Source organism: Anguilla anguilla, chromosome 8, assembly GCF_013347855.1.
Source record: "Anguilla anguilla isolate fAngAng1 chromosome 8, fAngAng1.pri, whole genome shotgun sequence".
Classification (NCBI taxonomy): domain Eukaryota; kingdom Metazoa; phylum Chordata; class Actinopteri; order Anguilliformes; family Anguillidae; genus Anguilla; species Anguilla anguilla.
The window spans coordinates 10,680,390-10,824,568 of record NC_049208.1 but is presented as its reverse complement, the minus strand read 5'-3'; the positions used below and the strand labels follow the sequence as shown (position 1 = coordinate 10,824,568).

General features: G+C 43.7%; 5 protein-coding genes and 1 long non-coding RNA gene across 8 annotated transcripts; 5 read left to right on the top strand and 1 right to left on the bottom strand.

The window, feature by feature from the left end:
* Positions 1-46,818: 46,818 nt before the first annotated feature.
* On the bottom strand, positions 46,819-49,888 carry LOC118234346. 2 transcript variants are annotated; one of them, XR_004766654.1, is made up of 4 exons: positions 49,794-49,888; positions 48,295-48,390; positions 47,856-47,963; positions 46,819-47,273 (listed from the first exon to the last, which is right to left on the bottom strand). It is a non-coding gene; the product is annotated as an uncharacterized LOC118234346 (long non-coding RNA). The 2 variants fall into 2 exon arrangements; XR_004766653.1 differs by lacking the exon at positions 47,856-47,963 and having other exon boundaries at positions 46,821-47,273.
* Positions 49,848-62,278, top strand: LOC118234345 (sorting nexin-16-like). Of its 2 annotated transcripts, none has more exons than XM_035430818.1 (8): positions 49,848-50,003; positions 53,212-53,653; positions 55,286-55,372; positions 56,516-56,664; positions 57,175-57,244; positions 57,701-57,837; positions 58,688-58,825; positions 59,111-62,278. In XM_035430818.1, exons 2-8 carry the CDS (start codon positions 53,303-53,305, stop codon positions 59,238-59,240), a joined length of 1,062 nt encoding a protein of 353 aa, XP_035286709.1. In that variant the 5' UTR covers positions 49,848-50,003; positions 53,212-53,302; the 3' UTR covers positions 59,241-62,278. The 2 variants fall into 2 exon arrangements, with proteins under 2 accessions (XP_035286709.1, XP_035286710.1); XM_035430819.1 differs by lacking the exon at positions 49,848-50,003 and adding an exon at positions 50,108-50,220.
* Positions 62,279-70,468: 8,190 nt separating this feature from the next.
* LOC118234394 (agouti-related protein-like) lies at positions 70,469-74,299 on the top strand. Its single transcript, XM_035430891.1, has 3 exons — positions 70,469-70,781; positions 73,471-73,559; positions 74,096-74,299. The coding sequence occupies exons 1-3, from the start codon at positions 70,652-70,654 to the stop codon at positions 74,282-74,284; spliced, it is 408 nt and encodes a 135-aa protein (XP_035286782.1). The 5' UTR covers positions 70,469-70,651; the 3' UTR covers positions 74,285-74,299.
* A 3,702-nt stretch (positions 74,300-78,001) lies between these two features.
* Positions 78,002-84,551, top strand: LOC118234170 (V-type proton ATPase subunit d 2-like). Its single transcript, XM_035430562.1, has 8 exons — positions 78,002-78,182; positions 79,372-79,543; positions 80,212-80,390; positions 81,563-81,642; positions 82,545-82,622; positions 82,911-83,087; positions 83,490-83,567; positions 84,390-84,551. Exons 1-8 carry the CDS (start codon positions 78,053-78,055, stop codon positions 84,549-84,551), a joined length of 1,056 nt encoding a protein of 351 aa, XP_035286453.1. The 5' UTR covers positions 78,002-78,052.
* Positions 84,552-85,662: 1,111 nt separating this feature from the next.
* LOC118234169 (NEDD4-like E3 ubiquitin-protein ligase WWP1) lies at positions 85,663-107,511 on the top strand. Its single transcript, XM_035430560.1, has 25 exons — positions 85,663-85,946; positions 90,140-90,197; positions 91,236-91,326; positions 91,771-91,909; positions 92,444-92,568; positions 93,117-93,275; positions 94,260-94,326; positions 95,055-95,227; positions 95,387-95,747; positions 96,046-96,141; positions 96,292-96,466; positions 97,242-97,296; positions 97,980-98,064; positions 99,039-99,167; positions 99,752-99,824; positions 99,907-99,978; positions 100,122-100,210; positions 100,675-100,834; positions 101,214-101,347; positions 101,932-102,072; positions 104,450-104,570; positions 105,006-105,110; positions 105,425-105,521; positions 105,953-106,025; positions 106,228-107,511. The coding sequence occupies exons 3-25, from the start codon at positions 91,257-91,259 to the stop codon at positions 106,325-106,327; spliced, it is 2,799 nt and encodes a 932-aa protein (XP_035286451.1). The 5' UTR covers positions 85,663-85,946; positions 90,140-90,197; positions 91,236-91,256; the 3' UTR covers positions 106,328-107,511.
* A 2,925-nt stretch (positions 107,512-110,436) lies between these two features.
* On the top strand, positions 110,437-120,965 carry LOC118233572 (copine-3-like). The gene is made up of 15 exons (XM_035429331.1): positions 110,437-110,568; positions 111,334-111,513; positions 112,328-112,402; positions 112,782-112,853; positions 113,624-113,704; positions 114,292-114,381; positions 115,193-115,291; positions 115,586-115,672; positions 116,744-116,803; positions 117,325-117,458; positions 118,227-118,281; positions 118,408-118,459; positions 119,215-119,348; positions 120,294-120,530; positions 120,828-120,965. Exons 1-15 carry the CDS (start codon positions 110,437-110,439, stop codon positions 120,963-120,965), a joined length of 1,626 nt encoding a protein of 541 aa, XP_035285222.1.
* The last annotated feature ends 23,214 nt before the right edge of the window (positions 120,966-144,179 follow it).

Sequence of the window (144,179 nt, the reverse complement as noted above, 5' to 3'; positions counted from 1 at the left end):
GCAAAGAAATCATAGAAAAATTGTCTTGGCATTGGAGAAATCAGGGACACTCAGAAAGGAGGGGAAAAAAAAGATGCTTCACTTCATCAGCACAGAGAAGGGAAAATGGAATTGATAAATTTGGCACACACCGATGCACCACATCGCAGATCTCTGCCATCTGCTCGTAAAAACACACACTTTACAGCCGTTTCAATGATTTAATGGCTCCCCCTAAATTTCCTCTAACAGGTAATTTATTTAGCAGTTTTTATTTGCACACAACTGTGTGATTACTGCACTCGCCTGAGCATTAATTGCCAGTGGCTTTTAAGAATCGCTCGCAAATAGGCCTAAGCATTAAACGGGGATCTGAAATTGAATGGTTTCTGATCAACTGTGCAATTTAAAACATCGAGGTGATCCAATCACTGTGTTTATATGGGGAAATGCATCACATTTTATTTTCATATATACTACGTAATTAAATTCATGTCATTTTGTCGTAAAAACAACACGATTCAGCCCATTTAGATCCTTAAAAACAAACAGACTGTAATAAAAACTAAGAATGACATTTTTAGATCATAATGCTTCTTTTTTTCTGAGGTCAGCATTTGTAGGATTTTGTCAGAGAGCATAAAAACATGCAAAAGGACAGACTTGTGGAAGCAGATTGACATTACTTTCCCTACCGTTTCATCAAAGCGCGTTAAGCAGCAGCAAACAGAAAGGAGACCGGGAGTCTTGTGGTTCAGAGTGGCTGACTCGCAGGCCAAATCCAAATCACCCCCTGCGACAGGTGCTTCAGGCTCCTGCCATAGCATGCTCTATGCCAGAGGTGTCCAACTCCAGCCACATTGCCTGCTGGTTTTTGGCGCATTTCAGCACAAACGGTTAAGTGGTCACTGATTGGCTAAAGAGTCCACACGCCTTGTTCACAAGGCCTTAATTGGCTGCTGATTGAAAGGAACCCGCAAGTACCTCCACGACTGGAGTTTGACACCCCAGCTCTATTCAGTAGAGCCCTCCTCTATCTGTAGACTGTCTGCTTTCCCAACTATCTGAAAAAAGCACCAAAAAATATGAAAAGAGTGTTGATTTTCTGCTCTCCTTCGAAAAATAATCAGAAAAAAATTACAAAGGAGATGCATGAGCGTGTTGGCACTGCTGTTCTTTATTAGTGCACGCTTCCCCAACAGGCTCGCCTGCTTTCCTCCCACGGCCCAGCACCGGTGCCCGGAAAGCTGCTGGAAGCCCTGGCGGATGGAAAGGGGGTGACGGCTTCCCTGTTTGGGCAACAGCTTGCGCAATATGCGCTCTCTGTGGTATCGCCCACCCCAGGGTGTTTCCTCACAACCTCCAGCAGGGTCCAGGGCATGGCAGGAAAAGACTGGCTTCTCAATGGGGGGGGGGGGGGGGGGGGGGGTGGGCGATAGCTGCTACTGTTCTTCAGCTCACTGCACAGTAAATCAAGCCAGATTAATCTGCCACAAATCAAGACTGCTCAAGAAGGCCAGCAAGAGGTTTGGTGAGTGGGTATGCAAGAGGGGGAGGGGCCTTTAGCACTTGGCAACTGCGCACTGATTGGTTCACCCTGCATGGGTAGGCGGGGTTTCTCATTCCCACACTATGCCCTCAGGAACACGCAGGCATTTAATTGGAGGCATAGCATTGACGGCCAGATGGCTTGCGCTTCCTGGGCCAGGAGCCGGCACCCATATTTTTAAAAAAAAATTTAAAAATCTCTTCAGAATTATATTTATCTTTGAGCCACTGTGCTTTCTCAAAAGGAACCCAGACAGAGAATTACTGTGCTGTTGCTTAAATTGCAATTTTGTAGGCTCGCATTTTGCAGAAAGAAATTAACCCACACTTAAAATGCAGACAAAATGTTTCCATTGTTTTTTATGTCCTGAAGTCCACCTATGACACTTTCCCCATGCTGCATTAATATAGCCATGTAACTAAATTCTTTTGGTTTTTCCAAGCAACTCCCTAATCCTACTCCAGCAAATAAAGTTATTAACACAACCTCCCCTCAGACTACATGGTAGTGAGACTGACAGAAGTGTAAGCATGCATGAATCAATAAGTGACAGTAGACCAGCAGCGGTCCTGTACATGTAGCCTGGACTTTTTCTAATATTGTGCACTACAGTCTCTTCACCTCATAAATGTCCACTCTCCCATTGGTCCATGGGTCTGCCTGTAATTAAAAATGTAGCCTCCTTTAGTGAGTGGGGGAATCATCTTGATTATTTATTAAGCATCAGGAGTTACAGTAATGAAGTGGTGCATGCTGAACAGCACATACTTGCATGAGGGGAAAAAAAACAGATTGTATTGAGCAAAATTTAAATCTTTCTTCTAATCATTTTAATTACCCCCCCCCCCCCCCCCCGCCCTCCAGCGCTGTATCATCCCCAGTCAATTCTGAATGCATCCTCTAAATCACAGCAGTTTGGCTATGCTGCGTGAATGAATGAATACGATGCAAATACAGTTCAGCTAAATTGACCTTTTATGCAGCATGAAATGGTCGTCCAGAGGCAACTTTGAAAACCTCCATTCCTTCTGCGACTCTGTGAGTACCCCGCCTTCAAGTGAACCTCGGTTTGCGCTCCCTGGACTTCATCTACTTAAAATATGGTGTGGCAGCGCTCTACATTTCCTCCTATTGAACCTCAATTGTCTGTTGAAAGATGTGCCCATATGCGTGAAAATCTGAGAAGACAATTGCAGGTAATTCAGATAGCTCAGGGGTCAAGTGGGTGTCACTGCTTGATTTCAAAAACAATTGAGCATGATGTGAAAATCAAGAGAAATGATATTATAAGACAGGGAGATCCATGTCACTTCCTGGCTTGGAGGCACTTGACCGTAGGTCCACAGAACAGCGGCTGGAGCAGTCGTTAGTAGTCTCCAGTTCTAGATTTACTCTTTGCTCTTGCCTGCAGCAGGCTGTAATGTAACCACACTATACTGTAAGGTAACGTAAGAATCCACGGTGAAGACTTTATCATTGTGCTGCTACATATATGCCGCCTACGTACCACTGCTAAGGATGCAGCATGTGCCTGAATGTCACTGCGTTTCAGTGCTGTCAGTTTGCTTTTTGGCTTGTTAAATGGGTGATAAAGAAAAACAGGGAAACCTTTCAGTTTCGAGTTTTGGTGGGCAGCGACTCGCAGGTTTGCAGATAAACCGTGTCCCTACATCAAACACAGAGACTCAGTGGGAATACATCTCAGCTAGGTTATTTCTGAGCTCAGGATAAGGCCGAAACATATTGCAGATCAGTAACTTTGATGTACACAGGCATTTGTCCCCTCCATTTGGGCATTAATGCTAGTCGACCAAAAAAGATTGCCTGAGGTCCAAACACAAGGCTCAAATGGAAAGATGCCCGGATCTTTGGAATTCAGGTTCATTTGAACAGATCGAAATTGTTATTATTATTATTATTATTATTATTATTTCCAGAGGCAAAACATCTCAAAAGCGCATGCTCTCGGAATCTTACAGCAGACTGCAGTCAGCAGTGAGGAGAAACGTTTTGTCCAGAACCCTGTTCAGACTTGTAGATTAGTTTGTAGCTTAATCAGGCTAAAGGAGGAAAAAGAGGAAGTCTCCTTCATCAGTTCCTGCTTTCTTACACTTAACACTTCTCTTGCTCTGATTGACCCTTGTTTCGTGATTATTGTGGGAAAAATCTATCATCATATTTATTTAAATCAGTAATGGACATTCAAAAGTGACTGCCTCGATCAAAGAAAATCTATTCTAATCATGCAATAAGAGAAGGAGGGTGAGAAGGATAGTTTGTGCTTGTGGAACTTTGTCTGTTGATTAGATGAACTTGTGCTGTTTGACATTGAATTTCATTGTAAAAATTTAAATGGGAACTGCACCCAAAAATGTTCTCATTATTCTATAAGCCCATCATAAGTTCCGTGGGGCGGGGTGGCGTGGGCGTACATATTCAAATAATTTTAGCCGTATCGAGAGCACTGTTTATGAAGTCTAGAACTATTCAGCAGGACGACTGTAATAAAACAATAGGGGTTTTGTGCAATTAAGAAGTACAGAAAGAAAGATGTGGTGCGCTGTGCCAGGTTGCGGAGTGAAGAAAGCAGAGGAAGACGTTGAATATCACCGTTTGCCCTCAGAGAAGACTGACAAATGTAAGGAATTAAGATTCTTTTAACTAATGTTATTATGATAGGCGCTTTTAACTAACGTTAACATAGCTACTTTTCACTAAACTGCTTAAATTATCTAACGTAATTATGATAGCATAATAACGGTAGTTAAAAGGAGCTAAGTTATCATAACGTTATTTGGCTAGCTAACGTTGTTGTCACATCACATCCCGAAGAAACAAACAATTTACCATTTCCGACACAGTCTGCTTCTGCTAATGAAAGTTATAATTAGCTTACTTACCGGTGACAAAATGGCTAATTCACGACAAATATAGATGTGGCTTGATCCTGGATCAGAGTTTCCCAGCTTTTCCCTCACTTTAATGGCCTGAATCCACTTTTTTATCGTCATTGGCTCGGTCTTTTCACACGTGAGGACATAAAACTTAATCGGGGTTATTGGTTTTGTTTATTTATACAACCCAACACACAACAATGTTTTTTTAAATATAATCTTGGTAATCCACTGATTGCTAACACTAACTAACCCCTATGGAGCGAAACGTATTGTTTTCCTCCATCGTGGGGGCGTGGCCTACTATTGCCCTGTCTATCTGGTGGCGTGAGCAGAGGCAGGAACTGTAGCAGACAGTATTTAAATTTCCCACCCTTCTTTATCAAAAAGGCACAGGGGAAGGAATTGCAAGAACCGCGGTGACTCTTGGGTATCCCAGCCTTGACTCACCTCACGCTCAAAATATGCGGAAGTGCTGGTCTTGTTCTGTAGGATGGACTTCGAAGTTCGCAACCAGATTTTTTTTTTGTATATTATGGCCAAATAATAATGGAAAATATATAAAACTTTTTTTTTGGTTCAGTTCCCCTTTAAAGATAATCATGTGATTACTCCACCCCCCCCCCCCCCCCCCCCCCCCAAGCCCCAGCTCCAGTTTAATCAACCCAATCCCCAATGGTTCTTGGTTGAAATGAAGACAGAATGAGCTATGGGATGAATCCTGGACTTGCGATGGATGCCCTGTTGATCCAACATTGTGAATCATATTTGCTTAACAGATGCGTGGAATGTTTTCTAACAAACTTTCATGGACACATTCCTGCCCATGACAACAGTGCCATGACCTTAAAACCAGCATTGTGAACTGAAGTGAATCACACCCACACACACAGGCGCACCACACACACGCACACACACACACACACATACAAAACCACTGTCTGACCCCAACGGACCAGTCAATAGTTGAAAAATAAAATAAATAAACAAGGAACGGAAAATAAAGGCATTTGCAAGAGCTTTCGCTCCCTGCGGTAATTTAAAAAAAAAAAGGCCTTGCTTATTTTTCCTCGCATGGCGTTGGAGGAAGCCTGCGAGTGTCACATGTTCCATCTCCGCTGTATTGGCTGGATTGTATTCCGGGCACACGGCGGCTTAACTGACACGGAGACACCTTAGAAGAGTGATAGTGTCATTACAGGAATCTGGGAAGCTGTCAGGCAGCCGTGAGAAGTCACAGCTACGGCCTCGCCGCGCGGGCCGGGTGCGTCTGGGACCGCCACGCCGCTGTCACATCCTCGAAAGTGATGCTCTACATGGAAATTTCCTGTGCGAAAATGCAGCTTCTATCGCTGCGTTGCGGGCTAGGCGGGAGGCTGCGCTCCAAGCACTACTGCCCCAGATAACAGGGTTGCCAGATTTTAATTTTGATTTGAATGTTTATTTAGGGCTAGCCCGGGAGCCGGACTGCATGCGAAATTGGCCGAGCCAAGCGGTTACTAGATTTGGCGCCATTTTTTTATTTTTTTTATTTTTTTGTCAGTGAACGCCATTAGAAATTAAATTGATCAGTTGAGCTGGTTACAAAGAAAAAGAGATTTCTGACTTGTTCAACAAGAAAACTGACAATCCAGTCAGCATAAAGCCAAAACCCTTCGTTTACTGACACAATTAACTGACAAGTTCAAAAGGCCATTTACAGACTCTTTAGCCGATGGTGCAAGCAGGGCTGGGCTTCAGGCTAATGTTGGGAGACATTGTGGACAATTGATAAAAGCCTGGGGCTTTGCCCCCAAAAAAGCAACGGGTAAGGTGTTAAACTGAAAGTAGAAGGTAGGGTGGATGGGTTGTTAGCAGAGAAAGGCTTCTCTTCCCCATGTGTGTTGTGACAGAAACAGGAAGTTCTAGCCTCAGCACATTTTTACAGTTGTCTTCTCAGGGCATGAAGGGCTCTCTCTCTCTCTTATTGTACATGACAAATAATGAAGTTCACGTTTTTTTCGTTTTGGCATTTGGCACCGGGCCCCTCCAGGACAGGGTGCTGTTCAGGAGCCAGTTGCACTTTTGGCAGTTTCGCCCTTCTTCTCACATACGTTTTGCTCTTCTTGTCTCTACTCAGGCTGTGCTTAAAACAATTTTCTGTCTCCAAAAATGAGGGGAGCAGTCAGGATTTCAATGGAGCACAATGATTAAATTTTTTAAGTTTTAAGTTTTAAGTTTTTCAAAATTTTTTAATTTTTTTTCTTTTTTAAACCTTGAATTCACTTTAGTCGATGTTTTCAACTTGCTAAAGGTGAAATTAACACAATTTACCTTTAGCGTACCTGCACTGAGTGATCAACAAGTGTAGATAGTACTGTATTCCGATTGTACTGGCATGCTAATTGACTCTTTGTAGACACCTGACTAACATTAGTTAGCAAAATTAACATTCTTTCAATGTTCCTAAACCGTTTCCGGACTCTACAAATGCTATCATCTTGATATAATGATGTAATGCCATAGCAATCATGAAAATGTTATAGCGTGCTCATTCATGTTTTCTCTTTCATGAAAGTCCATATACCCTCATTACTTCTTGCTGGAATGTCTCCGGTTGTTATTTTTTCCTTCCCTTTTTAATAATTTAGTTTTTTTTCTTCCTTTTAAATCAGTTCCGTTTCCAATTTCCCTGGCTGGATTTGCAGTATGGGTTTTATTCGCTTGAAAATAAGAGAGGTGCAAGCTCATTAAACAAAGTCTTCAAAAAGGAAGTCACATTCCAATAAACAAAGTAATTGGTTGTGAAAGTAGAGGTAAATAATAATAATAAAAAACACATTAACGGTGAAGACATCATGCCCATGTTAACAATGTAGAAAATGCAAATACAAAAAAAAGCTCTTTAAAGCACAAACAGGCTTATGAAGAAAGCATCTTTCTGTTTATGTATTATGTGTGTATTGTGTGATATACAACACACAAATGTGTAGTTATGTGTGTGTGGTGTTTCCTTTTTTTTATTGCTCACCACTTGTATGTCTGATTGTAGCAGGTACGATGATAATCTGGTTTATATTTTTGAGATTTGTTTCTCTCAGACACTGCACACATACTGAGAACATATAATGCTCCATAATTATGAATATTATATAAATAATATTTCCAACATATTTTGTCAGGATTGTGTGAGCCATTGTAAGACCATGTGAGAAATGGGAGTCACTGAATGTTAGTGAAACAGTATAATCTCTATAATCTCTCTATTTAACATGTTTAACTTCAGCGTCAGAACAGATTTGTATAAGAGCACTAGGGCCTAATATCCTTCTAAACAAATATCTAATATCATATCTTAAAAATAATGATGGTGTTTTTTTGTGCAGTACTCATTTACAATAGGTTATATGCCACTGGAGATTGAAATGAATTTGATGTCATTATATTCTTCACTTTGTGTCACAGGCTGAGTAAAACAGATTGATGTCCCATGGGTGCTAGCTATATCAGTGCTCGCTGCGGCCAACCAAACACATTTCCTAGGTTTTATTTTCCAATGTTTGCATCCTTGCGGACTCACCATCCATACAGCCTGACTTGTCAGGCTCATAAATGTTGTGTCCAACCAGATCGAAATTTAATCTAGTAAACTAGCCGAACCAAACTCTTTTTCAGGGATAGTTTTTCTCATGTTTGCACCCTTGCCTGACTCACCATCCATAGAACTTAATTTGTCAGGCACATAAACTTTGCGTTCTACCCAGATGGATATTTAATCTAGTAAACTAACACCTTCATGCTCATAATTTTAAGGTACTCACAATTTTAGCCTGACTGAGTTTGAAATGTGAGGTATGTTTGCCAGACTTATGTGAATTTGTTTTGCTAATGAACTAATTGTCAGTAACTTCTTATGAACAGAGACTCCAGTTGGTGGTGGCAATTCAATCCAAGTTAACCACTGACCAATAACGTAACAGTGGAATCCATAAATTAGGACTTAACAGATGAGGAAATAAATGCAGTCCATGGTACAGGTGACAGTCTATTAATGTGGTAGACCAGAAGGAAGATTATTTTTTGTTTTGTTTTTTTTTTGTTTTTTTTTTTCTGGGCGACTAGCTTTTGTATGCACCAGTGTATATTGCTTCCCTGTCTGAATTAACATTTCATTCTTTTATTTTTGGACAGCTACGAACTGTAGAATAATGTTTCCAGTATTTCTGAAGATGAATTCGTTTTATGCGTACTTATGTATGATCCAGGCAGCACACCAAATTACGTGCTCGGAGACATATTGTATTGCATTGCACTGTACTGTAATGTAATACACTGCATCTATTGTTGCTACTTAGCAACATGTTATGACAAATACTGTGGCAGCAAAGAAAATGGAAAAAATATGAGAAAGGAAGAATCAGCATGAATGTAAGCATGGTTCAGTCAGGAGTCAGTGGCAAAAGGGAAGCTTTCCTGCTGTACATCCTAGATGCAATTCCTTATTCATTTGTAGCTGTAACGATCACAATAGAAACTCAACATATTCAAAACTTGCAAGTGTGTCTTTCTCACTACTGTATGGTCAGAGAAAAAATATCAGTGTTAAATAAACTGAGATAGAGTTCATATGAGTCCAATAGGGACCACATTTACTCTTGTTAGAGATGAGAGAAATGAAAGTTTGGTGGCTGTTGAGTGGCTGCTGGACGGCTATTTCTGGCAATGCATTTGTTCTAGTGCCCCACGGTTCTGGATTGAATTCTGACTGGGCCGGAGACGACTAGCCTACATTCAGTAGCCCCGCAGTCTTTGGCGGTAATGTCGTCCTGGTTGGGGAGGGTTCAGTTAGTGGGGATCCAATTCTCATTGCTCACTAGCGACCTCCACTGATCAATCGGGATTCACTGGTCTGCCTGCTAAAGCGGCAGATGAACTGTCTTCCTCTTACCGATGTCTGTGCAAGCTTGGCTGGTGGACTAGAGTGTGAAAAGAAATGGTTGTTAAAATCACATGATCTGGAAGAGAAAGAATTTTCATCCACAGTCTCGCATTGACTGTACATTTTGAAAAATAGTCCCTAAAAATTATCTTAAAAAAAAAAAAAAAAACATACTGTGATAGGACTGGGCCAAATGAGCTCAGATAAAGACTAGGTGGATCTATATGAAATTTCACTTAGGGTTGGAGTGACCCAGTAATGGTGTGTAAGAGATTGGTTGCCAGTTTGAATGGAGAAAATGCTGTACAAATTTCGGGCAATTCTGATGAATCTCAATCTGAGATTCAGCCCCATGCACCATGGTGACGTCAAACATGTCCTGTGAAAAATCCAAAGTCTCTCTCTCTCTCACTCTCTTTCTCCCTCCCTCTCTCTCTCCCTCTCTCTCTCTCTCTCTCTCTCTCTCTCTACCCTTATTAGCTCCCTGTGTCAGTTCCTATGGCAACCACTCCTAGGAGGCAGAGAGGAAAATTAAATGATCTGATTTCTAAGAGATTCATAGAAATGTAATTTGCGTAAATTATAAGAAATTAGCCCCCTGGAAAAAGGCAGTTTGGATTTGGTATGAGCTAGAAGCAGAAGGAAAAATGACCTTTAATTTCCACATGTTTGCTTTATTTCCCAGGCATGTGAACATTACGTTAGCTCAAGGAACTAGAGCCTATTTTAGGACTGTCACGTGTACGGTTCATCAGGGATTTAAACAATAAAATGTTTTGACATATTAATTTATATAGTGTGCTCCAACACATTTGGGTCTCACCATGTAGGAATGACAGCACTTTTATATGTAGCCATCTCACCCTTTTAGGGAACCATGATGATTTGGATAAAAGTTTGAATGAAAAGATTGTTCAACGTGCGCTTGTTGTCATTCTTCTGATTACAGACAGATGTAAGAGAATTAATGACCACAATTCAGCATAAAAACAGCTATAAACATTTAAAAATATAAAGTAAATACAGGAATTAAACTAATAAAAAAAAGAAAAAAGACAATGAGCAATAAATGCATTTTTCATACTTTATATCAAAGTCAAGTTAGGCAGCGTATGATCCAGGAAAACCATTGATTACCTTTTGAATAGGCTGTGAAACACGCAGGCGTCGCATGGTAAAAGCTCCAAAATGACCAATCAGCCGGATGATGGCCGGTGCCACACACCATAGACAGGGGCGTCGTAGTTGGGGGGGGAAAGTGGGACTGACTACCCAGGGCCCGAATGGGGGGACGGCCCTCGAAAAAACCTGGAATGATGCGTGAGAGACATGGATCAAGAGAGGAAGGGGGCCCACAGAGACTGCTTTTGTATAGGGCCCAGAATTTTGTGCCACACCCCTGACCATAGACGTGGTCTGGGTAGGGGGTGTGCCAACGGTGCAAATGAGTGGACTGACCCAAAAATTCCAAGGAGCTGCCAAAATTTCACGGCGCCATGCGATATTGACCGCAGCGGCTCACCTCTCACTTCAAAAAAATGATCAAACTGCTCAGGCTCGCAAAATGGAGCCCATGGTCTTGGGTTGCTGCATATCAATGTCAGAAGTACTGCTCGTAAAACTGACTTAGTCCACACACGGGTTTATGATTGACGTCTTGGTGCTCTGGTTTTGTTCGAAATACAGTTGAAAAAATCAATACCAGATCATTTTATAAGCATAGATAGTTATGATTTGTTCTGTGCAGATCGACCAAGTAAAGGAAGCGGTGTTGCTATCTATGTGAAGCCCAGATTCAGTAATAATTTGATGAAATCTTTTTCTAAACCGGCGTTTTTTAAATTCATAGCAGTAAGACCTGTACTGTCCGATTACAATCATTGGTTCTTACAAAGCTCCTTCTGCTTCAAAAGAATCCATATATTTTCTATGTACGGTATTGGCTGAGTTTAATCATTCTGAATTTGTGCTCTTGGGAGACTTGCATTGGGACTGGCTCATCAGTGACTCTGACAGTTTGAAAGGTGAATGTGGTAAATTGAATATTTCCGAGCTTGTTCATTCTCCCACTCACCTTAACTTAAAATGTCAAAATAAATCTACACTCTTGGACTTGATCCTTACAAACGCTCCTCTTCAATGCTTGTTGTTTGGCGTGTTGTTGAATTATCTTAGTGACCAATGCACTATTGCATGTGTCGGGGATACCAGGCTCCCAAAAACTATGCCTAGCTTTATTATAACAAGACTTTTAAAAAAATTTGTAGAAAAGGTGTTTCTGTACAATCTAAGATGGGGTGATTTGGGCCGAATTTGTCTGATCCCAGATGTGGAGGTTGCCTTGGAATTACTTTTACTCCATCTTCCTATCTACAACAAACAACAAACAGGCACATCTTAGAAAGTACAGAAATAAAGGGAGAGACAGCCCTTGGTTTTCCTCTGAGCCTTCAGAGCTAATTCATGCATGTAATGTTACCTGAGCTAAAGCCAGAGAATCTCATTCCCCTTCTCTCTGGGATGGGTTTCAGCATCTCTGCAATAAATCAACCATATGGTTTCATAAGGAAGTGGAAATCAGAATTTTATCAGAACTCTTTCTCTATTAACTTGAACAACCACTAAATCTCTTGACCCTCTCATTTCTGTGACACTCCTGTATCAAGTCATTCATAATTCCCAGGTGATAACAGATAAACAATGCATTGTTGATCTGTTCAACAAAAACTTTGCTTCTACTGGGTGTTCATTTTACCTACGTACGCTATATTCTAGTTCTAGCTCGAGTGATGCTACAAATATCTGGGAATCTGGCTGGATGAAAAGCTCAGTTTTAAAATGGACATCTTGTTAAATCTTGTTAAAAAGCTTAAGCGTAAGTTGGGGTATTTATTTTAGAAATGGGCAATGCGTCAATTTTGCAGGTAGAAAGAAATTGGTCCCAGCCACCTTTATCCCAATGACTGATTACGGTGATGTTCTTTACGGGCATGCACCTGCCTCTGCCCTCCAGGCTGTTGGCACAGTGTATTCATGCTGCCTTACGTTGCATTACAAAACCTGTCTTTCGGATGAGACGCTAAACCGAGGTCCTGACTCACTGTGGTCATTAAAGACCCCGTGACACTTGTCGCAAAGAGTAGGGGGTTCCCCGGTGTCCTGGCTAAATTCCCAACCTGGCTCTCTCAAAAAACCTGCCACCTAGTCATCCCCTGATTCAGCTGGCGAAAAGAAATGTTCTCTGCCTCTCCACCTTAGCTAATGTGTGGTGAGCGCTCTGGCGCAAAATGGCTGCCGTGCATCACCCAAGGTGGGTGCTACACATTGGTAGTGTGTGAGGTGAGTACCCACTCATCACTGTAAAGCACTTTGAGCGTTCGTAAAAGTGCTTTATAAATGCAATGATTCATTGATTCAAACGGCAAATCTCTTACTCATCCTTGTCTTTTGCATGAAAGGGCTGGCCTGCCATGGTTAGTTTACCATAGATGGCTCCCCTGGTACACTCTTATTTACAAGACCATGATAGGGCAACTCCCTAATTATTTAACTTGTCTTTTTGACTGGAACCCAAATTCATATAACCTGTGTTCCCAAAACTTGGCTTTTAAAAAAAATTTTTTTACTGTACCTCGCCCTTCCACAGAACTTGGAAAGGCTTTTTAGTTATTATGCCTCATGGTCCTGGAACGAGCCCCAGAAGGACATTAAACTGGACGGCTTTATGCCTCTGGATGATTTTAAGAGGTTATTGCAGACCTTTAAAACTGATGTTTGTAATTGTTTTTCTTGATTTGTATAATGTATAATCTGTGGTTTTATTGATGTTTGCTCATGATGTTTTATGCGTATCTCTTGGCCGAATCTCCCTTGAAAAAGAGATGGAAAAAATTCTCTTATTGGTTTTTAAATCACTTAATGGTATTGCACCTCCCTATTTAGCAGATGTGCTTTTAAGGTATGTGCCCAGCAGATCCCTGAGGTCCTCTGATACTGTCCTTCTGACTGTTCCAAGGGTTGGGGCCAAGAGAAGTGAGGGGGCATTCAGTTTCTGTGGCCCTAGCCTTTGGAACAGATTGCCGGAGGGACTGCAGGGTTCTGCATCTGTGGACACTTTCAAAAAGAATCTCAAGACTTACCTTTTTAGCATTGCTTTTAGTGAGGGCATCCATATTCTTTAGTAATCATTTTAATCTTCTCAAATAATTTTATTAATTTATTTACTTTTTATTTTATTTATTTTTTATCTTATATTTTATGAACTTTTATTTATCACCTGATTTTTAAGTTTTCATTTTTGTGTTCAGCGCATTGTTTTGCAAATTTGTATGAAATGTGCTCTATAAATAAAGGCTGATTGATTTTTTTTGGTATATTTACAGAAGATGCTCTTGCTCTCATTCAATCGAAGAGTCAATCACAGGTGCATCAAGGCATGATATATAAAATGCAAATGAAATCACAAGAACTGTGACAACACAGCTGTGATTGTAGAAATTTCAAAAACGGGTGCATCTCGATGGCTCTGCGCCACAATATTGACGTAGACGCACGGAAGTGTTTTCTCCATCCAAAGGGCAAATATTTAATTAAGACCCAAGTTAGTAGCACACGTGCACGTCCACCTATTTCATTTCACTTTAGGCTTTCCTCAGGCGACACACTGCTCACATCCCCATACACGCTCACCGCTTGTGCTGTCGCGGATAAAAAATGGCTTTGTCAGTCTCCATTGGGCTGTTTTTTTCCCACTTGCAAGGAAGTTCCATACATCAGTTCACTGCTCCGCTAATTAGATGGTTTGTAGATTAATTCCTCATAACATTAGTCATTGTCACGCAAGGCAGTTAAGAGAGAGAGAGAGAGAGAGAGAGAGAGAGAGAAAGAGACAAACAAATGTTTTTTTCCCCAATAGCAAAGAATAAAAGGTGACTGAGAATAAATCTGAAAATGCGAGTTTTACACAAACCTTTATTTTTTCACCTTAATACAGACTCCCGCCTTTTGCGTTCAATGCTTGAAATGGCTTCGCTATTTAATTGAAATCCACGGCACCGTCGACGTATTCCAGACATATTGACGGAGGCATGAAAATCAACAGGCGCTTAAAAACTGGAATTGGCTCCCTACTGTGGGAAGAGCAAAAATGCAACGTGTATGTATTGTGAGTATGAATCCGGAGGCTGAGTTAGGCCTCCCTCGCTGTTAAGCGAGCTCCTCGTAGTGCGAGGGTACTGCTGAGAGGCGTACGCCTCCGCCCAGCCGGCCCGGGCAGGAGCATCGATCCGCCGATCGACCGCTTTCCCTCCGCCGGCAGTTCTCGGGAACAGAGAACCGGTGGAAGGGAACACGGGTCTCTCTCCGTCCGCTTAAATAATTAATAGAGCCACTAGATTACATTTCTGCCATCGTGCAGCCCTAATTGGGATATTGATTGAAGACATCCGTGAGAACAAATAAGTTCAACGTTTAAAAAAAAAAAAGAAAAAAAAAACGCTGTGGAAAGAGTGTGTGTGCAACGCCAAACACTGCGTTGGTGCTTTTGGTTTTGCTCCACGGTGTAGGCCCGAGGCAAGATGTTGGAGAGCCTGGAGGATTATGAGGAGAATAGACTGCTACAGAAACTAGTGATGAACACAGGATTGGTACACTTATGATCTCAGAGAGCGTACGGCGCATGAGAGAGACCAATCGATGTTGAAATGAGCTGAGAATGGCTTGCATATCTACGAGCACTCAAAGCAATTCTGACCTAGGGCCTTCTTCAAGCACTCAAGCTGGTTTCACGCAGTAGTAGGAATACCTTTTTGGAGAAAATTTTAATCTGGCAGCTTCTTTCCAAATGCCACATTTACTGATATTTATTAATGTTGGACTCACTCAACAATGGGTTTTGAAGAATCAGAAAGCAGCTAATACAGCCACATAAGCAAAAGTGTCACCGACGAAATTACTTAAACCATAATGCAGTAAATATGAATGAATAACGAGAAATTGCAGTTCCATTACACCTTTCATCCCTGTAGGAAGTCTACAAGTGAGCGAGCGTGATTTACGTCAGACACCTCCAAATCTATAGCGCTCTCTCGGGAAATAATCTTTGTTATTAAAATTGTCAAATGCTCGCAACCTTCTGTTTTTTAAGCTGTGACTTTGACTGAGGAAAACACAACATTCAGCAGTCGTGGTATGCCACTCATTTTTTTTATTCCCAGCTTCCAAACTGAAGGGATTGCATAGACCAATGAGTCATTTAATGCTTTTATTTAACAGCCACAGGAAATCTGCCAGTAACCAAGGCATATTATGCTAATTGCTCTTATGAATGATGCTGGCTCTGTGCACTGTATCAGAGCTGAATCTCCAAGGGAATCGGTGTCACTCAGAATCAGATTTTTATTTTTAAATCTTTCATAAAGTTAAACGTTTATGTGTTTCGGCTTACACTGCAGGAAGGAATCATGCAGTGGGCCAACAAGCTGCATCACACATTGAAAAGTAAAATAGACAGCGAATGATAAAGGAGACTGTTCCAGTTGTGTGTGCTAATTGGTCAATAATTTTTTCCAGTCACAATGCAAATTGCCATAACAGCATAGCAACATGAAAACAATTAGCATTCTCTGCTTGGTCGTTTTTATGCAGTGGAAACTATCATTTCCATCCTTTTGATTTAGCCATAATCCATTTGAGGACTGGCTATGCAAGGCATCCCACAAAATAAGGAATCACAAGTCAAAATATTTTTATGCCAAAATATCTTCAGCTGATCTACATGGTTACCTGAACATTAGTCGTCTCTTCAAAACTATTACTCTGGCATTAATGAAAAAGTGCTTGATCCTCACATACTGACAAACGCAGAGGGATACAGCATTTGTATACAGAAAAAGACATGGGATTTTTCAGCTTGCATATATACTCGAAAAATAATTTGAAAGAGCAACATTGTGCTGTGTAAGTGCTGCAATTATCAAATGATGTGCTGTGAAAATGTGCAGTTTCCCGACCATTCATTTCCCCGCTCAGGTACTGTGCGTGGAGCTGGTGGAACCCGAACGGGCCAGTGACCCGGAGAGCGGGGGGCGCAGGGAGCGCGGGCGGAACTGAAATCCTTCAGTGCCTTCTATTTTCAGCCCTCCGTATGGTCCCTTAGTCTCAGACAAAAAAAAAAAAAGCATTAATTAAACCCACACGATGTGTAAGAAAGAAAAAAATGAAAGACAAACACGCTAGCCGCCGTTGCTCTGTGCGCGTCGCCTCTTACCTGCTTTCCTGCAGATCTGTGGTTTCGCTTCTGCTGGCCATCTGTTACCTTTACCTTAAAGCGGAGCGACATACGTACTCTACATGGCCAAAGGTATGTGGACACCTGAGAAGTGCACACATTAATGTTCCAGGCAACGAACTGACGGTCTCAACTTCTGGAAGTAGTAAAAAGTGTTAGCGATAGTAATACATAAACCTACAACATGAAGTTATGCACCACAGTAGGTGTATGAGGAAGAGGTGTAGTTATGTGATACTTAAGGCACTATGGAGATACGGTGCCTCACTGTAGGTACCAAATGGGTTTGAGCGTATAGCGCTGGATGTAGCCTAGCAGGGATAGCAAGCCCATGAGAAACGCTCATGGGTTCAGCGTTCGGTGAGCCAGGATGCGATGCAGACGGGTGCGTTTTCAGTCTGGGGCAGGAACACACCTTTTTCGGCTTTTCTCTGTCACCTCCCCTTTTTCTTATTGGTTAAAATCTTTTTTAACGGCACGGTGGAAGGGCCAAGCTGTTCCGTGCAGGAAAAAAATCTTCACAGGTCAGAGTCCATCCAGAACGGGCACTGTATTAATGTTCATATTCCAGGAACACTGCAGACCTGGGTCAAATACGTATTTGTTTTGGATTCAATGCTTTTCTATGCTTTACTGATTTTGGCTGCTGCATTGGAACCAATGAAATACTCTCAAAAAGTGCAAACCCTGCCTTCTGGTCATATTGGAAGTCTCAATTACACCAGGCAAGATCAATAGAGCACGGAAAAGTACTTGAATCCAAAACAAATACGTATTTGACCCTGGCCTGGAACACAGCATCGGAGGGTCCCGCCCGTCTCTGCACCCGGGTGTACGCTTTGGCGAGTTCCAGACGCTGTCGCGATCGCGCGTCCTCTGATCCCTGCTTCTGGTGTTCATCTGCCATTCTGACCTTTCCTACCTGTCTGAGAAATATTAATATTCTCACACCTCTGCCAAGGCACAGACTGTACGTGTGAGTTTGAAATTTCTGCCGTGTCACATGTTGTTACCGTACCTCATTTTGTGTCTTAGGAACACTCCAGACTCTGGTGTTAGCCACCTAAATGACATGGGAGTATCAAGTATTTTTAAATAAATGTAACCTTACAGAACCTGGCATAGACTCATTTTCAACAAGAATGAATCTCTTTCACAAACTAATTTAAAACTAAACTTTTTTTATTGTGTGGAGGTCTGTGGATTCATTAGTTCACAACATGTCACAACAGATTGATTCTTCTCATTTCATAAAAATAACTGCGAAGTCTTGACATCAAAAAAAAAGAAAGAATCTTTGTATGTATTATTGTTTTTTAACTTCTATCTCTAGGCAGGTTTCACACAGTGTCAGTCAAACGCTGAATTCAAAAGACCGACCTTCCTTCTTTGCATGACTCATTTTAAACTCCATGGATAGTCAAACAGAATTGATAAGGCAAATCTTTTTTTTTTTTTTTTCTTTTTTTTTCTTTTTTTTTTTACAAGCTGTCAAAACCAACCAACCCACTTCCCTGCTCTGCTTCCTCACCCATATTGCTGTGTCAGTGTCACATCATGCACTGTAGCTGTTAGGTGAAGTGAAAAACTGAACAGCATCCATTTCAGGTGTGGCTGAATGGATGGGACAGATTTCCTGTCAAATGTAAAGAATAAGGTTACATTTTATACAACACACCATCCTAATAACACGCATTGTAATACCAATCAGTTCATGGGACACTTCTAATTACCTACGTGCAGATACAAAAAAATAAGTTTTCTGTCAATGCGATTTCGTAGAATGCCTGTATATCACTTGCCTAGTTAAGTATGGCCATGATTGTGGTTGCATACTACAGCCAAGTATCCTGTTCTTTTAGGCCATGATAAGAATAATTTTCAATTATAATAACATACTTAATTGCGGTTGAAAATTTTTATGCGGAGTACTTCATAGCAGACAGCGGCCATTCAGGAGCTCATTAGGTGCACGTTTTTTTTATCGAACGGAAAAGAAATGGCGGATGTTGAGGAAGTCGGGGCGTTCAGATCGAACGACAGCGCGGTTTATTCGCCCGAGCGGAAAATCGCGGCCTAATGAAGCACGTTCGCGAAAGGAGCGCTCGTTCCAACGTTTTAATTACTGTGCAAAGCTCTATCTTGTTTCCATCTGTTACTCAGTTTGTGTTAAATACGTGGCTTTGTTCTCAGCCAAATTCAATTAATGGCGCATTGCGGCTGACAACTGTTTCCCGTGCGTTACCAGGGAGATAATCTGATTGCGGACGCTGGTACAGTTGTGGCTCGAAACGACCTTTTCTTTAAAATCTTTGATGGAAGGGTTATTCTGCACAATGTATGTGTCTGTGTGTGCATGTGCATGTGCATGTGTATGCGTGCGTGTGGGTGTGTGCGTGTATTTCTGAGGGTGTGTGTGTGTGTGTGTGTGTGTGTGTTTTTGTATGTATAACATACAGGGTTTGTTTTTCTTTGGGGATGGTGAAGCAGTCACAGGGGACGTTATTAGCTCACACAGAGGTCTATGCAGTATTGAGGAAATCCTCATTTACATTTTACATTATTCTTGGTTTTAAACTGGTCCCCTGTTACAAGCCATTGGAATTAAAGAGACAAACATACATACATACACACACACACATACACATACATGTATGCACGCATGCATGCACACACACACGCAAACCTTACGCTAACAAGTGAAGCCTTTCCACAGTTTCATCTCGCAAAATTAACCAGGCAGCATTTTCTCTTTTTCCTCTATTTACCGAAATGGAATTCAACGCCGCACCTGTCCCTGGGCATAGTGAGTCAGAGGAAGAGGCTGGAGGGACCGCAGCCTCTGCTGAAGAGGCAGGCGTTGGACTGAAATTCTACCTCTTGGATAAAACATGAAGTCCGTGTCAGATCGAGGACGCCGAGCCTTTTGAAGGCCGCTCTCTGACTGCTGACCCGTCACGGAAACGTGCGGTGTGATGTCATCCAAACTTCAAGCTGTGTGCTTCTGTGAAACATCAAAAACATCCCTTCATACAGCTGGATATGTAGATATCAGGTTATTGTATTTGCGTATATTAGTCAATAGCACGCACATGCATTGTGTGACGTATACATGCATGCCTACTCTATGTGGACACATTGCGTTTAAAACTCTGGGACGCAAGCTTCTTTTTCTCCGCAAACAGTTAATCAATCGCCCTGATCAAAGAATATAAAAAGGCGCTTGCCTTGGGGGGGAAGAAAGTAACTCTTACATTTATTTGTAAGTCAAGTTAAGGTCGCACGCTGGCTGAATTCAGAGCCGAAAATGCTGGTAGACAGGTCTTGTTGTCCCGGACCCTGGCATTGGAAGGAAAATTGATGATTCGATGCTGATGAGCAGCTTGAGAAATAGCGGGCCAGGCTTCGCTGTGCTGAGAAAAAGACTCATGACTCAGCAGGGCCAATCGGATTTCAATCAGTCCGGTCCTAATAAGGGGATAATGGGCAGCAGTCCATCATATTGCATTATTTATCTGCTTGCCAAATAGCTTTCTCCGGGGTAATTTACATAGCCTGCCTCTTTAACTATAATCAGTTTACACCCCTGTGCATTTCTCTGAAGCAAATTCTGAAGCAAATACGATGCGCAAGGGCACGCAGTAATGCCATAATCCTTCGGTTATGAGCTCAGTCATTGACACGCGGAAGCTTTGCTCCCTTTCTGGTCCGGAGTGTAGTGGTTAGGTAAATGGGTTTGCAGCTCTAAGGCTGTAGGTTCGATGAACCCTTGAGCAAGGGTCCTTAACCTAAATTGCTGTGGTGAATATCCGGCTCCGTGAACTGATTGCAAGTGAAATGGTGGAGGCTGTATGAACCCTTCTTGATAAGAGGTTTGGAAAAAATGGCTTAAATGAAAAGGGGGAAAGGGGATTGTGTATGAAATTACTTTTCAATAAGAATTCAATCATCTTTGACTTACAACTTTGACTTCTCACAAAATGGAAATGATACTTTTTCACAATCGCAGTTTGGCACACTGTTTTTTTTTTTCTTTCTTTTTTTGCATTTGTTGAACTCACAGAAATGAGTTTATTTAGAAATAAATTGACATTTACAAATTAGTGTGAATTAAATTTTTGGATAAATGCTGACTGAATCTGTCCCCAGCGTCTGTAACTGTAGAGATTTGATAACATGTGCATTGTGAGATACGATGCCGTACATTATCACTATCTGATCCTTGTCTCAGTTTATGTTTATGTTAGATTCTGTGTCGTCTTTCCGGTTGTTACATGATTTGTCATTGCCAGTGTACTCTATGAAAGATGGGTGGCTGCCCTACCACAATAAAGCCTGCAGCCTCTGTGACCGAGTCCAGTTCTCTAACCATTACGCTACACTGTAGTAAAATAAAAATAGCAAGTCCTACAAGTGCAGAACAATTCTTATGCTTCTATGCATACAAGAATGTAAAAAAATTAAACCCCAGAGAGCTGAAGTTTCTCCTTTGCATATCCCAATAAAATACAAATGCATATCACTGCAGCTGGCGATCCAATATTTACATTACATCCTGGAATTAGAATTAAACCTGCATCCTCTAGGTTACACGCCCTGTTCCCTTACCATTATACTGCACTGCTGCAGTACGACAATGGAAAAAAGCTTTCTGACCGTCTGTGGTAGAAATCGTCTGAAAATTATGCTTTCACCTTACACCCTGTTACCATTCTTCTGCAGGATCTAACTGGATTGAACTAGATCTAACTAGACCCCTGGTACCAGACCCTTAGCCGTGATTCTAGTGAGCTATGACTAAAGGGTCTTTTGAACTTGTCGGCTTATCTCATTAATAATGTAGGGGGCTGGGCTATTTGTATTGGAGAAAATCATATAGTAACTCTCTCTTTTTTTTCTTGCAAGGCCAAGAAAGACCCATCGTCGTTCCACCGTCCCAAACATTCCATTTCAGAGATGGTTTGTTCTGGGGAACACCTCTAGCCCTCCTCTGTCGTGATATTGGTGATGCTAGTCTGCCAGCTAGCCCTTGGCAATTGGTTAGTCTGAAAATATGTCACGACGGAGATCAGAGATTCTTTTTCCTTTAACAACACAGCATTATGGATTAGTCGAGTAATGTTTTGAACCGACTTTATTATTTCTTGAATCATGAAATACTGAGAGTATTCGGGCTGGATGAGGACTTTCAGTGTGTGTGTAAAGAATTATTTAAAAAAAAACAATGACAAACTGTACCGACCATAAAATTGGAGGTAGAGTTTATTTTTTTTTTCCGTGACACCAATATTAAGCCTCGCTGGCTCAGATCCACCCTCAATAAAAGAGCACAGCTCTGGAACCCAGTCAGTGCTAGCAAATCTTACTCCTTAATTAGCCTGCGGGACACTCTTCAATCGCTAAGCAAAAGCGTGTACACTGCACCTTGCCAGAGGCATGGGTTCTGGCTTGGCAGCCCGAAGAGTACCGGTTAGTTTTGGCCGCACGGACATGGGCTCCATTTACTCTGCGTATAAAGAGAAACATTATAAAAATAAATACATAAAAAAATCATAAAACCTTGTGTTTTTTCTCTGTTCTGAACAGTGAATTCAGTTAAAATGGCCCCAAGTCTTTTCTGCCGATGAATTGGCAATCCAAACGACTTTGCTCGCGTGCTGTCAAGCGTATAAACTGCAAAATACACACCTGAACGCTCATATCGCTTACTCTAACATGGCATCATTTTGCATATATTTCACTTTTTGAAAGGCCAATTCATAATTTTTTTATGCAATAAAGGAGCAGAGTTCAGTCCAAAGGGTACTATCTCAAATTAAATCTTCCTGAAATAATCTTTTTCTCGGTGGTGGTTTCTCTTCAACTGAATGACAAAGAAAGGAAATCTGACTGGAGACTCAAACGTATTATTGCGGGCGTTGTCGCTGATCTCCTGAGGCTTGCCTTGCACCCCAAAGTATTTTATATGAGAGACATCAATCCCCCCCTAAGCTTTGTTCTGACACCACCAACTCCAGTGTCAGAACAAGAAGTGGGTTTGGGTTTGTCATTTACTCAGTGTCCTGTCTTCTTTAGTTTGAGTGACGTTTCAAATACCCACACTCACACTAACGAAAGAACAGGTACACACACATACAAGAACACACACACACGCAGACATACTCACACACACAGACACATGCGCACCTAGACATACTCACACGCGCACGCAGACACACACACACATACACAAACTGTGCAACCATATGCATTGTAAAACATGTGGAAACACTAATGTTGTAGTGATGTTGAAACACCATCAGTTTTTGAAACTGAAACTGCCTCCTCTCACATTAGGTTGAAATCTGCAGGCTTCTCATATTATCTTGCACACAGAATGACTGTCTGGACTGTACAGTCCTGGAGTAAGCACTTCTGCTTATGGTTGCACTTTGCAAACATACCCAGCAGTATAAATTTATTTTAATTTATATTAGGCAACATGCATTAAGGTTAACTGAACATTTCATGACTGATAACAAATGAATAGGTTTCATTGGCCATGCGATGTAACTGTTGGATGAAATGTGGTCCTTTGTATATAGATTTTCTTATGGGGAAAAGTGTAGCAGTTAGAATGCAAACGACAAAAAGAAAATGCTATTTTTTTTCCCAAAATGCTAGTTTTGCTGGCACAAGAAGATTCCTGCCGAGACGAAAACAAGTTCTAAGTGTAAATTGAAGTAGAGTGAATTAAGCAACAAATAATTAAAAATGTATTAATAGAGCAAGTGACCTTTAAAAGCGCTAAGCTTGAGAACTATTCTGTACACATCTTGACGCAAGAACAGAAAACAACAGAAGGTGCCGCAGTAATGCGGGAAGAGGTATTTCACAGCTGGTGCGATACGCCGGTCATCATTCTGAACTAAGAACACGTATCCCTCTGGAACCACTTAACTTGAGAAAGGGCTTATCTGAAATGTCACAAGGATAGATCCACACTTCCGACTGACTGACAGGTGAAAGACAGAGTCGGGCGCACATGTGTGAGTGTGCGTGTGTGTGTGTGTGTGTATGTGCGTGTGAGTGTGCGTGTGTGTGTCTGTGGGTGTGTGTGTGCATGTGCGTGTGTGTGTGTGTGTGTGTGTGAGTGTGAGACCTTCACCAGAATCTCAAATCATGTGCTCCAGGCAGTGCATACCAGTTCCTAAAAGGCCGTATAATAATAGTACAAGAATGCGCTGAAGACAAAAATGTCACAACCGTTGGTCATAAAAGCAAGTGATACAGGCACTGTAGACCTGGACTACGCACTTGCCTACCCTGAACTTTCCCTCAGTAAAAAAACTTCCCTAACTCTTACCTACCCTACCCTGATTGCACTTACCCTCAGAACGCTAATCGTGCAGAAGGGTATTCATCTCAAGAGTGTGTTTCCGTGGCGATACGCGCGTGCAAGGCTGTCTTGTCATACTGAAGTTCAAAGCGCTGCCGTAAGTCACTGTGGATAACTGCATCAGCCGAATAATGCTAATGTTATGTAAATACAGGAACTTATTCCCGTTTGCTTAATGTGCCATTATTTGTTGGCTTTAGCCAGAAAATGTCACGCGGGCTGTGAAATTGACGCGTTTTGTTCTTCTCCCTGCCTGTTGTGAATCCTTTTCACCTTGTCGAATCCCGTTTCGAGCCTCTCTCGCTGCCTCCCTCGCACGGGAGACGGTAAAGCTGCGAGCTTCGCTTCTGACAATATCCCCCCGTCCCACTTATCAACCTCTCCTGCCGGCTGCTGGCCTCGTACGCACGGTACTGCATAACTTAGGGGGGATATTTTGAGCCAGACGGGCAGAAATCCAAAGCAAATGTCAACATCAAATGGTCTGTTTTGTGGGGAACGCAAGTCACGTGATCTTTATTATTCTGTCAAGTCTGGCTTACGGACGACCCCCCCCCCCCCCCCCCCCCCCAAATACTCTTCTGATGAACTTCCTCAGAACGGAATGTCAGAAAGTCTGACTGTCACTTCAACCGCAGTCTCAGAAAATAAATAAATAAATAAATAAATAAACAAATAAATACATGTGGAGACGCATCATTTATTGACAGGGCACGTAAGATCTGCTGACAAGTGTAGAAACACTGACATACCGACACATGACTAATTTATTCTCTGTTGTATGAGTCAGTTCTGGAGGGCCGCGGTATCTGCTAGTTTGCAATGTGTTTCAGCATAAGCCTTTGGAAGCACATAGATGATTGTACTAGATGTGATTGCTAGCTCTTTTTGGTGTTCGCATACCATCTGAAATTCACTTTCATGTGTGCAAACCTTGTCAAAGTCACTAAAAGTGTTTGCTAAAATATTGAATTGTAAAACGATATCACTGATTTTATGTTGTTTTTAGTAACAGTGAAATGTTTATGTCAGCAACAAGAATATCAAATCGAAAATGAACATTTCATAACCTGTGATTTCAAACAATTTCAAAACTTTAACACAATGGACCTTCTTTTCTGGGCTGCACATATGTTATATAATCAACTTCCATATTCCAGAGATGTCCTTATGGACATCTAAGAAAAGACAAGACAATAACTCTGCGAGGGAAAGTTAATTTGATCAGGTGAGCTTGTGGGGTTTGGGGTGTGGGTGTGGGTTGCACCTTAATTTGAGTATACCTGCCAAGGCTCTCCTCAGAGTCTCATTCCCCCTCTTATCCAAACCCTGCCCCCCCCCCCCCCCCCCCCCGCCTCTCTTCCCCCTCCCTTCCCCTCACAGCGCGCTCCTCAAAACATTACACCAAATGATCCCCTCCGAGGGCGCGGTGCCAAGGATAACGACTCTTCCAGATCCACTGCTCTTTCATCCCTACGTTTCCGAAAATCCCTCCATCTGGAAGGGGAGGCGGCTTTATCCCGACCGGCAGTCAAAGCAGGCTGCGTTCAGCGTCTCCATTCCGGCTCCTCTGGGCTCCAGAATGGCAACAGTCGCTACGCTTCCTTTTGTTTTCCTTTTTCTTGCTATTTTAATTTGGTTTTTTTTGTTGTTGTTGTTTTTTTTTTTTTTTAAACCGAGCGCATGCCATGATTTTTTTTTTTTTTTTTTTTACCCATCAGTTACCTCATCCCCCTCCCACCCCACCCCCACCCCCCCCCCAAACCCACCACCATCACCAACCTAGGGCTTAACGCACATGTGTTTTCTAGAGATAAGGGATCACAGATGTGCAGTGGTTGGCATTTACGGTCTATTGTCTTCCTCTTTATTTTATTTTTTTTTCCTTTTCGGAGAAGTTCTGCCCTGGTTTTGAGTCATGATTTTGTGTTCTGCAAGATGAACTGCACTTTGGAGATGCCTTTTGCAACTACCATTTATCCACAAATCTAACGGAAGCCATCACAGAAGCAAAGGTGTGGGGATATGTTGTGTTTTTGTAGGGAAATATCAAAAATAAATGTGACAATTGCAAGTTAAAGTTAAGGACAAATTACATCCAAGTCTATATCAATATTGGCCTGTTGACCTCTGTCTTCCCATTTTATAACATTTTATGGATTCCTGAATTTTTTTACACGACCTTCAAATAATTGTACCCAACAATTAATATACTTCCTTGAATATGGAAAATAAATAAAAGATTTTGAATATGTGGTGTATAAAACCTTCTAAATTATTGTAAGCCCATGAAAACACCCCTTACAGAATGTCGTACATAAATGGGACATTGTGGCTCGGAAAATAATTTTTTTTTAAAAGAAAAGAAATCTGCGGCAGCAGGAGAAAAATGCCAAAACAAAATGGCAAAGTTCAGGTCTACAAGAGCAAAACTCAAACAGAGATTACATACCTTGCAGCAGTTTGGCTGATCTTTCTTTCCCAGTGCCCCCCCACCCCCCTTAAAATGACTGCAGAGAAGAAAAGGCTGTGGCAGCAGGGTTCGAGGAGAACAAGCTCAAGGCTACTCAGTCAGCACCAGCAGCATTGAGAGCACATGTAAATCATGGGAAACTAGAGGCCAGCCAACAGACCTCAAGCATTTGAGAACCCAGTATAAGGTGTGCCAACCGGTCTCCTTCGCCTTGTTTCTCTGAATTTAACTCAATTTTTGAGGCTTTTACTTTGAGGATGAAAACACTTCTTTATGAATATACAGTATATACTGCCTGAAATGGTCGTTTACTTGCTGAAAAGAATACTTCCGAATATGCTCAAGCGAAACCCCAGCAATAAGTATATCATCCTGGGATTTTAGGTACACTGCATTTTTGAGGAAACTTCACCTACTCAGCTTTCTCATCCAGTGTACTCAACAGCCATACTCAATAGTAGGCAAGTGCACTGATTCGGACATGGCCATAGTTTTTCTTTCGAAGGAGCACAGCCACTGACAAGGAGGGAGTTTGTGACCACGAGGGAGCAGTCCTGAGCTGTACCGGTCTCGTGCCCTTCCCTTTTTCGACTTCTGGGAAAGTGGCTAAACGATATCAACTGGGGAAAACAGCAGAAATAGGTGTCTGCCAGCTAAGTGAGAATGCTACAACGATAGGTGGAGGGCTTTCATCGTGCAATTACTTGCATTGATTTTTTTCCCCCCACCTGTACCCTTCTATGGTCGTGGGGGTGGGGGGCGGGGGGGGGGGGGGGGGTGGTGCATTAAGTACGTGTGGCCCGACGGTTGACATCATTTAAAGGTCACAGTCCAGAAAGATCTTGTGCCATATTGGGTATTGGACATTGTGCGTCGTTAGCTGGCCTTTTGTGAAAGCGGCTTTGGCTTTTTCCCTATCGGAAAATGGCTTGTTTTGCTGTTTTTTTTCTCCGCATTTCAAGGTCTCCGTTTGACTGAGAGGGAAGAATGCAGTGACAGAACCGTGTGTGGGTTTGAGCTGCCTCTGCGGAGCGGTAGAATCTGGATGGGAAGTGGAAATTAATTTACCGAATTACGCCGTACGCAGTGAGAACCGTTAGGCAGGGAGAGGTGGCAGGCGGTTACGCTGAACCAAATATTAAATCAGCCTCTCCTCCTTCAATGCACTTTTTCAGAAAGACATTTAATTACGGGGTAGTTACGTGGCATTGACAGTAATGTCAGTCAATAAAACAAACGTGCTCTGTTCCCTTTCTAACGGGGTGTGTTATTGATGCGTGCGTGCGCAGGTGTGTGTTGGGGAATTTGAACAGGACGTTGGGGTTCCTGGCGTGGGGTACTTGCTGACCTCAGTGTGTCTGGACCTCGGTTTAATGAATCTTCAGAAGAACCTTCCACAGCACGATGTCGCCATCGCTGTGCTGAGATATGGGATTTGTAGTTTGCCCTGAGGGAAGACCTGATGTTTGTGTGTGTGTGTGTGTGTGTTTGTCTGTGTCTGTGTGTTTATGTGTGTGTGTCTGTGTGTTTATGTGTGTGTGTGTGTGTGTGTGTGTGTGTGTGTGCATGTCTGTGTGTGTGTGTGTGTGTGTGTTTGTCTGTGTCTGCGTGTGTGTGTGTGTGTGTGTGTCTAGAACTGAATCTGGTTTAACAGCTAAAGCATCTTTCAAATCCCAGGATCCTAACTACCCCAATTAATCTTCATCTGAGGATTTATTAAATGACAAACAGAGATGGTGTCATGGACTGTAGATCGTGGGTGGTGATTAATATTCAGAGTTGGTCCATTTTTTCCCCCCATTCTCATCTCCCTATACACATTTTTCATGATTACTTCTTGATCATGAGGCCATTGCCTAGATTAGACACCACATAAAAAGGCAGTCCGCAAACAGAATATAAGACAGTGGGGCTTTTTCATTTTGGCATTAAAAATTCATGTCGCAAAATAAAGTCAAGATGTTTACAAACAAACTCATCTAGTATTGCACGTGCAGAGATCAAGGCTATGTAATGACTTTGCATTTTTGATGAAAAAAAAAGCAAATGGTGGACCTAGATGGGCTGAATGGCTTGTCCCCATCATTGTGTGTTTGAACGTTCTCGTGAAGCAAAGCCAATCTCTTCAATGGCGTTGTATGCAGGGCACGTTCACAGATTCAAAGAGTTGCCGTGTCTGTATAGATGAGGGTTGATGAGACACAGATGAGGTTGAGAGAGTGAGTCCTGTTAACGGCCATTTTGTTTTTGAGAGTGGACCACTTGGTTCCACTGAACTGCCTTGTGTGTTCACTTTCGCACTTTGTACCTTGATGGCAGTTTCATTCTGTTGTCCTCGCTCCTTCAGAAAGAAAGCAGCCTTGATAAGAAAAAAGAAGACCCTGGATATTGTTTCCTGCAGGTTTCATCACTCAGTGGTTCTAGCAGTGCAAAACGTAATTCATGCAACCTTAAAATGAAAATCAAAGGTTATATTAACGGCACACTTTCGTGTTAAATCAGGAAATAAAATCAATTGGCCCCCTGTGGGAGAATACAGTCGTTTGTATTGAGGATCTCAGCCAGCCTTGGAGTTATTATCACAATAAAAATTGGCCAGTGGAGAAAAAATTGCAAAAAATGGAAGGGGGGGGGGGGGGGGTTACATAAATGAGGTAAAATAAAGGAAATGGTCAGTGCTAATAACACAAACTCCAGGGTCAAGTGAATATCCAAAACTTGCTTTCTGGACCGAGCCGGTTCTCAAATTAAATGGAGAAAAAGGAAACCGAGTTTTTGCAGTTCTACACTACCACTTGTGTGAATCTTCAGCCATTATATTTCACTTTTTAGTAGACATTAGACTAAACATATATACATATCTAAAAGCTGACATTAAATGTCCACTTTTTTTTTTAGATATAAAAGGTAATTGATTGTAAGGCTTCTCTGTTCCTCTCTCTGCAATCGTTGAGGGGCCACTTTGAATAGTCCTCCATTTGATCAAGAGCTGAAATGTTTAATAATTCATACACAGTCTTTCAGTCCTTTAAATCTATGAAGTTAGCAAGCTGAAGCACCAGGGATTTAAACATTCTAACCAGCTTGCTCAAAGCTGCGAGAAAATTTCTTCTGTACACATGAATTTTGTTAATTGAAATTATATATATATATATAACTTTTTATACAGCACTTTTTACAAAACTGTGTGAAATCAGAGACTATGGGGCAATCTGGCTTCCTCAGAAGGTTTAAATTCTGGGGTGTACATTTGCGGAAAACGGTGAAGGTATGAACGAGTGTGGGACAATGCAGAGAGGAGGGGAGGAGCTGGAGGAAACTTTGATTGCCACTCCCTGCTCTCACTACATGGGAATAAACAGGCTAATAAATTTACGCTTCAAGGTGTGAGATCACAAATATGTGATTAGAATGCTCTTAACTGAACATTCTAATGTTGACAGGAAAAAAAAAAAACACTGCTGGTAACGGTTCTCGAACACACTGACATTCCGAAATAATCCTATTCCTCAAAGGGTTAATTCACAGAGGAGAGGGTAACAATAAGCCACTCATTAGAGAGGCTTGTGGCTAGATGTTATTTTAATGATATTCTTCTGTGTTTTTCTGTTGCTGAATATTCCCTGTGAACTAAACACTGAAAATTCTCTGTTTCACGGTCGAGTTGCCGTCTGCTGTAATGAGTCCTGGCTTCAGGGAGCTGTTACAGTACATATTTGATTAGAAGATGGGTGCTGCATTGATCCACTGTAGTCGAAATGTAGAAATGTCTACAATGTAGAAAAGGAGCCTAATGATATTACAGTCAGAGGTGGAAAATTCCAGTTCTGAAAATGAACATCCTCTCCTGTATTTTGTTCCAATCACCTGTAATTATTCATTAGCATGATTCTTTAGCTAATATGTGCTACTAATTAGCGAAATCTGCCGGCTAAGTTCATGGGTGGAAGAAACACATGGCAGTACTTTTAATTTCTGATCCCTGGACTTTCCACCCCTGATTACAGTTGTGTGGACAGTAAACCAATTGGTTTTAGAGGTGAGGATCTGAGGTGTGTACTAATGGAAGATGCCATAACTTGCATCTCTCTACTTCATGATACATTTGAAAGGACATGAACACAGAAAAATGTTCATGTTAATATTCATCATTTGGTCCTCCTTTGACTTGTATAAATTCTGTTACAGTTGAATCAACACAAAACCTTTCCTAGTCGCTTATCAGATTCAGTTTGATTCACCTGCACACAGATCCATGGGTACAATGACAGATCTTTGATTTCTGCCTCCGCTCCTTGATCATTATTGAACATGTACTGTATCTGTCCAGTCCTGCACAGTGATATTACAGTAAGGTTTTTTCCATGAAAGAGATTAACTCTGTGTAAAGCGTCAGACACAAGTCTGAGGAAGCAAAAAAAAAAAAGGCTATCTTCGGCTTCCTTGGTTTTGACGTCCCTATACTTTGCTGGGCACACAAGAAAAAAGAAATGTGCAGACACTGTCGAAGATAACTGTTGAGTGAACCCTGGCCTCCCTCTGTCTTTCAGAGAGAGTTAAGTCAAATAGTTTTGTCGTTAAAATTATTATATATTGATATTTAGCTTGCACGCTTTGTGATGCCATCAAATCTCATGAATCAAGAAAATACCACACAAACACACAGACACGCGCACACACACGCACGCACACACACACACGCACACACACACACACGCACACACACAGCAGTAGTTGTTGTTCTTATTTTTTTCCCACAAAGCTCTCAAGTGCAACAGCTTTTGTTGATTGCATGAATATGTGCATTGCTAATTGGGTCCTTGTAATCACCTTGTCTCTATTTTTCAGAATTAGCTTGTGGAGCCCTTTGCACAAAAAAAGGACTCTGGTTGGTAATGGCATGCTGCATGTTATTATCAATGCACTACAAGCCACATGACCCATTCCCTAAAATATCCCATTATATTGCTTTTTATGCAGCTCAAGATCCACCTAAGCCAGCTGCAATTTATACCATTCAGAGTCGTTAGGCTGGCAATGCACTAATCCCCAAACAAAGGTTATATTTATTATAATATACATGTTATATTTATTACAGCTGAAAGATGCAGTGAAATCATTCTGTCAGAATAATTTCTCACTGCTATAAAAAAAAACCCCACTTCATTTCACATCAAATCATTTTCTTTTCCTCATTGGAACCTACCAGTTAAAATCAGTTCAGATTAAAATCCTGTCATGTGTCTAATAGGAAATTCTATCTAACCGTTGATGGGGCTGAAAGCTAAAATGAAGATGAAAGGTGAATTGCAAATTATTTGGCTTTTCTGGGTGAGACACGGTGAGACCATGCCCCATACCAGTTTTGAGTTTTACATTTCAAATAATGACAAAAGTAGCACTTAAAAAAAATAAAACAAAGAGTATTTGGGGATGTTGGCCTAGAGATGTGATCAACAAAAGCATGGCCCATGCTTGCCAGCCTAAGACATGATTCTGTTCTTGTCGTGATCATTTAAGCGGTGGCATCTGATTGGTCAGGCTGTGGAGAAAACCACCTCTGTCCCACCTCCAGATGAATGACAGACTTCCAGCCAATCAGTGAATGAAGCCTTCAGAATGACCACGCCCCTGCCCCACCCCCCCTCCAATCAGTGGGCACCTTCAGAAAGCAATGAACATTTCCAAGGACCTGTCACCATTTATCATCATAACTGGCCCTGGCATCTCACAGTCAGCATGTCAACACCACTGTCACCGTGTGCAGTCCCTCTGGCTCTCTCTCAGCGGTGTTATGACGACTCAAAGGAAATCATTTCAAGGCTACAGATCATTGGAGTGTCGCTAAAAAAGGGGGAAAATACTCAAGCCACTTAATGATGGTTTTGAATTTTCTCATCAGCCCTTTCTACTGGATGGTCCATCATGGCCTTGTTAAATCTAATAACCCCCGAGTCACTGAGAGAGGGATGTAGGAGGGACAGGGGGAGAAAGAGGGAAAGTGAGAAAGAGGGAGAGGAGGAATGAAAGGGGGAGAGAGAAAGAGAGAGAGAGAAGCGGGCAATGAAGCTCATGCTCAATAATTTAATAAAAGAGTGTTGGTTACATATCAGTTGAAAGAGCTACAAAAATAACGATATATTTTCTTAAATCCCATGTCGAACACATAGTTTCGAATAACCAATCTATAACGTGCATGTTTGCGAATGACAATAGCTTTTTGAGGTGTTACGAACACTCATTAGGACCCGCTTTGAGCAAGGTGTTGCCAAGGCGATGTGATTACAGAGAAGGAACCGTCGCTGGACGAGCCACCTGCAGCCCCTGCCGTTTGGATATTCCTCATCAGGTCTGTCGGTGTCTGGCCCTCTCAGACACCGAACAAAGAGATTGATTTCGCTTCAGAGTTTGCCAGACTGTTTGTTTTTTTTTTTTTCTTTCAGTTTGTCGTCTTCTCCTAATGCCCGGGCGTGGTTGGGAATCGAAAGCGCACATTTCTCGGCGAGGACGTGGCGGAGTGTCAGGAGCCGCTGCGCCGGGTACACCCGAAAGCCTCCTCTCCGGTTTCAGCGCCCGATTCCGCGCGGCTCGTAAAAGCCCGCGGCATGATGGAGCACCGGCTCCGATGGCATATTCATCACTCGCTCCTGCTGCGATTTCCCAACGTCCGGGTAATGAAGAATCTACCCCTCTCCCCTTGACCGTTTGCCCCCCATCATCCTGCTACACTCCCCCCACTACCACACCACCCCCCCCCTCCAAAAGTTCCATCAATTCTCCAACTTTTATGTCCCTGTCAACACAGATGTGGGCACATCAGTTAAGCTCACTGCTGTCTAAAATTCTCAACATCACCAGCAAATACTGATATGAAGGGACAACAGCAGGCGAATGAGGCTTTCTGAGGTAAAAAAAAAAAAAAAGGCTTCTCAGTGAAACCATCAGGATACGAACGAATATTTGCATACTGAGAACTGCAATCCCTTATATGCAAGCGCACAGGCTGCATAGGGAAACCTAATTGCCATCATCAAAGTCAAAGTGATCCTTGAATAGCTACAGTATTATGGCATAAAACTCAAGTGATTGCGAGCGTACCGCAGTGTACGTGGAATCTAAGTGGTTCTAATGCACACAAATGGAATCTGAGGAAAAACAGACAGGCAGATTATAATGCTAGCATAATGACGTGTCTCTGAGAAAAGTGGCATTTCAATTTTTTTTTTTTTTGACAATCAAAGAGCGACTGACATTGCAGCACTGCGCTTGAGTCACCTGTCACCACTCTAATGCATATACACACAAACATGAATAATACATCAAACTATATGTGTAAGTACACAGAAGTGTACAGACTTCATACTGCACACGGAACAGTGCGGGCCTCCATATTTTGAGCACCCCCCCCCTCCCCCCTCCCCCAGCTACACAGTAGTATGTGATGGTACTGCAAAGGCATGCTGAGTAAGATATTGTCCTGCGCTGAACCAAAATCGTCCAAAATGATGACAAAATGAAAATTGGCTGCGAGCCTCATCCATGTCATGGCACCGTTCCAGTGTGCGGAGACGGCCCCGTGGCCCGGTGTCAAATTTGGCCCCACAGGGTGACGCGTAATTGGCCGTAGCGTCGTCCAATTTTCCCGGACGACCACGCCTCGCTGCGCGCCAGCGACCCCAGCTGGTCATCCGGTTGCGTGCCGCGTGCTTGCTCAGGCTGAACACGAAGAGGCTTGTTCTGACTCATGTCTGCGCACAAACTCAGCTTGTGGATTGTGCTGTGCAAAGAAGAAGCATAAGCTGTTTTAGAGGAGAGAATATTCTAGATTGCATTCTTTGCATCGTCTGTACTGAGCCATCAGTTCAGCATTCATTAGCCATTTGATTAAAAATGAAATAGGTATTTTGTGCACTTCTAACAGTACATTTGACAAATGAAACTGCAAGTTGAGTTCTACCTCAAAATGGCGGCATTAGCTTTTTCTTAGCGCTGTATCAGAGGTGAAAGATTTGAGGGTGCACCACAAATCCTTGATTTCTTGTGTGTCAGCTATAAAAGTATCTTTTTTTTCTCTCCCTTGAGCCCAAATCCCTTTTGGGAGCAATGCCTTACATCATTTCTAGATCTCTGTGAATGATATATGGTAGAGGTTCAGGAGAGAAGCTAGAGATTAACCATAATAGGAGTGCTTTATATGACAGTGTGACATACAGTTAATGACTTCTTCTGTCGGTGGCTTTATTAAGGAGAATTCACTAACACTTTTTGTGAACGGTTCTTCATAAGGGCACTACAGCTCCGTCATACATAATATTAGCAATACATAACATACTCATAAATGCTTTTGTCAATAACTTGTTGCAATAAGTTATTACCATGTCATAACCATAACCATGTCAAATTCACACACTGTGTGTCTACAATAAAAACATTGGTAGTAGGGTTTGTAAATGAGTGTGGCTACGGTTGCAGACAGTTGGGCATTCAAAATTGTGGTGGGAATCGGACGTGCTCAACCCCACGTTGAGTTTTTAAAAAAGGAGTAAGCCCACATTTTAAGTATTTACAGTGCAAAAAATTTAAGAGAAAAAAGTGCTTTGTAATGACAGTCTGAAGAACATCTCTTTAATATCCACGCCCCCGTATCTCTACACCCTGTTCCCAAGTTACACCGAGACTTCCTGCCTTTCTTCTTAGAGAAAATAATGAGTCTCAGCCTGTTTAATTAATCTCTTTCCCTGCCAACAAGTGTCTGCCTTTTCTCCTCCGTCTGAAACAGTCAGAGCATCTGTTTTCCTTTAGTCTCAACCTCCTCACCTCTATTAATGGGCAGATATGTGGCTTACATTCTAATACACTTGTTTTTGAAAAGTCCTGTTGGATGAGCTGGGTCCCTTGGGTGAATTGCTTTTTAATTCAGCTAGAGTGATGGCTACCGTGAGTACATCATTATACTCTGCAAAGTCTACTGCTAAGCGTGGAGATAAATGAGCAATTTATCACGGTTACAGACTGGAACTGGAACTATGGAGATAATATTTTATTAATTAAATTATTTATAAAATATGGTTGGTCTGTGTATGGCATAAACTCCCATCCCCCCATTCTCATTGGTTAACATTTATAATCGCTACACTACCACATTTTAGTCTGTAGGCTATACTGCAATGTATGTATAAGCTGGATATTAAATTAAATTAGAGGGATATATTTATAAAGGCAAAAAATAATGACAGAGACAAAAAAAGAAAATATTTTTTTAAAAAACATGGTCACATTCATTTGGCTTTCCGATCTGTGATGAACCAATCATGACCTGCTTTGCACCACATGGGCTAGAGTTTAAAGTAGAGGCAAAGGGACGTGTCACAAAGAGGAAGAACAAGGAGAAAGCAAATTCAAATGTTTCTGGGTCTTGTTTTAAAAGGAGTTAATTATGCCATCACAATGTTGAAAACATGCTACAGAACACCGTTCTCACTCAAAGTTTTCAGAACTTCTTTTATACTATATATATATATATATTCATGTTTTCCTCCCTCATACATACTTATGCAGCTCAATATGTACCCAACCAACGTTTAGCCGTATTATCCATTCAAGTTCTTCACAAAGGGGAATGACAGATGTGCCCCAACCAGACATCCAAACTCACAAAATCTCTGGTTCCTTAGTCACTAAGACACAAGGCAGCCAGGGGCTAAACGGGGGTAATCATTCCCCTTAGAGGGATAAGCGGGAGGTAAACCTTCAGGCACATCAATGCGCCAAACATGATCAGCGAGACAGAGACAGAGACAGAGAGATTTTTAATTCCTGAGGTGGAGGGACTGTATTTTGTGACTATGTGTACTGGGGAGAATGGAGTGGGTTTCTCTGGAGGTAAATGGTGCGCCGGCTGTCTGCAGTAATAATTAATATGCAACAAGGCAATCGGCTGTCTGACTCAGACTCATTGCAATTTAGCAAATGCAATTCTTCTTTTTTAGAAAGAAAAATCTTTTGTTTTAAGGGAAGTTTTTTTTTTTCAGATGCCTCCAGTGTATGTTGTGTCTCTGTAATAGGAATGCATAAAATAACCATCATTCCCCCAAGACACCTAATCTCTCAAGAAGCCCAACTCCAGGAATACTTAATTTTTTTTTTTTTATATTTCTTGATCCACCAAGGAGATCGTTAGTCTGAAACTGCTGGATGAGTCTTTGGACGGTTTTCAGAAGCTGTGAATTCATATTTTGGGTTTTCCTTATGGCACTGACGTCCAATGCATCAGAGTACCCAAAGTTAATTATGTAAATCAAGCGCGCTGTATTTCCTGCTGTAAATGGATTCCAAGGTTATTACAAAATATTTAATGTTTAAACATGTTTTGAGCAATAATTATAGACCAGACCAGAAGAGGATAGCTAAATGCATTGATGAATAAGGTCTAACCACGGACTGTAAGTAGTTATTGGATAAAACTGCCTTGAGCTACAAAGCAGGCTAATTTTATAAATGTGGAAATACAGAGAAAAAAAAAAGTTTACAGTAATAATAAAAAAACAATAAAGAAGCAAGTTGTTTATTTATGACAACACCAGGGGCAAGTGGAAAGCAAAGACTGCTGTTTATTAGTGTTAATTTGACTCTCTCGTTATGACAAGCTTTTCACAACAGCTTTAATAAGCGCATACTTATGGAAACAATTAAATATAGCTCATTGGAAACAGTCAAAGGAAGAAATGACAAAAGCATTGGGTGATTTATAAGAAATGTGTACAGTCCTGTTTAGGTACAGGAATCAGACTGCAAATTTCATTTCATAAAGAGCCTAAGGAATGCTCCAAGGAATAGACTAAAGCTACACACACACACACACACACACACACACACACATACGTGTCACAACCAATCTTGACCGCATCACAGCTTATTATATTGGTCATAACACCATCATAATGCACACTGCGAATTTTACAAATCAGAATATACAGATGGGACTCCAAATGATCACCGTATACAGTACGACGGTGTTATGACGTTTGTCATAAACTTGCAGAACGCTCTCATGAAAAAAATCACAAATCATTTTCCTCAACCAAACCTGCCCCATTGTGTGTGTGGGGGGTGCCATTCTGCATTGAGTGTGTGATTTCCTGAGGCATCACTGTTATTGTAGTTCCCCCCCAGCTCCCTCCTGTGCCCCATGTTGTGACCGAGACTTTAATGAACGCCATCCAGACGGACCCCATACCGCCACCCCCACCAATTTCAATAATAAAAATTCATAACAACATTTCTCAATTGACTGTGCGCTGAAGCCCCCAAGCGAACAGCGAAATCAAAGGTTATTGCTTCGAGGCATCCATAAACTCTACCACAGCGATGTATGTTAAACATGAACATATGTATTGAATTTAACATAGTTAATTTACTCAAAATAGCCCAAAATGAAATTGCCGTGTTGGGCTAAATGAATTAACATTATATTGTATGATATAGGGTATGGTCTATATAAGTATAGACCAACGTATAAACTCTCTCTAGCTTTATCTTTCTGTGTAGCTTTCTCCTCCTCTTCTTTCCTCTTGACCTTCACCCTCGTTTTTCTTTCCTTCATCCTTCTATTCTATTCCCCAACCTCCTCCTTCTCCTCTTCCTCCTCCTCCTTTGTTATACCTCTGCTCCAACTTCCATGGCCCCTCTTTCTTCTTGTCCTCCTCTCCCTATCTCTCTGCACTCTCTTTCCTACCCACTCTCCCATTACCACCCACCCCCCCCCCCCCCCCCCCCCATTCCCACCCCCCACCCCCCAGCCCCCAGCCCCCGGCCCCCATCGCGCGTTCCTGACTCCGCCGTGTCGTCGAGTCGCTCACGGCGATGGCCAATCTGGCGAAGGGAGCAGGTTAATGAGAGCCTTATCTGCAGTGAACATGTGTCTGCCGGCGCAATTAGAGTCAGTGGGGAGCCGGACCGCTGATGCCGCCGCGGCTGCCGTGTAGCTCCCGCCACTCAAAATGTCTCCTTGGTTACGTGTGAGTGTGTGTGTGTGTGTGGGGGGAAGGGGGGGGGGGGGGTTGAAAGGTACAAAAAAGAAACAAGATCATGAGAGAGAGAGAGAGAGAGAGAGAGAGAGAGTGCATACTCCTCATTGCTGGGGAGGGGGGGAGGGGGGGTGGGGTGTGGGGGGGAGAGAGGGCTCCAAAAAGCAGAATTTAGCGCAAAAAAATGGTTCTATTCCCAGCCCTTGCTCTGATATTGGACAGACGTGTGACTTGTCAAAAGTTCTCAACAGCCTCTTATCACCCTTGAGTTTGAAGGTTCCCTCTTTCTCCTGTTACCACCTCAATTTTAGCACCAGCTTTTCATGACCGCTCTCTGCACCAGGGTATTATTCCATAAGTCACTCAACTTTGCCAGTGAAATATTCATCTGAAGCCGCGTCTTTAATCTGCCCCCGGCTTTCGTTCTGAAGCCCACTTTTTGATTTAAACTTCAATATACTTCTTTTTTTTTTCTTCTTCTGAATGTGCGAACAGCAGCCATTGTAATGTCATTGTTTCTGGCACACATCCCCACTTGTGAGTTATATTCTCCCTGTCAGCGCTCAGATTGTCCTTTGGGGGATTTTTTTTTTTTTTTGTTTTTTTGTTAAGGCCCATTATTTTTGTCATTTATCAAGGTGTGATGTGGTTCTGAAAGATTACACTGCGCTTCTGGAGTGCGGGACTCTGAGTTACACAGAATCCAATACTGCGTCAGCGGTCCCGCCACGGCCCCGATCCAATACGTCACAGGGGGGAAGGGAAGGCTGTTGACAGGGCCTCGTAAATAACAAGGGTGGGCTTTGGCGTGTGTGATACTGCTCAATGCCAGGCCATAAACAAAAGTGTGCCACTGGAAGAAAACTACCATTTCAACCCTTAATACACCCCTTATACTCAAGGGAGAACATAATCTGCAGACACACTGCCTTGCACCGGAGACCGATATATCGACAGAATACAGCATCGCTCTTTCCCTGTAATGTGTGTACGTATGTAGGCATGAACGTATGTATGTATGTGGGTGTGTATGCATGTATGTATGTAGGTAGGATTATGTGTGTATGTATGTATGTATGTATGTATCTATGTATGTATACATGTATGTACTATATGTATGCATGTGCGCATGTATGTGTGCATGTATCTCAGTCTCACTAGTCCATAAGAACATTAGTCCCTCAAAACATTACTGGTTTTAATGTACAGTTTTAGCAAACTGTTACCTGGCTTTTCTCGTCTTTATGCTTACCGGTGGTGAGAATCTTGTATGGAACCCTCCGCTGGGGTAATCTTCTTTTAATGGTAGTCTTTGACACATCTGTGCCTACATCCTGGAGAGTGTTCTTGATCTGTTCGACAGTTGAAAATTGATTTTTCTTCACAATTCAAAGTATTCTTTCACCATTCACTACAGTGCTCTTCCGTGGTCTACCAGGTCGCTTGCTACTGCTGAGCTCACCAGTGCATTCTTGCTACCTAACAATGCATCAAACAGTTGATTTTGACACTGCCAATGTTTTTCTCTATATTTAGCTATGATGGATTTATTCTTATTTGCCAGCCTCATGAGGGCCTGCTTTCCTGGCATTGATGCTTATTTTGCCCTCATTGAGAGACAACTGCAACAAACAGCAAATGCTAATTCCACACCTAGAATCAACTTTAGACCTTTTGTTCACTAATGATGCAAAAACACACAACCGGCAAAGGAACAGCTGAGCAGTCAATTGTCCATTACTTTTGCTCTGCTAAAATGCGGGGGGGGGGGGGTCTATATATATATATATATATATATAAAGGGCAATAATTACATCACAGATCACCCGACATGTGCATAAATACCCTCAAATTAAAACTGACAGTCTGTCCTTTAACCTTACTTCTGTCAGGACCACTGCCATCAAAGTAAGATCTTTATTAACAATAAAGGCAATACAGTTATGTTTGGCGGTGTGGCTCTGTTCTGGGAGCCCTCCCGCCAACCACGCAGCCCGCGTGGATAAGGCCGGGAGGCCAGCAGCCAAACCCCCCTAGAGGGGTAAACACAGAACAGATCCAGCAGCAATGCAAATTTTTTAACACATAGGGATGGAGCCATGCAAATTCTTAACATGTAGGGATGGAGCTAGGGTGGTGGAGGGGATTTACAAAGCAACGTGCAGCAAGCTTGCATGCAGGAGGAGCAGCCGAATGAGTAGAGGGAGGCTGTTTAAGTAGACCACCCTGTTAGTGAATGTACTGTGATAGCTGAACATCACTCAGCTGAGCATCAGCTGATTCGGCCAGAGCAGCTTGACTCTCGTGGCCAGCCAGAACTAACGCGATGCTCCATATTTTTAGTTTTATTTCAAATCCAATGTGCTGGATTAACGAGCCAAACCAAAAAAGAAATTGTGTCACTGTCCCAATGCTTCTGAATTTAACTGTAAATTACATACATGTCTCATACATATGACTCATGAATTGAGCATGAGAAAGAAAGAAGAGAAAAAGAGAGAGAGAGAAAGAGAGAGAGAGAACGAGAGAGCAAGACAGAGAACAGAGAAAGGCTGTTGCCTTACTCCTCCAGTCTAAGACTCAATCTCAATCTCTCTACGTGTTCTGTTAAAGATCCATCCCCTGGGCTTTCAATTAACCCCTACTGTCAATACTCAATTAACTAACGAGGACACTTAGGGCCCAGGTACGGAAGGAAATGCCCAGAACACTCTGTAATGTGATCTGCTCACGCTAATTACTTTTAATCGGCCTTCGCTGCACCTCTTCCCTTGATGTGGGGAAGACACAAGACTCACCCTCTTTTTTTAAAAGTGAGGAGGTAAGACCGATTGTCTGGCAGTCGGAGGGTTGCCGGTTCAAACCCCGCCCTGGGCATGTCGAAGTGTCCTTGAGCAAGACACCTAACCCCTAACCTCTAACTGCTCTGGCGAATGAGAGGCATCAATTGTAAAGCGCTTTGGATAAAAGCGCTATATAAATGCAGTCCATTTACCATTTACAAAAGGCATGCCATTACGACATTTGGAATATACTGTAAATGCTCTTGGGATTTGGCAGAAAAAAAAAGCTGAATTATTAAAAGTTTTGACATAATGACACAGGTGTCTTGGATGACAAAAACAGGCATGCTACAGTGAAAATATTTAATTTTAATTTAATGTCTCTTACCTTTAATGTAAGGTTTGTCCGTATAATAAAATTCATGGTTCTTCAGACTAAGATGAGAGTTTTTGAAGGATATCTCTCCTCTGAATGCCCTTCACGTTTAGCGTTGTCAGAGCATGAACCCATGGACACACTAATCCTGGGAAAGCTCATGTTTTTGAGAGGAAAAACAATAAATACATTTTTCACTTTTATCATCATTCAGAGCTACAGTATTCTCACAGATAAAAACCACAATATTCTCAAAATAAATTACTATAATACGCTCATCGTGAAGAATTACAGTACTCTCACCATAAATACAATATTTTCCGCGTACAAAGAAAGAAATACAATAATTTTATCCTAGGGAAAAAAAAAGTTGTGATCATAACTACAGGACTACCAGTACATAACAAAGTAATTTCATTGATTTTTTTCCCCCTCAGGCTGAAAATTCTTGTCATATTTCAGTCTATTCTGTGGCTTTGGTCACTTTTCTCCAGGCAAGTCACGGAAATTAAACTGGATGACAAACGGTCTCTCGGTATGAACGCAATCAAACTATATCATTGCTCAAACACGGCGAGCCAAAGACAAGAAAATCACAGAGTGCTTAACAAGAGAGTAGACACCCTTATTTCTAACCGTTAATAGTGCGACAAACAACCATGTAATTTGTCTTGCGTTAAGTTTCTTTTCTCCCCGCTTTCACTGCTTTGATGAACAAGGCCATTGATCTTGTTGATATTTCGGCAATTCGACGCGTCGAGCCGAGTCTTTTCATTTGTATTTGTTTTAAAAAAGGGGAAAAGAACAACCAAATGATGTCGGAAGCAGAGCTTAGCGAGTAGCATCGCAGAAGCATCTCTGCGGTCCTGCTTTCCTCTGTCTGTCGGCAGAAGGATCGCACGCTTTCCTTATCTCTGAGACCGGAGCTTTTAATTGGTTGTGAGAGCGTTTCTGGGCGGCGGCACGGCGGTTCAGCGAGTAGCGCTGTTGCCACACGGCAAGAAGGTCATTGGTGCTTGGTTACTCCGGCTTCCTCCCACAGTCCAAAGACGCGCAGGTTCAATGTCCTGACCCTCGCCCACACTGCAGCCAACAGGACAGCTCCCGCCTACCTGCGGGACACGATTCAATCCTACACGCCAGCTGGACCACTCCGCTCTGCTGCAGCAGGGCGACCTGCGCTGCCTGCCATCCGGGCGAATGGTCCTCGGCTTCGTCTTTCACGACTAAATGATAACCGTCAGAGGATGTCGCCAGTGAGTTTGCAGTCAACATTCCCGGAGTGAAAGGGCAGCCATTTTTAAGAAGAGGTTGTGGCAGACTGTTTAACTCAAGCCTATCAACCGATGCCAATGAGATATTAACTTTGGCTTCAGTAATATGATTATATTTCAAATCTTGGAATTAACCTACTGACCCCTGCTTCTCACATTGGTTTCACCCCTTAATACATGTGTGGGGGTATTGGCCTTCAATTCTTTGCCAGGCAGGCCTTGAATCCCCTGAAAAGAGTGGCATCATCCTTTTATAAATGTTCTTGCGTGCTTTTATTTCTCTTTGACCTCTCTCTGTACCTATCCTCCACTGCTTGTGCATTTCCTTTGCCATATACCATTTTCTTTATATTCAAGACTCACTTTAACCATTTTGAGACCCAGGGCTTATTGTCTGTAAAATTCTTATGATGCATGTCTTTGTGGGCACAGTATATTAAATGCAATAGTCTCCCGTGGGCTGTTTGCAACAATACAGGCCGATGAATCTTTTGCACAGAATGTGGATTCTGGTTTTTTAGTGCTTTTACTTTTTTTTTTATTATTACTGGACCTATATAGTGGTCTCGGTTTCTCCCAAGTTGTCTCTCAATAAAGACACAAGATTATTTATTTTCAATAACAATCCCTATGTCATTGCCCTGGTTCCACTAAGACAGGCAGCGGTTTCACTGCCGTTGAGTTAATTATCTGCTGTTTCCCTTTGTCAGAATAGAGGAAATGCTGCACTTACCCTCGCAGGCATTTTTTTCCATCCAAGGTCTGCGATTGTATTCCCATCACAATGGAAAATATTTTCATATTTTGAGTCATACACAGGCCTATTCGACATGTTCTCTGTATAACAGAGGTGGGCCACAAGGGCCATATCTGGTTTCTGATTTGTCACGCCAACTTCTGGCGTTAATTATGCAATTAGCCCTAACATTTACGCCATCTGACATGTTTGCTACGTTCCTTGATGAGCGCATGAAAGACAGCCGAGGACTGTTCTTGTGTCCCTGTCTGAAACATTTTTCTGTGCCCCAGTTTACAAGTGAACCAGTGTTGGTTTACGCAATCAGTCAGCTCATTTGCCTGGCGCAGTTGGTGGAAACAAAAACCTGGGTGCGCACCGGCCCTCCTGGACCGGAATAGCCCACCCCCCCTGCTGCATACAGTGTTAGAAGTTTCCATTTACACAAGCATGCTGAGCGCGTTCCAAAACCCGTGAATGAACTGCTAATTCATAACATTCACGAGCCCCATTTTAGCACACAGCGCTGGTCATCACAGGACTGGAGTCATTCCTGTTAAAAAAAAGATTACTTGGAGAAAGGTGGATTCTCGCTGAAGGGTATTAGGACAGCATCCTTCCTGAGATTTGAACCCGCTGCCTTTTGGGGATAACAGTCACAGGCAAGTGTCGCTCCCTCTCCTTACCATGCTCTTTCGCCTTTTATTAAGTACAGGCTCTCCTGCAGTTATCATATTTACTGCCCCTGGCATTCTCTCAATATTATATCACATCCTAGCAGCGGGTTATCTGTGGCCTGAAAAAAAACAACCCCCAAAAAAAACACAACTTGCAATCACAAACTAGAACGGTTATATTTTATCATGATGAATGGAATTCCGAGACAGTTAAACGGTACGGAGATTGCGTTGGTGACACAAGAGAATATTTCAGTACTGTGCATTTCCTCAGATTCTGTTCATCTTGAAATGACATCATTTAGGAATTACACCACCCCCCTCCCCCCATCCACCAGCCCCCCACTCCCCCCTACCCCTCACCCTGGACACCCCCAGCCTGTTCAGCCTCAATGCCTCAATTCACTTTGATAAAGCCCTTAATACCCGTGTGAATACTAACACAGAGAAATGAAGATTAGCTCCAAGCATGTCTGTTATTAAAAGAAATTACCAGCCAATCTGTAATTAATACAGAATGGCCTGCCTTAATTATACGCCATTATAGAACAGAGGATTTCAGTGCTTCTAACACACTTATCGCTGATGTTATGAATCCAGAAAAAAATAAAATATAATTCTGCATTTTCATTTTTTTGCACGTTGGAGTAAAAGATTATGAAGTAATGCCTGCAACAACAAAAAAAATTATAATAGTAAGAAAACATTTCAATCATGGGTAATATGGAAGAGGTATAGCACCATGGCAACAGGTATTACCCACATATTTCATTTATGATATACAGTATATGACATATATATCATTTATGTGCCCCTTCCTTTTTCACAGTTTCAGGGGCACCAACAGGAAGTCTTCTACTGAAGAATGAAGACTCTTTTAAAAGCCCTCTTTTCTGTCTATCTGTAAGTATGCTGTAATGTTTATCACTCCTTTCAGAAGATATTTTGTTCTTACTAGCGTTGTTGTTGTTCTACTTCTACTTACTGCCTTCTGTAATTAATCATTATCTCAGCCAAGACCCATCCCATATTTCTGGGGCAAACTCAATTTCTTTGGTTTACGCTCCACTGGCTCGATTGCTTTGTTTTTCTCCTGCACCACGGGGCTCTTCTGCTTGTCATCGCTAATCCATACGAGAGCTCTTCCATCAAGATCAGGCCCCCAACCATTATTTAGCCACTGTGTTCCTTCATTATCGCCATAAATGGCGAGGGGATTTTATAGCATCCCAAGCCCGTATGACATGAATATTGATTTCTTGTAATTAGCAGAACAAGTCCTCTCTGGGGGTTTCCCCCTAGCTGCTCACTGTAGCCACTTCCAACAGAGGACTATTCACGCTAAAGAGAATATCAAAGAAGGAGCGCACAGTTGCATTACAAAATATATATATTCCCCAAGGCGCTCTCGCTTTTCTGTCCCACAGGGGTTCGCATTGGAAATACCGTATGTCCTGTGTTCAGGGAGAAACAGCAACAACAACAACAAATGCGCTACGGCCGTGGATCTTTTCTTTAGCCTCTGAGCCTGGGTCTTCCACGGGCCGTATTTATGTTGTTTTGCTGTTCTCTGGACACTGGGGATGGAGAGACAGAGGTGCCGTACGGAATAAATTCGCGCGGTATCGCGGCGGCGCAGGAGCCCTCAGCCTGTGACACTCTCCCGTTGATTTAGTGTGTCATTATTCCCAACTGTAGCGCACCGTGCGCTTTAATCATTCCTGTTGTACCCTACCCTCGCCGTCCCGCAAAGCGATAAATATTCCGGATGAAAACTTTGGCAGGGACACTTTCTTTGAGTCTAAATCAAAGCATTTATGAGGAAGAAAATGGAAATCAAAACACTGGCTAACATTCCAAAATGCCCCCCTTTGTTGGTTGCATATTTATTGTAATGCTATCCCTTTTTTGTTGTTTGTTTTTGGAAAATCAATAACCAGTTGATAACCAAAAAAATAATAAATAAAAAAAATAAAAGAATATATATATATACATACATATATAGAAACCAGATTTTCTGACCATCCCTGTATTTTCATATCTGTAGTTGGAGGTCCCATTTGGTAACAAAATGATCCCCTGAGATATTTTTAGGCTAGCTCTTCTGGTGGTCTCACTTTATCCATGCCCTTTTCATGAATATTTACAGAGAAAGAGCCAACCATAAAACTTTAGCTTCAACAGCTGTTGCCAAAGAAAACTCAGTGGCACAGCAAGCTCACAGAGAACTGAATATCTGGTCAGTAAATGAAATCTGTACTGCAGCCTCCTCAAAACCACAGTAGTTCACCACTGACCCCTCAGGTGCATTCTGACAGTGACTTCATCATGACCTCATCAAAAAAAAACCCTGATCTACTCATGACCAAAACCTCTTCCCACACGTCCAGTCATATTCCAGCCCCAAATGAAATTAGCAGGGCTATTCACTCTGCCATGGAGAACACATTTATCTGGGATTTAACACTGTTGAAGGAAACGCACATCTAGCAGCAGAGCTTCTGACGACTGGATGCCTAACAGTTTAGTCAAAGCATTATTAACCAGGCTTAAAACTGATAAAAACATGTCAAGCCATTCCAAAGACATCCAATTAATTCCCATTTATTTTAGATTTTGCAGTATCGGGTTGCGTTCTGATGTAAACCAGAAGTGACTCACAAAGAAAACTACAAATGAACCGAGTACATGTTGTGCCATATTGAGAATATACTTATTATGAGAATATACTTATTATCCTCTAATTGATGAAAGAAGCCGCAGTTCCAGTTTATCCAGTCTTGTCATTACAACTCTATTCCTCACTCCTCGTTCTCTTCTGTACAGCAGCATCGTTATTCCAGCTGGTGCTCTCTTTTAAAACTTTGCCTCGTCTCATCGTTGTAGTTTGTACCTTTGTAGGCGCATGCCTAAAAATAGGTCCTGAAAATGAAAGAAAGGTGCACTACTGAGGTTAAGAAGGAAGCCATGATGGGATTGTGTGTGCACAATCCTGCACACACACACACACACACACATACACAAAGACGTAGACACACAAAGCACAACGCACACACACACACATACAGACACAAGACACAAGACAAAAGACACATTTCAAGACCAGGCTTGAAATGTTGCTAGATACTATTTAGACTGTAGGTATGTAAACCAAGCACTAGGTACACATTAGTGGTAGGGAAATGGTGAGCATTGTTGGGCTGAATGGCCTGTTCTCATCGTTATGTTATGCTTTTTTTTTTCTCCTGCATGGATCAAGTGAGACAAGGTACACTTTCTGACGTCTTCTTCAGTGGTACACTCATCAGATTTACCTCTCAGGCTCACATGTGAGTGTCTGATATCTGATAATCATTCACCTGCATGGACTCCCAAAACAAACACACCACAGAAAAAAGAAAAAAAAGTGAGTGGAGACAACTTCCGTAATTCAAACAAGAATTCTCTCTCTGTCTCTATGGTCAGCCCTCTCAGTTTCAGTCACAATCCCGCCACTTATCTCACGCTGTACACTTTTAAATGCATTGCCCCTCCATCCTTCCTTCTGATTTCTGTGCTGCGAGACCATGTTCAGTGGCTGGAACAGCCAATGTGCTCTGTCCTGTTACCATACTGATCACAGTGAAATGGTAGTTAGTTAAACATAAATCAGTACAGAAGTGAGATCATTGGTTTTTTTTTTTTTTTTTTTAAACCAAAAGAGCAAAAGACCATCCTATTGGAGACTAGCACCCTTCTCACACACTTTTCACACACTTCTATCAGAAATTTGCTCCCTGTGTCTTTCTCTCACTCTCTGTCTCCCTCCCTCTCTCCCTCTCTCCATCACCAAATAACTAACATGCACAGCTCATCTCTGCCATCTGCTGGAGATTTGTAGAAAGTGCCCACTGGCAGAACTGTACCACTATCGTCATACTGCAAAGTTGACAAGTGAACCTACCTTGGGGACAATCCAAGTGCATCACCAATGCAAAAGCTTGAGGCAAACTTGCTGTTTGTCACGGCACTAGCTGCTCAGATCTATCACTGTGATGACCTAGAATACACAAGAATGGTGTGCTTTTGACAGTGAAAACATTTCCCTTTTTTAATTTACTGACACGGCAGAGAGATGTAAAACCAGTGGTGCATTAATTAAGTGTGTTCCGTCAGAAATGTTGTCTCTGGGCGTTGTGCTTTCAACAGCTCAATCCCCTGGCATGCACCACAGAGTCTGGATGCTTGAACTGACAAGAACCAGAGCATGTTGCATTATCATAGACAAATAATTATGTCTTAAGTGACTGTAAGAGTTTAAAAGCAGGAAAATCCAGGTCTACGGTGCACTTACTTGACCTATGTCATAACAGTGTTTTCCAATGCACTCCGTTACTCAAAATAACCCTTATGTGCATTATGTGGCTTTACTTCTGACATGACAACATGTGTTCTCCACTCAAATCACAGAAGAGTTTTGCTTGTCACATAGTAAAAGCAAAAGCGAGTCACACTGTCATTATCAAACTACTGTAGTTTTTTTTTTTTTTTTTTTACTAGTTCACTTTCACTCTCCTTGGAGGAAATCAAACAACACTTGGCATCACATGTGAGAACACAAAAACAACAAGAGATGCTATCAATTCAACAGTGCATACAGGGAAGACAAAAGCACGCGCCAAGCCTGTCTGGCTACTATTGCTGTGTATAAAGCACAGGGACACTCGGGGAGTGCTTTGTAAGAGGATATCTATCACAGTGACAACTCCTAGCCTGAGGGTATGCTTTCATCACCATCACTGATTTATCCCACAAAGGATCGGGCACAGGGTGGCAGCAGACTTGTTCTGGATCAAACTGCTTATACTAATGCCATGCAGAATGGCCATCTAGTGACAAAATAATGACATCTCATTGCTGTTACCGTGGTCTCGTTTATCCAATATTACGACACTAAAATCTTTCTAAGACAAAAATAATAATAGTAACCAGTTTTTTGCCCCATTATTATCATTTCTTTATTTCCAACAACATGAGCAAAATCATCAGCCACCCACATGTCAACCATAACTTTTCACTGCAGTCCACAGGCGGCTTATCTGCAAAGTTCTTGGGTCCAAGGAGAACAAGCTTGCTACAGCCAGACAACATTTGCCTGCTCAACATGTGGTGGGTTTTTTTTTTTGACAATATAAATGCGAGTTGTGTATAAAATACAACAACAACAACAGCAACAATAATAATAATAATAATAATATTAAAATATTAACATTATACAACGAATCATCATCACTGAAGTATAGAACTGAACTTAAAAACGTCTGACCTAGCCATGAGACGTTCCCACAACATTTCTACTAAACAGGATACGGGACCCGCCGGTTACCTGGGGAATTCAAGACCCTACTAGCTCGCTTGCTAACGGAAGTATTTTTTTGGGAAAAGAGGAAACCTCCTAGTTACCGGATTGGCTAATCCTCCATGTGGATCTGAGGGCTCACGGCCTCTACGTGATGACGTTGCTCCAGATGTCTGGTCGGGGCTTGAAATATATAAGCGAAGAAAATTGTACCTCAAACAGGTAGCTAGCTAACTTAACCTAGGTGTCTTACGTTACTTGACGTTTCGTTGTGATGAAACCCGAAAACGAACGGGGGATAAGAACGACATCAGGTAAGTAAACGACAAAAGAAAAACTGACTTCAGTTCCCAGTTTGTTTTGCCGTGGATCAAGCCAAGCTGGTAGGAAAGCACATGATCTTGTTTATAGCTACGGTAGCCGGAAGCGAATCGGTCAGTTTAATAGCTATAAAGTGTCCTTGTTAACGTTAGGCAGTGGAAGATTGATCATATTAAATAATCTGCGAGTTAAAGGACAGCAGTACCGAAGGTAGCTAACTAGCTGTCTGGCAAACGGGTAACAATAACAATTGTAGATACGTTAAGTGCTATTTTGCGAGTTGTCATGTTGTCCATTCTGAATGACAGGCACTAATAACATACATGATGTGTAATATGTATGTGTGTGTCTGTATGTTTATCTATATGTAAATAACGTTATATCTTTATCAATACTGTTACATATGCTAGCTAGACTAGTTACGTTCGGTTGTTACCATCGTCAATGTTTGCAATGTATAGCGTGAGCTAACGTGTGTATTCCACCCCATAGTTTAACCTCTTGGGGGTAACCTCTTGCCTTGGGGCTATCAACTTGGAATAACATTGACAAACAGTTCATCAAAATTTCTCGACAACTTTACCCAATGACGTACGCTGCATTTAATGGCGTTTTTAAAAATTTTAAAGGCAAATACAGCGCTACCTTATAAATGTCAGCATGAAGCTTTTGCTATATTGTGAATAACATTTATGTAACATTAGTAACGTAGCTAATGTTACATAATTGTTGTTGTCTCTGCTTTCACTTAAATGAAAAAATGTTATTAAAACTGTGTTTGCAAAGAATGTTGATTGAATCTAATGTCCTGCCCGCGGGCAGTGACCTGGACTAGTTGAGTTAAAAGTCGGCAACATAACCAGCTCACGTAGACTAGTCATAATAACCGTCATATCATAGTAATCCTTTGATCACTGTTGATCGGACTGCTTATTAGACCGAAATTGCTCATATTTGGAGAGGAGGGCCTAACAAGAGAACAGCATGAAATATGAAATCTATAGCCTATTATCAACTAGCCGTCCAGAAACTGAATGTGGATCCCTTTGCTGTAAGTCCATACTTAGTCTACAGAGAAAATGTGGGGAGAAAAAAAAAAGATCAATAATACGACCAAAAGACCATTATGTCTTGCGTGCATAGCAACACACGGGTACTGATGTGAGGAACAGACCGACATACATCAGGTAGTAATGGGATGGGAGTGGAAGAACTGGTGCGGCTTTGTTTTCACAGTCAAATGTACTTTACTCAGCCTGATTCTTCCTAATGGGGTTATTTTTAAAGCTGAAGTCTTGACCCTGAGAACAAATGGCCGCTACCTCTTCCTAGTGAACCGTGATGGATTGATTGCCCCAGATTACAGAGAGAGAGAGAGTGGATCGATAATTTACATGAGAGGTTAAATATAATATTGCACTACTAAATGATAATGCAATGCTACTGTGCAATCTAGCAGCAAGAGTTGTGCTGAATGTTTTATTATTTATTCCTTATGCTTAGTTTGTGAGTCACACTCACACATAGACATAGACCGGTGACAACTTAAAGGAATAACCAACATAAATTGTCTTGGTAAGGTCTTGGCCCACCACGAGCCACCAGAACTGCTTCAGTGCTCCTTGGCATAGTGTCTGCAAGTCTCTGGAACTCTGCTGGAGGGATGGAATACCATTCTTCCAAAAGATGTTCCCTCATTTTGTGTTTTGATGATGTTGGTGGAGAGCGCTGTAACAAGTTGCACCAAAATCTCCCATAGGTGTTCAATTAGGTTGTGATCTGGTGACTGCGAAGGCCATAGCTTATGGTTCACGTCATTTTCATACTGATCAAATCATTCTGTAACCCCTCATGCCTTGAGGATGGTGGCATTGTCATCCTGGAAGAGACCACTCCCATCAGGATAGAAATGTCTCATCATCGGATAAAGGTGATCACTCAGAATAACTTTGTATTGATTTGCGGAGACCCTTCCCTTCCCTAAGTGGATAAGTGGACCCAGACCATGCCAGGAAAATGCTCCCCACAGCATAACAGAGCCACCAAACCCCCTCACTGTAGGGGTCAAACATTCAGACCTTTACCATGTTCTTGGTGTACACCACACATGCACTATGGTGAGAACGTGGTGAAGGATAACTCATCGGACCATATCACTATTTTCCACACCTCTGTAGGCCAGTGCTTATGGTTTGTGCACCACTGTTTTTGCACCAACTCTCAAATGTGCGTTTTTTTTTTGTTTGTTTTTTAGTCGTTAGTCGTTATACCAATTCCCCATGTGTATCACAGTCCTGGTCGATGCGCTATCCTCTGTTGGTCTGGGAAGGGTGTAGACTACCACATGCCAGCCTCCGATACATGTGGAGTCGCCAGCCGCTTCTTTTCACCTGACACTAACCATTTGAGCAGTCTTTGTGACTGAAGCTCCTGCCATCCATGCCCCAATAATAAATCCTCTTTCAAAGTCACTTAGATCTTTTCCTCGTTCCTTCTTGATCCAAAACCGAGGGCAACTGGGCCTGCTCAGCATTTTTAAACATGCCACAGAGCATTGTAAGAAATCTGTCTCTGATGCCAGCATGTCTGCTAGCCACACATTCCCTTGATCTTATCATTATTTCAATACAGTTGGTACAATGGTAGAATAGCGACCGGGAGTGAGAGATTGGGAACCACCTGAGTCAACAGACGTGCTAATTCACAGCAGGACGGCCAATACACTACGGCCTAATTGATAGGTGTCACAAAACTGACTACATCGTTCCTAGTATGTGTATTCAACACTCCTGATTGAAGCTTGGAAAACAAATAAGAAGCAGCCACTGGAAAGGTTTGTGGTTCAGTCGGACTCTGCTGAATCCTAAGTGTCATCCGTGTGCTTTGTCACTGCCGGTATAAACTTTGTATATTTTCATCACGTTCGACAGACGTCCTTTTTTTTTTTTCTTACAACATGATAGGATGCTAATTGCTTAATTGTATCATGCAGTACACCCGTATGGAAGCATCTGTATTTGTTACGTTTCGCCACTCATTTTCAGGTTTTTCCTCTAATTTGTCTCCCGTCTGTATGCGTATACTCTGAGTGCCTAGGCTAGTATTGACTGATGCTGAGGTGAAAGTATTTATGATTTCTTGTTTTTGTGAGCTGGATGTGCAGTTTGTATTTGTGTTGTGATCATGCAAATTTACATTCAGGCATTTGGCTAGACACCCCCATTCAGAGCGGCTTACGAGGTGCGGCTACCAGGACCCGTTGTACCAGCGCAGCAGGGGGGCAGTGAAGGACATGGCCACGCCCTTCGTTCCCGTGCCTGTCCCAATGGAGCGGGCGAGGTCCAGGGTTCGACGGGCCACGTCGCTGGGCAGCGTCTCCACCAGCTCGAGCTCCCCCTCCAGGGCCCCCGGGGACGAGACCATCCCCGAAACGAGAGGGGGGTCCTCCCGGGCCTGTGCCACCCCGCCTTTGGAGTGCTTCAGCCCTGTGACCCGGACCAGGCTGAACGGGACCGCTCCGGCTGTGGAGTACTCTAACCGACCCCGTTCCCATGACGACTCTTTGGACTCCGGCCGGCAGGAGCGTCCGATCACCCCTACTCTCCTGGGGTACGAGGTCATGGAGGAGCGCGCCAAATTCACCGTAAGGGTCACAGTTTTTTACTCATGTGTGCCGCGGTGCGTTTTCAGTTAAACATTCCTTAACTCGTTAGTTTTCCTTTGTCATTTTCAGCCTTGCAAATTTTTGCCTTATCCAACTGGTGATGGAATTTTGCGTGTTTACTCTATGAACTTCTTGGGGAAAAAATAAAACATCTGTATCAGGCTGTATCAGGGTTCTTCAAACTCACATGTGCCAAACAAATGTAGTTTTTGTTCTCTAATTCACAGAAGCATATGTCGAAACGTTGACTTTAACATTTAATATTTGAATTTAGCTAGCTAAATTCTTCAGCTAGCAAGTTTTCAAGGGTGTAGCATTAGCTAATGCTCCTAGGCTATTGCCAAACTACTACTACTGATGCTAACAGCCTTTGTATTTTTGTCATGTTAATGTGCAGCCGTATGAAGTTGTATCTGAATTCTGTGTGTTTATCTGAGGTCAGAGTGTACACAACTGAATGTTTCTGAGTTTGTGGTTATCATGGCAATTTCAGTCGAAAACCCAGAAAGAATAGGCTATTACTCGCCTGGTTTCCCCCACTAACCTGTACCATGGTGGATAACATACTTGCTATCGTATTCTAAAGACACATGAACACTTGAGAAGTTCTAAATAGCGCTAACAGGCTAAAGTACCAAGCTGCATGTGATGAGAATTTTTTTGGGGGAAAACAGTTATCAGTTCCTTTACCCTGAATAGGAATGTACTCACAACAGATTAAGAATGGAAAAAAAGACCTTGAAGTGTCTTGTGGATTCTGACTCATCGGTGAGCTAGCCAGGAGCTATATTTAATATTTGAACATTCATAGATGCCTGAATTCCTGATTCACCAACCACTCGGGAGCGTCTGGTAGCTGTTAATATGAAATCAACAGGCTCAAGCTAAAAGTCAAGAATGAAACCATATCAGGTGTTTTGGTGTTGCTCATTTCCATGAGCACATCTGTGTGCTGGGCATCAGACATTGTGAACTGTACAATCCCTACAAAACCGAGTTATTAGAGCTTTCCCCAGCCAAAACAGGCTTCCTCTTTCAGCTGCATCAAAACAGAAACACTGATAACATGCATTTTGGAGCATGACTTCTTCCGATTATTTGACTAATTTATATTTTTAGTGCTTAAATGAACAGGCTTAAATTGTGTACTAAGGAGTAGGTTTTAAAAGCATATTTTTCCCAAGTCATGGCTGTTAATTCTTTCCTTTCTTCACATAGAGGCAGCGGTGTGAGTGTTTCTATGGTGTATTTTGTCACGCTGATATGAGTTAAATGCTTATTAGACATCTGAAGCTCACATGAGGTAAAGAGGTGGAACTGACGCACATCACACAGTGAGTAATAAAGACATCGGCTGGTGGACCTGCTGCTTTCTGACTCAGTTGACATTTTCAGGGGGAAAAAAACAGCATCTTTTTCCGCATAGTATCACTGCAGAGTGATACTATGGGAAAAAAGCTTGAATGGTCTTCGGTTCTTCTGTTCCTGGCTCGGAGACTGCCACTGTTTGGCTGTGGTCTCATCCTGGTGTGGGCTCAGCAGCCAAGCCCAGCGAGAGCACTGAGGCTGTAATTCTGTCTGTCTGTCTGTCCGTCCGTCCGTCCGCTGCAGGTGTATAAGATCCTGGTGAGGACGAGCCAGGAGGAGAGCTGGGTGGTGTTCCGCAGGTACACCGACTTCTCCAGGCTGAACGGCAAGGTGAGGCTCCGAGGGAGGAACGCCGGAACATTCCGCCGGAGAGCGCGGCACGCCTCCGGGTGGGGGGGCTGGGGGGGGGGTTCTGGGACGGCCTTGCACCACAGTACAAACAGCACAGCACTGGCTGTACCGGTTGAAAGTGGAGTCATTTGATCTGTGTTTTTGTGTGTGAAGAAAGGATTAAGAGCAGCTCAGAATAAGAGGGGGCGGTTCCTTGCATTTGAGGCGCAAACACACACACACTTAAACACACACACACGCACACACACACACACACATGCACACACACACACACACATGCACACACACACACACACGCACACACATGCACACACACACAGACACATGCACACACACACACGCTAGTCATGATACTAGCTGCCTTTGTTGGTAAATTGTGGAAGTAGTTATTTGTCATGGAACAACTGCATCCTGTTTCAATACTGTATGCTTCCCTGAACCAAAAAATAAAATAAATGTGTGCATTCATTCACAGAAAATCAGTGCTAAAACACACAGTGCGGACATTGTGTCCTCAGCAGCTATAAGGAACACTGATATCCATCCTGTGTGTGATCCTCAGCCTCACAAAATAGTTCAGAAGGAACTGCTACTCCACCCTATCCCAGAGTTAATAATAGTAACCTGACTGTGGTCTCCAACCCTTTAAAACCCAGAGTTATGCTGAAATTACTGAACTTAAAACAGTACCTCCTTCAAATCTGCTGTTTACCACAGTGCTTTGCGGGCTGGAAGAGTAGTTGGGTGCAGAAGTGTCACCCAAAATCCAATAGTGTGGAGACTCGTGCTCTTGTGAGGAAGAGGAGGTCAGTCAGTGGTCGAACCGGCCTTAAAAAAAAATAGTTTGCCTTAAAGACCCCCCTTCCACAAAAAATGTTGTCGCATGAAAATTTTGCACATTTACTGATTTAAATGAACTGTAAATGGGAGAGGTAGTGTAAAAACATTTTAAAGCATTTCACATGTATACTCCCCAGCCTTTTTTCCATATTGCATTCATTTTAATGTAATAATGGCATCTAGTTCTGCATTTGTGTTGATATTTGTCATTTGGATTGTCTGTTTTTGTATGTGTGTGTGTGTCTGTCTGTCTCTCTGTCTGTCTATCTGTATGTGTTCCAGCTGAAGGACATGTTCCCAGGATTCAGGTTCTCTTTGCCTCCCAAACGCTGGTTCAAGGACAACTATGACACGGAGTTCCTGGAGGAGAGACAGCTGGGCCTGCAGGTTTTTCTCCAGAACCTGGTCGCACGCAAAGACATAGCCACCAGGTCAGAGCGTGCATGTGTGTTTGTGTGCACCCATAACATGTGGGAAGTCTGTATCAGGACATTCTCCCAGTTAACTGAGTGTTGCGTGTGGGTGGGTAAACTCTATAAAAGAAGAGTGAGCATGCTTGTGTTTCTGAAAGTGTGCATGTGATTGTTAATGATCTCTTTTTGAATGCACTGTTGGGTTGCACATTTTCTCTGTTATACATAGTCTTAGTTTTACTGTCACACTGTATGCACTGTGGAAAACATTTCTGCATTCGAGAGCAATATAGTCGTTTATATCAGAACAAATAAAAGCTACTGTTACTTACTGTATAATTATTGGAAAGTAGATTATCCTCATATGAGGTCTGTAAAGTCATGAGTAAATTGCATGAAAAGGACTATTCTATATGCTACTTGTAAACACTGAGTGGTGTAAAGTGCTGTAGGTACTGGTATTGCAATTATAAGGTTGAACCTGCATTTGTCAATGCAACAAAAGCGGCTAACCTGCTCTCCTTCCAGCTTGCCAGTGAGGGAGTTCCTGTGTCTGGATGACCCCCCGGGCCCCTTCGACAGTCTGGAGGAGAGTCGGGTGAGGCGTTTCCTCCAGGAGGGTCACGTAGCAAACATATATGTGTGCTTAGTCCTCGGGTGCGTAGGGACCGAAGGGGAGGGGACAGCCTGACCCGTTCCAGTTCCGTTGGTGTGAATTCCAGCACCTCATCACCAATGCGGAACTCTGACCCTTGAAAGTGCATTATTTGTCCAGGCCTCGGAGAGTTCCGGAATCAACGGCTTGATTTGTGTCTACGAGGGATGCCTTGCTGCTGTCAGTGTGAATAAGTTCAAAGGGGGGGCGGGCAGGGGGGGGAATCATGTGAGAACATTGTAGAGACAGCACTTTTCACTATTGCGCTATTTGTTTTTAACAGCAGACTTGTTTGTCGAACCTGGGTGTACTGTAGGTACGGAACAGTCACAAGGGCTTACGAGGTCCCGTACATAGAACTCCCCACAAACCCCCCCCCCCCCCCCCTCGTGCCCACAGGCCTTCTGTGAGACCCTGGAGGAGACAAACTACCGGCTGCAGAAGGAGCTGGTTGAGAAGCAGAGGGAGATCGAGGAGCTGCGGAAGACCCTGGAGGAGAAGCACCTTCACATTCACATTCTGGAGAAAAGAGTCAAGTAATGCCCCTCAGACCTCTGAAAGCGTGTGTGCGTTTGTGTTTGCGTGTTTATGTATGTGTATGTGTGTTTGTGTGGTTGTGTGTGTGTGTTTATGTGTGTGTGTTTGTATACTTGTGTGTGTGTGTGTTTATGTATGTGTGTGTGTATGTGTGTTTGTGTAGTTGTGCTGTGGGTTTATGTATGTGTATGTGTGTTTGTGTGTGTGTTTGTATGTGTAGGTGTGTGTGTGGCTGTGTGTTTATTTGTGTTTATGAATGTGTGAATGTGTGTGTGTTTGTGTATGTATGTTTATGTATGTGTGTGTGTGTGTGTGTGTGTGCGTATGTGTAGTTGTGTCTGTGTGTGTGTGAACTTGTAATACTATCTTTGTGAGAACCAAGTGTCCTCATAAGGATAGAAAGATGAGGAAAATTATGCAAAGTGGGGACGTTTTGCTGGTCCTCACAAGTTCAAGAGGCTGTTTAACGTTAGGACTTAGGGTTAGGGTTACCATTAGGTTAAGGTTAGGGTTAAGGTTAGGCATGCAGTGGTTAGGGTTAGAGGTTACGGAATGAACATAGTCAATGGGAAGTCCTCACAAGTATAGCAGTACATGACTGTGTGTATGTGTAGGTGCATGTGTGTGGTTGTTTGTGTCTCTGTGTGTGTGCATGGATTAGGCGTGTGTCTAATAGTCTGTTTATGAATGTGTGTGTGTTTGTGTAGTTGTGTCTGTGTGCGTGTATATGTAGGTGTGTGTGTGCTTGTGTACGTGTGTATGTGTAGGTGTGTGTGTGTGTGGTAGTTTGTGTCTGTGTGTCTGCGCATTGATTAGGCGCATGTCTGACAGCCTGTGTGTTTCCTGTAGTGGAGACTCACTGAGCCCGGAGAGTTTGGAGAGCCCCTGCAGGCTGTCTGGGGTCGGTAGTGAGGGCAGCATGGATGCAGACATAGATGCAGAGTCCTCCACTGTGGAGGCCGACCAAGAAATGGACCCAGAGAACAGGTGAGTTAGCATTTCCTACCTCTTCCTTCATAAAGACACACTGCTTTCTGTCTTCCCATTGGCCCATTCTCTACTGCCGCTACTCCCATTGGCCCATTCTCAACAGCCCCTACTCCCATAGGCTTATTTGGGAGAGCTTAACTTGCAGCAACCCTGAACCTCCTGAACAGAAAATTGGACAAAGTGGAAGACCCTGTTGTAGGGAAATAGAGTCCTTGTAAGTGTGTGCCATCCCACGATGCACTCTGATTCCTCTGTTCGGTGTCTCTGTCTCCTGGGCTGCAGCTGTGGTAACCAGGCGCCCGGGAAGGGTCACCTGAAGGGTCACGCCGCCTGCTGGTGTGGGCCAATCGCCGGGAGCCCCCCGCCCGTCATCCAGATGACCCAGGAGCTGGAGGCGCGGCCATCCCACTGACCACTCCCTTTCTCGACGTGCAGAATACAGGAACGCATAGAGATCCTTCTCCACCCGTCTCCCCTCTTCCCCCTATTTTTCTGCCCCCCCCCCCCCTCCCCATTTCCCGTTCTTATAGGAATTTGGGTGCTTATAGGACAGAGGGTCTTTCAGTACTTCTGTCTGTCAGGCCTAGCTTCACACGCTCAGGCTCAGACCAGCCTTTTACGGATGGACAGATCCGTTGACTGACACCATGTCTCCACTGTAGCGGAGTATATAGTAGGACCCCCCGCAGAGGGATGCAGAGTGGTTGGGTCCTGATCAGGGCATCTGATTGGCTGATTTTTCATTTTTGTCCAGAAATGGAAAACCCATTGTCCACACTGCAGCTCCTTCACCACGTCTCTCTGGAATGGAAGAGGCCGGGGAACATTTTAATTCTCTTTGGCTTCTGCTGAAAACCACCACGAGGGGGACCGAAAGATCTCCCAAGCTGTGGAATTCTGGGAGAAAAAAAATCCCCTTTCTTGTACAGTGCTACTCACCTGTTACAACAATCAAAGCAGAATAGCTCAACTTTAGCTGCTAATCGGTAGTACAGAGGCTGCCCACGCAATAACAACGTTCTTTGTTGAGCTACATGGTTAAGACAAAGGTCAAGGCTGTCGTACATGGTGTGCGCTGAACCTGGGTCAAATGCTTGCTTGGAATACTTTAACTCTTAGGATGCTGGTAACGTTTTAAAACAACAATCTCTGCAGATCCCTGAGGATTTTGAATGAAACACCGTTGTTTACCAAAAATGTACAATTCTACAAAATCTCTGCAGCTTGATGAAAATATACGTTTGAGAGCAAAATCTTTTGATCGGTTTGAATGAGTCATCAACTGATTGACATCTAGTTGTAGCCCCACCGAGTATGGGGTTTCAGCCAGCCTTGTAATCAGGGTTGTATCTGATATCACATCTTTGTTCTGTGGGCAGCACTTTTCTGAAAAAAAAGTTTTCACCCTCTAAAATTTTGTATAAATTCACAAAGGGGTGAGAACTCTGTAATGCGGTAGCACACAAGAACTGGTCCGTTTTCCCGCTCAAATTAGACGAATATCCAATGGCTTTTTCAGGTGCAAATGCCAGGGCTGCTTTGAACTTTAAGGCTATGTTTCCAAGGTAGATATACAGTACATAATGAAGTAATGCAATTGCATTACAGATATACAGTTTACTCTCCAGTGATGTGTGACCAATGAAAGTGGAACTAATGTACATGCTGGTGAGCTATTAAAGGGGTTTCGTTATTAACGCTCTTGCGCTCTTGATAATAAGGGAGATCAAGATTGTGAGTTATCAAGAAAGATGTAGCTACGTTGCTCACTGCACAGGTTTGTTTTTTTATTGTCTGTCCAATTTTCCTTGATTGTTTTCGAGGAACATTTGAACATCGTTCTGTGACCTTTATGTTATTTTTCAGGACGGACACATTTTCAATGGTTTATGAGGACTGTAGGAAGTGCCTGCTCTGTGAACGACCGCAGTCTGGGAGGTGTCTGTGTACAGAGAGGGGGGGGGACCTCTGGGGTCCGATCCCCACAGTCACTGTGTTTCATATTAAACACTCTAGATGAATGTGTCACCCCATCACACATCTGGTCCACTAGGGCTAGATTGTGTCTTGTGTGTGTTAATTACCTCACACTCACATGTCTGAATAGTGTAGTTTGCTCGCTTTCGCTAAACAAATAACCCCTTTCTGCCTAATGTTGCCACTCGCCCTGGATGTGTGTGTGTGTGTATGTGTGTGCGCGTGTGCGTGTGCGTGTGCGTACGTGTGTGCTTGCATGCTGGATAAAGTCCCTTGGTGCACTTTAAATATGTACGCAGTTGTGTTTCATGTATTTTTCCTTTGTGTTGTTTTTGTGTGCGCGCATGTGTTGAGTTGTGTCGCCCTCTGGGTAAGGCTGTCATTATTACTTTAACAGAATCAGCTTCATTTGAAGTAGAGTGCCTTAAGACGTGTCCATGTTTGCAGCTGTAAATCAATGTACGCCTAGTTTGTATTGCGCTTGTTAATCCCACAGGATCGCAGTCGAAGTGCCTTTCTTTTAATGAAACATACTTATCTTTAGGTTTTCTTTCTTTTTGTTTGAGGTAACTTACTTAAGGCAGAATCCACTTTGAAGACCATGCTCTTGTGGTATATTATGAAAGTGTTTTCCCCCCATAGAGAACAAAGGACGATACCACACGCTACCTTAATGTTGGGTGCCATTAATTCATGTCCTGTGAACTTACAAACTTTTCGGCACCTCTTTGAGTGTTGTGAAACCTTGTCAAACCTGTGGCCATTTTGTGCCATCTGCTTGCAGTAAAGCCGTCCGAAACACACTTAAGGTTTCTGGATGTGTCAGGGCTGTGTAAACCTGCTATCGAGGCCTGTTTCCATCTGCTGTACAAAGAGTGCTGTTAAACTGTCAGAAATATTAACTGCCCCACCCAGCTTGTTTTTTAAGATGTTTTTTTGAGGAAATGACCGATGGGCTGTGTGTGATTTAGATTCCCCAAAGACCAGTGAATTGGGTCCATTGCTTAAGTGTTGTTTGAAAATGCAGTGTGTAGCCTAGTGTGCCCGAGATAGGATGTAAACAGCAGTGATACAGGATGCTTATAGGACACAGATAGGACAAACGCTGGAAAGTGGCTCCAGGTAACTTCTGTCTCTTTTGGGTGATCCAGGGTCAGCCCCTGTAAACCCCTTATGGATACCCTAGCAGTTTTGTTTGAATATTTAGCACAGATCTGGGGTCAGCGAGTCTGCCCATACCCTCCTGTGGATGATGGGGTGTCTTGCGGTTTCACACAAGCTTCGACCCTTTCTGAGTGAAAAGATGAGGTCATCTTTATTTCTCTTTTCATATGTTACTGTCTTTTTCTGTCTTTTTTTTTTTTTGGTTAGGTATTGGTGTAACTTTTTCACAATCTTAAGTGTCAGGGCTCTGATGACTCTTAATACTGGACTGAATCTTTTTAATAAACAATCTGACCTTTCTCACGGAAACACTGCGTCTTAATGTCAAGTCTGTACGAGGGAGAAGGGTTGTTTTCTCAGAAGGTACTCGTGATCTGCTCAGGTCTACCGTTAATATTTTATTGTGGGTTTGAATATCCGGAACGTGCTGCTCTTATTGGGCCGAACGCAGAGGAAACGCAGGGATTCGCTATTGTGTGATGTCATAGGATCTGAGCCCTGTTATGGACGCGATGCAAGTCGCGCAAAACAAAAAGCAGCCCACCCAGTTTTGTAGAGACGATAACCTCTCGTTATTGTTGTGTAATTACTCACCCTGACTCCCCTGGTGTGCATAATCCGGTGATGGGCGGGCAAGTTACAAACACGGTAAACGGCAGAAGTTCTAGTTCCCCTCCACAGTGTGGTGCTGTAAGCGAGGTTTCGTTTCGAGTCGTTTCACAAAATAAAGCTCACCCTCTGTGTTTCTTCAGCCAAGCACATTGCAAGTGCAGCTGAAGACAAGAGGAATTGGCTCGTCTAACTTAAGCTGACGTTTAACTTTCGGGTTACGGGTGATCTGATGATAAGCTTTGAGCCAAGTGGAATTTACTTAAGCCTCTTTTCTCATTGCGTTACGATCACTTCTTGACACACACACACACACACACACACACACACACACACAGGCACCCACAGAGCCTGTGTATCACAAGTAGATCTGGTGTCTCCTGGCAGGGACGGAGATGTGGCAGGGATGAATGTTTTTTTTTTTTTCAAAGTTATTGAAACTTCCATGTGTTACGTTTTCAATAAGGACGGCACACATTTCAAAGCTTTTGATGGGGGTTAAAGGATGTGTACAAACTCATCATTTCAAAATTCTGTTGCAATTCACAGTCCCAAAAAAGATGCCACAAGGTTTCTTCTCGCATTTTACAGAAACTGCAACTGGTATTTCATACAGGGTTGAATTTGTGTACATCTATGTACAATTTCTTTTATCTTGTTGGTTAACAAATGTTATTTTGCTAAAAGCCAAGTCCATTCCCTGTTTATATCCCCATATGCCATTTCAGTAAAAATAGCAGGCAAAAAGGTGATTATAATTCTCAGGATTACATTTCTAATACATTTGTTATTTGCTTTGTCACATACAATAGAACACATCAATATGTATATATTTTTAGGGTCCAGCAATGGTGGGAAGAGTGTGTGTTACTCTCCTTTTTTGCAAGCAATGACCTCACTGTGCTTCATTCCCATGGGACACCCAAGCCAATCAGAGGAGAGCACAGTCCATTGTCAGCCTTGTGCTACGTGGAACATGTAAAGCAATCAGCCTACTTTGTGCACGTTGTTGTCTGTTTGACACATTAAGAGTTAAGATATTTGGATTTGAGATCAAAACATGAGACAAAAGTACAGACAATCAGCTTTTATGTCAAGTTAGCCTATTTATATGTGTATGTTTTTTTTTTTATTATACCATTTTACAGAAACAACCATTTTTACATTGAGTCTCCCAATTTTCAGCTGTGTAAAATTAAGTTAAGTTTTGGAACAAAACTATATGGATAGGTGAGGCCAAAATTAACCTGTACCAAAATAATGGAGTGTGCAATTTGGAGAATGGAAGGAACGGCCCACGATCCAAAGCATGCCACCTCATTTGTAAAATGTGGAGGAGGTAGTGTCATGGCTTTGGAATGCATGGTCGCTTCTGGAACAGGTTCACTTGTTTTTATTGATTATGTGATGGAGGATGGAAGCAGTAGGATGCATTTGGAAGTGATAGATTTTGTCTGGCTATTTACAAAGAAATTCCTCCAACCTCATTCACCGGTGCTTCACCATGCAGCAAGACAATAACCCCAAACACACTGTCTGTGTAACCAGAAATTCAAAAATGGTTCAAAGTGGAAAGTTCTGGACTGGCCGAGTCAGTCACCTGAATTAAATCCAATCGAGCGTGAATTTCGCTTGCTGAGGAGAAGACTGAAAACAGGAACCCCCCCCCCCCCAAACAAAGGTGAACTGAAAATGGCTTCGGGTATTTCCAAAGAGGACAGCAAATGTGTGGTGATGGCAGTGGGTTGTAGACTTAATGCAGTTATAACATTAAGCAACATGCAACCACATATTAGACTATTGGTTTAATTCACATTTGAGTTCATCCGTTTAATTTATTTTGCACAGCTGAAAATGGAGAAACTCAACACAAAAACAGCTGTGTCTGTAAAATGGTAAAAGCATACATGCACATGTAAATGCCATGATATAAAATTTCCTTGTCTGTACTTTTGTCTCATCTTCATCTATTTATCTCAAATACAAATGCTCTTAGCATGTAACAAAAATAACTATTTTCATTGTACTGTTGCCATACTTTTGGAGTATGGCACGTGTCTTTTCCACTGAATATGTGCATCAGTACAGTCAGCAGGAGTGCAGGAGAGGTGGCATTATGCTGACAATGCTTAAACAAAAAAAAACAAAAAAGAAAATGGTGTCCAGTGTAAATAATGCATTTAGTGTTTTTTGGCAGAGGTTGAAATACAGAGCCTGGAAGTAATCAAGAATGATGGTGAACTTTCAGAAGTTCAAACATTCAAGTGCTCGTTGGCGAGTGAAACGCTTTCATCGGATTATTAAGTTAGTGTTTAGGCCTGGCCTGGGGGGAGATGTGCACTTCATAATGCTCTTTAACTCCAGGTCGCCTGCGTCTGTGCAGGAAGCTGACTTCTATTCCGTGCACTCGGAGACGGTGGCGGGAGAGAGAAGAAACGTGGTTTTGGTTTACAAAATTTAAATGTCTGTAGTGAGCTGTCCAGCACATTGCCTTCTCTCCCATCGGGGATACATAATCATCTGACACCTCTCTTAGGAGAACAACTTGTGCTGCTGGCAATGCACAGCCCAAAGGCGCTAAACTGATCTCAGATCAGTAAAGTTATGCAACTTGACCTTGAACTGCATGTGTAAAAAACCGCTGTTTGGTTGTCTCTATGCCATGTTGCCAGTTGAAGGCACACAATCATTTTCAACAAAGGCTTGCCCCAGCCAATTCAAATTCGCTTCACACTATAATTAAGCAATAGCTTAATTTGTTTACTTAAAATGCACAGTTAATCATTACAGAAAAGCAAATGAACAGCGTGCTCTTTAAGCATTAGGCTTAATGTCTTCTCTGCCCTTTATTTTACCTGACCACAGATAAAAGAATTTGGCTGACTAATGATCACTGGAGACTTAATAACAAATTGAGTGGACCACGGAAAATTGAAAGTCACAAAATAAGGCTTAAAAACTTTGTTTCTGCTTATGACTCAAACTTGAATTAGGCTCTAGAGGCATTTGAGTGTCACTAGGCCATTAAATCAAAAATGCAACTTCCAAGGAATCCTGTGAAAATGCTGGAGTTGTTCCAGAAATGACCTCTGGAAAAATTGCCCTGTTTTACAACTGTGTTTTTTCTGAAACAGAGTTAAGGGCATCGCTGCAGCTGCAAGTAAAGTCTGACACTTTGGATCGCACCATTTGACTTGGATCAGTCAACCACTTTCCCTCCAAATCCCTGTGACTACCTGCTGTAAATAAAGCAGTCAGCTCGGCTTGATAAACATGAGAGATGCGTCATCTTCGCCTTTGCCGTTACATCTTGATAAGAGTGTCTGTACATTAATAAAGCAGGCATACCGACATAACTGAGGTCTGGATGAAGTGCCTGCTTCCTGTTTTATTTATGTGTTGCAGTCTGGGAAAAAATGAAAGATGGAAGCTCCAGACCAACATAATCTTTTGGAATGTGGTATCCCAGGACAAGACCAACAAGACATATGTCATCATGTCTTGTGGCAGTGTGGCACAGTGGGTAAGGAACTGGGCTTGTAACTGAAAGGTCATAGGTTCAATTCCTGGGTAGGACACTGCCGATGTACCCTTGAGCTAGGTACCTAACCTGAATTGCTTCAGTATATATCCAGCTGTATAAATGGATACAATGTAAAAGTTGTGTAAGTCGCTCTGGATAAGAGTGTCTGCTAAATGCCTGTAATGTAATGTAATGTAATCATGAAGACCAGAGAACTATGGCTAAAAAACAACTAACCTGTAAGTTGGGAAAACAGAAGAATTCATTAAGAAGGATAGCACAGAAATGGGGTATATCAAGAACAGCAGTTTGGAAAGTCTGGAAAAAGAAAGAAACCACTGTTGCTCACAGAAATAAATATCAAATAGGTCTGCCAGAAGAAGACAACTGCAGTTCATGGCAAACAAATCTTAAAAGCTGTGAGGAACAACCAAAAAACAAAGGTCAGTGGCATCACCGTCAGTTTCCAGAAAGCAGGGTTTAAAATATTACAAGCCACCATACGCAGAAGACTTGTTGGAGAGCAGAATTATAGCAGAGGAGTTCTGGAACAAAACTCGATGAGAAGAAAGACAATTCAGAAGGGTTCCGGAACAAAACTTGGGACAACTTGGGAAACTGTGGACAGATGAGCCCAAAATAAACCTGTGACAAAATAATGGATTGTGGAGTGTGGAGAAAGGAAGGAACAGCCCATAATACAAGGCATCGGTAGTGTCGTGGCTTGGGCATATATGGCTGCTTCTGGAACAGGCTCACTCACTGATGATATAACAGAGGATGACAGCAGCAGGAGGAATTCTGAAGTGTACAGACAGATTGTGTCTGGCTGTGAACAAATAAATTCCCCCAACCTCATTGGCCAGCACCTACCTCATCCTGCAGCAAGACAATGACCACAAACGCACTGCCTACGTAACCAAAGCGTTCATCAATGGGAAGAAGTGGAAAGTGAAGTCCTGAGAAAGCATTTCTCAGGAATATACCAAATGATCAGGGATGTCAATGAGTCGTAGACTTGATGCAATTATTGCAACTAAGGGCTTATCAACCAAACATTAGACTACAACGCTTTAATTTACGCTTCAACCGTTAATTTTGCACAGCTGAAAATGAGGGGACTCAACACAAAGACAGCTGTTTCTTTAAAATGGTAAAAAAAAAAAACCAATCCGCGTGTATATGCTACATAATAAAAACATTAAAAAAAATTATTATCTGTATTTTATCTCATATTCATATTTTGATGTCAAATCAATTGACTAATTTTTACTCCACCGTTACCACACTTAAAATTTTTTTTTTTTTTACCTCAGCTATGCCCTATTTGGAAAGGCAAGAACGAAGGCAGTCTTTACCACATACGTGATTGTCTAGACAAAGCAGTATAACTTTTTTTACCACGTCTCTTGGTACGTGCTTAATGGTATACCATGTTGTGAAGCCAGCCACACATTGCCTTAATAGGATGAAGCACTTAGCAGCGGACGGCCCTTACTTCAATTAGTGAGTTTTACAGTTTCCTAGTGAAACCATGTTAGGCTTGTTTAATATCCCAGCAGCCCTCATGAACCCTTCTCTCTTCAAAGCACTGACGCTGAGCAGCTGCCCTGAAACCTGAACGTATTCCAGGCTTGCGTGAGATGGCAGAAATAAAAATAGACAGAAAACATGCTGCGCGGAGAGAGGTGGAACGGCGTGCAAAGGAATTTACCGAATATTTATAATCTAAACCAGTGGTGGGAAATTCCGGTCCTGGAGGGCCGGTGTGTGTACGCAGGTTTTTGGTCCCACCAATGATCCTGGCTAAATGAGCTAACTGGCTGCATACACAAACACTGGTTCACTCGTAGATTAGATCACAGAAAAATGTCTCACATGGGACACTGCAACTGTCTTCGGCTGTCATCCGTGTGCTTATCAAAAAATGAAGCGAAAATGTCAGATGTCGTAAATGTTACTAATTAAGTAATTCAGGCCAAATGTTGGCATGAAAACCAGAAACAGATATAGCCCTCTCGTTGCCCACCTATGATCTAAACCAGTGGTGTCAAACTCGTTGCCATGGAGGGCCGTGTGTATGCAGGTTTTCATTCCAACCAATTAATGCTGCCTTAATTGAGTCCAATTACTCATTCAGCCATATGCGTTTAACTGCATCGAAGCACAGAATATAAGAACATTTTTATTTAGACAATGCGGGTCACCATAGACGTCGGGTCACCATTGTGCACAAACCTGCATCTCTAATTCAGCAAATAATTTAACTAATTATATAATCAAGATCTGAGGCTGGAATGAAAACCTGCATACACACGGCCCTCCATGGCAACGAGTTTGACACCACTGATCTAAACGGTCTCTGCGCTGTCCCAAGTCCCTTTTCACTACATAATCCTGTCCATCGCCTGGTTTTACTGGAGAAATGACGTGATGCAGGCCACATACTCCACAGTTCCCATTCCCAGGCCTTTCTCTAAAGCTGTCCAGACAGAAACCAGAAATGGCTCCTGTTAAAAAATTCTGTGTGAATAGGGCAACTCACCAAAGAGGGTTGCCACCAAATGGGGAGGCGGTGGGGGGATTTAAAAAAAAAAAAAAAAAAAAAAAAAGAGGTTCAGGTCTGTGCCTGCAAAATTTTTAAAACTTTTTTCTATCATTTATCGGGTGAGTGGAACTCTGTTTGAGTCGATCTGTGTTGAGGAAATGATTAGCATCCACGGTGACATGCTGTTATGTATGACCACATGCCAATTTGCACACAGAGCAAATCCTGTTTGATCTCCTGAGAGCACCCCCGCAAGCTGAACGAACAGCGGTCTGAACAAAATCGAATTACTGAGAACAAAATGTACATTCCAAGAAAATCCCAGACATGCCTTTACTCCCACCACCAGTAGTAGGAACAAATGTTATGCAATCATCGCAGTCACTTATGTCCATCTGTCAATTATTCATAACTATTTTCGACAGCACAATTGTTGAATAGCTGTTACCGTTGACCTGCGTACCCATGTTGCAAGAACATACACAAATTATCAGAAATTTTGTCCAGCACTCGACCCGGACAGTGAAGCACTTGGCACACGAGAACTGTAATCTCTCTCACTCCCACTTCTTTTTCTAGATATTGTTCTGACGGGCCAATGCTGAACAGGCAGAAGAAAACCTCTTTTTCAAAAAAAATCCACCAAGGTTCTTATCAAAGAATTGCTTTAGATCATGGACTGTTCGTTCTTTTCCTCACACCCCACACTATTATTTGTTTCAGGTTTATTTTGGTCTCATCTGTTCGTAAGGTTTTGTTCCAGAACCCTTCTGGCGTGTCTGTGTCTTTTTTTTTTTTTGGTTTAGCTAATTTTAATCTGGCCTTTGGATCCTTGCTGCTGATGAGAGGTTTATGTCTTACAGTACAGCCGCTACAGTTCAGCTTCTGGATACAGCGGCTTGTGATATTTTCCTTGAAATTACTCGTCATTACTCGCTTGTGAAATCATCTAAATTAAACCTGACCCAGTCTATTGTACATTGAAAGGACGGTCCCTAGAGAACTTTTAACTGTAACAGAGTGCATGTTGCACCCCATTTCAGGTTCAAACATTTGATTAATAATTAACTGTTTAATAGACTATATGAGATTGAATGGAATTATGAAATAGGTTAAAAATCCAGACCGGACTAAATTGGTAGCACCGCATAGCATTTAAGTCCATGGGTGTTCCACCTCATGAATATATTTTTACAATCTTATTTAATTTCTAAAGAATACTGTCAAGATCAAAGTATATATTTCTCACCTCCTTGAGTTTTTCAATGTCTTATTTTCAATCTTAAAATGACTGCTTTGAATGTTCTGCTAAAACATTTCTGTTGAAGGAATCTTTCGATTAAAAAAAAAATTAATTACATTTAAATTTAAGAGCTTATTTCGTTTTTTATAAATGTTACGGATTTTAGATATTTCACATCTGAAACGAAAATCCGTTTTTTTTTTAGTTTATTATAGGTTCACGGTTAACTGCTAATGAAATCAAATTAAAATTATTTGTTCTACAATTATATTTCAATATACGGCATAAATATGGCAAGTGAATTAGCTGAGACATTAAAGAACACAAAATAATGTATTATTCTTTTAAGTTCAATTCCAAAAGTGGAAATGGGTTTAAGAGGCATGCTAGCTCAATGTGTTTTTAATAATGCGAATATTACGTTTCCCTTCCAAAGAGCTGGCGATGTCCTTGAAGTCCTAATTCCTAAAAACGTGTGACCTTCCTTATCATCCCATGGAAATACGCCAAAACGTCAATTTGATGGGAGAGAGTTTGGGGGCGGGGATCCACCTCGGTTATAAGTCTTGCTGAAAATGTAAATCCAACTTTGGTATATGATGTAAGAAACCGAATCGTTTTATATATCCTCAGTCGAAAATCGATTTGTTTTGTTTGGTTAATTTTAAAGTTGCGCAAAGTTTGTGTTTAGGCTGGCATGACTGGCCTATTGGGTTTCTTCTCTTTTTAAAACATTTCATCTCTTGCAATCTGCCTGTAATGTTGTGGAGATACCTATTTTTCGCCGTTCTCCTGATAGCTGTTCAGTTAATGGCAGCTGAAGGTTCAAGCAGACACGGTGTGGACAAAAAACATGCACCATTGAAAGACCCATCGTCGAACGAAACGGGTGAGTCTTTTAAAGGTTGTTTGAGTCAAGGTTTCTTTCTAGCGTATAGCCTATATAGGCCTACGGACGGTGAATAAAATTGTTTAATCGCTTTTTATAGTGAACAGTCGAAGGAAGATAACACCATTTATGGGTTTCTTAGCAGCTTTTAAATGTTATTACGGCTACATACTACTACTACTACTACTACTACTACTACTACTACTACTAATAATAATATTTTAAAATAAATGGATACATAAAAATAAGAGTAATCGGAAATAAACAGTTGTTCTGATTGTCTCAGACCAGGTGCATGATGTAATGCCAGATCTTGCTACAGAGCATACAAGTCGGAAATAAAACACCGTGAAAATGTTTCATTGCTTTCAAAGATTAATGGATAAAGGCAGTATGTTGTAAGTAAGCATGTGCTTTATCGAAATTTGGACACGAGACATTACCTCCAGGGCACGAGTATTCTGCAATGTGTGTCTAATAAATGTCAAATATAATGAGTACCATGACAGATCGCATTAGATATGACATTAGATAGTACACGTTAACCCGCTGCTATTGCCAATATAAACCTGAGCCGCTTTGTGAAACTCGAAATAGATTTGTGCCACTTCTGGCATTTCAATATCGCCTTTTACTTATAGCTGATTTTACGGAGTTTAGTTGAAGTTTTTTTTTTTTTTTTTTTTTTTTTTTGTCATTTTGATTATATTCATGATATGTTCGTTTTTTTTTCAAAATCTGCAAGCTATTCTGTATTTTTCTCAGTTTTATTATTTCTGTAAAGCTATTTTGCTGTATGAATTCTATATAATTACATATAAATATATATTAAACTTATATATATACTTAAAACAACTTAAAAATGGTCAGTATACTATACATTGGAAATATAGCACATGGCAAAATGAAAAAAGCCATGTGCTATATGTCCATTAGGGACAGCATGCATGCTATTAGACTTACAAGTACTCTGTCAGACTCTGTGGACCCAGCATGATGATGATGTTGTTGTTGTTGATGTTGATAACGATGATAATAATAATAATAATAATAATATATAATAACCATTCACAATGAAATTTCAGCCCACAGCTTAAGGATCCTAACATCTCTTTATTCTCCTCTGATCTAAGTTGGTGAGATTTCTACTTGTTGAACGCAAAATGCATGGACGCATTCAAATTTCTGAACTAACCGGATACTGCAGAGTAATTGGTCAACTGTCAGAAGCAATCCCATCTCTCCGTAATAGTCCATGTAATTTCTTCCTTGGAGACTGTTGGCAGATTGTTGTAATTTTCCTGTCAGGTACAGCCGGAATTCCTGTCAGCATATGTACAGTAGCATATGAAAAAAATGAACGTGCCAAATCAACACATGGTTTAAAAAAGGAAGTGAAGTTATAAGTTCTGGTGCAAAAGCCAAAGCCAAAAATGGGTCAGGGCTGTGGAATGGAATTTTTCCCTGGGTGGTTTGAATTCAGCATTCCAAGTGACTACAGGGACCTTCTCAGTGTAATTTGAGTTTGTTGTAATTTGTGTGTAATTTTGTGTGTGTAATTTTCCAGCTTAATTTCACAGTTTTTTCCCCAAATGTAAGCCCATAATAACATGTGGGGAAATGACAATGTATTATCTTTGCATCTTCAAACTCGTGGAGTGGATGTGGAGTACTCTAGTATTTCTTTATTGCGTACATACACTGATCCGTCATCCAGCAATATGTTGGATAAAGGACCTTGCACAGAAAAACTTGTATTTATTTATTTATTTTTCCATATTTGCTTTATTCTGAATTTTTCAAATATACTGTATAGGATCTCCAGATATTGGCTTTTCAGTCTAGTCTCTTTTCGAGGCAATAATAGTTTTAAAAAATATATTTTCAGCTCTTAACTTCATGATACCATGACATTACATTGATTATTTGTGACAGACAAAATACTGAGAAATGAACAATAAATATTACTAATAATTCCTAATTTGGTCTGAGGGATATACAGTATTCTTATACAACCAACAGAAAGTATTATTAAGAAAAAATATATTTGAGTATATTTGCATGCATTGGAAACTATATTTGGAGAGCCTCTATATATTCAGTGTATTGTGCAATATATTGTAGTATTCTTTCAGGATATAGTAATATGTTTTTGTTAAGTAATAAGTAGTCAAGCTCCTCCTGATGATTGATGATGATGATGATGATGATGATGTAAATGTAACCGAGTCTCAGCCTGCTCTGAACTGCTGCAGTAATTCTGAGAAAGACATGCAGGACATTTCCATGCTTTAGGCTGTAAATCATTTTAAGAACATTTCCACAGGATATACAGTATCCACTTTCCTTTAATCACTCAGCCAAATTAGTGATGCCAGTCTACGGGGATAGTTTTCCTACTTATTTAACCCTTCCTGTAAAATAAAACCAAACACGATCAAAAAGGACATCAGAAAGGAATACCCCTTCTTAAAAAAAATTAATTAAATGTACATTAGCTGCCCACAACAAGACCAGAGTCTGCTCTTAACGATCGAAGGCATTTTAAGTGGCATTAGCCAATCACAGACTCAGGCCACGGGGAAGTCGCTGTAGGATCACTCATGACCCCAACTATCCACTCTCGTTCTGCTTTATGAAGTGAGGTCTAAAATTGGCAAGAATGGTAATTCCTGACTTCTTCCAACAGAAGTTTTGAACCACGGAAAACCGAAAAACCTGTTTGCCAGGGGAGCGCACCAATGTCTTCAGAGGCCCGTGGCTCTGCAGCACGCTGCGGTACATAACATCTGGCATCCTGAGTAACTCCCTTTTTTTCCCACTGAAACCCGAGATAAGGACCACAGCTCAGTGCAACACGACTGCATTCCTCCAGCAATTACAGACAGGGCTTGCGTGAGGCAATCTGCTGAAATCACAGACTCTATAGACCCCCCAGGTTCTTTGCTCTTTAATATTGAACATTATGTCTCCCTGCTGTTTAGGTAAAAAAAAAAAATGTATTTGTTGCATTTTGTGTGTTTTAATTCTTATTCGGATGTTGCCAAGTTCAATACTGTGCAAGTGGATGTTCTGTACTGTAATAGGAGCTCCTGTTGTAATACCAAACCAGAACTTCCTGTAGTTGTAGGTGGAGTGGAGAAGATGGAAACTACAGTGTTGACAATCTCTTTAGTTCGCAGTGTCTGCATTGGAACTCAAGGGAGTTGCCATAGCGGTCAGTCTAAAGCAGGTGGAATGCTGAAATGCCTGTACGGGTGTCTGGTGCCTGACCCTTGACCCTTTCTGTGCCGTGTTTGGATAATCCCGTTTAGAAGAAGCCTAGAGAGCCGAAACAGCCTTCACCCCCTTCGGACCCCCCTGCCCGGCGCTGCCCCAGGCTGATGGAGAGCTGCACGTCGCAAAAGCCCTGCTGTGACCCCTGCGCTATCTGCCGCTGCCGCTTCTTCAACTCGGTCTGTTACTGCTGGAGACCAGGGCGCCACTGCCAGAAAAAGAGCTAGACAAACTCACACACACACACTCATATGCATGAACACACACTCACACACACACACTCATATGCATGAACACACACTCACACACTCATATGCATGAACACACACTCACACACTCATATGCATGAACACACACTCACACACATACACTCATATGCATGAACACACACTCACACACACACTCACACACACACACACACTCATATGCATAAACACATACGCACACGCGCACATACAGACACACGCACACACATATACAGTACATAAGCATGCACACACATGCACACCACACACGCACACACATGCACACGCGCACACATACACATACAGTACATAAGCATGCACACCACACAAACACGTATGCATAAACACACACATACACCCACATGCTTCCACACATGCACACACACATATGCCTTCATCATTAAATATCTAATAGTTTGCATATTCTAGTGTTCTTCTTATTAAGTCTGCAGGTGGTCTTGTGTTTGGACAAAATCCATTAATTGGAATGGTCCCTTGAGAGAAGAAGACTAGAAGTGATGTTTATTGTAAACATTTATAATGCCAGTAACTAAATAAATACGGAAATGGAATGTTCCTTATCTTGTGAAGTTATATTTGAAAACATTTTAGCTATTCTACTGTTTAAATCACTTTCATGTCTGCAATGATAGAAATGATTGACAAAATGACAATGTCTTACTGTCCAAGTGCTATTATTATTATTATTATTTATTTATTTTTGTTGCTAACATTCTTCTTGGACACTACTCCTTTAGATATGATGTTTGCTGTCATGAGGACATAATTTGTACTTTGAACCATAATGCTCAAATTGGCCAGAAGCGGGGAACACACCACAGCTAATGAGTTGTCTCAGCAAGGTACTATTTGAATTTGCGTGTTGTTATTCATTTTCAACTTTGAATACATGCCAGACAGTCATGAACCAATAAAAGACAACATATTTCGATATATATATATATATATATATATATATATATATATATATATATATATATATAAAATGGCTGTACATTATTCATTTTTTCTAGCTTGCCATCGGGTCATATTGATCCAGTATAATGCCAAATAAACAGTTTTTCTATGAATTCTTGAAAGAATAAACATTAAACACAAATGACACGTGTGAGACAATAATGGGGAGAAATAATATTGAGACAGCGGTGCTATGCTAGTGTGTGTTGATTTTGAAACTGGATGTCAGAGTATTAGCCACACGTAGAGAGAAATGAAAGTGAAATGATTCTCTTTAGTTAAAACATCTTTAAAAAACTTTTGCAATAAATACGCATTTTACTTACATTTATCTCCAAAAGTGGCTTATATCTAGTGCATTACCCTATTTCAGGAATCTTGGGAGAACTACATGGTAGCATAAGATTACTTGCACTATAAAGCAACAGTGGCAAGGAAAAACTCCCTGTGGCAGATGGGAAGAACCCTTGGAAGGAACCAGGCTCAAGGAGGGGAACCCATCCTCCTCTGGTCAGCTCAGGGTGTAGGTTGGTGACCAACATGGTCGGTCAGTCAATGCCAAATACCTTTCACTCACTCAGACCTGGCACCGCTGAGATTCGATTGGGATCAACACCACATGTTTGATTACCTACAGCTTCCTCTACGCCACAGAAAAAGCCATGCATTTTCCATTCTAATATATAACCTGCTTTCACATCTGGATTTTTACTGATACAATTCAGCCTGCAATCTCAAAACAGATGTGCTAAAAACAACACATAATGTGTCATTTTTTTAAAGACACCTCCATGTCTGGTTAAGGACAACACAACCTGTGTTACTTTCAACATAGCCTGTGTTAAGAGAACGCCCTTTGTAACTCATAGATTGTATAAGTGTAACACAAAATAGTAACTTTGACACAAAATGTTAAACAAAGTTAAACAAAACTAGGACCACAGTAAGTGTGTTGGATATTAACACACCCTTTTTGAGGCTGCAAGTACCCTGCTTAAGGGTACAACAAACCCTTTAATCAATTCTGCAAACCTCCTCGTAGCCCAGTTCTCTTACCATTCTAATGCACTGCCACTCTGCTCTGCTCTCTGTACCATTGGCTACAACCAACCACAGCGCTTCCGGATTGTTCTCCATCACAGGTATTGCTGCAGGCCTGTGGCTGTGCTCCCTTACCGTTCTCTTGCTGCTGGAGGCAGCGACCCTCTGTCGACCCTACAGGGGGAAGAACAGCTGTAGTAAAACGAAGGTTTAAGACCAGCCGGACAGCGACCAGTGGGAGACCGACTTAGTGTGTTATGAATGTTTTAAAGAAGATAGGAGGCCAGGGGTCTTCCCCACGTCGAAACCATGGCTTGAGTAAACAGTGCAGTTTCACACGGTGTCATTACTTAAGAGAGACCTGGGGCCATTGCATGTTAGGAGACAGTGTTACTATTGGGAGAGATCAAAGAGATTGGACACTGAAGTTCTTCTTTTTTTTTTTTTTTTCGCCTGAGGCAGGGTTAAGTCTTATTGCTGAATTTCACATAGAAGCTCTGTGAACATCAACATAAAAACCATCTTATCTTCTTGTCTTACCATAATTTGAATTTATTTTAACTTTTATTTTTTCTGTAAACATCCTGCAGACAGGGGCCCCTATAGTGAAGCATTTGACTTGAGGTGCTTAGCTCTGCAAGTGAACTGCGTTATTGACAATAACTATAGTCCTAGACCACAGAAGAGGATTTCGCAATTACCAGGCAGGTTTATGGGGGTTTGATCTGTTACTCAAGAATGTAAAAACATGTAGCTCAAGGGTAAAGAAGCCTCCAGGGGCTCAACCGTGTAAATATCTGTTAATTAAATGCAATTCCGCAAGATGTCATTGCAGTTAATTAAAATGTTTTAACCTTGATGGTTCATTCTCACATCTGCACCTTGTCTGGGCTGTACTCTTGGTGACACCAATGACTCCCTCAAGATAAATAAATAATTTAAAAAAAATAATAACAATAAATAAACAAATAAACAAACAAACAAATAAATAAATAAATAAATAAATAAATAATGAAATAAAGAATATGTACTTCCAATTGCTTTGATGATGTCTTTGACTCCAGATAAAACTGCTGGTACGGTCCATGGCCCTTATATTTGAATTACATTGTATTTAATTTAGATGTGTTGTGCTCTTTAGTGCTGTACACATTGTTTTTGAGCTGAGACAGCTCTTCATCCTTTCCACAGCATTTTCTTTGACACACCCCTTTGCTAAATTGCAGCCTGACACTGACGCAAATAAAGAATTAAACCAGGGTTGAGTCTCTGCTGTGCAAGATCCTTTAGAAGCCTGTAGCTGCTGGGTGAAGGTACCCAACCATAAAATGAGTATGGCTCCCTCTGTTGGTATGTATTCCAACATACTCTCCAAGAAAGAAAACGTTGAAGGACAAGATGTATGTGATATAGTAGTTTTCCCTATCATTTGGAGTATATGATGGCACCTTTGTATTACTACACGCAATCTCCGAAAGTTGGAACTGTAACAAATGTATGGAAAATCCTACTTCAAGGTTGTTCCTAATTTTGATCACAGAGAGTCACAGGTTCCTTTTTTAAAAAAATGAATAAAGGGGGCGGGAGGGGGGGACTTATGAGAAATGATGAGGAAGGACAGAAGGAGTGATCAGCTGACCTAGGAAAGAGAAGAAAAGAGAGAAGTGAAAGAGTGTTCAGGCGGTTCAGATCAGAGAGTTCGGGTACGGGCGAAGGACCAGTCGCAGCAGCATGTCGGGCTTTGCTGAGCTCAGCTTCAACGTGGACCACGGCTACCTGGAGGGCCTCGTCCGCGGGTTCAAGGCCGGGATCCTGAAACAGGTCGACTACCAGAACCTGTCCCAGTGCGAGACTCTGGAGGGTGAGATGGGGGTGAGGGTGGGGGGGTTAAGCAGGTTAAGCAGCGGAGCAGGTAGGCTGGTCCACCTGCTCCATTGCAGACAATTTATGTGAGTGGTTTGTTACAGCAATACGTGTTTGTGCAATACATGCAAAGTCTTTGTGTCTTTATAATTGTGTGAGTGCAGTGTGGATATTTTGACAATACTTTGTGTGTGTGTGTGTGTGTGTGTGTCCAGCGTGCGTGTGTGCATATATGTGTGTGTGTGCGTGTGTGTGTGTGTTTATATTTGGATTTGTCTGAGCAGCCAATGTTCCTTTTGCTACATCAATAAGGAAAACCAAGCAACATTGATGGTGGCACAACACTACCCCTTGAGAACAGCCTGTTATTTTTAAAAGCATGAGTCTGCTGGGCAGAAGGACAGCAGGAAACCTTATGACAGTTGAGTCAATCACCACAGCAACTGTCCGATCTCCTGGGCTACTAACAGCCTCAAGAAATGGAAGTAGTGAATTGTGGGTAGGGTGTTGATAATGCACCAAACACCAGACATAGCTGAATCATGCTGAGAGTCTGTCCAGTTTTATTGGTGGTGAGTCAGGGATTTAAAGCCTTACAAGTAAAATAGCCACAAAAAATAGTTGAAATGCAATAAATAAATAAATAAATTGCACTTCACTTTATGTAGTCAACATTTTGAGGTGACTTTTCCCCTGGTAAACTGCTCATACTCTTGCAATTCAGTAAAGTGTAATTGTCTTTTTATGCTGTTTGCTTTTTCCATTGTGCCTCATTACCAGGGATCATCACCGCGTTGGCTTGTGACGGACTTTTTGGTCAAAATGCGATTTTTACCACGGACATGCAAAACTTGAAGTGGTCAAGTTTTTATTCATTAATTTATTAGTCTCAGAAAGCATTAGATTGTCAATATTTTGACAAGAAAATGATTGCAATGTATATATTCATGGGAAAAAAATTAACTTTTTTTCCCATTCAATTTTTTTTTTGCCACGGACACAGACAAGTCTTGCCACGGACACGTTTGTCCTTGTACGGACACGCTGATGACTCCTGCTCATTACCATTGCTTTGTGTCATTTCCACTGACTGAAAGACCTGTCGCTGTCCTTTCTTCCATATGGAACCACTCTGCGACCAGGTTAAGTAAGCTCTGATTGGCTGATTGAATGATTTGATCCATTAGATCTGAAGCTGCACCTGCAGAGCACAGACTACGGGAACTTCTTGTCCAATGAGAGCGAAGATCTGACTGTGTCGATGATTGACGACAAAATGAAGGAGAGGCTGCTCGCGGAGTTCCGCTGCCTGCGTTCCCACTCTCTCCCACCTCTCTCTACCTTCCTCGACTACATCACGTGAGTGCCACCCTCCTCTTCCTCACCTGACATCATCATCTAGTCAGCCTTAAAAAAAAAAACTACAACACAAAGAGCAACCCTTTAAAATATTATCTACACTTGGAATGCATAATGTAATTGCAAGCAGATTGCCTGAACATCTTTGCATTTTGATTTTGAGAGGAAAGCGTGGAGAAGTGTTACTCAGAACACTTGTTTTCAAGGAGATCCTTCATGGAAACAAATGAGTAAGAACTGAATGAGCAACAACATCAACAGTCCATGTAGAAACAAGACCAGGTCAAAACCTAGTATAGGGCTGGACCTCTCCGGCCGACCAATGGCGCAACTTCATCACTCACTCAGTCACTCACTCAGTCAGTCACAGACATTCACGTTTGTAGGGCTGGCCCCGCTGTTGCGGTCCAGCCAAAAAGTAAGATGCTTTATAAAAGCAGTTTGGGTGAAGCGCCCCTCAGAAGCTCACTGAAGCTCCCACACGCAGTCATCAGGCCTGTCACACGGTAGGCCTGATCGCTTTCGGTTTAAACCACACAAATCCTCGGTGCAAGCCTGGCATCCAGAGAGAGACGCCTACGGCGGAGGGAGTGAAACCGTTCGCCGTTGCTGTGGAGACGGTGTAGGCTGATGCCCGGTTGCCTGCTTTTGCGACGTCTCCCCCGCAGCTACGGCTACATGATCGACAACGTGGTCCTGCTGATCACGGGGGCCCTGCGCCAGAGGCCCGCGTCCGAACTGCTGCCCCGCTGCCACCCGCTGGGCGGCTTCGAGCAGATGGCCGCCGTCAGCATCGCCCAGACCCCCGCCGAGCTCTACAACGCCATCCTGGTGGACACGCCCCTCGGTAACCCCCCCCCCCCCCCCCCCTCCCGGCAACACCTTCATATGTTTCTCTCTAACCTCACACCCCCCTCCTCACAGGCCGAGATACCAGACTCAATGCTTTTTAGCTAAATAATAATAATCATAATACCTCCGATTTATATAGCGCTTTTCTGAGTACTCAAAGTCACTTTACATGGGGGGGGAAAAAAAGAAAGAGAAATAAAAAACTTTATTAGGTTGAAGGATGAAAGAAATTGTATCAAAAGGTTTTTAATATAAGCAAAAATAAAAACAGTAAAAACAACACAGGGGCTGGGGGGTTAGCTAGGGAAAGCAAGCCTGAAGAGGTGGGTTTTGAGGGCGGTAGCTGTCCCTGCAGAGTCTATGTATCCTATTCCATGTTCCACAGTGCACTTTTACCAGGGTCTCTGTACCCTAATCCATGCCCCTGGAGGGTACATTATCAACACAGCTTATGTACCCTAACCCACATTCCAAAGGGCACTTTTACTAGAGGCTATATACCCTAGGCCACTTTCTGCATGGGACTTTTAATAAGATGACAGGGTCTATGTGTCCTAGTACACTTCCTACAGGGAACGTATACCTGTGCCTATGTGCCCTTAATCAGCTCAACATTGGAATACATCAGGTTATTTATGTTTTATACATCAGGTTATTACATTTTCTAACTTGCCTTAAAGGTTTTATTCTATACTATACTTTATACTATGTCTGTACTCCACTCAATCCACTTTCCAAAGGACTATTTTACCAGCATTTTTATAGCCTATATAGCCTCATCCCCCTTAGTGTTCATTCTGCATTTCACATTCAATCGTCACGCCATAAAAAAAAACCATTTAGCTAGACTTTTGAGCTGGAAAGCATGTGGACTCAAATGTAGTGCTCCCACATTAAACAAAGCTGAGTGACAGGTGATCTATATTAAAGTTGGCAAGCTTGTTAATCGTGGACAACCGAAAACAGCTTTGAAGGCCATTAACTTGAAGTTCTTTACCTCACTGCCTGCCTTTCTCTGTCTAATTCCGTGCTCCACGGTCAAGGCCAAATTAGTGAAAAATTGCTAATTATTAGTGAAGTGAAAAATCTGTTGTTTTTTTTCCTTGGTTGAGTGACTGTATCTCACTATTTTAATATATATATATATATTTTTTATCTGTATGCCAGCTCAGTTCTTCCAGGAATCCCTGTCAGAAATGAACCTGGATGAGATGAATGCAGAGATAATGAGAAACAAACTCCACAAGGTACTACCTCAGATGGGGTGTGAAATATTGCTTTGCACCTTTTGCTCTGAAGGCTAACGTACCGTCCGCACACGATGTATGGTTTGGCATGCTTCTCTGCTTCCAAGCTAATTTTCCTGTGCATGATGTGTGACATGAAAGAAGTAAATAGCACCAGAAACTGATAAAATGCTCCAGCACCCTGCAATGCTAACATAATGATATGCATGGAAAAGGCATTCTGCATTCTCGCCCACGCTTGGCCTGCTGAAATGGCTACAGTGTTGGAATGCTTCAAAACTGAAAGTAAGAAAGAAAGAAAGAAAGAAAAGAAAGAAGGTTAAAGTTTCATCACGCAAACAACCGGTACATTTTGACGACACCAGTAGAAACGCGCTGCATTTCTGAGCGCGGAGTTTGTAATCCAACCTGGCCACCCTGGGATCGGCAGCAGACGTCGCTGAAGGAGACTGCTGCCGGCGTGACAGCCGCTGACCTCCGGACCGTGTTGTGTGGATAACCAACGGCTTGTGGTTGGTTTTCACAAGTGTGTGTGTGTGTGTGTGTTTTCACACGGTCAGAGGGAGTGGCAGCATGCCGAGCTGCTCACGTCTGTGAAAACACAGATGTGCTCCCCTAGGCCCCAGTGATTGGGCTGCACTCACAGCTCTCAGAAAAGGCCTCTGTCTCGTTTATTCATGTACCAGGTTAGGTACTTATTCTTATATCAACATAATAATGACACTCATTGCTGTTGAGGTAGCAGTGGTGCTTGTGATTACTGTTTTTATTTTCATCATTTATACAATTTGTGGGTTAAAGATTTAGCAGAGAGCAGTGGTTGCTTTCAAGCACGTTTTTGAAATGTTTTCTGCGTTAATACGCTGCCTGTATTTCTCACTGCGTGATGTTTTTTTTAACAGTCGTACATAGAGTCATTCCACAAATTCTGCAAAGAACAGGGAGGGGCCACAGAGGAAGTCATGTGTCCCATTCTGGAGGCAAGTCTGTGAACTTTGAGATTTGTGAAGCCTGCAATTTTGCATTTTTGGAAGTGCACATATCTGTCGTGTGTGCATCTGTGTGCATGTGTATATGTATATGTATGTGTGCATATTTCTGCATCATCATGATATGTGCTTGTGTGCCTGTGTGTGCTTGCGTGTGATCATATATGGTCTATACGTGTGCATGCATACATCTGTGCTGTTTGGTGTGCCTGTCTGTGTGCCTGTGTGTCTATGTGTGCGCGTGCATACATGTGCTTCACACGTATACGTGCGCTACAGTTCGAGGCAGACCGCCGAGCCTTCACCATCACTGTGAACTCTTTCGGGACGGACCTGAGCCGGGATGAGAGGCAGGGGCTGTTCCCCACCTGTGGAAGGCTCTACCCCGAGGGGCTCCGTATGCTGGCCCGCGCCGAGGACCCGGACCAGGTCAAAGCCGTGGCCGACCACTACGCCGTGAGTCTCTCCAGCCATGGACGCGGGGAGAGGGGTGCACGTGGAGGGCGTTCAGAGGGAGAGGTGGAACCATGTCTGAATATCAGCCCCATACATTCGCTCTATCTCTTGAGAAGGGCAGGGCAGGGAAACCCCATTTCAGGAGGGTCATATCTTAATTGTTTAAGCTGCCCAGTCAGGTGGGTGTCCTGACTTTTTAGCTAAACTTATTGACGAGTTACTGAATAACAGGAGATTATTTTCATGTCCCTCTATGGAAAGATTTACTGCATTCAAATAAAGAATAGAAATAAACACAAGGGAAAGTGTTGTTTGGATGGTGTACTTTCTTCTGTTACAGTGTTCATTCTGTGAAGACAGAATCAGCTTTACTTGAAAGGTTTAATTTTTTTCTCATCACAGGAATACAAACTCATATTTGAAGGAGCAGAGCCAGGCTCCAACAACAAGACCTTGGAGGACAAGTTCTTTGAATATGAAGTAAGGCAGAAAGCTGATGATCAGTGATGCACTGACATGTGACCACCTTATCCTATCACACGCAGACCTTGGTTATCAGGGTTTGAAACACTTTAAGACACTAATATATAGCCTGCATATTACTGATCATTTTAACACCATATAATAACAAGCGCGAATCCGCAATAGCTGCGACCGCACACGCGCATGCATTCATGTGTGCATGCATCCACGCACACACCCTCACACAAATGCTTGACCTCTTCTTTGGTTCATGACCAACCTTTCCACAATATCTTGTGCAAATCTGTGAATCCATTCGGGAGTTATGCGCCTATTTGTCATAGGCCACGCCCATCGCCATGGTTTTCATTTTATCACATCTAAAGAGCTAAAGTATTTATAGTTAATATTTGACCCAGCCAGGAATGGAAAGTATTTCAAATGCATTTATACAAATAATATTTGTTTGTATGTATATATTTCAAATGTAGTTGAGGTTGCTTACCTATTTTTTTGTATGGTTTATATCACTGTGGCACCTGCTAAGAAAACTATGTCTGCACTATCTTGATTTTAGATTATGGATACAAATATTTGGGAGGCATTCTATGTTATGAAATAAGTTACATTTTGCTGTATTTTTGGCCATCTCTGTACCCATTTTTTTAGAGTGAAGAGAACATTTTTGGTACACTAAGAATGTTTTTTTCTTATTTAAATGTAATGAACAATTTTCAATGCACATAAATATATAATTTTAAATAGATATGGAAAATCATTAAACATGAAGGCAAATATGTAATCATAGTGATACAGCCACAATCTTTCTCTGTTCTCCAGGTAAAGCTGAACATGCTGGCATTTCTCAACCAGTTCCAGTTTGCTGTGTTCTATGCCTATGTCAAACTGAAAGAGCAGGAGACCAGGAACGTCGTATGGATTGCAGAATGCATTGCTCAGAGACAGAAGTCAAAGATAGACAATTACATCCCAATTTTCTGAAACAATAAATGCATTTGAGAAATAAAAATAAATAAATAAAATAAAATAAAAATAAATGAAGGGTTTGTCAAGGTTGGAGACTGATGGGCTGACCAGACAGTTTATTTTTTGTAGACTTTCTCAACACTTATTTTGTTTTGTCTCACTGTATGAACGGATTCATCTTCTGTCCTCTTGATAATCAATCACTCAGAGAATGTTCACAGTGGTATCTGTGCAGCACCACAGCCCTGGACAGCCTCTGATATAAGAAATGTTCTGAAAAAATTAAAAAATTAAAAAATAAATAAACAAATAAATAAATGAATAAATAAATAAATAAATAAATAATGGCTAAACAATAACTCAGTCCAGAAATGTAGTGTTTGACTTCAGAGACAATAAATTGACCAAACAGAATACCGAAACATAATCCCAACAGTTCCAACAGCAATGTAATGAGAAGCACATAATTATTTTTCAGCATACACCACACTCACTGTCCTTAATGGCAGGTAGACATATTTTTTCAAAGCTGTGATTGTTATGGTACTTCCATATAGAAAGTATGAATAAATAGTCCTCCATCATACGTCATATGATAAGGTAAAATCTTGTCCAAATGTGATCAAGACATTATAATTATTGAATATTGTTATTACATTACATTACATTACAGGCATTTAGCAGACGCTCTTATCCAGAGCGACTTACACAACTTTTTACATAGCACTTTACATTGTATCCATTTATACAGCTGGATATATACTGAAGCAATGCAGGTTAAGTACCTTGCTCAAGGGTACAACGGCAGTGTCCTTACCCGGGAATCGAACCTGCGACCTTTCGTTATAAATAAGTGTCTTTCTGTAAAATACATATATATGATGTGTGTTGTACAGTTTATCACTGAGCGACAGCCTCTTGGGTTTGAAAAAGGTTGTAACCCGTCAATCATTTTATTGGGATAGGAATGCTGCAGGGGCATGAGTGGTTATTTAGATATTTTAAAATCTGGGAACCCCTGTCTTACAGCTCTCAAGGTGTACTGGGTATAACTATTTTGAACGGTGCACTTAGCAATAGCATGCACAAGGGCGTTAGGGTTTGGCTGATCCAACTGGCTTAAATCTCAAGGGTTGTTGAGGGTTGTCAAAATTGAGCAAATAAGTAACAAGTAGTCATTCGAGCGTAGCGTACGCTACCTTTGCATGCACAAGAATACAGTATGCGCGTGGTGACGTATACAAGGTGGCGTCCTACGTTGAATGCGTATGTTTTGCTGCGGTAAACCTGTCTGGGGCATTACTGATGGTAACTGCCGTTGAACGCCAGGGTTTAGAGCGCACCAGACAAGCGTAGTGGGCCAATACCGCATAGCCACTGGAATAAAGCCGGTGGAGAGCAACGGGCATGGTAAGACAAAGTCGCGCAGCGCTCCTGACTCAGCGACGTCAGCTGCAATCCGCTAGTCTTTAAAAAATGCTTATGACACGTATTCATTTATTACGGAAAAATCAGCCTTTTCGATGGTCGGGTCCACAGACGACCGTGCTCGTGGTACAACACTTGCACAGTTGTTTGTGTTCTGCTAGCTAACGTTAGTAGCTAGGTACTACACGACCCGATAAAGATGGCGTACGCCAGCTGTAGCTGCTGCTATGGGCCCGTCCAATGTTTCAGCTGTGAAGTCGCCCGTGTAATTGTTTTTTTTTTTTGTTGTTGTTTTTCAACAAACCCTTCGCAGGGTAGAAAGCCCACAGGAGTACTTATGCTGATTCTCAAAATGACCAAGATGGTTTTAGGGATATGACACAATGTTAGCCTGCTATAGCTGAAGTCGTTTAGCGCTAGTGTAAGCAATATTAAGTTAGCTGGCTAGCTGACGTTCGACAGCTAGCAAAATAGCACGTCTATTTGCCGTCTTGGTTTTCTTTATAATCAACTTGCTAGCTAGCTTCCTGCCGGCATGCACGCTTTAAAAAAATAATTTAGCGACAATCTCAAATGAACAAGCTGTTTTACTAACCACGCCGCCAGTATTGTGTGTTTCTTTGCATCTGAACTTGGCACATATCTTGCTGGTTACCCTGCTATCTTGCTCGGTGTTGGTTTTGAAATCTGCAATTGGCAAACATTAGATATCAAATTAGCACTGTCAGCGCTAGGATGAGTGGAAACAATCACGCTGAATGCCAGCTAGCTGGTCCACACACCTAAGACCGGTGACATTAAAATTTTTGTTCTGCTGTGAGAAAATAAAATGGTATTCACACTGTAGATAGCTGTAGTCTTAATCGCGTTATTTGGTATTCAAAGCTGGGCAAGATATGACCAATTGCAAAAACTGCGTTGTAGCACCCGACGAGCTGGCATTGGGTGAGTTAGTCTACTGTAGTTTCTTTGGAGATAACTGACAGGTCAAAATTATCCACATGACCAACTAAGTGATAAGTTACCCAAGTGATAAGTTACCCACCAAGGTTGTTACTTTGCTAAGTTGCTGTGTTCGAAAACTTTGTATATGCTAGCTACAATGTATTCCTACTGTCAGTGTTTCTGCTGGCTTAACGCAAATATGACCAGGTGCATATGGCAATATCGCTCATCGGTTTATATGTATGTATTTATTTATATTTGTGTCGCTATAATGTTCTGGTGTTACTTAGCATTAAAAGTAACTTTCTGAAATTGAACACCACAATTACTGAAACAAACAATCAGTGTTTCTATTTCAGACAGAGACCCAACATTACTGAATTATACTTGCAAATCACTGCAAAACGAATCAATGCAAATTATTCAATACGTGTGATAGAAAATATCGTCATTCCACTTAAACTGTTGCTGAAGTCAAGCTTTGTGTGGACTTGCAAGAAGTGAAGTTGCAACGAACCTTCCGCATGTGGCCCTGCGTAACAGGTAGCCGACTGTCTGCGATTGTTTTGTCTGTCGCCCCACCCCCTCCCCGCCCCCCGCCGATATGATGATCTCTGCCTGTGACACCATCTGTGTTCTTATCAAAATAAATAACCGCGTGATGCGATGAGTTTTCTGCGTCATTGGATAACGTTAGTCGGTATTTCTTGTAACCTGTCATGTAACTGATAGTAATTCCATGGGCATCCCTGTGCGAAGCCGTGCTTAACACCGATTGATTCCTCCCAACATGTGTTGAGTTTAGGCTGGTCTGCCCGCCGGATTTGCTGATCTTGGCCTTCGTCCTGTGCCATCGATTCATGGGCGTTGTATCGACTTTCCCCGCATTTTTTTTTTGCAGTTTGCACTTGGTTTGGAGTACTGTGGCTGAGCCGTATCGCGTTTTGCTGAGTCTGCTACTTTATGTGCTCCTGTTACTAAAGGTGCTGCAGAAGTCAGGGGTCACCAAAGGTGGAGTTGAAGAATTTCGCTGAATTTATGTGGCAGTTAGTCTGTAGTTAGGATTTGACAGCCAAAGCCCTGTCTTGAAAGATGCACAGAAGAGGCAGTACAGACCCAGACAATGTTTTGGTCAGACACGCAAAACTTTTGGCATAGCTTTTTACTTGCTAGTGTCTTGATGAGGGAAGTCACTGCCCTTAAGTCAAATTCTTACTCTCTCTTTGCAAATGTGTAGAAAAATTTGTTTCCATTATTTTGGGCTAGGTTCATAAGGCAGAGAGATCGCTTGTGGGGATCTGCTGTAGTATGCCTAGGTGGGCTGAATGGGCTGGTCTCATCATAATTTATTCTTGATACCCTCAAAGCGCAAGCACTCACACTCACACATGCATGCACGCACACACACGCGCGCACACAGACACACACACACACACAAAGCTGCGTTTGTCGGTGTATTAGCTGGGACTGCACGTGACTGGTTGTTGGGTTTATTTCCCATTGTGGCTCTAAGCTCTGGTGTGTACGCTACAACTGCAGGCAGCTTCACATAGTTCAAGGATTTTCTGCCTGAACACTGTAGAGTGAGACACACACAACCCCAAGTCTGTCGCCCTGGTCTCTCTCTTTGTGGCCCCGGTTTCTCTCCCTGTGGCCCTGGTCTCTCTCTCTTTGTGGCCCCGGTCTGTCTCTTTGTGGCCCCGGTTTCTCTCTCTGTGGCCCTGGTCTTTTTCCCTGTGGCCCTGGTTTCTCTCTCTGTGGCCCTGGTCTTTTTCCCTGTGGCCCTGGTTTCTCTTTCTGTGGCCCCAGCCTCTCTCTCTGTGGCCCCGGTCCCTCTGTTTCTCCTTGAGTCTTATTCAGTTTCTCAGCCTAGTCAGCTCTCCGTGTTGCTGCATTGCACAGCTGTGGTCACTGAAGCTTAACGCACCTTTATTGCTTTTCAACCCACCCCCCCTCCAAACCAGCCAGTCCTTCTGCCTCAGAAGAGAACGACCCAAGTCTTCCTCCTTTCTCAGGTTGTGGTTGTTGACGGATCTAACAGCCCTGGGGATGAAGGTCAGCGTAACCGCGGGGGTTATTATCAGTGTTGGGGGGGTGGGGGGGGGGGGGTTGGCATTGGAGTAGGGGTTCATGTATCTCTCACCGGTTTTTAATTATTCAAATGTGAGGGATAAGTCCGCCAGAGAGCGGAGCTGGGTAGGGGTGCCCTGAGGGAACCCACCGGAACGCAGCACAGGGCAGAGCTTACCATGCGGCGTGGGGGGGTTAACTCTGGCTCCAGGCCCGTCTCCGCTTCCGTTCGGTACGCACAATGCCACCCCCCCCCCCCTTCCCCCCGCCCATGCGCTCCAGCCCCGGTGCAGGATTACCGGGCTGGCACCGGGGCCTCCGGCTCACTTTCCCAATTTGAGGAAATGAGGAGATTGTGCCGGTGTGGGGCAGCGGCGGGGGCGTGCGTGGAGAGTGTCATTTTCGCCCTCTCGCGCTCGGGAACGGGATACCCCGTGCGTGGGACCGTTTCCTAAAAGCACGCCAAGCTCTTCGTCCCATTACCCCCTGCCAAAACCAGACTCGCAGTGAGACTTTTAAAAATGACACATTCAGTGAACAGCAGTTTTTGCTATTTTGCATGCTTTGTGTTAGCATTGCTCTTGTTCCATAAGACCTGTCCTGTCGTGGGCTTCCATTAAGCGCTTTTGCAATGGACTGAAATTAAACCGCTTTGCTCCTGGATCAACAGGCATCTATAAGCTGTCCTCCAGGTGTAGATGTGTGAAAATCCATTGAAGGGGGACTTATTTACATGTTGTTGTCTTTTCTTTCCGTTCGTGTTCGAGGCAGCCATGTTTTTTTTAACGTGACCGCTAATGAGTCGTTTCCACTCAGAGTCCGAGCGCTCAGAAAATCTGGACCGTACTTGCCGTCCTCTATCCAGTTAATTTTCAAATGTAGTATTATCCGTGCTTGCCAAATCTACTTTATTCTGAGCTCGTTAAGCACTAGTGGTAAATTAAGATATAAAACGATGCTAATTGAATTGGCTAGCTGATCAAATTGAGTACCAAAATGTCGTATTTCTGGCGTAACCTTGAAGTCCTTTGTGCATTTTTTTTTGTATTCTGTGGTTCCGATGGTAACTCTCCCATAGAATGGGTGTGGGCATACGAAACGTGTAAGTGCGCCCGTTTCCCGTTTTGTCGTGCTTTTTGACTTCCTGTTTCCTCTTCCAGCTGAACCATGGGCCACGGCGTGGGCTGAGGATCCCGAAGGCTTTGTGAACCCGCCACCGTGAGTAAACGTCCCGCGTCGGGCTGCGCGGGGCGGGGGTCGCCCCCCCGCTGACCTCACGGGTCCGCCCGCCACCCCCCGCTGACCTCACGGGTCCGTCCGCTTCGGGGCGACGAGCTCGGGCCGTCCCGGCTCGGCCGGGGTCAGCTGCGCTGTCACACCCTCCCTCTGCGGGACAGCGGTTTGCAGCGTGTGGGAAGCGGACGGGGAAGCGGACGGGGAAACGGTGCTGACAGACCGGTAGATCCGGTCAGGGCGGGAAATAAAGACTGGCACACGGTGTTGCCAGTACACACGGTGTTGCCAGTACACACAGTGCTGCCAGTACACACAGTGCGGTGTTGTGCTTGTGTGCTGCCCAGTTAAGACTAAGCCAGTATTGTGCCAGTACACGCAGTACAGTACTGTAGCTTTACACACAGGACAGAAGTGTTTAGGCAGTACTGTAGCAGTATACACAGTGCATAAATGTTAAGGCAGTATTGTAGCAGTATACACTATACGGAAGTGTTAGGGCAGTACTGTTAGAGTATACTCAATGCAGAAGTGTTAAGGCAGTACTGTTGCAGTATACACTATACGGAAGTGTTAGGGCAGTACTGTTAGAGTATACTCAATGCAGAAGTGTTAAGGCAGTACTGTTGCAGTATACACTATACAGAAGTGTTAGGGCAGTACTGTTAGAGTATACTCAGTGCAGAAGTGTTAAGGCAGTACTGTTGCAGTATACACTATAACAGAAGTGTTAAGGCGGTACGGTGGCAGTTTGCCCAGCTCACAGTGCTTAGGTCAGAGGGTCTGGGCAGATTTCCCCGTCTCCAGTGAGCAGTAGGGCTTGCATGTGACACAGCACACTGTTTACTGTGGAATAACCCAGCAGGGAATCACAGCTGTTCAACTAGGAAGGGCTGGGGAGAGTGCACGTTCTGTTTGACCCTGCGGTAACTGTGTGTGTGTGTGTGTGTGTGTGTGTATCCGTGTGTGTGTGTGTGTGTGTGTGTGTGTGCGTGCATCCGTGTGTGTGTGTATGTTTTTCAGGCGGTCAGTGGGGTCTCTGACATGGCATCAGGCACATCACGAGCCGACGGTGGAAACAACCACGGAGGGAGGTCCCAGCTGCAGGCCGTCGGTGAGCGAACGCCCCGCTCAGCCCGCCAAATACGCCACCCGCCAAATACGCCACGCCCACTCACCGCTCTGTACCCAGGGGGAGACACATACGCACGCCCTGTACCGTTCACCTGCACACAGGGATCTCACACACACTTTTTTAAGAGTGCGGTCCCGAGAGAGAAGGGAGTGTGTTCCAGAGAGTGCCCTGTTCTGGGAGATCTGCTGTCCATCATTTCAACCCTAATTTGGCACACTTGATTCTACTCATTAGCAGCTCAGTGAGATCTCTAGCTGTTGAATGAGGTGTGCTTTTGTTAGGGTTGGAGTGAAAACCTGCTGGACGGTAGATCTCCAGGAACAGGGTTGGGAGCCACTGCTGTAAGCGATCGTGTTCCCGGATGAGGAGTGTCTCTGTGTGTGATTCTAACCTCACGTTTGTCCCTGGCGGACTCCTCCGCAGTGTCCTGTGCCAAACTGAAGAGGAAGAAGAACTGGTTTGGGACGGCGGTGTACGTGGAGCTGGGGGCCGATGGGGAGGCCTGCAGGACCGCCAAATCTCACAGCTCCTCCAACCCCAAATGGGACGAGCGCCTCACGCTGTAAGACCGTCCGAAAGCTGCCCCTTATACACTTACCAGGCCCTCTTCTCCTCATCACTTCCCTCTGCACCTTGCCTTGTTAAAACCCCTGTACAGGGGTGTCTCCTGTGGCGTAGCCCGTAGAGCGCTATCCACATGCTCATTGCGAGCCGCGACGTCGGCGGTTCGAGTCCGACCCCCGACCTTTGTCGCACGTCTCTCCCTCTCTCTCCCCCTAGTTCTTCCTGTCTCTCTACACGAATCTGTCAAATAAAGCTGAAAAAGCCCCCTAAAAAAACCCTGTACAGCTCACATTGAAGCACTTATCGGACCTTATTCCTTACTCAAGTGCACTACAGCAGGGCCCCATCTGGCAACTGAGCCCACAACATCAGAATTACAGGCCGATTTTCCTGACAGTTACACTGCCCGGGAAACAAAATGTCAGAGTAGAAAGTGAGGGGCCCAGTTTCTGTTAGATTTCAGACACCGTGTCCCGCTTTGCTCCCTCTGTCCCCCGCGGTAGTGACTCCACGTTTTCTCTGTCTTTGACAGGAATGTAACGCCGCACACCAAACTGGACTTCAAGGTGTGGAGCCACCACACGCTCAAGGCCGACGCCCTGCTGGGGAGGGCGTCTCTGGACCTGCGCCAGGTCCTGGAACTGCACGACCGCAAGCGTACGTCCCGCCCCGCCCCGCCCCGCCCCGCCCCGCGCCACCCGCTTCCTCTTTCCTGGAAAACGGGAACCGAACCGAGGCCTAACGGACGGGCGTGTGGGCCAATGCGACGGAACATCTGAATCACAAATGTGTCGTGAACACAGAGCGTTCTGGGCCATAGGCAATTTTTCGAACATGATACCAGTCACACACTGTTCATTAGCAGTAGTTAAAAGGCATTGCCCTTTCTGTCCAGTTTTGACTGTATTTAAAGTAGATTTTTAGCCTCACCATTCTCACCATTGTGCGTTGGTGATGTACATACTGTACTCCTGGTTCTGTTCTTCCCATTACGTAGAACAGGGATTCTGTAACAGGCTCTTGTATCTCCTGAGGTTCTGCTGTAATACCATCAGTTCTTTCAAGTGGGTGGGTTTTTTTTTTTTTTTTCCCCCCCCTCGCTTGGCCCTCAGGTCATTATGCGTGGGGGGTTAGGGGTGGTTGGGGGGGGGGGTGTTCTGGCTTTCTGCAGGCTGACAGCGTGCGGTTCTCTGCCTCCCCCACAGTGGAGAATGTGAAGGAGGTGCTCAAGCTGACCCTGGACAGTAAGAACGGGGCGCCCGTCAACACCGGGGAGCTGACCGTCTTCCTGGACGGGCTGACTGTGGAGCCGGCGTCGCTTAGCAACGGGACGGGCACCGGTGGCTCTGCCCCCGCCTCGACCAGTGAGTCTGCCCTCCGCCCCCTCCCTCCCTCCCTCCCTCCCCTTCCCTCTCTCCTCCTCTCCCTCCATGTATTTTTCTCTCTCCCTCTCTTTCTCTCTCTTTCCCCCCCGTTTGTCCCTCTCTCTCTCTCACTGTCTCTCTCTGTCTCTTCCTGCGTTCATGAGGGATGTCTGGGTTCCCATCCCTGAGGGGGGGGGGGTGTTTTTTCAAAAAAGGAAAGGGGGGGGGGGGGGGGGGGGGGGGGGGGGGGGTTTGCGACAGATGGACAGATAAACAGGTGCGCACTTCACCTGATTCAGACTGATAGCCCACACAGCTGATGTGATTGGAGAGGCAGCGAGGGAGGAATACATTTGAAGCGGAGACCAGATGAGGTGACTCCATTACGGAGATAAGGCCTGTGATCCTTTGGCTCTGTTCCCTCCGAGCCGAGCGGGGATCTGAGCTCTCAGCGCTACCGCTAACTCCGCCAGATCCCTCACGCCGCATCTGTAGCTGATGCGCGGTTTCAGGGGAATGTTGTAAATGTGTAAGGGTACAAATCACTGTGTTATCTTACAGCAAGACTGCCCAACCCTGTTCCTGGATATCGACCGTCCTGTAGGTTTTCACTCCAACCCTAAAAAAGTGCACCTCATTCAACAGCTAGAGATCTCACTGAGCTGCTAATTAGTTGGATCGGGTGTGCCAAATTAGAGTTGGAGTGAAAACTTACAGGAAGGCAGATCTCCAGGAACAGGGTTGGGCAGCCCCGTCTTAGAGCGTATGCTCACATTTATGTTGCTAATGTTGTATGCATTGCATTCTTCTTCAGTCCTAAATGAAAGTCCCGTATTGTAAGACCTGCAGGTCCTTTCACTGTCCCATGTGTGATAAGCATGTGACCGGGGCAGACTGACAGATGGACAGGTGAACAGACAGCAGGGTAGTGGAGAAGTTGCTATGGACACGCAATCCGCAATTGCCTCTCTCTACCCCCTCCAGAAGTACAGCAGAACGGAGAAGACGGCCACCAGAATGGGGAGGAGACCTCTTCCAGACCTCGGACTCGGTGAGCCCCCCCACCCCTCACCCCTCACCCCCCCCCCCCCCCACCTGTCCGCTCCCCTCTGTTTCCATGGAGACGGGAGACGGGCAGGTGGCTGGTGCAGGAGGGTGAATGTGAGCTCTGAATTCAGCCATCAGTTAACACTGGACACAGGAGCTGTGTTAATGATTACACACTGCTGCATAACAAGGGCATATGACTGCTGTCGTATAGTTATACTGCCTGCCAGTTTGCATACATGCACACAAACACGCACATACACAAGCATTCACACAAGGGCCCATTCACATAGGCCGATAGATACACATGAACATACATCCAGACACACAACCGCACATGTATGCATACAGACACACGCGTTTAGGCAAACAGATTCTTACGCACACACACACATTTAAACACATATAAACACATATAAACACACCTGTTCTCTCACATGTACACCTGCACACACACACACATCCCAGTGCCTTGTCTGTATTATCGCCCCTGGCAGCTTGCACGCTCTGCTGATCTGAAGCCAGTGCTTTTCAGGGCTTTGTCACATGACCGGTTACTGATTAACCGATTGGACCGCTCCTTGGCTGGGGCAGTGATGATTGATTACCAATCCCAGCCCCAGAGAAGATGTTTGTCTGAAATGCTAAAAGGAAATGATGGCTTTTTGGGTGCTGCCGTGTGACTGACCATGTGACCGTGCGGTCTCCCCCTCCCCTTCCCCCCCCCCACAGCTCTCTGAACGGAATCGACAGCGAGGGACCCTCCACCTCCTCTGTCCAGAGCGACTGCAGCTCCGTCCCCGTCGCCAACGGAAACGGCTCCTCCCCCGTGGCGTGCCGGCCGGCCAGCCCCCAGGGCACGCCCGCGAAGAGGCCGACTCAAGAGCCGGCCGCGAACGGAACCGGTGAGGCTAACGTCTAAACGCCCGAGCGCGAATCTTACCGACGCCCGTCCGCTAGAACCGTTTAAATTCCAGTACACGTTCACCTATGTTCACCCGGGCTAGAGTGGAGGGTTTGAGATTTAGGTTTACGGAACTTGCGAATGTCCGACCTGTACACAGTGAACGGGGAGACTCCCGGCCCTGCTGCGGAAGAGGTGCTGCCCTCTGCTGGCGACTCGCAGGAGAGCGACGAAACTCCCAGCAGCGCCCCGGGCCCCGCCCCTAACCCCGCCCCTAACCTCGCCTCGGACCGGCTGGCTCCCGACCCGCCCCGTGAGCCGTCCTCCTCCTCCACCCCCGCCCCCGCCGGCGCCGTGGACGCACCCCCAAACTCTTCTTCCTCCAGCCCCACCCCCGTCACCACGGTGACCTCCAGCTCGGAGGCCTATGGGGCCAGTGGCAGCAGCGGCGGTGCTCCGGAGGGGGGGAAGCCCAGGCAACAGACCCGGAGCAGCAACAGCACTGACGCCCTGCCCCCCGGGTGAGTGACAGCACTGACCTACTGAACCCGATAACTGACACTCTACAACACCTCATACACCAATCCAAATATATGAAAACAAATATGGATTGTTGCCAATATTGAGAGAAAAATTATTCCTTCATATGATGGTACATTTTGGTTTTTAGAAGACAAGGAGAAAGTGTTTGGTTTGATGATGAACGAGTCTGAAGGCCAGATTTGATTGGCTGATGGCCAGTGTTTGGTCCAGATCTGATTGGCTGCTGGCAGGTGTTTGTTCCTGATCTGATTGACTGATGTCCTTTGTTTGTTGCAGGTGGGAGCAGAGGAAAGACCTGCATGGCAGAACTTACTATGTTGATCACAACACCAGAACCACCACCTGGGAGAGGCCGCAACCCCTACCAACAGGGTGTGTGTGTGTGTGTGTGTGTGCGCGCGCGCTCGTGCATGCGTGTACATGGTATGTGTGTGCGTGTGTGTGTGTGCGCGTGCGTGCGTGTTTGTCTTGCTTTGCCCCTCCTCTCTCCTGTGATTGACAGCAGTGTGTGTTTCTGTATAGATGGGAGAGGCGTGTGGATGACAGAGGCAGAATCTACTACGTGGATCACAACACCAGGACCACCACCTGGCAGCGGCCCACCATGGAGTCGGTCCGAAACTTTGAGCAGTGGCAGTCCCAGCGGAGCCAGCTGCAGGGAGCTATGCACCAGTTCAACCAGAGATACCTCTACTCGGTAACAACACGCCTCAGCCAATCACACTGCAGCCACCGCTGAGTGCTGACCAATCACACTGGAGTCTCTACAGCTTGTCTCACTGCATTCACTGCTGAGAGCTGACTAATCATTCTGCTGTCTTTACAACCAATCACACGGCAGCCACTACTGAGCACTGACCAGTCACACTGCAGACCCTTCTGGGCAGTGACCAATTGCACTGCAATCTCTACAGCCAATCACACTTCTGTATCTACCAACCAGTGACCCTGCTGAATCTACCCACCAATCACACTGTAGTATTTTATTGCCAACCAATCACTCTAAAGGCTCTGTGCACCAGAGATGCCCTCTAAATTCTCACACTGAAGATTGAATCCAAGGCCCAGTCACATGACTGTCGCTAACTCTAACTCTAACTCTAACACCATTCCACCATGTCTCTCACATGGACTCACACTATGCTGTACTTCATCTGTAAAATAAGAACGCTACAGATTCCATCTGCCACACAGGTACCACAGCCCCAGAATGAGTCTTTATGATCCAATCACAGTGTAGTACTCAATCTGTCAATCACGCATCCTGGACTAAAGGCTCAAACTGTGGAACATCTGCTTGCCAGACAGACGCACCTGTCGTGTCTTTCAGTCAAAAAGCACTGTAACTCTCTACTGGATCGGTCTGGATGTATTAATGTTACCGGATGGAAGAGATGTTCAGGCACTGGGCCTTGTTGTGTCATTAGCGTGTCACTGGATGAAGCTGTTGACCATATTCTCTCCTGGGACAGGCTTCCATGATGTCTGCTGAAAATGACCCCCTGGGCCCCCTGCCCCCTGGCTGGGGTAAGTCTTTAGGATGGGATTCTCTTGTTCCCACCCATAGATACTGGAAGCTGGGATCACGTGTGTTTAAATTTGAACAGCCCTAGGTCCCTGTGTGTTTGATATTACTTATATATATATATATATATTACTTACTTTGATATTATACTTATATATATATCGTGCCTTACCGTCTAACAGCCCACACATAGCTATGCTTTTATCTGCTGTATTTTATTTCATTATATTTATCACTGCTGCTTGTTTCTCATTTGCTCTTTAATATTCTTAGTGTTTCATTTGTTCATTGTTTTAAATGCTTGCTCTGTGAAGCACTTCGTAACTTTTGTTTGGATAAGTACTTTATAAATAAGGATGTATTGTTATTATCATTATTATGAGAGTCTGACCACCCCCCCCTCCCCCAATGTTGCAGTGTGGTTTATAGGATAATGGGACTGGAAGGTTGAGTTCCTCTTGGGGAACTGGAGTAGATTAGCTGAGGAAGACTCTTATCCGTTAGTTGCTTTTATAAATGATCAATGTGCCCCTAACTGGATACATCCAAACCGTGAGATGTGTATGCAAGCCCGCTAAGCACATAGATACTTAAAATAACACCTCCGTGGTCAGTGTGTGGATGTTGAAATACGGGGTGGTGATTTACGCCACCGTGTGTGTGTGTGTGTGCCTGTGTTTGGCAGAACGACGTGTGGACTCCAACGATCGGGTGTATTTCGTCAACCACAACACCAAGACCACTCAGTGGGAAGACCCTCGCACACAAGGGTAAGGGACCCCCCCCCCCACTCACGCACTCTTTCTGGTGTCCTGCTCGCGCCACGGGCCCACGCCCCCTTGGTCAGTGCAGCTTTTGCGGATGTACTGCTTGTGTGTGTCAGAGGCCACGCCCCCTTGGTCAGTCTTGTTTACTCTTGCAGTGCCTGCGTTCAAAGGCCACGCCCCCGTAAACAGCGCTCCTTTTGCTGGTAAATAATTTGTGTATCGGAGACCACTCCCCCTGGTCCCTGTTTACTAGAACGTTCTCTGTGGCTTGTAGGCCACGCCCCCGTAGTCAGAGACCACGTCCCCTCGGCCCGTGTTTACCAGAACATTCCCTGTGGCTTGTAGGCCATGCCCCCTCATGGCAACATGACAGTGCTAGGTTATGGAGAAGGGTAGTGGCTCACAATGTCAGTTATGTGCCCCCCCCCCCCCCCCCCCCCCCCCACCCATGCTAAGGGTGTCCACTAAATCAGGGTGTCCTCTGCCCTGGTCACAGCGCCCCAGGGGGGCTGGTTTTTATTTTCGTCTCTAAATAAGCAACCAAGACGAGACGTGTGGCGCGGTCTGTGGGGTCAACGTGAGTCCCCCCCCCCCCCCCCCCCCGCCTTACAGTGTCCTGCTTCTGATGTCAGACTGCGTGTGTCTGGGAACGGTCCACTCTGTGCTGCTGTGTTTTTTCCCTGTCTTTGTGAATTGCTAGCACTGTCCTTATTGGGGGGTTCCCTCAGTTTTTAAAAACCCTTGAAAATATTTTTAAAATACCATCCTGGAAAGTCACACAAAAATCATGACAAGCGGTAAAATATTTGCCGTGTTTGTGTAGTGGTGGGGGAAGCGTTGTGGTTCGATATCTAGGCGGAAGTCTTTGGATTTTCTTTCGAGAGGTCATGATTCAGGTTGGGGTTAGCTGGTCCTGTTATCCGAGCTTTACTGTATAGCTGTCCTTAACAGTGCCTGACGGCTGTGCGTATCTCCAGGCTGCAGAATGAGGACCCGCTGCCCGAGGGCTGGGAGATTCGGTACACGCGCGAGGGGGTGCGATACTTCGTGGATCACAACACCCGGACGACCACCTTCAGCGACCCGCGCACCGGGAAGTCCTCCGTGTGAGTGGCCCGGGGAGGCGGGGAGTTTATTCAATCACGCTTCTATTTTTAAAAATGTATTTACCCTTTATTTGATTGGAACAGATACCCATGATTATAGATACGGTGTATAAAAGAGGAAGTGCATTGTACCTTAACATTAGCAACTTATGCTAATGTCCAATGCCCATCAGTTGAGCTTTTAAAACAACACGTGTGAAAGTCAGCATCACACAAACAACACACAAAATCAAATAAACCAGTGAGCTACCATGCAACCTCCATAACATCTCCTATTGGTGTAGCCCAGTCTTTCTATTAACATTAGGTGGGGGCACATTGGAATCCTGACTACAGGAAATGACCCTTAAATTTGGGTTATTATTAGAGTGCTGGCAACATTTTGTTCATGCTCATTTGCCACTTACATGTCTTAGTTTAATTTTGGGGTTGTTTCATATAGAATTCTTAAGATTTATTTTCTTCATTGATTAACAGAGGGGCATGATGGCATTTTATGATTTTTGAATGTATAAGCTTGGCATGGACGTCCATGTTTCTGAGTGCGCCTGTGCCAACTTTGTTAAATTTGATTTGTCTTTCAGCACCAAAGGTCCTCAGATAGCCTATGAACGTAGCTTCAGGTGGAAGCTAGCGCATTTCCGCTACTTATGCCAGGTGAGGGCTGTGCCTTCTGCTAATTGGCTATTGTGACTGAATATTTCAGTATTTGACTTATTGTCCCTCCCCCCCCCCCCAGTCGAATGCGTTGCCCAGCCATGTGAAGATCACTGTGTCTCGACAAACACTGTTTGAAGACTCCTTCCAGCAGGTAAGGACATTTCTCTGTCAATGTTCAATGTACTAATGAGTACCTGCTTACACACAAAATGTTTGCCATTTCCTAGCAGAACTGCTGATTTGCTGTGTGTGTTTCATTTTTTATTTTTTTTTGCTGTGCGTGCGTGTGTCCAGATCATGGCCCTGAAACCCTACGACCTGAGGAGGCGGCTGTATGTCATCTTCAGAGGGGAGGAGGGGCTGGACTACGGTGGCCTGGCGAGGTCAGTCATTAGGCCCTGTCTTAGCAAATCGTTTTTTCCCCATCTGTCCTCCCTGAGATTCTCACTGGTCCGTGAAAGTGCTGGAGTAGTTATGTAAATGGTTTGATAGCTCATGGTTTTTTATCATGGATGGTTGTTCATTTGTTGTTGATTTGTGCATTGTACAGAAAAACATTTTCTCTAGCTATTCTGCTGTGTTATGCTACATATGCCCTGTATAAAGGAAAACCAATTTTCCAAGTCAATTTTCACTTGGAAAAAGACACCTGTTTTTTTTTTTTTCAAAGAAAACTTATGAACTGGTCCAAAGTGTAAAGGTAGAATTTTCTATAAAAACAAAAACATTTCTGCTTTTTACTTCATTTTTTCCAGTAGCATCATTAATTTATTCATTTAATGAATGCAGGAGCTGAGTATCTGGTGTGGCTAAAGAGTCTTTGATACCCCCCCCCCCCCCCCCCCAGGGAGTGGTTCTTCCTGCTGTCCCACGAGGTGCTGAACCCGATGTACTGCCTGTTTGAGTATGCCGGCAAGAGCAACTACTGCCTGCAGATAAACCCCGCCTCCACCATCAACCCCGACCACCTCTCCTACTTCTGCTTCATTGGCCGCTTCATCGCCATGGCAAGTGACGTCACGCCGCCTGACACCTCACACATAAGGGGAGGGTAGGAAGAGCCAGGTCACGCTGTCTGACGGAGGCGGTCCTGACTAATGAGTGAACTGTTTGATGGCCGTAAATCGGATGCAAAAAAAAAACCTGGCTCACGTTCAGCACTTCATGTGAGGGTTTCATAATAAGCACATAATAATGATTTAAGACAAGGAAGTAAAATTTAAACCCTCCCCTTTTCCCATCTTTTCTCCTCCCATTCTTTCTCTCCCCCTCTCCTTCTTTCCCTTCCTCCCTTTCCCCCTTCCTCCCTCTCTTTTGCTCTCCTTCCCTCCCTCTCTCGCTCTCCCTCCTTCTTTCCCTCCCTCCCTCCATTTCTCCCTCCCCCAGGCGCTCTTTCATGGCAAGTTCATCGACACAGGCTTCTCCCTTCCCTTCTACAAGCGCATGCTCAACAAGAAGCTCACCATCAAAGACCTGGAGTCCATCGACCCCGAGTTCTACAACTCCCTCATCTGGATCAGGTACGGCCTGTGCGCTGGCGAGGGCTGACTGGAGAGCGTCTAGGTCGCGCTGAGCCCGGGCCGTGGAGGAAAATGGACTTCCTGCCGCTCTGCGGTGCACTTCCTGCCACTCTGCAGAGCACTTCCTGCTTTGCTCTGCAGTCTGTGGGCCTTTCAAGTTGCTGGTTTTATTTGTAGTCCTTTATTGCTTGCGCTACCTTTTTATGTATTTGCTGGCTTGAACCTCTCAAACAGGGAATGGAAGCATTTAGAAGACTCTTGCAGGCTGTTCCATTGGTTGCATTGGTTGTAGGATTACGTGTGTCTACATTTCACTTGGATTGTTAGCATTTAGCAGATGCTCTTATCCCGTGCGACGTTCACAGCTTTTATTAATGCACTCAGTGCTTTTATACAGCTGTGCACTGAAGCAGGTTAAGGTTAATTACCTTGTGCATTGATACAACAGCTGTCTCCTAGCTGGGAATCAGACCTGCAGCCTGTGAGTTACAGGCCCAGTTCCCTGACTGCTGTACTGTCCGTATTGTACAATAAAGCGCCCCTCCTTCCTCTGAATAGGTCCCTCCTCGCTCCTCTCTCCGCAGGGACAACAACATCGAGGAGTGCGGCCTGGAGATGTACTTCTCCGTAGACATGGAGATCCTGGGGAAGATCACGTCACATGACCTGAAGCCCGACGGAGCCAATGTGCTGGTGACGGAGGAGAACAAAGAGGAGTACATTGGGTAGGAGAGCTGCCTGTCACATTGGAGACCTGTCAATCACACGAGCAGACAGTTACTGTGTTGACTTGTATTCTTACTGTAATGGTACACAAAGTTCTATATTGTAATGTTAATAATACACATGGTTCTGTATTGTTGTAATGATACACGTGATTCTATTTTGTAACAGTAATGATGCACATGGCTCTATTTTGTTATGGTAATGACGCACACGGCTCTGTAGTGTTACTGTAATGCTGCACATGGCTTTATTTTGTTACATTAATGCTACACATAATTCTGTGTTGTTACGGTAATGACACACATGGCTCTGTAGTGTTACTGTAATGACACACAGCTCTGCAGTGTTACTGTAATGACACACAGCTCTGCAGTGTTACTGTAATAACACACAGCTCTGCAGTGTTACTGTAATAACACACACAGCTCTGCAGTGTTACTGTAATAACACACACAGCTCTGCAGTGTTACAGTAATGACACACACAGCTCTGTAATGTTACGGTAATGACACACACAGCTCTGTAATGTTACGGTAATGACACACAGCTCTGCAGTGTTACTGTAATAACACACACAGCTCTGCAGTGTTACAGTAATGACACACACAGCTCTGCAGTGTTACTGTAATGACACACACAGTTCTGTAATGTTACGGTAATGACACACACAGCTCTGCAGTGTTACTGTAGTGACACACAGCTCTGCAGTGTTACTGTAATAACACACACAGCTCTGTAGTGTTACTGTAACAACACACACAGCTCTGTAATGTTACTGTAATGACGCACACAGCTCTGCAGTGTTACTGTAATGACACACAGCTCTGCAGTGTTACTGTAATGACACACAGCTCTGCAGTGTTACTGTAATAACACACACAGCTCTGTAGTGTTACTGTAATGACACACAGCTCTGCAGTGTTACTGTAATAACACACACAGCTCTGCAGTGTTACAGTAATGACACACACGGTTCTGTAGTGTTACTGTAATGACACACGTCTCTGCAGTGTTACTGTAATGACACACAGCTCTGCAGTGTTACTGTAATGACACACAGCTCTGCAGTGTTACTGTAATAACACACAGCTCTGCAGTGTTACTGTAATAACACACACAGCTCTGCAGTGTTACTGTAATGACACACAGCTCTGCAGTGTTACTGTAATAACACACACAGCTCTGCAGTGTTACAGTAATGACACACACAGCTCTGTAATGTTACGGTAATGACACACACAGCTCTGTAATGTTACTGTAATGACACACAGCTCTGCAGTGTTACTGTAATAACACACACAGCTCTGCAGTGTTACAGTAATGACACACACAGCTCTGCAGTGTTACTGTAATGACACACACAGTTCTGTAATGTTACGGTAATGACACACACAGCTCTGCAGTGTTACTGTAGTGACACACAGCTCTGCAGTGTTACTGTAATAACACACACAGCTCTGTAGTGTTACTGTAACGACACACACAGCTCTGTAATGTTACTGTAATGATGCACACAGCTCTGCAGTGTTACTGTAATGACACACAGCTCTGCAGTGTTACTGTAATGACACACAGCTCTGCAGTGTTACTGTAATAACACACACAGCTCTGTAGTGTTACTGTAATGACACACAGCTCTGCAGTGTTACTGTAATAACACACACAGCTCTGCAGTGTTACAGTAATGACACACACGGTTCTGTAGTGTTACTGTAATGACACACGTCTCTGCAGTGTTACTGTAATGACACACAGCTCTGCAGTGTTACTGTAATGACACACACAGCTCTGCAGTGTTACAGTAATGACACACGTCTCTGCAGTGTTACTGTAATGACACACAGCTCTGCAGTGTTACTGTAATGACACACACAGCTCTGCAGTGTTACAGTAATGACACACACAGCTCTGCAGTGTTACAGTAATGACACACACAGCTCTGCAGTGTTACAGTAATAACACACACAGCTCTGCAGTGTTACAGTAATAACACACACAGCTCTGCAGTGTTACAGTAATGACACACACAGCTCTGTAGTGTTACAGTAATAACACACACAGCTCTGCAGTGTTACAGTAATAACACACACAGCTCTGCAGTGTTACTGTAATAACACACACAGCTCTGCAGTGTTACAGTAATAACACACACAGCTCTGCAGTGTTACAGTAATGACACACGTCTCTGCAGTGTTACTGTAATGACACACAGCTCTGCAGTGTTACTGTAATGACACACACAGCTCTGCAGTGTTACAGTAATGACACACACGGTTCTGCAGTGTTACAGTAATGACACACACGTGGCTCTATATTGTTACGGTAATGACACGCACAGCTCAGTATGTTACTGTAATGGCTGTTCCCCTGCGGCAGGCTGATGGCGGAGTGGCGGTTTTCGCGGGGGGTGGAGGAGCAGACCAAAGCTTTCCTGGACGGCTTTAATGAGGTGGTCCCTCTGCAGTGGCTGCAGTACTTCGATGAGAAGGAGCTGGAGGTGAGGCAGTGCTGGGGGAATGCTCACAGAGCTCCTACCTGGAGTGAGTCAGTCAGTCAGAGCCAGTCAGTTAGAGTCTGTCAGTCAGAGCCAGTCAATCAGAGTCGATCAGTCAGTCAGTCATAGTCAGTCAGTCAGTCAGAGCCAGTCTGTCTGAGTCGGGCTGTCAGTCAGTCAGTCAGTCATAGTCAGTCAGTCAGTGTCAGTCTGTCAGAGTCGGTTAGTCAGTCAGTCAGTCAGAGCCAGTCAGTTAGAGTCTGTCAGTCAGAGCCAGTCAGTTACAGTCTGTCAGTCAGAGCCAGTCGGTTAGTCAGTCAGTCAGTCAGAGTCGGTCAGTCAGAGTCAGTCAGCCTGTCAGAGTCAGTTAGTCAGTCAGTGTGCTGTATGCGTGTTTAGTCGTATTTTCAGTGTGATTCACCCGTGTGTGTTGTCCAGGTGATGCTCTGCGGGATGCTGGAGGTGGACCTGCAGGACTGGCAGAGGAACACGGTCTACCGGCACTACACGCGCAACAGCAAGCAGATCATCTGGTTCTGGCAGGTAGAGCCCCGCTCTCACCTGCTCTCCGCCGGCTAATTCCGGCCTCCCTGCGCGTCACCCAGGCAACCGCAGGCCGTCTGCTGCAGATGACTGCCGCCGGCCGCGATGCCGGAGGTGTAATGACGGCAATTTGGGCTTCCGTAGTCAAAGTGGCGCATTAGCGGTCATCAGCAGCGCCGAGTGCTGAGAGTGGAGCTCAGCGGGGCTTCCGTAGCACCTGTCGAGTGCGCGTGAGAGCGAGCGAGAGTGCGAGCGAGAGAGAGAGCGTTTCTGTGGGTGTCAGTACTGCAGCGTCTCTCTGTCGCCCCCTGCAGTTCGTGAAAGAGGTGGACAACGAGGTGCGTCTGCGGCTGATGCAGTTCGTCACAGGGACCTGCAGGCTGCCACTAGGGGGCTTCGCTGAGCTCATGGGTGAGTATGTACACACACACATACACACACACATTCCCGCACAAACACACGCCCCAGTCTGCCGTGGTGTGGTGGTGGTGCTGAGCACATGGGTGGGTTGAGGTGGAGGGCTGCGGTGTTTGTTGGTGTTTGATATGCTGCAGCACTTACTGTAAACAATTTAAACCATTGAATGGCTTCCCATTGCTAACAAATTTACATGAACTGATAGAGGCTATGAAAAAACAGTCAGTCACTTAATCATTGTCAGTCAGTCAGTCAGTCAGTCATTGTCAGTCAGTCAGTCATTCAGTCAGTCAGTCAGTCAGTCACTCAGTCATTGTCAGTCAGTCAGTCAGTCAGTCAGTCACTCAGTCATTGTCAGTCAGTCAGTCAGTCACTCAGTCATTGTCAGTCAGTGTTTGACATTAACACTTCCCTCCTCCTCACAGGCAGTAACGGGCCTCAGAAGTTCTGCATTGAGAAGGTGGGGAAGGACACCTGGCTTCCCCGCAGCCACACCTGGTGAGCCTGCGTTTCCACGACAACACGCCTTTCCTCTCTCTTCCCCTCTTCCCTCTCACCTTTCACTGTTCCGCCCGGCCGGCCTGTCAGCGTTTAACTGCGGCTCCGCCCTCTCTCTCTCTCTCTCTCTCTCTCTCCCCCTCCCTCCCTCTCTCTCTCTCCCCCTCTCTCTCTCCCTCCCTCTCTCTCTCTCTCTCCACAGCTTCAACAGGCTGGACCTCCCGCCCTATAAAAGCTACGAGCAGCTGAAGGAGAAGCTGCTCTTCGCCATCGAGGAAACGGAAGGGTTCGGCCAGGAGTAGCCCCCCCCCCCCCCCCCCCCCGCCATTCTGCCACTGTCTGAGAATAAGCTTCCCTCTGTCGCCCAGCCAACATAAAAAAAATACATAAAAATACGAGAAAAATTGCACAGATAATTAGATACTAATGTACATAAGCTATTTTGTCATTAAAAAAAAAAAAAAAATCTTATTTCTGAATATCATCTAGAAATTTACCTTGCGTCTCTTCCTCATAAATATGCAATGGAACATTTCAGCGTTTTCTCCTCTTTTAAAAGAGGAAGCCTATTAATAGTATTATTATAATTATTATTATTTTGTTCTTTTGGCTGGTTTTTAAAAGATGTATAAGAAGAAATGATTTTATAGTTTAACTATATCTATGGCTCTAGTTTTATAGAGCTTTTAAGGTGACTTAGCTGTTTTTTTTGGGAGGGGGGCTTGATTTGGACTGGGCCTGCCATCCATACTGCTACAAGCCCAGCTTGCCTGCAAAACTGTCCCGACATGGAGTCTGGACGTGGGTGTGGATCCCGGTGTGAAACCCCCCCCCCCCTTCCCCATGGCGTTTTGGGTTGCCGTCATCGGGAGCAGCCATCTTGAGGGGGCGGGGAGCGCCTCTACCTGTGACTGGCTTCGAATGAACCCTACACTGCTTACGCGGGAAACATTTTTTTTTGTTCTTCTTTTTTTTTTTTTCTTTATCCGTTCGCCTTTTGGCCCCGCCCCCGCGGCGCACGAGCGAGCGGCGCTCTGAGGGGGAGGAGGGGCGGGATCGGAAGCGTGGCGCAGAAGCGGCGTTCGGAGTCGGCACGGCAACGCGAGCACGACGAAGCAAGATGACTCTTTGTGTCGCCCCCCGGATGCGCGTCGGCGGTGTTTATGGGTTGGGAGGGACAGGCGGGGGTGTGAGGCTTCAAAACTTAACGACCCAAATTTGTCAAACAGAAGCAGCTGATGTCATATGCTGTGTCATAACATGCTGTTTGCTCCCTTGCATCCTATTCTTAAAACAGGTAATGCCCTGCTGTATGAAAACAGTTAAAATAAATTAAGGAAGAAAAGAAAAAAATTAAAAAATCAATAGCACATTTTTGAACTCTATTATATGAAGTGTACCTTAATAGGCCAGGGTGAATGGATATTGGTTCTTGTGGGTGAGATTGATCAAGAAAAGAGTGCAATTAAAGTGACTGAAAGGAAAACGGTCTCTGAACATTCATTTGTGTTCTGTAATTGTGTTGTTCTGACTCCCCGTGAACCCCTGTTCAGAAGGACGGTTCTGCTGATGCAGCCAGACAAGCGCCTTAGCCGCCCGCAGTCATTAAAAAGCTGTGTTAACGAGGCCTAGCCGACGGAGTCTCACCGGGGCTGGTTAGCGCGTTCCCCGACAAGAGAGAGCCGGCGTCTTGTTTTCTGGTGGGATCACAACAGCCAAGTCCTACGGGATCCGTTGCAGTCGCAGCAATTAAAAGCCTCTCCCGGATTATCACGTTGTTTCTCACCCCCCCCCCCCCCCCCCATTCATCCTCTATCCCACAATGCCTCTGTGCTGCAAATGAGCGCAGTGCTTCCACGAGCCCGGTTTGTGCCAAAGGTTATATTCGGGCATTAGCAGAGTTCATGCTATAATTAGGCTTTCATTTGCGCATGTTTCAGTTGATGATTTATTAATCCCCCCCCCCCCCCCCTCAAGCAATTAGCAGCGGTGCGTCACACTCGAGATCACTTTTTAAACGACGATGCGTACTGATCTTTCGCAGATCTTCGCTCGCGTTTGTGTTCTGACACCCGCTTCCTTTGAATGATTTAATTAGCAGAGATGGCTACCATTACGTGTGCGCGTACCTGTTTGTCTTTGGTTTCTCTGTGGAGCAGTCTCACTGCGGTGCTTTCCCGATGTTAAACTGTGTCTGGGTCACATCCTGCTCAAGTGTGACTAAATATTTTTCCCTCTTGATAATGACACCAGCTCTGAAAACCTCACAGCACCTTCCCGGAGTTTATGAACTATTCACTCCCCTTCCTAGATTTATAAATCTTTATCTTTTTTAGTTGTGTAAATTTATTCCAATTTTTTGATCATGATATGACCATACTCCACATGTACAGAGCCGCTTGTGTGTGTGTGTGCGCATTAGGAAACCTTCGGATGCAGTTCTCCTGGGTAAGCAGCTCCATTTTCAGTGTTCACTGAGTAAAACGGCACTCATACCCCCTGTGTCACTTCTTAGGCACATGACAGTCACTGTATGGAGAAGGAGGTTATCCCTCAGGAACTGTGAGTTGTGTGAATTGCAGCTTGAGTTTATGGCACAAACTCAATTTGAGAAAAAGAAAGGTCACGTCAATTATTTCAATTTAAATTAATTTGCAAAGAGGTTTCAACAGAGACACTGTCGCAAGGTCGCTTTACAGGAAAAATGAGTAATTTACGAAAGGGCTGAACCACTAAAAACCAAAAAAACATCCCCCAGTTCCCCTCTGTATGCTTAAAACTGAAACATTCCAATTCAAGCTGAAATTAACTTTCTTTCTTCTGCCTTGACCTGGTGGCCAGTTTGCAACAGATGTGACCTTCATACCGGGTTCCCTGAGTGGTCATTGGCTAAGCAAGCGTCCAGATCAGCCTGGATTAATTAAGATGGGCCAATCGTGGCTGAGGATGTGGCAGTAAGTGAGAAGGAACACTGAGGCTGAGATTAGCTTTATTCCAAGGACAAAGCAACAGACACGCTACCCTACGCAAGATACTGACTAACAGGAAGTGACTCGATGGATGTGATTCCTTAGCAACACTGATCTTTTATTTACATTCAGATTTGCCTTTAAAAAAATAAAAAATAAAAATTGGTAAGCGGGCACTTGCCTTTTAATTTTTTTATTTATTCTATTTTGTGGGTTTGAAAAATGTTATTTCTGGCGACTACAGCGCAGTTTGTATATGTTGAGAAAGTATTTGGTCCTCGTGTTGAGCGACGTCAAGACTCGAAATGCAAATGCCGCACCTACAATCTGTAGACCTTTCCTTAGCTTTCTTGTGCATTAACTAATGATGCAAGGACACAGCTGATCAAGAAACGGCAGAGCAGCCAATTGTCTACTTACTTTTGGTCCCCTAAAATGGGGGAACTCTATACAAAGGGCTGTAATTCCAACAGGGGTCATGCAATATGACCGTAAATATCCACAAACTAATGCTGACAGTCTGCACTTAAACATATTCATGGTTTCATTTCAAATCCAATGTGCTGGAGTACAGAGCCAAAGCAATAAAAGTGTGTCACTGTCTAAATACTTAGAGACTGCACTGTATATAAAGCTTGCCTACCAGAGCAGATATTTTGTTAGATATATCTTCTTCCACTCTGTGACATTCAAAGGAATTGACTATTGTCTGACATGCATACATGCGCACGTCCTCTATTGTGTTTTACTGACCAATACCCCTTTTCCCTTGTGTGTTGTTTTAGCTACTGTATTTATACCTGTCAGTCATACAGTGCCAATGACATTACAGGTACTTTCAACGACCACCATTGCCCTCCATTTCGCTAAACAGGGCCCATAAGTCCATTAGCTAATTGTCTCAGCAGATTATCTTCAGTTTTGATTGACTGCAGTGGACTGGAAGGGGTTTGGAAGGAAATCAATCTTTCATGTTTTAGTACATTTCTGCTCCCAGCAGATAGAGTAGAGCCCTTCTGGTGGTTTTAATTTGCTATGGAAAACACAATGCTGCCACAGAACAAGGTGAATACGGTTTGAAATGTATTAGCCAAATTGATGTTAAAGCATTTTGGTTCCAGACCAGTACTACAGGTACACTATCGACAGTGCGCATGGCCAGCTGTGCTTAAAATTATAAATGAAATGAAAACCTGTATGTAAAAGTTTTTTTAAGGCATGGTATATTATTCATCTGCATGTGCTTACACGTGCAAATGCATGTGTGTTTGTGTGTTCGTGCACGTATGTGCTCATCCATTCTATGGCATACGCACGTGCACACATGCGTGTGTGCTTGTGTGAACACACGTGTGTATGTTTGTGCATGTGTGAACATGTTTGTGTATACGTATGTGTGTGTGTGTGTTTGCAGTTACAGTCTTGCCTTTAGGGAAGCCCCGATGGCATCACGGTGTGTGACCACAGTGGAGCTGACAGTGTCTTGTGAGGACCTGCGTAACAGAGACCTGGGCTCCAAATCTGACCCTCTGTGTGTCCTTTTCGAGAGCACTTGCGGGGACCAGTGGCTTGAGGTCAGCTTCTTCCTCTGTCTTTCACCGGTGAACTCCTTTTAGCCTCGTCAGGAGTATATACCCATTAGACCTACACCAAGCTTCTGATTGGTTGTTTTGGCTGTGAATGGATGAATTTATTTTTGTGACAGTAGTAATGATATCCAAGTATGTACTGCATGCTGCTAATGTATTTTTACACAGTATGTACTGTGTCTCATCAGGAAATATTAGACACCCTCTGCTCTGAAACTGACAGGAGGCCAGTTTCATCTAACATGGCTGGTTGCTATTGGCTTTTGTGGCATTGTGCTTATTCCAGAGGAGGAAAAAAAAACAAAAACAAAAAAAAAACACCCAGATATCCCATAAATCATCCGAGCCTGTTCTGGCAAAGTCCCAACGCAGTCAGCTGTTATAAAGGCTTGTTGCACATGGTCTGTTCTGGCCCAATGTTGGTTTCGGTCATCAATTCAGTTATATGACAGCTCTGTTTGGTTTAGCTGCAGGCCACTTGTGGTATATAACATGAACAGCTACATCTGAGCCCTTCTTTGCTGGTGAATAACAGGCTTATAATATGTAATATAGCTCACCTCTGGACTGGTATGGCAATATAAAATCTGGGATACCACTGTACCGTCTCTACATGTGGCGTCTGTGCCGCAGCATAATGTTGAATGAGGGCAGGTCTGGGTCACGGGTACCTGGCGATCAGTGAAGCTGGGTTTGAGGTCAGTGGTCGCTCTGCACTGGGCAGATTAAAGGATGACCCTTAAATCTCAGGTGGATCGCACGGAGAGGGTCCAGAACTGCCTCAGCCCTCAGTTTGCCAAGAGGCTCACGGTACACTACTACTTTGAGATCGTGCAGAAGCTGAAACTCGCGATCTACGACATCGACAACGAAACGACGGACCTCAGCGACGACGACTTCCTGGGCGAAATGGAATGCACCTTGGGTCAGGTGAGGTCACTTCCTGTTCGAGGGCTGGGGGAAGGCCATCCTTTTTTGACCTCTCAATATATATGCTCACGTTTATTGTTTATATTTAATACCAACATTTATATATGATGTTGTAGTAATTGGAGCCTATTTGAGTACTGAAAATGAGGCTGTACAGCAAGGACTACAGAGGAGTCCAACTGCTTGTAAAATCCATTGATCAAACAGATTATTTTGTGTAGAACTGCTTACAGGCAAGTTGTCATACAGCACTCCACAGTGGACATTTTCCAGAGGCACCAAAAGATAAAGAGAACTGAGCCTGAGCCAATTTTGAGAAAAACTGAAAAATGATTCCCCAAACCCCTTTAAAGGCAATCAATCTCAACTCCTGCAAAATGGCAAGAAAATAATGGCAAAACAAAATCCCAGAGCAAAATAGTTAAATAAAATAGTTAAAAAAAATTAAAAAAAACAATAGATAAATAAAATAGCTGGAAAGAATAGCTAAATAAAATCACAAAAACCTAAATGGTTAAACGCAAACAGATGGGAAAAATTAAGCAGCGCTTCTAAGTGCAACAGCAGGGGGACTGAAGACCCATGATGGGCAGCTTTATGTTTTGTTTCTAATAATGTTTACAGAAACTGTGGAAATGCAGCCTATTCAAGCATTTAATGGGTGCTGCGAACACAGAGCAAAGTGAAGACAACCAACAGAGGGAGGCAGAGCTTGACTCAGCACAGAGATTCGGTTTAGGGAGCAAGGCTTCCACTGCATTTATGTGTTCATTCACCATTACAAATATATATTGGTTTCCTCACTGCATTTCAGATCGTGTCCAGCAGGAGGCAGACACGCCCCCTTCTTCTGAAGCACAAGAGACCTGCAGGAGAGGCTACAATCACTGTGAGTTTTAAAAAGGGGTTTCTGTGGAAACGCGACGCTTTTAAACATATCTACACGTGTAGTTCAATCTTTAAACTGAACAAAACAATTAAATCATGTTTGGCATTAATGAATTAAATTTGCAACCCGACAGCAGGGCAATTCTTGCCCTTTTATAATTAAGAGGCAATAAATCGAAACGTATAATAATAACAATGTATTTGATGAGCGCTAAAACTAATGGAATTTAATTCTATTTGATAAGCGAGCAATATGAGATCACATTAGTTATTCATACATGAACATTTAGATCTGTTAAAAGCTTTGTAACTTCTTCCCAAAAACGTATGCACAGAGAGTGAGATCGGTACACTGGCGTTGAATTTCTTTCCTCTTGCAGATCAGTGCAGAGGAAGTCAAAGATAACCGGGTGGTGAACTTCGAGGTGGAGGCGAGGAACCTGGACAACAAAGTGAGTCGAACACAAACCCCGTTTTGCATGTGGCTCCGTGGAACTGCCCCGGGAATCCAGACTGAAGGATGGGTGTAAAACTCAAGGCCACAACAGGTTCAGAGTCTTTATTCACGCAACTGTCCCGGCATTACCAGGCCCTGAAAACCCGCCTGCACGAGTCTGCCTGCTGGGTCGCGGTAGGCAGGGTTTTCACCCCCCGCTCTGGCCAAAAGGTCCTTTACACACGTCTGCATGAATCTCCATCAAGGTGGAGTTTCAGCGGCTTCAGCCGTGGCTACTTGCATGATTCCCAATACACGTCACTCAGTACTGCAGCTGAAAACAGGAGTTGCAGATGCTGCTAAGGTGCTAATGCTGCTAATGATAACAGCAGTGTAACATTTAATTGTGACAATTTAAACTTTTGTTGTGCTGCTTATGCCCCACCGCTGCTCAATCTATACTAATATCTGAAGTTAATTCATTAATGATCAATTAATTCATTTTCATGGAGTAATTTGAAAACAGTGTTAAATTAATTTTATGTAGTGCCTGGAGTGGCTGTTAAAGTATGGAGAAAAATAGGTAAATGCTTTGATACATACACTGTAGTAGTACAGTATGCTTGCCAGTAGTGTTATTTCATTGTTAGGAACCTGGGTTTATAACTGAGAGGTTGTAAGTTCTTTTCCCAGGAGGTGCACAGACATTTGTCTCTTGGTGAATGGTACTTAACCGGAATAGGAGCGTCTGCTAAATGCCTGCATTTTGAATCTGAATTGTTTCAGGATTTCTTTGGGAAATCGGACCCATTTCTGGAGATCTACAGACAGACTGAGTCTGGCTGGCAGCTGGCCCACAGGACAGAGGTTAGTTCCCCAAGCATCGCTGCCACACTGTAAAACGTTCAGTTAAATCAGCTCGGGGCGACATAGCTCAGGAGGTAAGAGCGGTTGTCTGGCAGTCGGAGGGTTGCCGGTTCGATTCCTGCCCTGGGCATGTCGAAGTGTCCCTGAGCAAGACACCTAACCCCTAACTGCTCTGGTGAATGAGAGGCATCAATTGTAAAGTGCTTTGGATAAAAGCGCTATATAAATGCAGTCCATTTAGCTCTTATAGAGTACATATGGTCGCTGCTGTTAGAGCTGAATTAACACTGAACATGTTACTGTGCCATAGTGAACATAGCAGACAAATGATGAGTCCTGATCTAATAATAATCATTTTAATAAAAATGACAATCATAATTTTTATTTACACATAACTTATCACAAGGCCTTTTCAGATGAAAAATAATAAAATCGAGGCAGTATGACAGAGAAGTACATAATCAGATAGAATACTAGCCTAACATTTGGATACAGTGTTACAAAGCTGGTTTTATAAAGCCGAAATCAAATTGAACTTTTAAAGAAATTTCAAGCTCGCAGGGTGTGAATGTTTCTTCTCTATGCAGGTTGTTGAAAACTCCCTGGATCCTGTGTGGAGGCCCTTTCGAATTCCCCTGCAGAGCTTGTGTGGGTGTAACGTGGAGCAACCCGTGAAGGTGATCTTCACTGACTGGGCGTGGCCAAAACCAGGCCACACCCATCCCCGTGGTTTAGGGGTGGAGCCACTTGGGTGGTTGATATCAGTCAAATGTTGTATTATGATGTTTTAGGCCTTGCAGGCAATATTGAAATACATTTTGACATATTTAGACATTTTGGATTAAGGTTTTATTTTTGTAGGAATTAACCACCTGGAACCATAAGCTTTTAAGTGTTGTTTTATGCTGTCTTCAGATGCAAACCATTTCTAGTTTTTGTATTTAAAATGTGTTTATTCAGAAATATTTCTTTAAAGGAGTCTTGCTTGTGCCACTTACAGTAAAATGTTGGATAGAAATATGATTTACAATATCTGATTGAATGCATTTTGTCACCCACAGATACCATAATATCACAAAATAATAAGTATATTCACAGATCTGTGCTATTTATTTATATATTTATTTTTGTGTGAGTCATTATTGAATATTTAGCAACAGGAACGAAAGGGAACATCATTCCCCTTCTTGCTTTACTGTTATATGTGCCAAGTACAGCCTGTTCATACTATGTGATGAAGTTCAAATTGAATTTCTGACTGGTAAAATTTCCCTTTTGATTTACTGAAGTAGTGCTTTTAACCGGTTTTCCAAAGAGGTATAGTGTGTCAACATTTGTAGCTAACTTCGATTTACAAAAACATCCAAATATTTTTTTATTTATTATTCAAATACTTTTCACTGTGCAACCACTGGATGGAGGTACGTACTGCTAGGTGTGCCAGTACTTTGGACCGAGCAGCTCTGTGTCTCTGTCTCTGTATTTCAGGTGGAATGCTATGACTTTGATGCTGATGGTTCTCATGAGCTGATTGGCTCATTTGAGACTGACCTTATTCAGCTTCAGCAAGCTTCATGGGCTTCACCTGTGAGTTCACTTTGAAAATCATTCTGTACTTAACTCCCAAATTTTATTCTTTATCATTTCTTTAGATTTTGAGGTGGGAAATCATAGGCGTTTAAAGAAAAAAAGGCTCCATTGTTCATGAGTGTGTGTGTGAGTGTGTGTGAGTGTGCCTGTGCATGCTTGTATGTCACTGTAGGTACGTGTTACAGGTTGGTAAGCTGAGTTACCTCAGGTAACCTCTCTCTATCTCTCTCTCTCTCTCCCTCCCTCTCTCTTTCTCTCTCCCCCCCCCCCCCCACCTCTCTGTCTATCTAGGCAGAGTTTGAATGTGTGAACAGCACAAAGAAAGAGAAGAAGAAGAGCTACACAAACTCGGGCATAGTGAGCGTCAGACTGTGTCAGGTGCGTCGAGTCCTCCGGTCTCCGTGCCGTCGGCTGTGCGCCCAGTAAAACGCTGTGCTTAGGCCCTGCTCAGGCTCATGCTCTTATCCAGCTCTGAGACACCTGGCCTTGAGCTTGGGTCTCAAACACAGGGAACGTAGCGTCCGGTGGAACAAAGTCCTGCACGTGTGCCGGTCGACCTTAAGTGAGATTGGAGATTCCTGCGTTATGGAATTGCTAGTATATTATTATTATTATTATTATTATTATTATTATTATTATTATTAATAATAATCCCATTGTGCTGTACCACGTACTGTACAAGCAGAAAAATAAAGACTCAACATTCCCAGTTTGGCTGTTGATGTCCAAGCCGCACTGGAATGGCCCAGCTAAGCCTGTCCTAATCGCAACCCCAAACAATGTTTGTATGAAGAAACTGAAACTGATCGAGCAAAGTGCGATCTAGGACGCTCGATGAACATGCATTGTTGATCGCGAATGCTTCTTGTACTGGAGGTTGTCCTCCAGTAACCCGACCCTGAGTCTGGCTTAAAGAAGCATAAAGGCTTTTTTTTTCTGAGACTTTCATTATTTTCTTTCCAGAGAATGACCTGAGATGCCCTTGAAGGCCGAATAAAGACTTAAAGTAGCCTTAGGTTTGTTTACAAGCTGAGCTTCATCAGCGTTTAAATAGCTACCGTACACATTATGCAGCAGCACACAGTAAGGCTTCACAATAACGGAAATTGTGTATCATATTTTTTATGGCATGTCTTTAAGGAATGTTTTGACCTGAACTGCATCTTTATAATGCATTCTCAACATTATCATAAACGCTACAGAAGAGTGACATAAATACCACATTTAGTATTCACTGTGTGTACTGCGGCCCAGAGCATATTGCAAATAAGGATCAGAATGCTTCAACCTATCCACAGCATGGTATGTGCATTCATATGGCTACCAAGCACACAGTGTATACTTTGTGTGGGCTGGTATGTCATTGTAATATGATACTTTGTGCACTATGAAAATGCAGTTAATATAGTGCGATATCGAATATAATATGCTACTTTTTTAATTACGCAGGTTGTGAAGGATTACAGCTTCCTGGACTATATCATGGGCGGATGTCAAATCAACTTCACTGTGAGTTACAATCCTTGCACTTTGGTGCCATGCTTTCTGCTTGTCACATCAAGTGAACAGCGTTGAGCAGCATCTTTGTGTTTCGTGTCTTTTTACCTTAATTTCTCTTTGCCTTAAGTGTTCTAGATTCTAGTCTTGGATTCTACTTTACAGTTAAGTTTTACGTTTGATTGGCTGTAGCCATCCTGGGGGGTGGAAAGTTAGGGGGGAATTCTGCCTACTGCCAGTTTCAAAAATAGAAAATATCTCACAAATTAATGTAAGCTATATTCAAAATGGTGGAGATGTGTCTTGCTTTGTAGGTATCAGAGTGGAATAAACCACACCAAACAAAAAGAGTCAAACAATCTTCATTACACATACCTATTTGAAATACATGTGTTTGAAACACTGCCTACATATTGTGTATAATATGCAAATCCCATACTACATAACCATACATTAACAATATGTCCACTGAGGTTTGTTACTTTTGAAGCATCTTGTCTTGGGGGATGGGGTGGGGGGGGGGGGTCATCTAGGTGGGCGTGGACTTCACGGGCTCCAATGGTGACCCACGCTGCCCAGACTCCCTGCATTACATCAGCCCCGATGGCTTCAACGAGTACCTGGCAGCCATCTGGTCAGTGGGGACGGTCATTCAGGACTATGACAGGTGTGGTTAGCCTTTTCCAGGTGCATTTACCAGTGCCACAGCACAGGGTTGTCATAGCAGCTCTGGTTCTGGAGGCCTACAGTGTCTGTAATATTTATTTATTTTCCTTTATTCTACCTGTTGAGTCCCATTGAGATTTCCACCTCCTTTTCAAGGGAGCTCCAGCCAAGAGAAGCAACAAGCAGTCAGTTTACACATAAAACACCCCACGCAAAGGAACACCAATAAAACAAATTATACTGGCACACATACTGGTATACAATTCAGGTAGAACAATTATAAACATCCGTTTTTGTGTGATTTGAGTGATTCATTTCAGCTAGGGATTGGCTAAATACTACGTACTATCAAAGGCCTAAATTGGCACAAAAACATCCAAATGTTTGGAAGCACCAACAGACACTGCAGCCCTCCAGGACTGGCGTTTGACACACCTGCCTTAGCATGACTACTCTGTTAGCCCGTATCATTTTATTTCACAGTGTTAATCCGCTATTATCCATTGCACTTCCGAAGTGGCAGACAGGCTAGCTGCTCACATGCAATTTTAATGTTTTTTGATGCAATGACTGAATTAAAAAAAATAATCTCTTGAGTTATGTAAATCATTACAAAGGCCTTTTAAGCCACAATGGAATCACGATCACGTAACAGGAATGCTAATGCTACAATGCGTGTTATCTACATTATGTATTGCGCGAGTCATGTGATCCCGATAATTACATTTCGAAGCTGTTATCTGAGTCACTCTTTTTCTCTTCGCCGCAGTGACAAGATGTTCCCGGCGTTCGGATTCGGAGCCCAGGTTCCCCCAACGTGGGAGGTGAGCCGCGAGCCAGCAGCCCGAATGCATTAAGGCATTTCCACCATAGAGTTCATTAAAGAATGTGTATAACGTAGATGCGCTTCCACTGTGTCTCTTTCAACTGCGTTCCCTTCCTTTTTGCAGGTCTCTCATGAGTTCCCCCTCAACTTCAATCCCGCCTCTCCGTTCTGCGCAGGCATGCTTTCATCATCATCGTCAGCTTTACATATTTTCATTTAACGGACCTCTTTCCTGTATGAAGTCCCACGTATATCTCAGCACTGTTTGGGTCAGACGAGGACAGAGGACAGTTTTTTTTTTGAAGGGATGGAATTGCTCAGTATAATGAATTCTCAGGGGAGGTTTTTAAATTCATCAAAGGGATTAATAATGAGAACTGCAAAGGGCATTTCAGCTCGAGTTCTTTCAGGACAACATGGCGTTGTATGTGGGAATAAGCTAAAAGCAAATTCCACAGAAGTATGAAGAAAAATTCTTATCATTTTTCTGCAGAGAATTGTCGATAGCTTGCTATGGAATGGCAAACCAGGGTGTATAATAGAGGCAGAGACCCTTGTGGTGTTCTAAACCGAGCAGGAAGCATAGCTGGGTGCACTCTATCTTTGCTCTTCAATCTTTGCCTTGAACAGCAACAGGGTTTAATAGTTATTGGTGTTACACTGCACTTATGGGGTCAATTAAAAACCCTGGGTTGCTCAGTCGATGTGCCTTACTTGTTTCTCTGGGCCTGAACCAGGTTTCTGATTTCAAGCTAAAATCAAAAGAGTGAATGGCACTGGTCTAGCCAGCAGTCAGCATTTATTGTGCAATATTACAATATGTTGATAATATATTTAAAATATAATTTGTAGCATATTTAATTTTGGTACAGGTAGATGGGTTGATTGGTCATTTCTCCCCAACCCCCCCCCCCCCCCCCCCCCATCCCAGGAATCGAAGGGGTGCTGGAAGCCTACAGAAGCTGCCTGCCGCACATCCAGCTGTACGGGCCCACAAACTTCTCCCCCATCATAAACCACGTGGCCCGTTTCGCGGTCCGGGCGGCCCAGCAGGAAACAGCCTCGGTGAGTCGAGCCCTCACACTGAGCCTGAAACCGCACGCGCTCAGTTCAGTTGCTCCGGCAGGAAGGGACATAATGATCAGTTTCCTTTGAAGTGATTTATGAAAAAAAAAAAAAAAAAAAAAGTTATGAATTACCTTGCTGTTACCTAATATGGGTAACTGGAGCAGGGAAATTAATGCGTGCCTTCTGGTGCCTTTTTCACCCGAATTCACCCGAGGATGGGCCTTTTGCACCTGCACCAGGCCCTCACAATGGTGGCTGGTGCACGCTGAGCATTACCACCTAGAAATGTCTGGTTATTTATTCTGTGACAAAAAGCAGCAGTCCAACTCTTAAGTATGCTGAAACTAACTTATAGCAGATGGTCCTTGTGTATTTTTGATACTTTATTCAGACGTGGGGAGAGCAGAGAGCGTTAGAAGAGATCACGGTACAGGAAGTGCCTTTTGCGGGGAATCGAACCCCTGACCCTGTGAGGGGACGTGTATACTGTATGGGTTGGGAGCTGAGGACATGAATCCGAAAGCGGATGCGTTTCCTGCCGTGTGTGGCTGGCGCCAATGTCGGAAACCACAGTGTCTGCGTCAGACAGGGACATAATTTTGTGCGCGGAGGTGTTCTTGTCAGGACACTTGGCATAGATTGCTAGACATGGCCGTCCACGTCTCAGGACATGCCATGAATTTTCAGTGAGGGCAGAGTTCACGATTTAATCGGAAATATCCGAATCTGGAAATACCTGATCACAAATGTGACCCCGGAGTGTGCAGAAGTTTCTAGAAATACACAAGGGGAAACTGCCCACCGTCATATCATGACCTTCACACCCCAAATTTCTCAGAAATGCGATCATTAGTTAATTTGCGCGTACTGCGGTGGTTATACTGCACATTCAACAGTGGGATGATTCAGAGCGCACACACCGTACCCTTCCTCCCGTAACAGCAGTACTTCGTCCTCCTCATCATCACCGACGGCGTGATCACCGACCTGGAGGAGACGCGCGCCGCCATCGTGAACGCCTCCCGGCTGCCCGTGTCCGTCGTCATCGTGGGGGTGGGCGGGGCCGACTTCGGCGGCATGGAGTTTCTGGACGGGGACGACGGCCCCCTGCGGGCGCCCACGGGAGAGGCGGCATCCCGCGACATCGTGCAGTTCGTGCCTTTCCGCCACTTCCTGGGCGTGAGTCCTACTTTTACTCATCGGCGGTATCGGAATCACTTCCTGGGGCTTCATGCATTATGTGCAGCACTTGCTCATATGAAAACATGGGCTGTCTTCTAATTAAGTTATGTTTTTTATTATATGGTGAACATACATTTTCTTGATGAGTGAGTGAGCCTTACATTTAATATAAAGTACATGCTGCATTTTTGTGAGGTTGCACATCGAGCACACATTTTCCCCAGCAGTGTTTCTGAATAAGATGTCAAATTTTTGGGGGTAACTCTTGCTTTTTGGGCCTCCCTGTCTCCCCAGGCCCCCATGGAAGCGCTGGCTCAGTGTGTGCTGGCTGAGATCCCAGCCCAACTGGTGTCCTACTTCCACATGCTGGGACTGAGCCCACCTAATGACCCCACCCCCGCCCTCACTACTGACCTGCCCCTGCACCCCTAACCCCGCCTCCAACCTCAGTACTGACCCGCCCCGACACCCCTAACCCCGCCTCCACCCTCAGTACTGACGTGACCCTACACCCCTAACCCCGCCTCCACCCTCACTACTGACCCACCCCTACACCCCTAACCCCGCCTCCACCCTCACTACTGACCTGCCCCTGCACCCCTAACCCCGCCTCCAACCTCACTACTGACCCGCCCCTACACCCCTATCCCCGCCTCCACCCTCACTACTGACCCGCCCCTACACTCCTAACTCCGCCTCCACCCTCACTACTGACCCACCCCTACACCCCTAACTCCGCCTCCACCCTCAGTACTGACGTGACCCTACACCCCTACACCACCCTACACATCCGAGTCATCCTCTGAAATTCCTCACACCTTTATCTTTGCAGTTTACCAGCAGGTGGCAGCAATGAGCACAAAGCAAATGGCAGTCCAAAGAAAAGCATTCCTTTGCATTTTCAGCTTTTGTCATGATCATGCATTTTAGCCTCAGGCGCACACACACACACACACTGCAAGGTAGAATTTCATATTTTACCCTTTTAAAGAAAGACAAAGTTGGTCATGTTTTATGCTAGTTTTCTTCCATTTCAAACTGAAATAGAAGTAAGATACGTACATTCAAGTAAGTTTTAACCAGTGGGAACACATGGCTTCTCGAAACGGCAATTTCATTTTGCGTGACTAAGACTAATGACCTCTCCCACGCGACCTGTGGGAGTCGCTCAAAGGACAGATGCCATTCTAGACTGCGTTTTGATGGGCGCACTGGAGGAATTTACAATGCTGATTTAAAAGAATACACTGGCGTGGGCGGGCCGGGTGCCTCCTCCATTATGAAATGACGCACGCAACTTTGAGAGTCGATAGAGAAGGCAGAATGACTGTTCCATTCAACGCAGGCCTTTGTGCAGAGTGAAGATTTTGTGTGCGGAAATAGCCACACTGTAATAAGCTAGATACTGTGGTGGGCGCTGACCTATGACTCACAGTCCTAATTGGTTTGAATATAGACCCCGCTCAGCTGGAGGTGAAGAGAATTGAAAAGGTCTTGTTAATGGCGAGATTCTCGTGAATTAATCACAAAAGAAACAACCCCATTATCGTGCACAAATGCGTACGATTTATGGATTTACTTTGGGTTGATATCTTCATTTCTAGGTTTGTGAGACTTTCAGTGAAGGGCATCGCATACTTTACAAACACATTTCAACCTCTTACACACACACACACAAACGTGCGCGCACATGTGCACACAGGGACACACAAATTATTACGCATTTTCACAGACTTGTTGAATAGGATTACATCAGCACAATGTCATACGCGGGGTTGCAAGTTGCATGGGATGACCTTACCACAGTTTCATATGTTTCACCTCTTGTTAGAATCAGAGCCTTATCTACTATGCCCTCTGTACTGTGTACTAGCATACTGTGTCCTATTTACTGTTAGCACACTGTTTAGTACGTGAGATGCAGTATGCTAAAAATATCCGCCACTATTTTTACAATCGCATGGAAAGGCGCTGTTTCCGACAAAGCCTATTTTCCTATTGATCTGCACTGCCATGTCCTAAAGGCTTTGGCACTTCCATGTGGTTTAATAATTGCATTGTTAATTATGTTTTTGGCTGGCCCGCAACAGTGGGGCCAGCCCTACAAACGCGAATGTCTATGACTGAGTGACTGAGTCGGCCAGAGAGGTCCAGCCGTCCAGGTTTTGACCTGGTCTTGTTTATCATCGGGTTGTATTGGGGTGCGATGTGTTTCCATTTGTGACCAAAAGAGGGCAGTGTATTGCTGTTTCAATGAACTCTTAAGTTTTGTTTTTTTCTGAATGTCTTGATCCAAACATTATTATTATTATTATTATTATTATTATTAATAACGGAAACGCTAGTCATTTGGATAAACAAGAAAGGCTATTTTATTATTTACTATGATATGGGGGGGCGGGGGGCTTGGAAGCTGCCTGTGCAGACAGTGTACCTCTGTTTGGTGGTCTGTTTTAATAGTGGTATATTTTACACCTGAGCCCAGTGTATTTTTAAACCCAGCGTGGTATACGGCACTTTCTCAATAAGACAGGAGCGGTGACTCACACGGCTCGCAGGAAGAACGATTTCGATTGACCAAAATCCAGTTATTGGCCCTTCGGTCCCGCGGGTTGCCCAGAGCTCTTCAGAGCACCAATAAAAGACGGGAAGCGGCAGTTACATTAGTCCAATTAAAGGCAGTAACTCGATGAGTCGGGCAGTTCAGGTGCTCCGGTGGAAGTCAGCGCTCTGAGAAGGTCGCGCTTGCTGAGAGATAAGACTCGCCTGTCCATGAGCCCTGGCCTGCATTTCCTGTGTAAATGCCATATGCGATAGCCTGATGTCATCATTACAGACATAGCATGTCACACAAAAGTGTTTGCTCCTAGATGGGTTCCTCTCTCTGTGTAAACATAACTGTGCTACGGATGTTGGCTGCAATCTGTTCGGATTTACACGGCAGCCATTTTGGCCCATAACATAACCATATGTCCTTAATCGGGGGGGGATGAAAGACAGGTGATCTGCGTCGATTCCAGAAGGTAAGGTAGTCAGATTCCTGCAGCAGAACAGACATACCAGCGCTGAAAGAGAAAACTCGAGGGGAAAGAATCAGTTTCACAAACTGTTTCGGTAGTTTATTTTAACAGTGGAAAAAAAAAGATAACAATGAAAACCTTTCAGTCCACCGTTCAGCCAAAACATTCATCAACAAAACAGGAGAAGAGGAAATTCAGAATCCTGGTCATGTGGAGCATAATCGAAATCAAGTGACACGGTGCCTCGAGTAATTAGCCGGACGATGCAAGCGACGTGAGCAAGTTTGTTAGCAGCCGTTTAAGCGCCAATTACGAACAATTACAGTGTACGTGCGCATCAATTTGTAGCCTTCAATTAATGTTTAAGCTTTCTGGGCAGAAATAGTCTGTGCAAACGAGCTTCATGGGAAAGCGCGGGAGACTGAGCTCACTGTAATGGCTCTGTTAGTATTTTTTTTTTGTTATTTTAACTGAATTTAATTGAATATACTGTATCGGTGAGGAGTGCACGATAGACGTGGAAACATTGGCGGGTCTCGCAGACAAAGCGCTGTCTGGTTTCACTCTGATTGGTCCTTGAACCTTGGATCAACGACGTCTCAGCACCGAGATCACCTTGGCTTATTGTCTTCCACTTGGAACAGCCATAAAAAAAATGTTTTGTGTGCTGTCCGTAAGTCAAAGGTGTCTGAGAAAGACAGAACTCACATTGCTATAATGGCTGACCATCGCTTGACGCTCTCTGTTCAGCGAGAAAGTATGTCTCAAACAAACAAGCCGGGTCCCTAATACAAAGATGTTTTCAAAACCTGACATACCTTCACACGACAGAAAAAAAAAAATCAATATTACTTTCTCAAGAATTTTATAAAAGCTTTTTGGGAACTTTTTGCCCTTCAAATTGCCCTTTTACTGAAAGCTGATCAACTCTCAAAATGCAGACATTTTTATTTATTGTTGTTTTTTTATTCTTTTATTTATTTAGCAGGGCTGTTTTTCTTTCTTTTTTTTTTTTTTTTTACAGAAAATCACGTTAATCTGCTCTGTGTCCTGATGTTATTTATAAAAGAGTGCTGGTCATTTCCAAGATAGCCACGTGTATTACATGTATTACTGTATGTATTGTGAAACTGAATTACTTTCCTAATGTAGAGCTCTGAACTACATGTTCAGCTATAGCCCTGCTGGATTAGGGCTGCTCTGTGGGCTAGTGGGATACCCTTTATCTGTCCTTCTCCACAGTGGTAATCAGGCCTAGGCCTCAGCCCCCCCCCCCCCCCCCCCCCCCCCTTTTATAAGCAGCAATTGCCTGAACAAACAACAGAACAAAGCTTGGGGTTCCTTATTTAACTGTGAGCAAAAATGTTACCAGCCTCCTCCTCCTGATAGTGTCTATGTCTAGACGACGTAGAGAACGTTTAGTTTATTCAGTCTCGTAGAAGCCACTTTAATAATTGAAAAAAAGAAACAAGTAATTATTTTGCAAAAGAAGGGACAGAAGAGAAAGGCAATGGAAGCTATCAGCTCTAAGAATTAAAGCAAGAAGATGAAAATCGATTATTTCACAAAGGTCCCACCGCTATCTTTAGAGTGGCACTTGGAAGTCGGAATGAGATTACTCCACCCTCTGAGTGTAGAGAGAGAGAGAGAGAAAAAAGAGAGAGACAGAGAGAAATAGAAAGAGAGAGAGATTTGTGTTTTGTGGCTTTACTTAGCTTCTTGGGGAGATAACTCTTATCAAGGCAGCTTTATCAGTTTGATTCATGTCTGAGACTGGCACAGGTGGAGTCATAGTCCCCATCTACCCCAAACCACCCCCCCCCTCCATCCCCACCCCACCCCTCTCCCCTCTCTGCAGAGTGTTTTCTATAAAAAGGCTTTGGGCTGAGATAAGATAGTGTCGAGGCTGAACTGGAGTTTTTAGATAAAAGAGATTACATATATAAGGACACACACAGAACAAAAAAAAAACCCTGCCCCAGAGATGGATGCCAGATGGAAACTGATCTAGAACCCTCTCACTGTCGTGTCAGAGTGAAGTTTTGGCCCAGTTACACGCGCATGATATTACCTATGGGACAGGAAACGGCATAGAAGCATGTATTTGCATAAACAGAAGCTGTATTTCAATAAATTACATTTCAAAAATGCAACATTGTTTGCCGCCACTGTAATACAGTGATGTTACACATATTAAGCATAGCATGCAATGGCTACAGATTCTCACAAACAAATAGGAAAACTCAGTAAAGTGTGTGCTTTATTATTTTTTTGTATATTTTGTACATATAGGCTTGAATGTCTGCTATATACATTTTTTAAACATTTACTTACTAAGAATGTATTATAAAGGATATGGCTAAAACACTGAAAACTGAAAAATAAATTGTATGATGGGCCATGTATGACTTCATTTGTATTATGCAAGCACATATGAAAAAATAATACGCAGTATACTCATTTCACTAGATGAGTTATAGTAGGACTTAGTGAAAGGTAAGCTTTCTTAAATTGTGTGCCAGCATTAAATGCAGACAGAACTCTTTTCATTTTTAGCACAAAATTAAATCCTCCAACAAATCAAATTCCCGGCTTTTGAATTGTTGTCATTTAAACCTCCGCATCAATTATCAAACCTAAAAGAATGAGAATTATGAAGAATTAAAAAGAAGAGGTGGGGCTGAAACAGTAGGGCTGCTCTGATGTCTCATTTAATCCTTTGAAGAGTAGGTTTCATTGAAGGTTTTTTTATTTATTTATTTTAAATTTTAAGTCTGTGTTCTAGAACTAGAACACTGATTTCAGTTACCAATATTGATCGTTACATCAGCATTACAATGTTCAGTTAAGAACATTCCAATCCCATACTTGTGATCTTACACCTTCAAGGGTTAAAATAAAGACTGCACATCCCTGATGCTTAATTGTACTCATCGGCTTAATGAGGAGGAAAGGAACTGGCACTTATCTCCATGGTTATAAATTTCATTAGCATCTCAAATCAGTGACATCGATGACGTTGCTCAACACCGGTGCCAATTTTGACTGAGAGTGACAGGAGGCAGTCTTCTGCTGCTATGTTGGTGGGGGGGGGGGGGGGGGGGGGGGTGCCTTCTAAAAGAAGGCACTTCCTACAACACAGTGTCCCCATCACTGTGCTGGGGCATTGTATTTTTATTATCTTTTATTTTCAGTATCACAAAAATAAACAAAATAAAATACTACTACTACTACCACTACTACTACTACTACTACTACTACTACTACTAATAATAATAATAATAAAGAAAAAAAGAAGGGTTTGATATTGCTCCACTGTACTGTGGCAGCATTTTCTATTTCATGCAGCTTGTCAAACATCTTCATTCGCTGACATTCTTGGACCATGTTCAGGTAATCTACTTTCTGCCAAGATGTGCAGGCCTCTATTTCTCCCAAGAAAATGTCACTGAAACAGCAGCCTACAGACTCACAAAAGCCTGTCTTCAATGCGATCCAAGAAACAGGAAAATCGATGACAGCCAAATCTATCTTCCAACAAGAAAGACAGCATTCAGATCCATCCAGAGAAAATAGTTCTCTTTGATATCAAGGTAAAAAAAAAAAACGCAGTTGGATTGGTTGCTTGCCTAAAAAGAACTGGACTGACAAATAACTAAAGAAAAAAAAGAAAAAGAACAGGAAAAAAACAACAAAAAAGCGATTTGTCCATTAGGAACCTAAGGTCTCTTTATCAAGCAGTCTAAATTAAATTTGTCACTCAGACCTTCACCAAATAGAATCTCTGACTGTGCAACTAATCTCAAAGTCACCCTGGTCTGATAATGGAAGATGGTTGTCTGCTAGATTGTTAGATCTGCTGTAGCTTCTGCTCCCCAGGATGGCACTGTTAAAGGCATACGATGCAGGATTTTTAACTTGGAAAAAATTATAAAAATAACCATGCTGAGGCATGTCTACGATGCACTGGCCATTTTTACGCCCGTGATTTTATTGGGTAACTGAAAAATGACAGGTCATATCAGAAAAGGTTATGTGTAACACTGGTCGCTCATTACTGATCAAAGGGTTTTTCTTTGGTTTAAAGCTTTATGAAGCATCCTCAAATGGGCAACTAAAAACACTGCAGTGTGCGAGAGACATTTTCACATTCAGGCTGTGTTCTGTTGATGACTGGAACTGCATGGACTAATGCCATCTTCTCTTCCAGCAATACCTTATTTTTATTATTTATTTTTTTGGATTGAAACAGAATACAAATTTTAAAATCCCATTATGCTAGCAGTGTGGAGTATGTCCATATGCATTTATATCAAATATATGGAGTCAGATAAAATACTTCATGAGATGTCAATGAACCCTGAAATAGAATTTTTTTCCCCCCAAGACAGGTCAGCATATTCTGGGTGTTATTATTAGGAATTACATTGAGTGGGCCAAAGTTATTTAAAAAGGCTTAATAACTGTGGCCATTGTTAATGAAAAAAAAAATCATTTGGTCTACCATAAAATTGTATTTCAAAATATTATATTCACGATTCAAATTTGACATATCGAACCCAATGTATTTTGTGCCCACAAAACAAGCTTTGGTGCATTTTTTCCAAAAGAAAAAATACTCCAGCATTGCCTTACTAAGCATTGCCCCTTCTCTGGATGCGGGGAAGCAATATGCTTTTTTATTTTCCCAAAAATGAAGAGGCCTATTGGAAATGGATTTTATTTCTGGAGCAATAATATTACAATAACCCATACATTCAGTATGTAGTTTATGTTGCTTTCTTCTGTTTTGTCTGGTAGTGTAAAGTTACTGCATGGGACAATCCCATCTATGACAATTTGGGGCCCTATGAGAAGAATACACATTGAGCCCCACCAGCATTCAAATAAAGTTATACCTGATCCCACTATATTTTTTGTACTCACCCCCTCCTGGTTTTGGGCCTGTACAATTATTACCACTCTTCTCCCCACCTACAATGGTGCTGCACTCGCACACACACACACACACACACACACACACTCACTCATAAAGGGAACTTAACAGCAAGAACTCTTAAACTAAATTTATATCCCGAGCATGGCCCCACATCCTTGCCGCTGCCTCAGTGGAAGTGGGTGTACTGTAACTCATTCCTGTATTAAGCCACACGATGAGCTTATTGCGCTTTATCACTGGACGGGAAGCTGCTGTCTTTTAAACGTTACTCCCGGACGCTCGTCTTTCTCGGCGCGTGGGACCCGACACCTCTGAGGCCCGCCCGGTTACGAGAGAGAGAGAGAGAGAGAGGGAGAGACAGGGAGAGAGAAAGAGAGAGAGAGAGAGAGAGAGAGAGAGAGAGTCTCGCGTCTGCGCGCACCTGTGAATTATTCAGAGGCTGTCAGTCATGAATACTTAATTGAGCGCGGCGCTCGTCTCGATGAACGTTTCGGATTCGAGCAGGATTAGACCCGCCGTCGAACTGCGCCGAAGGAGGAGGAGGAGGAGGAGGAGGAGGAGGGAGCCGCTGAAATACGAACACGTTACACGCCGCGCTTTCAAATGTCACGCAGAACCGCCGAGCCACTTAACGCACCTCATCAAGCGCAGTCCCGTTCAGGCTGAATAAATCACACATCCCATTTGCTCTCTGGCGTTTTTAATGTTTTTTTGATTAGGTTTAGTTTTGTACATCTTTTTTTTCTTTCTTCTTCTGTTTGTTTTTCATTAGTCCGTTGCATAAGAGTGATCTACTGTACTACTACGTGCAGCAGACACGTTCACCCCTCCTCGCTGTCGTCGTCGTTGTCGTCTCATTCTTTGTATTTTTTCTTTCTTGTGACAGATGTGTCTAGCTGAGACAGTTGTGCGTCGGTGAAAATTTCCCCTGACGTTTTTGCCACCCAGAGTTGCTTCGGGGATGGTCTGTCAGTGCCGGTGAGGATGAGTGGGGAAGTTTGCGCGCGTGAGGCGTGTGCGTTGGGAGATAAGCAAACCGTCTCCACCGCTGTTTGTGTCGCCCCTGAGTGAGGGGGCAGGACGGGCGTAGCTGGGGTACCAGACCGCTACGGCGCCATGCAGCCGAAAACCAAACAGCGCTCATCGGGGCGCACACTCCACTGAATGGCTGGGAAGAACATTGCCATCCGAGATGACGAGAGAGTGAGATTGAGGGAGGGAGGCTCCCTGTTGCTCTGACAACAAGAAATACTCTTTCATGCCTTCCCCCAGGCTTCTACCATTACTCAAACTCCTGTCAGAGAGTGAGACAGTCCACTCTGCTCTCTCTCTCTCTCTTCTGTCAGAGAGTGAGACAGTTCACTCTGCTCTCTTTCTCTTCTGTCAGCGAATGAGATGGTTCACTCTTCCCTCTCTCTCTATCACTCCTGTCAGAGTGTGAGACGTTCACTCTTCCCTCTCGCCCTATCACTCCTGTCAGACAGTGAGACAGTTTGTTCTGCTCTCTCTCTCCTGTCAGAGAGCGAGACAGTTCACCCTGCTCTCTGTTTGTCTCAGCAAGGATGCTCTCTTTCCTGAACACAGCACACACCACAGTGACGCACGCTCAGGTCACCACGTTCAGTGCTGCTAATACTGCTGATTATATCAGCTGACTCGGGTGGGCCGGCGTGTGTAATTATGTAATTACACGTCTGTGGTACATACAGCAACCTTAATTCAAAAAGGTGCTTTTCGGAAAGATAAATCCGTGGACGAAACAGGAAGGAGGCATTTCCGCTAATATGGGGCTGTTAGCGTCCTTTGTGTAAAGCCCCACCGCTCCGGGGGATAACTGTCTGGCTGGGCGGGCTGGCCATGTCCCCCCCCCCCCCCCCCCCCCCAGCATGACGGGATGTGGGCGGTTTGAACCAGACCAGAGACAGACACTCCCAAACTCTGACTGCACTGATGAAACACGAGCGCCCGCCTGGGGGGGGCCTCGGCATTATTATTCAGACCGCACGCGTGGAGGGCACGCAGCGCACACGCAGACAAGCAGCACGCGAACACGCAAACGTTCAGGCGCATGCATGTACATGGGCACAAACACACATAGACATGCAAACAAAATGTGTAAGCGCACACATAAGCAGCACACACAAACACGCAAATAGCCAGGCGCATGCATGTACAAGGGCACAAACACACACAGACACGCACACAAAATAATATGCTGTATTATTGCCCTCCCTTGGCCAAATCGAGCCTTTCGGCCAAATACAGCTTAATTTCTTTATTAAAATGCTCCCTGTTGTGGAAAGCTATGAAACTTGTACTCAGGTAATTTTCTGTGATTATCTTTTATTACTCAGCAATGCATTTCGATGACCTTCAGTATGAAACTCCACATGTATCGGTGCACAATGATGTAAATAAGCATCTGTGAGTGACGCGTCGGCAGGCAAGATGGTGTGTTTAATCAAGCAGTGAAAATCTGTGGAAACCGAAATGGCATTTTCAACGAGGACAAAAATATCCTTTGAATTAACAACGTTTAACCCTGATTCTTGGTTTTTGACCCATTAAAGTGCCTCACATTAAGAAAACAGGAAATGGAAAGGGGAACAGACAGAGGAAAAGCACGCTTCTTTTAGTCCTCCGTGATGCAAACTCCAAAATATTCACTGCCAAGTGGTAAATACAGTGTTCTGACGGGTAATCTGACAGAGTAATGGCTCGTTGCACAACCATTTGCTTGTGGCAGCATTTATACAGCTAAAATTAGTCTGGCATATTTCCATGACTTTGATACCCGCAGGGCCAATCTGTTTTCCAGAGCCCCCCTTTATAAAAGACACATACTTATATTTGTCTTTTGAACAAAAATTTAAACATACTGAAGTAAATCAGGTGAAGTACCTTTCATAAACTTTGAGCTACAAGCCCAGCTCTCTGATCATTAATGTAAGCGGCAGCCCTAGTAAGAATTTCACAAGTTTAGAATTATTTTTTAAATTCATGGTGGGTTTTTTGGCCAAATTCGAACTAGGACCTTTTGATCTTTTTTTATGATATTCTCCTTTTTCTTTCAGTTTGGAATGTCTAACAATAGTCTCAGCAGTGCCCAGCGCTGCAAACTTCTCTATCAATTCAGCAGAGACAAGCACGTGCTCTCCTTCAAAATCACATGATCTCAGCCACCATTTTCTTTTCACACTGGGCTTGTGTGCAGATGAGTCAGAAGAAGATGGTAAGTGGACTGTATTTATATTGTGCTTTTATCCAAAGAACTTTACAATTGGTGCCTATCATTCACCCATTCAGACACCAATGGTGAAAGCCTGTCATGCAAGGTACCCATCAGCTCGTTGGGAGCAATTAGGGGTTAGGTGTCTTGCTCAGGGACACTTTGACACGCCCAGGGCGGGGGATCAAACCGGCAACCCTCTGACTGCCAGACAACCGCTCTTACCTCCTGAGCTATGTTGCTCCTAAGACCCTTCATGTGCAGCTCAACGGGCAGACCATGGGCGCATGATTGACTAGCATGGGTTGCTAGCGCATACTGAAACGCAGTCATCTTGGCCACTGAAACCTCTCCCTAGTCCACACTGGCACCATTTCTGCATTGCCATGGAGGAGAGCTACTGGCTGCAGTCAGCACTGGCACACTCAAGATTTGATACCAGGCTGCGAGACTTATCCATGCACTGGAACAGTGTCTCAAACAGGATGTAGCCAGTCCAAGCCTTCTGATTTTATGCATATATTTTTACATCATATATTTATATACATTTCAAATATATTGTGAAAATATATTTAAATATTAAAAATGGGCTGCTCTTTCACATTTATGACATGTATTTACATATTTCAAAAAAATATGTGTGCTTACATATAGTACATACATGTAAAAAAATATACTGAAATACATATTGTTAATTAATGTATTTTATACAAATATTACACAATATATTTAATATGCACACACACACGCACACATGCACCCAAACACACGCACGCATGCACACACGTATGCACACACACACACACACACACACACGCACACACACACAGAAAATAAAGCTAGCCTGGCTTCTCTGAGGCTGGCTGGCTCGTCAGAGGGTCATAATGGCGGCCTGTCCCCGCCGATCCCACCGCAGACACCATCAGTCCGTCACGTTCTGTTCCATTTGCTCAGTTCTTTTCTTCCTTTCTTTCTCAAACCGCGTAAACCCCCCTAACCTCTGGCAGCATCCATTTCGGTACGCTGAAAAAAAACAAAACAAAACAGGTTCTGAAAGCTTCCGAAACAACGCAGCGCAATTACTCCCAATCAGATGGCTCACCCCGTTTCCTGATGCCATGACGACAGGGTGAGTGGGGGGAGGGGGGGGGTGGAGAGCTGGAGGCTGGAGGCAAGTCGAGGGGTGGGGAGGACGCATAAGGAAGGAAATGTATTCCAAAATAATAACGCAAAATAATCCTGTTAATTAACCCAATTAAACTGACAGAACGCGGCAGGTGCCGACGTGCCACACTTAACACAGGCCGGCCCCCTTCACAAGTCGTTAACGGAGCCCGGGGGGATAGAAATGCACTGGTAGAAAAGCCACGCGTACTCCACACAGAATGGCAACGGGCCCCCAGGGGAGGCTGTGGAGCGCGCACATTCCCCCCGATAATATCCGTCCGCTTGCAACGCCGCCTCGCGCTTTCCATGTGAATCTACGGCGTACGCTAACGGTTATTTGCGCTGGCGCTCACAGGCTCAGAGTGCGGTCTTAGAAGAAAAACTACCGCTGGTTTGCTGTCAATCCCCCCCTCTAAGCTAAAGGCTTTACTTTCCAGCGAATCAGGCTTGTTTTCATTCAGAGTGGTGTTTGATTTGCAGATCGTAACCTTCTGATTGCCACTTACGCCGGTGATACTCAGATCTGACCTCTGGGGGCCAATAGTGCCGCTGGTTTCATTTTCTGGCAGTTAATTCTTTGATTTGTGCCACTGATTAACCAGAGACCCCACTCACCTGGTGCACCAGGTCTAAATCAGTCTCTGATTAACAGGGATGAGGAATTAGCGGCACCTTCGCCCTCGCGGGTCAAATTTTAGCATCCCTGCATGGAGCACTGTGCATTTATCAGCCGCTGCGACGCACGACGTAGCTTCATAATGAATTTTCCAATGTGCAAACATCACCGAATGCCTGCAAGCTCATGAGTCAGAAAAGCAGGACAGCCAAACCTGAAAACAGAGCGACTAAAATAATGTAATGTGCACATTATCGCTCGAGCCTGCTAATTCACTTCGAAAGTCCACTTAACGAATGCTAAATGTCAGGTTGTAAATGCATCTGAGATTCTGAATGTTAGTGTAGCATTATTTTTCTAAAATTCTGAATGGTGATTAAGCGAATAAAAAAAATAATCCATAGTGTTGAAATTACCTGTCAAACCATGGCAGCAGAATGCATTCAACTTATAGATATTTGTTGATCACGCTCAAACCTGTGTCCAACATCCATGGCTGCAGCATTTCCTGAACGGAATTTGTTACCACACCTGTCTCACAAGGAGTTCTGGCTTTCTGAACGTTTCACGTCCTGAACATAAGCGGCTGGAGCCATGGTGGCTGATGGGAAATCTGAAAGCTCTCAGGGCCTCTGTTCTCCTTAAACTGCCTTTGAGGTGAGCCTGTCCCCTGTTTTCCCCTCCTCCTCTCTCACACACACAAGGTTTGGACCCTCCACTGCATCGCATGATATGGCAGTGGTGTCGCTCTGCATCTCCATGTCCTACCCACAGATACACACCGCAGGTTATCACCCAGCATCAAGTGGAGTGTGATCACTGCAGTCCTTCCAGCATAATAACCCTCACAGAAATTAAATGTACTGAAATGCATTGAAACAAAATATATCGCAACACTTTGCAGTATACGGACAAATATACAAATCATTGCTACCTTCAAATATTGCAATATATAATTTGTGAAATTCAGTGCTCTGAAGTATATTTGCAATTACAGTAGTATTGATCCCTTAACTTACAATTTTGTGGTTTTGAAGAAGCCATTGGTTAAGGACAAATGTTGAAAGGAGTCCAAATATCTGTTTAAGGAGCAAAAAGAAGAGGAAATCTGTCTTATTTGTGAAGGCAGTTGATGACTGCGATTTCTTTTTAAAAAACGACATTTGCAACAGTTCTTTGTAACGGTTCTCAAGGACAAATTTAGGGTTCCGCAGAGAGAACGCAGAACGCAGAAAGCGATAAAGCAGAAGGGAGTCTGATTCATTTTGCAGGAATCGTAACTGCGTTTACCGTTAACGCTCGTGTTCGCGGCGGTTTGCAGAAATGTCACGGCCTTTTTCTGAGGCCAAGGCGGAATGTTTTACGCAGGTTTTTCCAGAACCAAGGAGCCAGGAGGTCAAAAGAGTTCCTACGCAATGAGCGTGTTGGGCCTGACACAATGGAAGAAGTAAATTCAGAACTGACAATATAGCCCTGTATTACACGCCATAGATAAACAGAAGGGAAAACAGTGCGGATGGGTCCTGTAACAAACAACAGAAGTTAAAATGTTTAATTTCATCGGAGCTCGGAGGTCTGAATTGCAGGTTGTCTCTGGCAGCCCTTGATGAACAAAGTGCTAAACGCGGGGACGCGTTCTATCGCACAGAACACACACCGACCGAGCCAGACGGCAACCCTCCGGAGAGATTCAGAGCAAAGGGGAGAAACCTGAGCCCGTTCTGGGACACAAAGGTGGCGGGGAGGGGGGGGGGGGGGGGGAAACGGGGGCACTGCGCCTCTCGGACAAACGCCGGCAGGGTCATCTGGCTTTCTTCACAATGACGCCAACGGACCAACGGGGCACTCCGGACGCTAACCTGCAACGTCGCGGACTGGAAGTGACAAATCTTGGTACCGAGATAAACCGCCAGAGAGCAGCGGAAAGATCAGCGGCAAAGTGATCTTTGTTTGGAACCGCAGCTGCCACTCGGGAGCACGGCTCGTTGTGAGAAACGACGAACCCGCGGCAGTGCAACCCCGTTGGCCCATCGAGCTGCGAAGAACATTACGTCTGAAATGAAGTCCCCTCTCCAGGCCGCACATCTCCCAGAATCCTCTCCAGGACCCTCGTTGAGTCTACCGCAAATCTCTGGACTGTGACCATGCAGCACCCCCCCCCCCCACCCGGTTAACACAGGTGAGCCAGCTTACATATGCTTACCAACCCAAAAAAACCACCCCTGCAAAGTAACTGACTTCATTGGCTCTGACTCCATCACAGGGCTGTGTAAGATAGGCTCCTCCCACGTCCACGGTCCGTGGTCCAAGACCGTCCTCACGAGAGTGCTCCGACAGCCACCATGCCTTCAGCACCGCCGCACAGAGCTCTCCGTGAGCCCTGTGGCGTTAAGGTCGTCCGCGCTCATCCAGGACAGCTGTGGATCCAGCCCCTGGCCCCCTGCTCCTTCCCAGCAGTGCGCGGGCCTGCTCCCTCCAGCATGTCTCCCGCTGTTAGAGGAACCTCTGAGCTGCCTGCAGCCGTGAGCCCGCCGGCCTGCTGTCCAGCTCCATCGGCCCCCACGCCCTCCTTCCTCTACAGGAAGGTACAGGATCGGTGCCCACAGCCGATGGTGGCCTGACCAAAAAAAAAAAAAAATCAATTCCACCAGCTTTCAGTGGATCTCCACCAGCAGCCCACCAGGGGGTTTCAGTACCATCAGTCGATGCCACAGGGAGGATGCCACCAGGTTATTAATAATCAGCACTCTACCCCTGTATGACACCCGTGACAGCAGCCACCTCCACTTTTATAATCTACCCACCAGCTTTTCTGAGACCCCCTACCAATTTCTGGCCACAAAAAAGTGTCTGTTTCCAGGTACACTTCCCGTACCATAGCCCCTTGTGTGGCCCCACTGCAAGCCAACTGCCCTTAGGCTCCTTCGAAACCGGGGGGGGGGGGGGGGGGGGGGGGCGGAGAGAGAGACAGAAAGAGAGAGAGAGAGTTCAGTATTAGAGCTATGATGATTGATATGGCTGATTGATTTCACAAATGCATATTTTTAGCGTTAACAAATGAAAATGTTGCTCATTGTGCTCTTGTGCATTATTGTTCTAACAAATCTGAAACACCCCTTCCAGTCTTATAGAAGATAATCGTGTGCCTCCCTTTTCCCCATTGCTGTTCTGGGTAAAACCTTGACATTTCCAACCCTCTATATTAAAATTATAAATGTAATAACATACAGTATACTGCCTGTGGCTAATAACTCAATTTCTGGCTGCTGTTAAGCCTGATATAATTTGGCCTCATGACATCACTTTTACATTTTTTTTTTTTTTTTTTTTAAACCTGAATTGACTTCTGGTTTCTTTAAATACACATGACTATTAGTGCTATTACTTCTGATACATCCTCCGATTTTGAATGCATTTGTGAGCATTTGTAAGATGTTAAACGCTCTTCTAATTGATCAGGCGAAAAAAGAAAAGGCTTTGATCTCGCTAACATTCACTGGGTGCTGGGGAGAAGCTCAAACTGTAGTAATAAAGGTTACGGTTTTTTTCTTTTTCTTTTTAATTTATCTTTATATATCTAGGCAGGTCAACTGATGATCCAGTTCTCTTGGGAAACACTGTCTGGGAGAATCAATGTGGTTAGGGCACTTAGTGGACTGTGTTGCCAGTCAAGTGGAGGTGGGTTAATTGGGTAGCCCCATGAAGAGAGCCAGTAGAGGAAACTGACTTTCAGATTTTTTAGGAATAGGAACATGGGAAATTTAATGCCTGCCGTCAGGACCAGACATCATCTTCAGAACAGCGCTCGATCAAGGCAACGGGCCATTGCTCTCCGCATAGTAATGCCCCATTTACTCCAGTTTCTGCTAGGTGCTAAATGCCATCTGACAAGAAAAACAGTCTCACACCGAGAAGCAGATCTGTTATCTTTGATTCCAGTTTCAGGGAAGTGAACGATTTTACAGAAATTCTGCAAATTATTCTCCCAGGCCTTTGGACACAGACGACTAATACTTTCTTGTCGCTTACAGGCGGCAAAGATGGTTTTAATGGTTAAATAATGTCTGGATGCACAGCCGGTCGATTCTGTATAACATAATTTGCTCAGATAAGTTGCATAAAGGAACTTCATTTGGACCTTTGTGACTTTAGGCAGTCTACCAAAATGTATCTGTGCAATGCCTGCCTGGACTTTTATATCATTCAATAGTCAATATCCAGGCTTTTTTTTTGGTTGGTCTAATAGCGATGGAATAGTGAGACTTCTTCATTACATTGCATTGAAATAACTTTACAAACACACTTATCCAGAGTGACTTACAGAAGTGGAGAAGACCTCTTGTCTCCGGAATACAAAAGAGTGGTCAGGTGCCCGGAGGTAGCAGAATGGAGAGGTCTGGCCAGTGGTGGTCTTCGAAGATACAATGGAGTGGACTGTCTCTAGCTGCCCTATAGTCTAGCCCAGGGGTGTCAAACTCCAGTCCTGGAGGACCACAGCATCTGCCAGTATTTGTGGTTTCCTTTCAATCAGAAGCCAACTAAGGCCTTCAGAATACGACTTGTGGCCTCCTTAGCCAATCAATGAGTTCCATTAATCACTTGTGGCGAAACACACAGCAGACACTGCAACCTTCCAGGACTGGAGTTTGACACCCCTGGTCGAGCCCGTTGATGCAAATTGATTCCTCTTGTCTCAGCTTCACTCATTTTGCCAAAAGAGGGCCCGGCGGGACGTGTGAGCTGTTTTGTTACCGTCTCTCTTCTCTCACATCTCAAATTAACTCCGTTTGGATTTCATTCCCCCGGGAAAATGTCCTCTGTGACAGCGCTGTGTGACAACCTGTTTGAAACCAGCACTACGGCAAGACAGAACAGTGACATTGTGTGTGTCGGTTTAAGTGCTGGAGTCAGCCCAGTCGTTTCTCCCTTGAGCAAGTGACAGTCAGGTAAAAAAAAAAAACACAATAATAATAAATAAATAAATAAATACATCCGCCTACCCCCACCCCTTCTGCCACCACCCTAGTATAAAAAGAGTAGACGGGTAATAACTACACTTTGACACAGTTTGAATAAAATTAGCCTCCCTCCCCCAGTAACTGGGTTAAAGTGCACCGTAGCCCAATTACATATGGGAAATAACATCCCTCTCCCTCTCTGCTGTCCTCGAACAGCGCGCACCGCGTCTGAATCTTCCACACAAAAAATAAAATAAATAAATATGAAAATGTAATAAAAACGTGGCGACAGCAGGCGATTCCGCCCCGCGCTTGACAGGCGGGAGACACAGCTACGCCCTCGAGAGTTACCGGTTGAAGGTTTTGTAAATTAATATAATTTCTGCATTCGCAAATCCGTGTGATTGACAGCTTAATAAAACCAGCCCCCCCTCCCCCCCCCCCCCCCCCCCCCCCCCCACCTCCCCCCCAGTCATTAGAGCGCAGATTCATCCCTGTCCCATCATGCACTTGGGGTTGTGAGACCTTTGTCAGGTGTGAAAACTGTCTGCTTCTTTTTATTTTTCTTATGAGCCAACTGCTAGCTTATGTGCTGACAAAATGTCCGGCTGGATGTTTTTAATATTAATAGGAAAGATGTCTACAATTAGCTTTACAGACACCTTTATCGAGAGATTTGCAGTACTAGTTTACATATGATAGGCTGTATAATTATGCACCATTTCAGTAGTATCCTGAAGCAATTCAGTATTGGAACCTTACTTTTAAGCTGACAATGGAAATCCCATCTGGGATTTCAACCTGAAACGTTAACTGAAAAATACATGTGACGTCCCAATAGTGAACAAAAAAATGGGTTGAATTCTTAACTGAATTCTAAGCCCAAGCAGCAATCTTAAGTATGTGATACATCTAAAACGAGGGGCGAAAACTCACAAAATCATCACCAATTCAGCAAAACAAAAACAAGAAGATGTATTTGTAGGCATTTTTAATGAAAAATTAATTTCACTAAAAAATATATAAACATCTAGTGTTTACATCCCAATAGGGAAAAAATAATTGGGTCATTCAAAATCAAAGACTAACCACTAACCCTTTCCTTAACATAACTCTAATGTACTATTCTTCTTCTTCTTATTATTATTATTATTATTATTATTATTATTATTATTATATGATGAAGAAGAAATTAAGAATGTGCTCATAAAGCACTTTGTATGAATACAGATTACTGCAATATATAAATGGGAGGTAGTGTATGTTAATATCATGTCAAATACAGTACATGTAAAGCACTGCAAAAACAGGCTGAAGGTTTAATATGTGAAGTTATGCCTCCCCCGCCCCCTCATCCAGGCACTGGGCATTACAGGGCTGCGTCATGGGGGTGAATGGAGCCAGCGAGCATTAGGTGATAATCCCCACTTCATTAGGAGCATCCGCCCCCCCCCCACACACACACCCAATCCCCACACCCCCCACCCCTCCCGTGCGCTGGGGCGTGTCTCCCCGGTTGGGCGAGGAGGCCTTTGTCTTCCTCGCTGCAGACGTGATGAAGTTAGGCAGCAGCTGATCTAACGGCGAGGGGCTCGGGGAGTATCGGGTGCCCCTCCCCAGACGGTGGGCGTACCGTGCAATCGAACTCGATAACGTAATTTTAGACGTGGGCATCGGGAGGGGTGTTCGGTCGCTAAGCGCTCAATGTAAGAACTCATTAATTTCACATTAATTTGTGCCACTGTATATACGAAAACACCCAAACATGCCCCTCGTTTTATTTAATTGGTCTGCAAACCTTTAAAATACCCATTTGCTTATTCGTGAAATGATATCAATTTCAAAATCACTTAAGAATCAATAAATTTCTGGAAAAGCGTTCACGAGCTGAATTATTAATTACCCTGCCTAAGATCAGTTTCTTTACATATCTTCATAGGGTGCGGTAAGGTAACATGAATATGAATTTTCTTTTAGCACTGCTATTGTGCAATAAAGGTAACTCTATATTCTTCTGACTGTTCCATAAAGCTACATTCCATATTCTATGGTAATTCTGCAATTCTTCCATAACATTCCTAACCTTTGCCCCATATCATGCAAATAGAATTTCAAATTTTAATATTCTTTAAATAGCTTACCATAACTGCCCCTTTATTACCTTAATTTTAAGCCTCTTTCCAGAACCATCCAATTATATATTTTTTTAAGTTAATGCTGTTTCTGGAACTCTCATCATGTTACAGATCTTTGGCCTTTCCTTCTAGAACTATGCCATCATCACCATTAGGTCTAGACATGTAATGGAACTGTTGGAAAAAGCATTGTAATTAGGAATGTTGTGGACCATAACATTTCTAATCATAATGCATTTTCCAACTGTCCCATTACATTTCTTGTCCTAATGCTGACTCCATAGCTGCTATACTTCTACTTTATGGTTCTTCCTCTTTCCAGAACTTGCCATGATATGGCTGCCATGGAGCCATTTCTCCAGATGAAGCTCTTGCCGTTCAGTCTCAGCTGATTATGTGCTACCCGGGTGAGAAGATTATCCAGTCAGTCCTGTACCATCTTTACGAGTCTTTGTGTAGAATGTTGGGGAGCCGGTGGCAACCAGCCTAAGCCAATCAGAGAGCAGAAGGGTGCAGCTTGAGAAACCATCTGAGCTTGCGAGTGCAGCCAACACTGGCACAGAATGCAAAGGCAGCTGTCAGCGTTCACCGTCCAAAAACGAAGGGAAGTGATGCACGCTGCACTATAGAGACCAACTGAAGCAGATCCATGGGGGAGATAGTGCGCCGTGCATATAGAGCAGACGTCTCCTTTTATGGAGTACCTGGACGGGCCTAACCTTTACCGCATCCTCTGTGTTTCTCCATGGCTCCAGTCCAGTAGAGCACCTCCTCTTGGGGGACATCAATCTGGCCCCAAAATAAGTTTTTTTTTTTTTTTCAGGCAGAAATCACTTTGCCTTGTTTTTTAAAGAGATGAAACATGTCTCTGGAGCAGAAAAATGGGCGACTCCCTTCCCACAAGAGTGGGCCAGTAAATAATGACATCACCTTTTTATTTTTTCAGCTCTAAAGGGAGGACCGGGGGGGGGTGTGGGGAGGGGGGGGGGGTGTTGGCGGGGGCGGGTGTGACAGGGTCTGGAGACTGGCTCCATGTGGGAGAGACTGACATAAAGCAAAGTGTCTGGAACAAATAATAAAACATCACGTACGGTTATGAGTGCGTTTCTCACTATACTTGCTTCGAGAGTTTGGAGTTTAATTCAGTGTTTTCAGAGTTTGAATTGCAATGCAGAGAGGTGGTGAAATTGAACTGAACCCGAGGTGGACAAATCCATGTTCAGAAAGTAAAAGTGCTCCCCCAGTATTTTGTTCCCATAACCTAGATTTGCCAATTAGCACACATCTTCAGCCAGGAGGCAGAATTAATTAGTGAAGAAACACGTGGCAGAACTTTTCTATCTGACTTTCTGACCCCCTGGACTTTCCACCTCTAAACTGAACCTACATATATCTCTGGATTCATAAATGAAATAAATATTATCGATCGCTATATTACCACCCAGTTTAAATGAAAACTACAACGGGATGAGCTGAGACTGGCCAGGAAAAAATAAAATAAAATGAAATCTTTGAATGCTAATGAGTTGCCTCCCCATCAAATTTGTGGTTAACCCCGTAAATAACAGCTACCAGATTCATTATTTGTGACTTTTGTTGACCAAAAGCTAGACGCTGAACTTTTCCATGTTGTGATTTCGAGGTGAAAGCTGTTATTATAAAAACCATTGGTTCTGAAAAAAATTTCTATTCAAAACATTGTAAATTTGTCTTGTCTGCTAATGACTGTTTTGATCTAAACCAGCCTTTAAATTGGTACTTCTCAATAAATTGTGTGTAATGTGGGGTAAGACTGCTGATAAACAGCACATAAAATACAATTAGTGTCAGTAAATGGCAAGGCGACATGGGGTTCACTGCTCCACAACGTGAGGAATTTACAGAATTTATGTGTGTGTGTGCCTGTGTGTGTGTGTGTGTGTGTGTGTGCCTGTGTGTGTGTGTGTGTGTGTGTGTGTGCGTGTGTGCCTGTGTGTGTGTGTGTGTGTGTGTGCCTGTGTGTGTGTGTTTAATGACGTGAGTCATACAGGGTATTTACGTTTATGAATATTCATACGTGTACAGCAGGCTATGAGTGGACAGCATCAGCTCAGGAGGCGGTGCGGTCATCTGTCAACCGGTGATTCTGGGTGTGTCAAAGAGTCCTTGAGCAACCCTTAATCCTGACAAGCAGGTCGACGCCTTGCACGGCTGCCTTTCGCCGTTGGTGCGTGAACGGGTGAATGAGAGGCATCCACTGCAAAGCACTTTGTGCAGTAGCCGCAGGAAAATGTGCTGCATAAATGCCGTCCATTTAGCATTTGCCATATGGAATAGCCAGCATGGTAACTGTGTCTGTGTAAGTGCGCCAGATTAGCACCACCAAAAGGGCTTTTCTGTGCTTTACCATCCTCTCCCTCTTCCCGCCAGCCTGACGAGAAACACTTTTATAGAAACGATGTGTGAATTAATTGCTATGGGTGAATGGACGAGCAACCAGACGTGACAAAGAATATCTGTTACTGCACAGAGTCACTCATTAAATCCATCTGTTTTTAGACAAAAGATAAATTCAGCTACTTTTATTTATTTGTTTATGTATTTATTTAATTATTTAATTAATGTATTTATTTTGCTGGCTTCCCTTTTTCATAACTGTTCAATCTTTATTCCAGAAAAAGTTGCCTAAATAGTGAAATAAATTAAGAGAATAAATAATTAGGTGTTAAATTCATGATTTCAACAATAAGACTAAGTAAAATTAATTAAATGCTCTAGCAACTAACGTAAGCATCCGCTCATAGTGGATCATTTTTCCTTTCTGATGACCTAGCATAAACGAGTATACTCATTTGTGAACAGTGTTGTGAGCAAGACTTTTTGTTGATAAAATCGTATAACTCTTGAAAAGACAGACAAACAGGGGAAAAAACTAGAAAACATGTAATGCTAGGCCCATGCACAGTTCATAAACCCAGAAAGTATGTAAATATTTACTGTCATAATAAACAGAAAAAAGTTTGGCTGTTGCTACAAGCTACAGTAGCATAATTATAAGCCATTGGAATGAGCCCACCCTTTGACAGCATGTGGTGGCTCCACCCACTAGTGAGGTCACAATGCCTCACAGTGATATCACTAAAGCACTAGGAGGGTTGCATCTAGGGCTTAGGTGGAAGCCAAACTGCCCTTGTTTGTGTCCAGACTACTTCCAGTAGCATTGTGCTGGATCAACTATATCATCTGGCATTGATCCATTCACTTGCAAAAAGTAACTGAAGCCAGTCAGTGCTGTCAGCATTATTGTTGATGTCAGTCACACAGGGAGGCCCCGCCCCTGTGAAAAGGCCTATGAGTAAACCAATCAGAGCGCCCGCTGAGATTCCAGGTGAATCACCATTTTGAATGCGTTTCAATGGGACCGACACCAGACTATTAGAAACGTATCGGAATCAGCCGTCAAACATTAGTCTGGACCCGAGCGAAATCTGCTCGTTCTGCATAAAAAATTGCGGATGCTCACCTTTTGAATATTCCGTGGCGTACAGATCCTTCCCCCGGCTGCAGTTTTAGAGACAGTTCTGTCATTTAAATTGCAAATAA

Bases quoted from the DNA above. Each gene is read 5' to 3' on its own strand.
- LOC118234394 (XM_035430891.1), top strand. From the start codon at position 70,652: ATGTTGTGGAGATACCTATTTTTCGCCGTTCTCCTGATAGCTGTTCAG. The intron at 70,782-73,470 runs GTGAGTCTTTTA...TTCTTCCAACAG, and splicing joins CCCATCGTCGAACGAAACGG to AAGTTTTGAACCACGGAAAA. The intron at 73,560-74,095 runs GTACATAACATC...AATCCCGTTTAG, and splicing joins TGGCTCTGCAGCACGCTGCG to AAGAAGCCTAGAGAGCCGAA.
- LOC118233572 (XM_035429331.1), top strand. From the start codon at position 110,437: ATGGCATCACGGTGTGTGACCACAGTGGAGCTGACAGTGTCTTGTGAG. The intron at 110,569-111,333 runs GTCAGCTTCTTC...CTTAAATCTCAG, and splicing joins GCGGGGACCAGTGGCTTGAG to GTGGATCGCACGGAGAGGGT. The intron at 119,349-120,293 runs GTGAGTCGAGCC...CTCCCGTAACAG, and splicing joins CCCAGCAGGAAACAGCCTCG to CAGTACTTCGTCCTCCTCAT.
- LOC118234345 (XM_035430818.1), top strand. From the start codon at position 53,303: ATGGCCACGCCCTTCGTTCCCGTGCCTGTCCCAATGGAGCGGGCGAGG. The intron at 56,665-57,174 runs GTCAGAGCGTGC...CTCTCCTTCCAG, and splicing joins CGCAAAGACATAGCCACCAG to CTTGCCAGTGAGGGAGTTCC. The intron at 57,245-57,700 runs GTGAGGCGTTTC...TCGTGCCCACAG, and splicing joins ACAGTCTGGAGGAGAGTCGG to GCCTTCTGTGAGACCCTGGA.
- LOC118234170 (XM_035430562.1), top strand. From the start codon at position 78,053: ATGTCGGGCTTTGCTGAGCTCAGCTTCAACGTGGACCACGGCTACCTG. The intron at 79,544-80,211 runs GTGAGTGCCACC...TCTCCCCCGCAG, and splicing joins ACCTTCCTCGACTACATCAC to CTACGGCTACATGATCGACA. The intron at 83,568-84,389 runs GTAAGGCAGAAA...TCTGTTCTCCAG, and splicing joins ACAAGTTCTTTGAATATGAA to GTAAAGCTGAACATGCTGGC.
- LOC118234169 (XM_035430560.1), top strand. From the start codon at position 91,257: ATGGCATCAGGCACATCACGAGCCGACGGTGGAAACAACCACGGAGGG. The intron at 98,065-99,038 runs GTAAGGGACCCC...GCGTATCTCCAG, and splicing joins GAAGACCCTCGCACACAAGG to GCTGCAGAATGAGGACCCGC. The intron at 104,571-105,005 runs GTGAGGCAGTGC...TGTGTTGTCCAG, and splicing joins TCGATGAGAAGGAGCTGGAG to GTGATGCTCTGCGGGATGCT.